General features: G+C 45.2%; 2 protein-coding genes across 6 annotated transcripts; one reads left to right on the top strand and one right to left on the bottom strand.

Annotated features, from left to right (window-relative positions):
* Positions 1-37,827: 37,827 nt before the first annotated feature.
* Positions 37,828-62,877, top strand: RGMA (repulsive guidance molecule BMP co-receptor a). The gene is made up of 4 exons (XM_069866517.1): positions 37,828-37,933; positions 44,889-45,004; positions 57,265-57,776; positions 60,313-62,877. The coding sequence occupies exons 1-4, from the start codon at positions 37,920-37,922 to the stop codon at positions 61,012-61,014; spliced, it is 1,344 nt and encodes a 447-aa protein (XP_069722618.1). The 5' UTR covers positions 37,828-37,919; the 3' UTR covers positions 61,015-62,877.
* A 3,211-nt stretch (positions 62,878-66,088) lies between these two features.
* CHD2 (chromodomain helicase DNA binding protein 2) lies at positions 66,089-123,089 on the bottom strand. Of its 5 annotated transcripts, none has more exons than XM_069866537.1 (39): positions 121,695-123,089; positions 121,226-121,359; positions 107,547-107,766; positions 104,679-104,765; positions 98,372-98,433; positions 96,915-97,037; positions 96,427-96,576; positions 95,358-95,491; positions 94,498-94,723; positions 93,667-93,767; positions 92,997-93,041; positions 92,664-92,839; positions 91,885-92,009; positions 91,047-91,263; positions 90,324-90,413; positions 89,276-89,466; positions 88,104-88,292; positions 87,549-87,711; positions 87,012-87,164; positions 86,424-86,495; positions 85,110-85,259; positions 84,341-84,489; positions 83,735-83,831; positions 82,884-82,976; positions 82,240-82,413; positions 81,293-81,468; positions 79,789-79,830; positions 78,629-78,768; positions 77,490-77,631; positions 77,201-77,351; positions 75,768-75,890; positions 74,905-75,033; positions 74,058-74,198; positions 72,709-72,843; positions 71,207-71,385; positions 70,705-70,804; positions 69,958-70,174; positions 69,334-69,583; positions 66,089-69,222 (listed from the first exon to the last, which is right to left on the bottom strand). In XM_069866537.1, exons 2-39 carry the CDS (start codon positions 121,285-121,287, stop codon positions 68,889-68,891), a joined length of 5,508 nt encoding a protein of 1,835 aa, XP_069722638.1. In that variant the 5' UTR covers positions 121,288-121,359; positions 121,695-123,089; the 3' UTR covers positions 66,089-68,888. The 5 variants fall into 5 exon arrangements, with proteins under 5 accessions (XP_069722638.1, XP_069722640.1, XP_069722641.1 ...); XM_069866539.1 differs by having other exon boundaries at positions 77,490-77,628; positions 121,695-123,088; XM_069866540.1 differs by lacking the exon at positions 104,679-104,765.
* Positions 123,090-144,179: the final 21,090 nt, after the last annotated feature.

Here is a 144,179-nt window from a genome sequence, read left to right as displayed (position 1 = left end):
TTTGTCACTGCTTCATTATTACTGGGGTTTTTTTAACCATTGTGGGGTTTTCCTTCCTTTTATTTTTCATATTTAATAACTGAAATATAAACAATTTTTCCTGCAGCAAAGTTTAGACAGGCGGCAGGACCTGGGTTTGTCTGGAAAGCATAGTTCTTCTCTGTTCCCCTCTCAGGGCACATTCCCGGTTCTCACCTGCACTAATTTTCATTTTTTTTTAAAGTTCCTCTTTCCCAAGGTTTAAGGCTTTGCACACAGGTGTGATTGCCCAGTGTTATCTGAGAGATCAAGTCTTGTTTCTTCATTCTGATAAAAATGTGTATGAGGCACAACTTTGGCCAAGTTCTTTTCTTTTTTCCATGCCATTCATACCTTTCCCTACCAAAAGTTCAAGCCAAAAATCAAAGCTATTAGCAATGGCAGTGAACAGGGAGGCAAAGGTGAAAGTAGAGAGCTCCCAGACTGCAGGACAGGATGAAAGCCAACCTGGAACCTGCTCTCAGGCAGCTGATGCGCCAGAATGATTGGCCCCAAGCAGGGCTGCTGTGCCATCCCCAGAGCTAATTTTCAAGTCAGGCCCTGCTGTCTCACACTGTGGCAAAGATCCCAGCAGGCCTGCCTGTGAGGCAAACCCTCTTCTGCAAACCACGCGATGGCTCTGCTTCCTCCAGCTACTTACAATTCAAGACATCTGTGTTTACTCCGTGACCCATAACAGAGGGTTGTTTTCTCTGGAAGGGCTCCATCACTGCCTCTCTCCTGGTGCCTACCATGTGTCCATTTAATTTTTTTTTTTTCCAAGGAAGGTCTGCATGCTGCTATTTCCAGTGCCCTCCCCATGTGCTAGAGGCAATTCATGCTTTGGGACACATGGCAAGGACTGCAGAAATATTTCCTGTTGTTCTAAGGAGAGACTTCTCTAGGAAAAAACACAATAGTGCTTCAAAGACCCCATTCCCCATGTATAGCACACAAGGCAAACAGCACTCAAAGAAATCTGCTTTTGACAACACGTGTACTGAAAACCCTACAGACAGCCAGAAAGCTTAACAAGTCAATCATCTAGTCTACTGCAACACAATTTCCAAGACAAAGTACAATCCCTATTATTGCACTTCACGTTGTTACACAAGGGGAATATGCCTTTCTTGCCTGAATCCTGCATGAAGCAGACTAGCCAAAATCCACTGGCCATGGACTTAAACCTCAAACCAGTCTCTAAACAGACAGCTCAGCCTTCATAGTTGGTTCCATTTTCTGTTGTCATGCAACATAAGGCACGCATGGTCTCTCTCAGGACTGCCAGCTCTCACTCCTGCTGCTGAATACCTTGCATTTTTCTCTTGCATGACAGCTGAGGACTGCGTTGTCATCTTATCACCTCCCTGTGGCAAGACACTAAGGGACAATAATTCACTAAGACCAACCTCCTGAACTAGTGTCCTTCGCGTCCATGTAAATCCTCTCCCATGCTCTCCCATTTCACTTTGTGACTTCCAGGGGAAAAAAAAGATTAAAGTGCTCATTGTTATTATTACGTAGCAGGGAAGATTAGAAGGCATAGGTAGCAATAAGGGCTAAGTGGAGCAGCCAGGTTGGGTGGATGGGAGGAGGCAGGAAGGAGGAGTTTGAAGGGAGTCTACAGAGCAGCTTGGGGAGGAAGGTGGTGCTGGATCTTAACGACTTCTTCCAGCATGGAAGTAGAAGTTTGTTCTCTTCCTACATGACCAGATTCCCTGTTGCCCTGCACTGAGATTTCCTCACCACCCAGACAGCTGGGAGGTGCTTGGCTGGGACTGGAGCCAAATCCCAAACCAGCATGTGCGTGCACCCTCCCTCCTCTCGGGGAAAGAGTCAGCCCCACAGAGCAGGAGGTGTGAGGCAGAAGGGGCTTTGAAGGCTGACAGCTTCAGGTGCAAGCCTGTGACTGCACACATTCCTGTAAAGCAGGAGCAAGAGATTTGTTACCTGGAGAGGTCTGATGCCTGATGAGTGATGTCTTCATCCAGCTGTCCAAGAGGGAGTTATTCTGCCTGCAGGCAGCTTCTGCTTCATCAGGGCCAAGATCCCACATGCAAGAATTTAAGGTCCTTAAGACATCTGTCGAGGATGGAGAGGACCAAGGGAAAAGATTAGATGGGGAAAGGGTGCCTCTCCTGTTCCTGTGTCAGCTGGCGGGGAGATATGGAGGCCTTGCAGAGCTCCTGCCTGCCTGCACGGGACCTGCAGAAACGTGTTCCCCCTCCTAATGAACTCGTGTCACTAATCTGGCGTCCAGCCCTTGAAGGGGGACTTGCTGAGCAGCCACAGCTCTGGTGAACAGATAGAGAGGGACATATGGAGTCTTCAGTATTATTCTTAATTCCAGAATTCTTTTTTTTTTTTTCTCCAATGGAGAGACATTCTGCTGGATAGACAATGCCTGACTAAAAACAATAAGCCTGTTTTTCAAAGAAACCTGTCAAAGACAACTAACAAGTATCCCATGCACTGCTAGATAAAAAAAAATCATAGGAAGCTTTTTGGAAGAGAATAGTTGAGTATGTTGTGGAGAGGAGCAAGGGCCTGAAAAGGCCACTGTGCCAGAAAAATGAGCTCCTAGATACCATCCCACCAGTACTTCTGGATGGTTCTGCAACCTCAGAGAAATGAGTACATTATTTGTGTTCTACTCTCCTTATCTGTAAATTCAGGCTGGTTCATTGCCACTGCATTTTTAGAGTCAACACATTAGGTTTAATTTATTAGTGCCTATAAAATCTTATGCATTTCAGGGTTTGAGTTTTCTGCAGTGCAAATCTCATTGATGCCTTCTGCTGCCAAAGCACGCCTGTCACTTCTTGGCGTTCATCAGACCACAGGAAGACACTTCATGGGTAGCACCAAAATGTGATGTTTTTCTCGAGTATAGTTCATTTTCCCATCCTCTCACATGGTTTCACGAAGCACAGTTCAGAAAACTCCACCTCCCCACCGTGCAGCCACAGCTACAATACTTGACCCTTAACTTATTCAGCTCTCACTGGTGACGATGCACCCTAAAACTTGGGACGTTTGCTGCAAGTGGAAGCAAGACCACTCAGCAGTGCTGAGGGGTTACTTCTCATGACAGAGGAGGCCTGGATATTGCTGGGAACAAGATGACAGCCATTGATACTCCACAAAGGTAATTTCACAGCTATCAGATAAGCACAGTCTTGATTCACTCCTTACCCAGCCTGGCTTTCAGTTAAGGCATCACACTCCCATGTTTCCAGTGCAAAGTCAGGGTCAGACAAGGAGCCCTGGGATACCAAGAGGCAGCAAGGAGACAGGCCAAAGACAAATCAAGGTAAGAGACACATAAACAGGCACTCCCTGCCTACACTATTCACTTGGATCTGCTCAGGAATACATTCAGGTTGGCTAATCCCCTTTTAGAAATTATTTCAAGCACTTTTTCTGAAGGTCCTTGAGGCAAAATAGCTTCAACTATAAACCTCTTGGCTAAGGAAAGAGTGAAACCCAGCCACACTCAATTTACCTCCCCACCTGAGGACATGTCAGTATTACACCAGCTTCTGAAGTTACAAGTTTATGGCTCAGCAACGCAGAGGACAGGAAAATGGATGATCTTCTTTCTTGTCTGAAAGATGCAAGGCCAGAGGGGTTTTCCTAGTCTACATTAGGAAGATTGAAGATAGCGTTGCGGGAAAGGGTAATTCCTTGGTTTTGCACTGAGATTTGCAACATTACAGACGCTAGGAAATTGCTTTCCAGTTCACCCCACCAGGCATCGCCACCACACAGGGAGATGCAGGGAACAAGAGCAGGGTAAAGACTGCGTGAGCATTAGATGAAGAATGAAAGAAAACAGGCAGAGCACGTACTCTTCAACTGGATGCCAGTTACAGGTCTTCTGCTCCTGAATACTCCCGGTTTTTTACCAGCAAATACATTTCTGCCTGATGCAACCCCCTCAAAGCCACATCCAAAGGCTCTAACAACCCAGAGGACCCCAGGGCAGCACACCCCCCAGCCAGACTCCTCCCAGGCCACTGCAAAGGGGTTAAAAGGTTTTGCATATGGCTCTCATTGCTCTTCCTTTTATCCTGGTGGTGACCAGCAGGCAAAGGAGAGCTTAGAGGAGGTGAGGAGAAGGAAAGGAGGTGGAAGAGGGTTAAACTTGAGGGAGGCAGGGAAATAGCCTGGCCATGGTCTTATAGCACAACCAGCAAGAAGCCTGCCTGCCTCAGGGGACTATTAAGGGACCAGGGTGACTTTCATCTGCAGGTCAACAGTTCAAATCTTGTCCAAGTCAGGGACAATAAAGGTATTATGGGAAATTAATTGCCGGTCTCAAGTCCAATTCCTAGTACATGTGTGTCCATTTCAGTAAAACTTGCACCAGCAAAAGGCCACTAAGGCACAGGGACAGAGAAGTGAAGAGTGATGAAGGTCCTGCTTCATCTTCAGATGGAACCCTGCTTTCGGCAAAGGTCAATGTGATCAAATAGTGCTGCTTGTCCTACTCTCTGTATTTCCAGAGGTACTTTTCTGACACCGCATATGTTTTTGTATAGAAATAATTACAAGATATCTCAGATTCACATACCCCAAGTCAATAATTCAGTGTCATGAGTAACCCCTAACGTGGTGTTGGAATCTTTCTTTCCCAAGGAAAAATGCCTGAGATAACACGATGGAGTTAGATGGGGAGATTTTTGGGGCAGGGACAGTCTTTTTGTTCCAGTTTTGCACAACCATTAACACAGCAGTTCTTCACCCACAAGTGCATGAATTAACATGCACTGGAGAGCCCCTCACTGCTTTGAGCCATAACCAGGTAGCACCACTTCTAGGCTCCCAGGGAGAAACAATGCCCTCATTTCTCTTTGAAAGAAAGCTAATGAAAGCGTATGAGGAAAAGCCACTCACCAAGGTGTTTAAAAAATAAAACTAAATATCAAAATACTTTAAAACTCACATTCATGGAAAACTGACTCAGATGCTTTAACAGAGCAGGAGACTACTGAACACTAACAAGAGCGTCCACAGCAAATTATTCATGCTAGCAAACCAACAGTTTGCACCAACTGGACTCCAGATGGTACCTCCCGACCATTGTGGGGGACTAGGTGAAACCACACCATGAACTTGCCTTAGTTGTTCCAGGGGTGCTATTAGGGCAGTGATACTGCAAATAAAGTAGCATCTTGTAGTCTTCCTGGACCATGTGCTCCCAGGCATGGGCTGATCAATGACTTCAAGAGCTCCAACCGTTTATTTTCCACTTTTAAACTGGGCAACACACAGCTCTGCCCAACTCCCACACTGGAGTAGGCAGTAGAGAAAGGAGAGCTCTCCCGTCACTAGGACAGACTCAGCCCCCACGCTCACTCATGATGCACGCCCACTCCTTCATGCTAACCAGAAGCATTACCTTGTTTAATTTCTCTTTCAAAAATGACAGCAGATGGCCTCAGCTGGGAAATGTTGCTTGCCCCTGGAGTTACAGCTGCACCTCTCCTGACTGCTCGCCTCTCCCAATTAGAAGCAAATCTGCCTCCTATCAGGCAGTGGTTCATTCTGCCCCTACAGCCCACCCCACACTGGCTCCTATTTAAAAATAAAAGATTGCCTTTTCTGAGCTGCTTATTGCTGCCTGCACTGACAATAATTCTGTGGAAATTGGTCATTGCCACTGCTGATGACCATTAGCATGCTGACCTGCTTTGACTTCGCCATCAGCTTTGAATATCAAATCAGTGATTAACGACTTCCAGTAATGACCCTGCCAGGAGGATCTCTGTGTTTCTCCAAGAAGGTACCCTCTGAACTGGATCATTACAGGAGCTTGTCATTTGTCAGCAATTTAAAAGCTGATAAGTCAGCAGTGCACTCTCAGGAATGAGACTACGCTGGTTTCCTCGATGTCTCTGTTGTATTTTTTCACCCCGCAGAGGCAGAGAAAATTTATATGGCCAGTCTTGCTTGGTTAACAGTAACTGAGAGAATAATATGAGGAGAATCACTCCTTTCTTGCCCCATTCTGATCTTCTTTCCTAAAGCATCTAATATTGATCATCTAAGTCTGTCATAGAAAAAAAAAACAAACAAACATGTCAAGTCCAGCATTTGTTGCCCCAGTTGTAGCTCAAAGACAGGAAAAAAATAGTGAAGAGGATCATTCCAATAAAGCCTCATTCTTCCAACTCCAAAAATGTGGACGAGTTAATTTTGACATATTAGGTAGTTGCATTTTGCATTGCATTAAATATCACCTGACTTCTACATACCTACTTCCTCAGCATATAAGTGTAAAACTGGTGCAAGTTCTGTGCACACCAACACATTATCTGGATCAGATGTATCACTGACTGGTCCAATGCACAAAGCCAGTACTAATTAGCATGAAAATACAAGTTCAGAGGCAGGGTTCTGGGCAAACTAGACTTTTGGTCTGCCCAGGTACCTTAGCTACTAGCGGAAGAAAAAAGCTTTAGTAACGCAAAGCCTGGGACAGAAAACCAAATCAGAGGTAATACATCCATCCTAACAAAAAAAAAAAAAATCCAATCATCCCTTTCATACTTTTACAAGGGCTTTTGAAAGAGCTCCCTGGAGCTGCATCAAGACCAAGCAGTGCAAAGAGCAGGTGAACCATGCTTGGAAACAGCCTTCACATCTGAAAGTGCTTTATGGTCCTAGAGAGAAAAAGACAGAGGAAGAAGGGATTCTCTAATGAGGTTATTACCAGTGCCTGGCACTGCAACAAGGCTGTACAATGCCTGCTGCACTCCTTCCTCCCACAAGAAAGGAAAACCTTTTGTGTGAAGGATTTAAAGAACTGTGATCAAGACACTAAAGGTACCATCTCTCAAGAGAAAGTCAAGGCCATGGAACAATGGGGCAAACAAAGGAAAAAATTCTAATATTTTCATCAAAACAAAAGCAAAATAAACATCAGAGTCTCTACCACCAGATGTGCTCATGTGGTTACCGTCTTAGTTTATCTAACAGAATGGAGATAATTTGGATTTGCCAGATTGCATCTGGTACACAAACTCTCCGTGCCTCAGTTTCCTCCTTATTGATGAAGGGTTAACACAGACTCAAAGACAATCAGAAGTTCCCATTTCCTTTGGACCCATCTGTTCCAACTGTGAGCAGCAGCTGTAATAACCAGGTCCCAGGAGGAAGGAAAACATCTTATTTTAAGGCAAAGCCTGCCATTCACATCAGTATTCCCTGCCCATGGCAGGGGGTTGGAACTAGATGATCTTCCATGTCCCTTCCAACCCTAACTAGTCTATGATTCTATTGTTAGCATGCTCAAAGACATATAGAAAAAAAGCTGTTCTCCCCTGATTCCACTTCTTCAAGCAACACTGACACAGAGCCCAATATTTTACACAGCAGCAAGTACAGAGCTATCCCAAGCTCAACTATGTGTCCTTATCCTAACATACAGATGAGCCATACCTCAGGTCACTGGGGACCCAGCCTTCTGGCATGCACCAGCCTCTACAAGCCATACAGACAGCTCAGCATCTTGCAGCTGTAACAAAACAAGAAGGGAGCAGAACCACCCCACCACCTTCCCTACAGCCTCCATGCACTCTCCTCCCAGCACCACTCTCTTGCTGGGGAAGCACAACAGCAGAAGCAGAAAGACACAGCTCTGGTTGTTCTTTACAATTAGCTGAGCAAGTAGACACCAATCGGGAAGCCCTGTCAAGGTTCCCTTTTCCTACCTGCCCTTGAAAACTTTCTTCTAAGCATTTTTGTTTGCTCTGCAGCATTCTCGTTCCCCACCACACACAGGTCTCTTGGTTTTGTTTTTCAAACTTCCTACTTGATTCACTACAAATTTCCAAACCAAAATGGCAAAAAGTAAACAATCAAAAAAAAAAAACAAAACCCAAAACAATAATCAAAATTCTCCCTCCACTTAAGCACCAGCTTTCATTTTCCAGCCCCCCCTTTAGTAAGTTCAGTGAGGAACCAGCTTCCTCCAAGGACCCAATCAGAGCTTCTTGTCAATTAGGGTAATCGGCACCCAGCTGAGCCTCCCGGTGTCAGTCTCCCAGTTGGGACCCATTAATACTCAATTAAGACAGCCCCAGGCCCTGCCCTCCTCCCCATTACAGCTCTTCTCTCTGCCAGTGTGCAGGTCTATGCACAAAACCCTCTCGAGGCCATGTGGTTGTCCATCCATCACATGTCTGGAAAGGCACAGATAATGGTAATAAGCGTAATGAGCAGGCCGTGGTCTCAGGAAGCCTTGCATACAGCTGTTCTAGCATTCACACATTGCAATTAACCTTGCCAACAAGTAGCACTAGCTTTCTGAGAGAAAGACAGAGATTTGCAAAGTGTGGGGTGTCCCCACACAGAGCTAGCTTGCTTTTGGTGGCATCAGGTGGGGGATCAGTTCCTGGTGTCTTCTGCTATGTGCCAGGTCAAATATCTCATTGTTTGTGAGAACAACACCTCCACTTTTCATGGCCCTGAGTAGAACTAATCACCTTTTCAAGGTCTTTTTTATCTAATCATAAGGGTCAGAAAATAAATAATAGCAACCCGATATGCTGGAAACAAAGGAGCTTGATAATCTTCTTTAGCCTTGTATTTTCTTTGAAGTCTTGATTTACTTTGGTTGGTTGTTCAGATCTGATGTCCTGGGACACCTTCACACAGTTGGGTGAGGCAGGGAGCTTGCCCAATTGTCCCCTATGTCCTCTCCTCCACCATATCCATAGCTGTCTCCTCCACAGGGTCCTCCAAGTCTGCAGCCCCTGTTCAAAGAAACCAGCTGTCCTCTCACACTCTCCTTGTCATGAGCCCTCTCCCACCTAGAGGCTGCCAGCACTGTGCTGAACCTCCTACTCCCTGAACACACCTTAAATCCCCTGCTGAACACATGAAAATGGGGGATTGTCTTTTTGCCCCTACATTTTGATCTGCCCCCATCTACGTACCCGTTTGTTCAGGAGCTGTGTCTTGCTTGGCTCTGCAGCCCTGAGCAAACCAAAGCTGCCAGGGAGCAACACATGTTCTTTCCTTGCTTCTTCACTGATTTATTTCTATGCCACACATCTCCAAACTGCACACAAACATTTGGTCTAGCTTTAATATATACATTAAAATATTCATGTCTGCATTTCCATGTGTGTATAAAAGCAAAGGGACAGGGAAAAGGAAATTTGTCAGATGACCTAGCAACTCATGCCAGCCAGAAGGCATTACTTTTCCCATGTTTCTGAAAATAACTGGCGCACCTTTGATTTCAAAGTCATAAGCAGTACGGACATTTTTCACCCATATTTATATCACTGTAGGAGAACGCAGCAGGATAGTGGGTTAGTGAACTAGTTTTTCTCTCAGCTGCTCATGTTCTGGATGACACCGCAGCAACACTTTCAGAAAAAAATAATCCACTCCCAAGCACAGATACCTTTATTTTCTCATTCTCTTATCTGCTCTTTCAGAAGATTCAGGGAATTCATCAAATAGTCCCACCACCTCACTGCTACGGACCAGCTCACAGGAGAGGGAAGAACTGGAATTGCCCTGAGAAATGGGCTTTTGGGGTCTGCCTGGTGCATGGATACCATCAGTCTTAAATGTCTGAAGTAATTTACTTCCAGTTTTCGAGGTGTTTGAACTGATGATGTTAATTTATGTCCTGCATACTAGACTCCTAGGGATTTTTGTTTGGACTGACCTTCTGATCACTCTCCTATTTAAGCCTGAATGTATTCTGGTCATGTTTCAAGATCAACTATTTTATGCCTGAAACCTGTAATGACTGTTACTACTGCTTTTATGAGCAATCTCCTAATTGACTGTGCTGTATCCCAGATGCCAGACATCCCATGAACACGGGCGTTATCCTGCAACTGGTCAGTCATGGGCAACCCACCCATGTCTGCTATGCCTTGGTGTTCCTGGTGATGCTGTGAAGGTGATATGGATGTGCTTGAGGTGTCCCAGTCCTCCTGAGGGCAGACAATTATGAATCATTAAGTCATTCAGAGGGAATGGACTCCTATCTAATAAGATCCCTCTTAGGAACTTTGCACCAAAGCCTGGATGAGAAAGCACTAACTCAGGTGAGGAGAAATGCTGCAACTTGCACAACAGACCTGTGATTTTGACTGGGTCTCCACTTTATCCATCCTATACAAATAATTACAAGAAAAGATGACTGAAGATACAGCCACACTGGCCTGGAAATAAGAATCTCCTGAGATCTATGGCCATCCTCTACATTTACCCTTTCAGCAATCTCAGGAAACCCTTCTGTGGTTTCCTTCCTGTAGCACAGCTCATCTATCACAACAACTGTAGCAATTCAGGTTGTCTTGTAGGTATCTGTGAGCAATGCACTGCACTCTGCTCTCTCCTGAGGCTGCCTACATCAACTGCAGAGCTATCAGTTTGGGAGCCTGAATCCTCCCTCATGGTACACCTGGGTCTTAACCTCTGTTGTGCTGGATTTGGCTGGGGTAGAATTAATTTTCTCTATAGTAGCTAGTATGGGTCTATGTTTCATATTTGTGCTGAAAAACATAGAAAATATAGGAATGTTTTTGTTACTGCTGAGCACTGCTTACACAGAGTCAAGGCTTTTTCTGCTTATCACCATCCCATCAGCAACTAGGCTGAGGGTGCACAAGAAGCTGGGAGGAGACATAGTCAGAACAGCTGATGGATGTCACACTCAGCATAAAAACCTGAAGGAAGAAGAAGGAAGGGGGAATGTTCAGCATGATGGTGTTTGTCTTCCCAAGTAACCATTACACACGATGGAGCCCTCCTTTCCTGGAGATGTCTGAACACCTGCTTGTTGATGGGAAGTAGTAAATAAATCCCTTGTGTTCCTTTGCTTGCATGCATGGCTTTTGCTTTACTTATTAAAGTGTATTTATCTCAACCCACCAGTTTTCTCCCTTTACCCTTCCAATTCCCTCCTCAATCCCACCAGCAGGGGAGTGAGCAATCAGCCATGTGATGCTTACACGCCAGCTGGGATTAAACCACAACATCTATTTATGGCAAATCAGCAGCATCTTCTAAAAGTCATGTCCTAAAGAAATACAGGTTCTACATAACGTTTCCTTCAATATGTGCATTGGGCAGGAAGGAGTAAGTCCACCCTTCTTGGATGGGAAGTAGAAAATTATTTATATTCGTCACATTCAATACTTTTCACTATTTTTTTCAATAAGGAATAATTTCACCTATCGCTGAACTGCAGCTATTTCTAGGAAGAACTTGGCCAGACAGCCAGATGAAAATGCGCCGCGCAGTTCCTCCCAAAGGAAGAAACAGGTGAAGGGGCCATCCATCAATACATCAAAGCACGGCTCACCCCTTTGTAGTGCCCATGAATGAGATTCGTTTTGTCCTCCAAACAAGTGGGTCCTGCTCGAGGAAGATGGCCGCATTGATTCTCCAGCCTACTTTTAACAGCTTCAGCAAAACCAATCAACTTGATGTCATCGACAGCTTTTGAGACATTGACTAAGGATCTCTGGAAGGCAGATGGAACAATATAACCTGGAAAGCCCTCCTTCCTTTCAGCCTGCCCTGCACTTCCCCTCTCCTCTTTATTAAGCCGCTTTTGTGGAGCTTTCACCCATTCTCTCCAATAGTGAAAAAGTCCAAGCCAGTGAACTCCTCCTCCTTTCCCCCCCTCCCTCTTTTCTGTCATCCTTTTTCAAAGTGGTGCTTGCAAGGGATGGTAGGGCTTTCAGTGCATTGGGGTCCCTGCCATGCCCCTTTGTTGCCTGTCCCAGCATTGTGCTTCCCAAGGCAGTGCAGGTGCAGCAGGGTTTTGTCTGGGTGTTAAATGCCAGCTAATTAGCCGGAAGGAAGGGAACAGGGATTGCGGCAGCAGCATTCATTACACAGAGGCATTCAGGTTCCACAGGAACTGGGATATTCCCAGTTAGCACAGTCTTGGCTGGTTTCTGCCCCCACTGCTGGATGGGAGAGACTCTGGGAGGTGGGATCCCACCCTGCGTGGGTTCGCTCACCTCCTCTCCATTTGTATTTGCCACTATCACAGGATACATCTCTGCTGGGAAGAATAAATTGCCATCAGCTCTCCACAGCACTCCCACCACACCCCAAGAATGGTGAAACGACATACCGGCTCCAGAAGCTGCGGAAGGCACAAAGACCAGTAAAAGAAGCACAAATAATCTGGACGTAAAATACCACAGACAGGCCTGACATCAAGGGATGACAAGTGAGGGTCTGCCCTGACTTCCCCAGCTTTTCTTTGCAAGCTCTCATGAAAATAAATCTATAATAAATCTATAGTGCACACCATACACAGCTTATGTGGTACTCAGTCTGGATATTCATTTTGAAAGAAAAGTGTCTTTGCTCAATTTGTCACAAAAAAAAAAAAAAAGGAGAAAGAAGAGGAATAGAGTAAGCAAAAATAGAATTGCTTTGACCAAACCCCAGAACATCAACAGCAGCAGTTTCACCAAATAACAAATACAAGTGTCACCCTAGGTATCAGCATGTGCTAGCTCCAAGGTGTTTGATATCAGCAGCTTTCAGAGCAGCGCTTGGACACACAGCAAGTAAACCACACCAACAGCCCATGCCCATGAGCCAGGGCACAAAACTCCATAAACAGATAGAAAGAAAATGAGAAGTTGTTGAGAGCTGAGGATTATACAACCCCTTGGGCCCGCTGACCTCGCATTTCCAGAGTGAGAGTTGCTCCTTATTCACATCTCCCATCTGTGAGCTCAGCCAGGTCAGAGCAAATTCAGTGTTGATTTAGCAGCATTTTACATTTATTTTGGACTCACTTTGTGCGGGTGTGAATAACTGCGTAAGTATCAGGCAATCAGGGGAGCAAAGATGTGCAAGTAAAGCAAAATAAACCATACAAAAATCTGTAAAGGAACAGTTCCAAAGAATCAGTCAAGTATTTTTGATCTACAGAAATTACGCATCTCCATTAAGTCTCAATCTAGGTAAAAGTTGCTAGATAACTGCCGCACTTCAAATAAAAATTAAAAATCTCATATTGTGTTTCCCCTGTCAAATGAGGGACAATTTCACAAAGCCTGTGTTTATGGGAGTTTTCCACAAAGGGTTTCAGGCAACATAAAATGTTCCTGGCACCATTTTCAGCTGTGTGTCCCAGAGACACTTAACTCTCTACTTAATTCAGGTTTAATAGGCTGCGATTATATTAAATAAATACCAGCTGAACTGATTATTTAATACGCAGTTATAGCTCTTTAACAGCCATGCAATTGACTGTTACATCTCAATAAATGTATGTTTTTCATCGATCGCCTAGTATTTTATTTCACATCCCATAATTTTCCTATATAGCTCTTGGACCTCCGAAGCATTGCTGGGGGTCGTCCCAGCCTGCCGCACAGATCTCTGCAGTGGCAGCAGGAATGTGCCCCAGAGCCATTGCCTTTCTCAGGACCCACTGCAGACGAGTGCAAGGTTAGGTCACTGCAGCCAGCTTCCTTCCATCTCCTACTTGCATTTTCAGGTGATGTATAATGCTGCTTCTCATCCCTTCCAGCCTTACCCAGCTGCTCCGTGCTGGTAAAGCAGCTGCATCTCTCCACCCCAGTGCTGGCCTCCTTGCAGGAAGTCAGAGATCATTCTGCTCTCAACAGGCTGTAAAGAGTTTAAAGCTTCAGGAGACTTTGGAAATGTATAATCCGGATTTAATACTTTAAAATTCATAGTTCCCTGCTCATTGATGCTTTCCAACAGGTATTTGTGTTTTCCCCTTCGCTATTGGTTTGGCTGCCACTCCTTTGAAGACATTTACTCACCTAAGAGGCATTTTTATTGCAGAGCTGTCAGGCATTCAAAATGATCAGAAGATATATAAATAGGAAGTAGTTTCTAAAACTTGCATCTATTTGCAACCCAGCAAACTGAATAACAAACTGCTATTAAAAGCACATTTGTTGAGATCTGACAACTGCACAACAGCTACATACAGCTTCTGCTGCAGAGTTGTTTACCCTAACTAATCACTTAACTCTCAAAAGACAGCATGAAAATAAAAATGATACATACCTGTATTTATTATTTTTTCTGGCGTTACTACAAAAGAAATTATTTAAGGGATATATTTTACAAAGGCTTTTATCCGAGCATCCACAGAAACTGCAGGCAATGCCATTTCCATGTATTACAAGCACTGAATTTCCATGCTCCACCAGATATTTCAGAGTGTGCAGTAAATGGTGGGTTATTTGTCTTATGTCAGTGTAAGGTCAGCGGGCCTGAAAATATGCATATCATTTGAAAAGTGGCAGGAAAAGCAAAAAGAAAAAACAGGGTGTTTTTATCACTATTTAGTGCGCCTACCCTTTCAGAAAAAAAGGACAAACCCCTCCACATTCCTGGCTGTGAGCACTGCACTTTGCTATTCAGACCCCAGCCCACTGAGGCTGGTAATTACAAATGCTCAAGAGCTAATAAACACTTTACGGTTTAGCACTGGAGAAACACAGGGTAAAGAATAGACAATTCTTTGTTATCATTGTCTGTAGCCTCTTCCTCAAAATGCCCTGACACAATTTCTGAGGCAATAAATCAGCTTGTTTTTGCCAGTGTGCTAAAGCCCTTCTACATGCCACAAAACCTTCCCTGCTGTATCCCTGGGATGGCTGTATTCACAAGCAGGCACATGTGCATGCAAAAAGAAAGTACAGATCTCGCACTTCTGAGAAATAATTCTTTTTGTGAGCTAATATTCCTCAGAGCAAGTGGAGAAATCTCATCCTCATCCAGCCAGAACAGTCTTTATTTGCCTTGTGTTTTCCTGACGCTGTCACAGCTCTGCACCGTTCCATCAAACAGTAGAGGTATTAATTCACTATTTCCTGCATTATACAATCCCCACTTCCTTTCCAGTTTTCTCACTCTAATGATGCTATAATAAAAAACAGAGGTAATAACGAAATTGGAAAATAGCATAATTTCTAGCTGGCAAAAGGAGTTGCTGGAATAGAGTACAGCTCTGGAAGCTGCTTTGCTGCTAGCTTATTAGATGAGGGTTTTGAACAGTGTTTGAGTGACTGCTTGTGAACTGCTTCAAAAACCTGCCAAAGCAGCGTCACTGGATCTTGAGAACAGCAGGTCTGTGACTGACCTGCTGATGGTCAAAGCCAAGTAGGCCAAAGAATCAACAGCTAGGGGTTATATTCAGTATTGACAGAGAAATTCCCTCAAATAGGGCTTTTCTTAAAGCCAGGTTAAAACTGCTGTGAGCTCCAGAAAGTGTAAAGAGTTCAAAATTTGGGGCTTGACTCTGTTCTCACATTCCTTCTGCCGCAACCCCGCTGGCTGGTACCGCCGTATCGCCAGGTACAGGCTTTGCTTCAGGGAAGCTACTGATTGTGCTGCAGTAAACAGGATCTGAATCAGGACATTAAAATGAAGTTTTTAACAAGCAATTTGCAGATAACATTTCCTTTCAGCACACCCAGAGACACACCTTCCCCCCATATACTTTGCACTTCAGCTGATTTTTCAACACTTCATTCACACGCCTATGACAATTGGTTATACAGATGCCATTTCCCAAAGGAAGTCTTCATGATATGGTTAAAGATACTGATCTTCTTGCTGGCTTCAGCTTCCAGAACTCCTAGTACTAGGGTAAATGGCATTTCAAAACCTGGGCGCTATTGAGAAATGCAGTAATATCCTTCAAGCCTTATTTGTAGGCTGAGCTTGCCATTGGAGAAGTTACACAGGCAACGTGAAGGGTTTGTTTGAGCCATGGTCAGAAGGTGCCTCAAAATTGCACAGTTACTGTAGTGCTGTCTGGATGTCACTAAGAGCAAAGAATTGGGTGATTTAAAGAAAATCTAGGCATATCCCATCCACTGCATCCATCAGCACTGTTCGGCCACATGAATGAGACAGTAGCTTTAATGCTTCTCTCAATCAAGCAGAACAAATACCCTCCCTGCTCCTGCAGAGCCATAGGAGCAAACATGAGGAGAGGAATGCCATCCCCAGAAAGTGACACACTACAAACACAGCTTCTCTGAGCATAATCAGTTGAATTGGGAACAGAGAAGCTTAGCAGTTACTGATGGAGGGCAGAATGCAGGAGGCTGCACCTGGCCCCACGAAAACCTATTTCAAGGGCTCTGCTCCACAGGACCCCCAAGTTGAACCCCTGAGCTCACTCTCATCTTCTGTTAACTCTCTCAGTTGATTAGTTTTTATGCCTTGCCTTCCATCACAGAAGAACATTCACCTTCAGTAAGGTCCTACCCTCCTCCAGAGGAACAGTGAGTTTCCAAAGGAAAATTTAACTCTTCAGCTCTGTAGAGAACAGAACACAAGCACAAGATGGGAGATCTCTTTTAGGAACACCAGCTGGAGCATCCCTAGTGTCAGGGTGTGGTTAGTCCCATGGCACCCACAAGGAGAAGGCAGGTGCAGAAGGCGGTGGGATGTGGGCTCTTGTACAAGCTTTGAGAGCTCACACTGAGTGGCCAGACCTGTATCTCATCCTGAGACACAAAATCCTCCTCTGGAAGAAAGCGAGAGAGAATAACTGCTGTGCTCAGCTGCCTCTGATGTAACAGGAGCCTGCAGCCGAGTCCTTCGGTCAGCCCTGCCTTGCTAGCTGCTGCAATTAGACAGCCTTCTGGGGCAATAAAGAGCACCCAGCTGCTGCAGCACAGCCCCAAGCAGTGCCTGGAGTCTTATAAAGCTTTGCAAGCACAGACTTAATGGGGAACTGCATTTATACAGGTGATGGTGAACTGCAGCTGGGAGGAGGGGGCGGCTGGTTGGCCAGAGTGCAGAGTGTTGGATGGATCTAGAGACACCAGATCCCTCACTGGTCAAAAGGTGGTTGGAAATAAGATGCAGCCAACTCTGATTTCCAGCACACGTGGATCTGAGCACCTCAGGAGCAGGAGGGTTACGTACCTTGGTGTCGATGCAAATTAAAAAGGCATCATGCACCCCTTTCCCACAATAAGGAAGAATGGATGTCCTGCATCCCAATCATCCAGATCTCCTCTCCTGGCTGTCAGCACTCTCCGAAGGTCTATATCAGCAGCTACAGGAGAGAATATTCCCTGTAGTGGGAAGCAGATCCAGACTGCATCATGTACTTGGTACAGTGAGCAGAAACATACATCATCCGTCTTCCCTCTGAAGGGAATTTTGTGCCACCACTTCTGCTTTTTGATCCAATGCCCATCACCTGAAACTGCCAGTGTTTCCAAGCACAACTGCGAAGGGAAAGACAGTTGCTTGATGCAGCACTATTCAAAATCTGCCCAAATGCATGATGGATGCTGTGTCTAAGTGTTTTGACCTTCAAACCCCCACTTCAGCTTTTCCATAGTCTGTAGTCAGATATGATGGTGGTTTCATTTATTCGGGGTACATGCGAAGAGATAGATGCCTGTTGACTGATGGTATCAGGTTGCATAATTTGCTTTAAATTTATATCTGTCCTCTCAAAGAGTGTCTAGTGGGTGGAATAAAATAGACCTGAAGATAAAACAATGGCTTCAGGGCAGAAGTGATGTACAGTCCTCTCCTCATAGTGCAAGTCATCCTCTGCTAAATCCCTAAACAGGTATTAGCAGCTCATGTGGGATAAAACAGGTTATAGGTAGCCTAAGTGGATAGAGCCCAACTGGAACTGGTCTGGGAGCTGATATTAGGAAACAGATAACCAGCATTTTACTAAACTGCAAGCCTTGGCTAGAGGGATGCTCAGGAACACCAAGGGTTGAGAGACCAGAGAACAAGGCAAGTGTCCAAAAAACAAGAGCGAGGTCAGAGAAAGGCTCAGTCACACCAAACCATCCTGCAAATGCCTGGCTTTTTGGAGGACCCTGTACAACAAAGGTGAGGTACAACATGGTAGGGAAGGTTGTCTCAGGGCAGGGACAGGGGAAGCAGAAATCCTCCATTAAGACAAAGCGATTGGGAGCAAGAACCCAGAAAGAGTGTTAGAGCAAATGGCATAATGCGAAGGCAAGAGCAACTGGTAGAATTTGTCAAGCATCTCTGCCAGCAATGCAAACTGGTGAGTCCCAGGCCTGGCAAGACTGATGTGAAACTGGCTCACCATACAATCTTTTTCCAGACTTTGATTAATAAGACAACCTCTTTTATTCACTTGTCAGCTGCAGAGTTGTGTTTCATTTACAGCTCCTTCTACTCTGCAAACACAAGAGCAGCTTGTGTTTGCAGAGATTGGCAGCCTGTGTTAATTAATTCCGAGATGCTGTGAGTTTTCTCAGTCTTTGTAGACAGTCACTCCTGACCTCTGCATCTGCAGAACAACCTTTCTCTTTTAATGTACTAATAACTAGATTTCATAGCAGCCATATTCAGCCATCCTGCCTGCACAGGCTCAGCCCTCTGGAAGCAATTGGATGCCATTTCCTTCCTCTGAACCCACACACATAAGCAGCTCACCTTCCTCTGCATGAGAAGGATACAGGCACTGACCTGTACCTTCACACAAGTGGCCACCAATTCGCACAGATCAGCTGGTTGTTTATTTTCTCTAGAGCTGCTTTCCAACAGCAGTGACTAAAGCACCAAGTTTGTTACCTGGATTTAAGTTGTCTTTGTGGACAAAATGGCATTAGTGTATTTAACCCACCTGGATTCCCCACTTCGCCAGCTCAGGCTTCCCTAGACTAGACATGCAGTTTATAACTGGCAAGAACCCTATGCTGTTTTGGACCACAGCAACATACCAAGTCATCATTCACACTTTGGATTAGCTAGTCTGAACCTCAGTAAAGGTAGGGAGCGAGTATGGAAGAAACCTCGTGTAAACTGAGTGTCCATCCAGTCTGATTTCATTGTAAAGCTTCTGCTCACATCAAGGCTAAGATGGGACCCAAAGGCTTATTTCCAGTGCAATAATAATGAGGGTAAACCTAACTATCTTAAAGAGTCATGCAGAAATAGTCAAATTAATTAATAGGACCACTGCTCTCTCCCAGGTCCGTCCCTCACTGTGGAAGGAAGAAGGAATCCTTTTCCTTGCTTATCTCCTTACTGTACTCGCAGGACCAGGCTGTGCCTCCAAAAAAGCATAGCCAGCAAGGTAAAAAGTCCACCTCAACACATAAGCCTCTGTGCCTTTGATAACTAATTTGACTCACTACTTTATTACAAAGCACAGCTAGGCTATACGCAAAGCTGAAGGTGAACCTGAGACCAGCAAAGAATTTGTGGTCCAAAACATAACTGCTGCTCAGAAATGAAATTAAAATGTTTAGAAATAAAACAAAATAAAGAAACAGCACGATTCAGAGCGAGATCTGTACTTTAAGAATGCTCATCAGGCTCTGAATCCCCATCCATCAGGTGAACAGGCCATCCAAGGGAGGCAGCTCTGCAAGAAAATGGGCAGCCCCAGAATCCAGGATTACAATCAGACATAGAGAGCAAAACCAGGATTTAAGCAGAGATACCCAGGAGATCAGAATAAACTGTATGTAACCATCCCTTAGTCTTGCATTTGGTGAATGTTGGATCCCAACACTGGGTCTTCAGATGTGAAGGACCCCCAGGCTTTCAGGCTTGCTTCATACACAAGTGAGTCCCGGAGAGGTCGGATGGGGTATGCAGCAAACCATGTAAGATAAGGTTGATGTTCAGCACTTCCATTCAGTTATTCAAATCTAGCAACTGTGGGAAACCCTTAGAAACTTCTCCCTGGGGTTTCTCCACTAGTTACCTAGAAACCCAGAATGAGTTTTATGAGCAGAAAATATGTTGGGAGGCATGTTTGCCTCATCTGCTTGAAAAAGGAGCTGTTTTCCCCTTTTCCCCACCCAGCAATTTCATTAGTTGAGAACTATTTATGGGCTTTAACCACCCTTTTCTTCTTTGCAGCCTGGATTCCCCAGCTGCAGGAACATCCCAGCCCCTTTCACTTCCAGCATTATAGCCTCAGCCAGAAGTAATCTGTACAAGCTTCTGTGGTGTCTACAGGGCTTTCTGTGAATAAGAAACCCTTTATGAGTCTAACACCTCTGCAGGCTGCCCTGAGACCTCAGAGCAACCTGCCTGCGAGATGGATTTTGCCTCCGGTGCAAATGGTTAGGAGGGAAGCCCTACCAAACCTACTGGGATTAAATTCCAGACCATAATTGAACCCAGCAAGTTTTTCAGTTGATTGTCCTCTCCTTTTGTTCAGGATCTTGCTGAGCTTTCTTTGCAGCCCGTTTGCTAAATATCACAGAGCAAACAGCCCAGCAGCCAACACATTATCCCTGTGCACTGAGCAGCGCTTTCTAATTTCATTCATCATTTATGGGTTGCAGGACTGATTGCCCAAAGTTAGTGCATCGCCTTAACAAAGCAAAGGGGGCTCAGTGGCAGGGAGGGAGGCCAGTGTATTAGCCTTTCACCTTTGGAGGCCTCAGCTCAAATCCTGGCTCAGGTTACCAAAGAAAGTGAGTCTGATGGGCTCTAACCACAGGCTGCAGGGTGAAGATGCCTCCCTGAGCAGCCAGGCCAGCGAAGATGTGTTATACACCCCAACACCCCATGCTTGTGTGTAGAGTGCCCATACTGGGACTCCACTTGCAGAGGACCTTGACAGGACTGCTAGTTTTATCGCTACAAATGGTTTCATCTTCTGAGCGTTGCAAAGGCAAGCAGCATTTGAGGCAGCACACTGTGAAGGTGAGAGAAGGCTGGGTAACATTTCCCCATCTGTCTGCTTTCCCTCAGGTTAGCTGACCTTTCTTTTCCAGTCCAACTGGACCAGTTTAAAATTTACCAACCCTTTCTTTGCTGTGCTGCTTCTGTGATAGATGATGCAGCTAAAAGCACATTAAAAAAAAATAGTTTAACTATAAAATAACTAGGATCATCACTTTTCCGGGGGTGGGGGGGCTCTGCTCTATGTGGAGCTGAGCTGCTGAAGGATTTATTTCTTTAATTACACCAGAACAACACAAAAATAATTGATTCTGGAAAAAAAGAACAGGACCCCAAAATCATCTCAAGTTCTTCAGACTGTTCCTGGAGATAAGACTGAGCTTGACATTCAGAAATGTATTTTTTTTGAGAGGAAAAGTTTTGCTCCTCTTCCTTATATTCAACCATAACCACCAGCTGTGCATTTCTGCTTCAAGAAAATTTCTGTTACAAGGACAAAACTACAGCCTTAGAGATGAAGGTAGAGCAGTTTAATGAAAGTTTAAGATGTGGCTGCCAGTAGGAAAGCTGGGGTTTAAAATTTATCTAGAATGCTGCCTACTTACATACCTGAAATAAGCTTAAATTGTTTGCATCTATAAAATGCCCTGGTTTGGTTCATAAACAAGTGAAACCAAGAAGATCTTCTAAACCTGCCAATCCCCTGGCACTCTTCAAGAGGGCATCTTCCAGAGAGTGCAGTTTCTCCAGCACTTCCAAATTTCCTACTTCCTGACTTCAGGACAAGTGGGATCACTGAGATTTGATGCACAGCAAGGGTAGGCATTCAGATGCAAGAAGCTGCACCAGTGAAGAAGGATGTGGTGCGGGAGGAGAGCTAGAAGAGGTCTGCATAATTATGTTACCAGCCAGGTTTGTCTCTTCACCCATTCTCAAGGCCAGACTTTGCCACCAGACACAAGATCAGTCCCCACACTCATGTTTTAAGAGCAGCCAGTCCATTTTGAACAGATCAAGCACACCATAGGCTCAGCCCTCCTTCCAGCACATACCTCCAAGGGCTTAGCAACTGGTCCTACAAGAATCTCGCACCCTGTGCAAGCTCAGACCTTACTCACTCAACCCACTGTGGGTACTACTCAGCAGACCCGCATGGCAATCTAGAGCTGACCAGTGTGAAGAGAAGTCTGTGAGTTTAGGGGTCCAGGCTCTTGAACCCACCCATCTGGCCATGGAGACACACCACTGAGGCTGAGCATGGGTGAGTGAGATTTCCTCCCCATGGCTCACATCACTACAGTTTAGCAGGAGTTAGAGACCGCCAAAGCCGTGAAGCAGATACAATCCACTGGTGCTATTTTCACTTTAGGTATTTCTTTTCTCTTCATGGAGCAAAACACAAATACAAGGCCCTTTGCACCTGGTGAGGAGCCCCTGTTTGTTTAGACAGCCAAATGAAGTCATCGCTGAGAAATGATACCCTTACACACCCTTTAATACTCACTTGCCAGAAACCATAATGGAGTGAAATGACCCATCACTATCCGCAGCTGTCTGATATAACCAGGAATGTTTCTGCCTCTGCTTCCATCTCTTCTAACCATACAAAAGCCAAACTGTCCTTATCACTGTCATTTAACACAAAAAAAACCCAAAAAATATCCAAAACAAAGAGAGTAATAATCATCTACTTAGGATGAAAGGGAGGTGGAAATTACTGCCTAACTAATTTTCCCTGCAATTTGCCATGGGAACCTTCTAATGAAGGTTACAGCACCTGAGCCTGCTCTGCTGCGGGGCCTGGCCAAGGGCTACACCAACTCCCAGCCTGAGCAAAGTTACCTTCAAGAAGCTCCACAATTTAACACCACTCTGCTGCTCAAAACAAATGGAAAACTAACAATTTTTAATCTGCATTTTAAAATAAAGGCTTCTAATATTCAAACCATTAACTTGGCTATGAGGCTTCCACAGCAAAACTTGTTACCCACTATGTGTTTTGTTGTCATTAAGATATATTAAATACTATTAATTGTGATGCCTTGCTATTATGCTATTTGGAGGCTTGCCACAAGCCCACTTCCACCCAACCTGTATTATGCTGTGAACCTTGCAGGCATTTTAAACATCTCGTGCAAAATTCATGAACGTGAAAAGGAGCCTGTCTATATTTCCAACATCTTGAGGGGCTGGAGAGCCTGCCTGAAACCCAACTCAGTTCAGAGCTGAACCCTAGCAGCTACTACATCTCAATCCAACTGACCAAGCCCCCACTCAAGGCCAGATGATTACCACACTCTATATGCACCTTCCTTCTAATGAATATAGGCTTACGGACATCTCATGCATTATTTACCAAGGTGTGCTTATTATGATTGCAATGATTTAAGGCAGTTTGTTACAGGCACGATCAATAGAAGAAACAAGAACAATCCAGTCTGCATGGAACAACAGTCCCAGTCCTTAGGGGGTGTGCTGCCCTGATTAACCCTTTCCAACCAGGCAGCAAAAGAGGCTAGCCCTTGTTTGACAGACACAAATACTTGGTTACCCTCCTCCTTGCCCTCGTCCCTGCAGTCGAGAGGGAAGAGGCATTTGAAGGGGTTACGCAGCTCCTCCAGCCGTTTCTTGGGGCAGGATCTCACATGCTGGCACAACATTCCTCATGGTATTTAATGTGTATCTTGGATGTGACTATGATCTACTCATTAGCATATGTCATGCCTCCATCTCCAGGCCCTACATATAAAGCCTCTATCTCTTTTCCCAGATATAGATTTAGAAACAGGGTGGCTTTGCTGCTAGGTGGGACAATCCCAGACTCACCCTGTAAGGATGATGAAAGGTAGCAGGTATGAAGCTATTAATGCAAACAAGGAGCTGGACACTGATCCTTCCTGCATGACAGACAGCGAGAGCTTTCTCAAAGAGAACTGGAGGGAGGAAGGGAGAGAGATGTGGAGCACCTTTGCACTTCCCACATTTAAAGATGGAGAGCTCCCAATTCTTTGCCCACAATACCTCCTAATACAGAGGATTACGGCTTAGCATTTGCTCTGTGTACACTAGGAGCTGGGCCAGTTCTCTGAACCGGTCAGGACAACATAGTGATGTTGCCACAATGTCCCACCACAGTACTGCAAAGTGTCAAACATCAGAAATTTATCCCCTTTACCACAGGGAGCAGGTAGTTATGACCTCTGGACAGGATAGCTCAAGGAGTGTGATTTTAAGGGTAGACAATAAGTGGTGCTCTAGATTTATCTCAAAACTCCTCAGACAAGGTGAGTTTGGAGATGGCTTTCCCCACCGAGTACATGACTTATCTCAGCACAGTGTATTACTTTTACTTTTACATTGGACATGGCACACAGGAAATATATTCATTACTTCAGATGGGAAGCAAACAGGATGTCTGGACAAAGCATCAAATAAAAGGCTAATGACACAAATGGATATTTAATACAATGACTTCCTCTGATTATCCTATAAGGAAACACTTCAAATGCTGCCCATTTTGTACATCCTACATCACTGTAACGTGCTTCAGAGTCTGGAAGGGAATTTTGCACACCATGCACTGGCAAGGCAAGGCTGTGCTCTTACCTTCCCAGTGCAGATGAGACACATCTCACACACAACCCACATGAACTGCTCAGACTCCCAGGATGCTCTGCCAAGCAGCAGGATCACAGCTCAGGCAGAGCAGCACCCTTCCTCCTCTCCATCACCTGCTCAGCATCCCAGCACTGGGAAAAGGGTAATAAGGCATCACTGGGGTGGCTGTTCACATTACAAAGCTATTCCTGGGAATATAGACAAGACCAGAGATATGTCTTCTGCTCTGCTCTATCACCAGCAAAGCATCAGGAGATGGAGATAAGACTAGCACTGGGATACCACAGCTTGGGTTCATCTCCAGATTTAATCTCTCCAGGACAGTCCTACAGCCATCTTCAAGGCAATTCTGTGCTGGGGAGTCACTGAACAAACAAAGTTTAACAGAAATCCCTGTTTAAATTAAACCAAGACAGAATTTCATTAGCACAGCCCTTGTTTTGCATGCTGTTGCTGATCTCTCTGGAGACAAAGACAACTGAAGCCTTTGGCTTTATAGCAGCTGTGGGGGTGGGGGCAGGAGAGAAGATATGAACAAAAAGTTCAGTTAAAAAAAAAATTGTTTCCAGAGTTGCCATGACCTGATGATTACTTTGGGTTAAACTAAATCCGACTGAACATAATTGGCCAAGAGGCCTTAGACAGCAATATGTAAGAGAATTAAGATAAGGTTCCTTTTTGCTGGATAGAAAAGCCTGAAAAACTTCTCTCTATAAATGGCTTTTGATTTCTCTTTGATTTTTCATGTGAAAAATCCAAGTAAGAATTGATATCTATATGGTTACCAAACAGCAAAACAATGACACCATTAAAAACACAAAGCTGAATGACTGAGGAAAGTTCCTTTCTAGTTTAAATTTGTAGGTTTCATTAACAGATATTTCATTCCAGAGCCTAGCCAGCACTTTGTTTAAAAGAAGTCTTTGTTAATATTTTGATAAAGTCAATAAATATTATTAGGCAAACCTGCCTTTATAATGCCAAAGAATACCTCCTAGCAAAATCAGAAGAGAATGTTTGACAGTCCTAGAAGTTAAGATAAGGAAACGTGCAGAAGAAGAAAAAGGAAATTCCCTCAACCTGAGCAGTCTCTAACCATTCCAGCAAAATTAAATACATAAATAAATGAAGACTAATTAAACAGCTAATTTGATTAGAGGCTGTTTTCAAGGCACTGTCCTTCAAATAAATGAAATCTATAGTCTGGGGAGGAAGAGGAATATTTTCTAATGCCTTTTGAAGTCTGACCTTCTTCCAGCAGTTTATACACTGTTTGCTGGGATGATTTCATCAAAAAAAACAAAATAACAAAACAAACAAAATCCTCTTCTCCATTTCTTAGCAGCCTCTCAGGAATAAAACTTGTTTTCCTGATGCAATAAAGATAATTTTGACCAGTACAGCCATTGCTGCTAGTAACAAGACTCTTATCTTTGTACACGGTGTGAATTATAGTTATTTCTGTATCAGTGATGTGATAGCAGTTTTCTACCCATCTTGAGTTGTTCCTAAGCTCAAGGGAATAAGGTTCATTCAATCCCATCTTTGCTGTACAGCTGCTTTAGGAAAGAAGCCAGTTATACTCCATTCCAGGCCAAGAAAAATAATTTTTAGGGGTGAGATAAGACAGAATTTGATCCTATGTTTACAGCTCCCATTGCAACCAAGGCCAAGCTAACAGACCTGCAGGAAAAACCTCATTGTCTCACAGAGCATAGGTGTCACTGAGAAGACAGTTTGCCCCAAAGGGCTAACATTCCTCCCTAACGCCTTTCCTGGAGCAACATAAGGAATTAACTAGTCTCATTATTTGATAGCTCAAAGCTCCCTATTGATTCCCACCTACTGCTGATGGTAAGAAATCATAATTAGATGCAGTCAGTTTTAACACTGGGGCAAGAGTGCTGGCAGCAATCTTTAGCAGGCAGAGGGAAAACCTACAGTCCCATTACCTGCTCAAGTAGACCCACATCTACAGAGAAATCAAAATGCAAAATCAGGAAACCACCTTCATTCTGATTCAAGGCCACCTCTTTCTTCTCCCACAAGAGCCCTAGCCTCCATCAGCTCCTCCAGCCTGGGAAATAAGCTCCTCTTCCTTCACAAACAACCCATTTCAACAGGCAGCAGCTGATGCTCAGCCACTTATTAGCATCCACCTCCAGCTGCTGGCTGATCACACAGCAGAGGAGGTTAAGTGTCACTGGAGCTTAGCAGCAAGATTGGACCTGCCCTTCTCCAGCTGCATCCGTTGTGCTCTTGGGGCTGAGCCAGGCTCAAGACAGAGGATCTGATGGGGTGGAAAAGGAAATTCTGTGCATTCCTCATCCGTAGCCTACATGCCAAGTGAAATGCAGCAATGAGGAGTCAAACTGGAGTGCTTGTATGAGGCTTCACTCTAGCTGCAAAAACTGCATTGTGTTTAAAGCAACATTATTGAGTTGGGTCCAGGGAAATCAGGCTGCTAGGATTAAGAATTCATTCGCCCTCCAGTACTATTGTAGCAGGTGAAATGTTAGGAGGAGCATAAATCCTGGGGCACACCCTTCAAAGGCTGAATTCTGGCTTAAGAAAAACACCTGCCTTGAAATGTTCTGAGCATGTGATTTTAATTTTCTCTGACCTTCTTGTGTCTCTCCTTAGCCAGGCGCAAAAATATCTTCCTCAGAAAAATTTCTGCCTGGAAATGATGGTCCTTTTTCCCCAGGTCCTTTTAAAGGGAAGAAAATTGCTTGTCTTCCAGAAATATGCCACTATGATTAAGCAATGCTTAAACTGCCTTTTCAGAAAAAAAAGCATGTCCTGCAGGGGGAATTCTCTCAGTGCTCATCTGTGCTTATACCAGCTACACACTAACAAACACAACTGTAACGAAATTAAAACGCAACAGCAGGAAAACCCAACAAAAAAGCAATGTGATCTTGATAATTAACAGCTGAAAAAATCAACTTATGGTTCCCTGCTCCTTCCTGCCAGTGCATTATTAACTTTGTAAATGGAAATCTCCCACAAGCAGAGTCACACCTGCTAATCACAGTGTCCTGACAAATGCTCATGTGAGTAGTTTCCCTTCATCGCCCCACTTGCCTTCAGTTTTTTTTCCCAGGGACTGTATTCCATCCTCACAATAACACCAGCTCCTTTATTCCATCCCCTTAGCCCCTGTGCAGTTTGCTGGAGTGCACCAGGTCCAGGTAACACTCCCTCAAGAACTGTCCACTCCAGTCAATTTTAATCTCACAGTGTAGCTGGGGTTCTGTGGGCATGAAGAGCGTAAAAGACACGCAAAGTACATCACTGCTCTAAGAAATGCTGGAGAAAGATCTGCCCAATGTCTGTGTCCATGGGTGCCTGTCAGGTACCCAGCAATCAGATCATTAAAACTTTCAACATGAAGGAGCCAGAGCCAACAACGCTCACAGGGAGGGGACAGAAGATTTATTCCTCATGAAACATATCTGTGTCTTCCCAGCACAGCCCAGCAGCCAAGACAGCAGCCGGTACCACCGTGGTGCTTCATCCACTGCCATCCTTGCTCCATCTACAGTTGCTGGTTTGGGTGGGACATCACCTCTGACCCAGGACAGTTTGGAGAAAGATAACAGTCAGGTTTGAGGCCAGGCGTTTCTGGCAAATCTACCTCTGATTCAGCAACAACATTGGGTTTGGAGCCCAGGCTTTTGAAAACACACCAGCTCAGCTAAAATCATTAGCAAACAGAATATGTCTGGGAGATGGTGCCAACAGCCAATAAGAAATAAACTGCTCAGAGAAGTCTTGCAGGAAGCTGGTTCAGTTGTATTGGCATTGTCCACACAATGTTTTCTTCATCACAAAACCTATGTTTTTGCCATTGCTACCACTAGTTTCACTCCAACACTTGTAACGACTCCTGTCTTTGTCAATCTGTTTCCTGAAAGGGTTTATAACCCTCCCATTTGCACCATTCAGTGTGGGACACGTCAAGCCATACAGCAAGTGCATGACCCAGATCCACCTGAGGGTCGCTTCCAGTCACTGCTAAGTGTCACATCTGCTCAGAGGAAGTTGCAACCCTCTTTGGACTCTGATCCACCCCAACACTGCTGCAATCCACGGAGGAGGATGAACTTCAGGAGCAAAAAGCCAAGAAAAGCAATGTATGAGGCACCATTACAAAGGGTCGTTTCCTGAGATCTCCATACTATATGTACCAAACTAGTATTACCACAGCATAAGTTATCGCCAAGCAGTTGACCTAAAACCACTTCTTCCTCCACACAGGGAACACCTTCAAGCTGAGATGACTCTAAGCTTGAGTAAGTCAGCCTGGGGACATCAGCCCCATAAAAGAAACAGGTTAGAGATCTGCAGGGAATCCAATGCACAGGACATAGTTGGTAGGGATGTCACATGGGACCCTTTACCCATCAAAGGGCTTAGGCAACAACTGTTTCTGATGCCAGCAACAACGTGCTTCATACATTTGTGCTGCCTAAATAGTTTTTGGTGGTTAAACTTGACTGCACCAGGGCTTCTTTCAGCTGGGTATGAAACTTTCAACATTCCTCCTAAACTATCCCATAGTTGTCTTCTACAAACTGAAGTTGGTCTCCATTCAGTGCTGATTTCTGCTGAAACACTGCTCAAACTCAAGTTCACGTTCCTCCAGCCTAAATGGCCGATGTAAAATTCTGGGATAAATGTCAGCAACACCTGTGTTCCTTGCGTACAGTGAAAACCTCCCCAGGAAGGGTAAATCGTGTGGGTGCAGGAGGTAGATTTTTCACTGATTTGGTATAGGGCTTGGTCTTCCGTTGAAGGATGTGACACAAGATTCACAGGTTTTCTTCCACATTTCTTCACAAAAAACAGTTGTGATCCATGAACAGCCTTGCAGCTCACGTGCTGTGGGTAACCAACTGCACTACTTCTAAAGCAGTGCAAACAGGACTATGATAACATGGACTGAGGTCCACATCCTAAAAGCATTTTTCCAACTGTGTCCTATGGTCCTGTTCCTTTGACCTTGCCTTTCTAATGTTAACACATGCCATGCATTTTTCAAAAAGCAACCAGCAAAATGAGATATTTCACTCCATTTGATCCTCCCTGGGAGAGATGAGAACAAAACCTCCTAATGCACATTAATCCCATCGCCAGAGCACTGCTGAAAGATGGTTGATACTTGTGATAGGAGCACTTGCAAGGGATAGAAAAGCCCATAGTCCTATCACGGCTTCCACATCTCAGCCCAGAAGTGGCTGTCTATCAGTGGCTGGTGAACCTATTCTCAAATATAAGTTGACCATCACAAATAAGTCCATAGCAAAGCTCATTCGTGATCACAAAGCACACAGCACCATGGTTTGGACTCCATCATCTACCTGTGTAACAGACAGAGAAGTGGCCTGGTGGTTTGTGTGACAGACAGCAAACGCACATTGCTCTGTACATGTTGGCTCCAATCCCCTCCTCAGCAGCAACTTTTGCGTCTCTGTCTCAGAAAAGCACTAGAACGAGACATCCATGAGAGCTTCATGAGCCACCTGTCTAGCAGAGAAGAAGCCCTCTGACAAATACAACAAACAATTTTTAGCCCAAATAAGCACAGTCTACAGAAAGGGTGACACCTTCAACAGGAGGAAGGGAGAGTCAAGCAGCAATTTCCATTCTGAGGCTGGAGCAGGTGGCAGCAGCAGCCGCTGGGGCTGTGTATAGACTTGTCCTAATTTTTGTCCTTTGACCTTCTCCCCCTCAGCAGCTGAGCCTTGTTTACTGGCATTTTGGCAGCCCATCTCCTGTTTCCATTAACCCTCAGAGGAGGTGGGAGGGAGATCAGGAATGGGCTTGTCACGCTGGGTGGTTGGTGCTCTTCATGAAGGGCAGCGAGCTGCTCTCAGGCAACACCATGGGGAGAGGCTGAGCCAATATTTATCAATGAGGGAAGTATGGAGACCGCAAACGGAGAGAGAGTTTATTAATAACAGTCCTGAAGTCACCAGATTTGCCTCCAATGCCACACATATTGGGGGGCTTTTGCTGTCCCGATGATTAGACAGATGGTGTCAAAACTAGCCCCACCCTGCCTTTGGGTTGTGTTTGTTCACCACTGAGATAAGACATTTTCAGAATTCCTTCACCGAGTCTGGCCTTGGAAGAGAATAAAATCCAAAGGACTTGTCCCTCTTAATTGACACCACAGGGACTCCAGTGCTCCTTGACAATCATGCCCCATGGGTTAAATACAAGAGTCTGACATAAAAACAAAGTGAAAATATTGTCCTGCAGACAGTCAGAGCCACTGAATCCAATCGATCTGAGCCACTTCTGGCCAAACAAATCAGGGTACAGGCAAAAAGATCTTCTCCTTGCCCCCTGTGATAACCCTGCAGTTACTACAGCATGGCAGTATGGGGCTATATCTCAGGGTTATTTGTGAGAACAGTCCTGGGACAGTCCTGAGCCATCCAAGCTATGGACCAGGCCAGTTCTGCAGTGTGAATGCCCAAATAAATCCTGCTCTGGAGAGCATGCATCTAAGAAAAGCCCTCCCAAGTCTTCACATTTTTAATCCATAGTGAGAAATGAGCTCTGCTTACCTGAAAAATCATCAATTTTAGGTCTGAGATATATGAGATAAGGAGTTTCTCTTCTTTTTTTTTTATTTCTCTTTAAGGAATTTGTCACAAGCCACAAAGAAGAAATTCCATCTTTGCAACCCTGCCAACTGCAAGACATCAACCCTTGGTCTGGAGAAATCCCATTAACCATTTTACAAGATAAATGCTGAACCTAATGACAAGCTGCTGTACAGTTGTTCAAGATGGATAGACAGTCTGTACCTCCTTGTAGCCCATGCATGCTTCAGTCCAGCTGAGTCAGTCAGCCTGGCTTAGCCATAGGTATACTTATCATCCATAGATCTGAACGATAGCAAAGAGCATAGATTTATCATTATTCCTGCATGCACAGTTTCTGCCCCCCCACCCTGTGCCTAGGAATCACCAAATACCACAATGGACAAATTGAGGATTAAAAAAAAACTTGGATCCTGCAATGTCCTGCTTTGCTGCTGGCCCCAGGGGACCAAGTGCTCCCCTCCTCTTTGTCTCTGATCTGGACTTGGGCAGGTGGTGAGACACTTGCTGGACCAGCTTTCCCTGCTGCAAGTCCGGGTGCTAATGAATATCCATCTAATTGGAATTACGCATTCTCCAGGCCAGCCTTCCAACAGGAGAAATTAGGTAGTTTGTTTCAATAAAGATGCTAATATATGGGGGGCTTTGTGAAGGGAGGGATATTCGCATTGTCACTCAGAAGCAATTTGTAACAGATTGGAAGCCTTTGAAAAGGTGACGTGCTGGTGGCTGGGTTTGTGTAATACTCATGCCTGAATTCACAGCTGAGCATTCTTCACCTCCACATGCTTAGTGCTGCCCAATTTGTATTCCCTGGGTGAGGAGGCACTGGAGCGGAGCAGCAAGCTATAGATAGTGAGAGCCACTCGCAACAGTAAGGGGACGGTGACTGGTACCAGGGAGGGGGACGTGGCAGCCATGCTCACTGGAACTCCATGCTGGGTTGGTGGGGATGGGGATAACCTTTCTGCTGGGGCAGGCTGCACAGGGACTGATAAAAGCTGTTTTGGAGGAGAAGGGTCTTAGATGTCTTTACCCAGCAGCGTTAATTGTTTAATGCTTCTTCAGTGTCTTCATGCAATTTTGTTGGTATCAAATATCTTCATGCAACTACCTTGCCTTTTTGGAGCTCCAACCTCCATTACTCCTTATTTCTAGATTAAAGTGACTGAGGCTGAACTAACCACTATCTCTCCAGAATAACACCAAAATCATTAACTGAATTTTCCAATTGAATTTAATTTTTCTCCAGTGCTCTGTCTTCAGATGTAGCCTTCTGATCTGAAAACTATGCAGGCTGGTGCCTTGTATGAGGCATCTAATGGGACTGAATTATCTAGGGAGGCTTAGGTTCTCCAAACAGTTCAGCGGTTGCCATTTTATGGACCTTCTAGCCAGATTTGCCTGTAATACACCAGACTCTGCAGGCAACCTAATCAGCATTTTAGGAATGAAGCACTTTTGCAAACTACAACCTAAATTCACATAAAAACCAAATGCCTCCCCAAGCTACTCTTTGCAGATTGCTCCAGGAGATATAATGATATAAAAATGTTTCTCTAATCTAACAGCTGCCAGGAAATGGAGGTAGAGCTCTGTACCACAGCGAGGAGCTATTTTTGCTGAGGGGGCAGTCTCTCACCACTGACCTTATATGCTTTGCTCTTTCTATCATGTGATGTAAAGTCGAGGAATGACAGTAGAAGCCATCAGCAGCTAGGGTTGCTCCCCAAAGCCCGGATACACTTGACTCCTGTCCATCTCTCTGTCTCTATAGCTTTATCTGGGCAAAGCCTGGCACTGAATGTAATGTTTCCCGTGGATTGCATTGCTCGTTCAGTCCATATAATTGACAGGCGCTGCTCTGCTATAAATGTTACACTAAGGCCCCTGCTCAGCCAGATATTTCAACTTGTGTCTAAATTTAAACACGGGATGGCCATCCAGAACCCAAGGGATTACTCCCATGACTGCTTGAAATACCTTGAGGTCAGATGGTTCTGAAGCACAAGTGAGGAAGAAGGAGTATTTCCACCTGCTCAGGATGCTGCCCTTGCCCATGGGCCACAGCCCCACTCAGGAGAGAAAAGCTGTTAACCAGGTCAGAGCCCATAAATGCTCACTTTTAGTCATAGCAAGGAGCCGCTGATGGACTCTTATCCGGAGATGTGAAGCTCAACAGCCTTTTCCACAGTATCTTTGCTAGATTTTTGCCTTTTTCACTAGGGACTCCGCAGACGAGTGCTGTGCCAACTTGCAGCTTTTCAGCAGTGGTGAACTCCTGCCATGGCAGAACTATAAATTCTCTGTTGAACCAAGGCTCAAATATTTTCTTTAGCAATACCTGGCAACATAAAGGACTTCTGGTGTTTCTCAGTAGCCATGCTGTGCATTTACTGCTCAGGCCGTAGTTGAACCAGTATTGCTTTTTGATGCTTAAAGCAAACACTGGTTTAAAAGTAATAAATAGAAGAATATTAAGAAATGGCTGCATAGCAAAAAAAAAGGAGGCTTGGTCCCAAGCCAGGGCAGCTGATGCATCTGTGAGGTTTTGCTTGGCTGTGCAGCTTGGCTTGCCATGGGTCTCCTGTGTGACCAGAGCACAGATGAGGATCGTATGGAGTAGAGCAGCCTTGGCTGAGCTCAACTCTATGCTCTGAAATAAGGTAAATTCAGCTCTAACCCGCCCTAAGCAGGGATTACAGAATCTGTTTGCAATCACAAAGCACTACATAATTGTAACTGTACACTTATTTTCTTATCTTATTTGCAACATTTATATGAATTTTAATGAAAATGAGGAAAAAAATGTTTCTCAGACATTTTGGCCAGCTCTGAAGCAATGCTTTGAATTATCTACCTAGAAAGAATACCTCTATTAACACAATAGACTTTTTTTAACCTCTTGAAAAACAGAGCAAAGACAGTTTTTATTTCTGGTTTCCGTTTGGCTTCCTTTTATACATGGGGCTCTGAACTGGGGAGCTGTGCCTTTGCCCTGGTCCTGTATCAGGATAGGGCCGTGGTACCTTCCTCCCAAATACAACAGGGAAAGGAACAGAAAGGGACCAATTTCACCAAAACGTCCCAGATAAATAGGTCAGGACCAAGCCAAGGGAAAGTGTAAAGATCAGAACAGAGACTCAACAGTACACGTTGACAGTACCTCCGCATACCTGCATTCACGGGGGAGAGGGGTAAGGAAAGGCTTCTACACTCCAGGCAGCAACTGTTCAGCCTTGCAGTCCATCCCACACTTGTTCACTGCTGGGTTCCAGTCTGGAGACATCTGTGTCCTCCATATGGTAAAGAAACCCCATACAGAGCTAAATGTACCCCACAAAACAGAGGCTCCATTACCTGCCTGGGGGTCAGGTCTTACCACCTTACATGGGCAGCACAGCGTAGATGTCAGTAGCTTTGTGGCACTGGAAGGAGAAATGTATCTCTCTGCTCCCCAGCCATTCCTCTCCTCAATGGTGACATGTGCTTTAGCTCTGTAGTTTGGGCTCCTGAGGACCCTGTCTTCATTTAGACCATGATGCACTGAATACAGGAAAGGGTCTGGAAGAATGTCCTTCTCCAGGCACACAGTCCCCACAGAGGGTTTCTCAGTGCCACCATGAGTCCTACCAATGCAGCTGGGTTGTCACCTCATGAATGGTGCCATTGTTCCTGCCTCCAAAATAAAACAGATACGGGAGATGTTTTCACTTAAATAAAACCAGTTTCCACTGGTGACTTCTCCCCAACCCCCCCCCCCCCTTGCTCGAGAATCCTCCTTCCCTTTCAGGGCCCCTGTAGGTCTCCTTTGTGCCTCTTTCAGGATGAAAAGAGGTAGTCATTGATTGTATTAATAATTCAGAGCCTAATCTCACGGACGGGTGTTCATGGCCCATGAGGTGGCAATCTTTCATCTTGAGATTAGGACCAGCCAGATCATTCAGAGGTCAAGGAAGATAGCTGCAGTGTGGAAAATGCCTTCAAAATAATAGGCTTACGTGACTTGTGCATGGATGAAAATGGCAAATGAAAAAGCTCATGTCCCCCACGCTCTCTGTTGCCCCTGCATCTCAACCTGGTGATGTCCACAAACCCTTGAAGATGACTTCCATCAGCTTCAGTGAGCTCTGGGATGATGCCTGTCACATACCTCATCCCATCAATGTTCCCCAGGTCACCTGCACCCTCCTACTCCTCAGGAGAGCCACCTGCCTGCTGACGCTGGATCTTGCACTACCATCTCTACTCTCTCATGACCAAGCTCCTCCTTTAACTGCCTACACTGTTGTGTTAGTTTAATTGTTTCTGAAAGGACAAAGTGTACAGGCACTGCTTGCTTTGTTTGTGTTGTGGCCAAGCAGCTACCTGTGCAGGGACGGGGGCAAATTCATCTTTGGTATAAGTAGGTGGAAGAGGTCACAGACATTAAATCGGAGATTCCCAGGACAAGCAAAGAAAAGGGAAATCTGAATATTCTGGATTTAATTTTTACCTCGATGGACTTTACAGACCAGGAACACCGCTGCTCTTCGAGTTTATTGAAAAGGGTATAGTTCATTGTCCACTGAGTCCTTCTCTTCGCCCACAGTCCACAATTATCTATTTGCTGCATCTACAGTAATGTCCTGCCAGCTTCCTCCAGGGGCAAAGCTCATGCAGAAGGGAGCCCGCAGAGGGGTGCCGTTACACCTGCACCTCCTCTCTACATCTTCATGGGTGTTTATGGAGGAAATGGCAAGGTCACAGACATGCACTTTGCACTTGGAACTGAAGGTGCCAACTCCTGTTGTGATGCCAAAGATTAACGGCATATTGATAAGAGATGGGGGAAGTGGTCAGCGGAGACTTCTGAGAGTTCCCACAAGTGCAGCTGTGCTCACTTGGAGCCTCCCTCTTCCAGGGCACCCAGTTCCCAACAGGAACCAGGCTCAGCACTGATCTGCTGTCACCGAGATGCTCTAGCACTGTTACCAAGGCACTTGCAGCACCCTATGCATTAGCATTTCTTCTGTCTTGTGCTTTGTCTTCTGAGGGAAGTCCCTCCACAGTACAACCAAAGACAATGTGTTTGAGGCTGGCAACCCCCCCCCGGCAGTTGTGGCACAGTCTCCAAGTGCTCAGATTAGTAACGCTCCAGTGTACAGTATTTTATAGCCTGGGACTCGAGCGTGACCCACTGTGCACACCTGCAGGAAGGCCTGGGCTTGCGATCACTTCTCCCTCCCTTCTCTTTGTCTGCTGCATTCACTTGGGCTTCTCTGAACATGCAGTTTACCTCCTCTCAGGCAGGGTTTGTGCCTGGTTTCCTGTCTGTGCAGCATCCCTGGCCTGACAGAAGCAGCTCTGTCTGTACTATAGTATCCAGACATGACAGTATCCAGAACTGTGAACTGATTTGCAAATTATTATTACGGAAGGAAGCCGTTCCTTCTATAGCTGATAACTTATCTGGTATACATCAGGCTTTCCCCAGCCTCCTCTCTGTTCTTGTTTAACTATTCATCCCCAAACACGTTATTCCTTTGTCAGGACTATATACCGGTAGTATCCACTATTAAGAAAAAGATGTCTTTGATGGCAGGGTTTCCATAGCAGGGCTATTTAGATTTGTTGTGATTAAATCACATCCATTTTCTAATTTGTACCTAACACACACTCAAATCCCTCCTTAAGCCTGAGCTGTGCAGACACATTTCGTCTTCACTGCTGACTTAATCAAGCAGCAGAGAGCCGCTGTGTGCTTTCTGCAATTGTATCCTATGCTGGAAAGAAAAAAAAAAAAGAAAGAAAGAAAGAAAGAGGAGAAAGAAACAGTTTGCAAAGGGCTGCTATTATGCATGCACTACAGCGACAGCATACTTAGCACATTTGTGGCTCTGGGGCTGCAGTAATTAATTGTGTGTCTGACATTCTGGCTGGCATAGCCTTGCACCCAGAGCTTTCCCATCACAGCAGCAAAGCAGGCACCCTGGTACCCATGCATGACAAAAATCGGTGCCCCCAGGCCTCTGTAGGATGTGGGTGCTCACTGTAGGCTCACTCCAAGGGCTGAGGGAGGCTGGAGGGCGCTGCACTGCCCAGCTCCAGGCAATGCTGGGTGCTGGGGCAGCTGGGGGTTTGGGGCTACACCGAGGGGCTGTTAGGGCAACATGGGAGCTCCATGGCCTGGATCCCCTTCCCTCTCCGAACTACAGTCCCTCCGTCAACAGAAAGACACTCCAGTGCCTACACGGGCAGAGGCTGCGATTGAGTCACCTTCCCTGGAGGTGTTTAAGGCACGGGTGGACGAGGCGCTGAGGGGCATGGTTTAGTGTTTGATAGGAATGGTTGGACTCGATGATCCGGTGGGTCTCTTCCAACCTGGTGATTCTATGAGTCTATGTGCCGTGTCTTTGGAGAGGAGGTGCTCCCCCACACCCCCTTCCCGTCTATACACCTTCCTGCTGCAGGTGGAGCATCCCTACAGCTCCGGGAGGGCTGGACCCTGCAAACGCCCCTCCACCTCCCCCAGATCCCCCCGACTCCGGCAGGGCTGTGCCCTGCAAACACCCCTGCACCCCTGCCAGCGGAGGAAAAGGGGGTGTTGGGGCAGGGGGGGCAGCGGGGGCCGCCCCCTCTCCCTCTCCGCCCGGCCTCCCCCTCCGCCGCTGCACGCGTGTGCGGAGGGAAGGAGGGAGGGAAGGAGGGAGGGAAGGAGGGAGGGAAGGAGGGAGGGAAGGAGGAGGGAGAGGAGGGAGGGAGGGGACCTCCCTATCTGGCTCTATCTCCTCACATGCTCCGAAGGGCGATGCGGCTCCTCGCGTCCCGCTGAGCTGCTCCCCTGCGCAGGGCAGGGGGGGCTGCCTGCGGTTGGCTTCCCCCCCACACCCCTTCCCGCCGCCGCGTTTATTACTATTGAGTTTTATTTTATTTTATTTGGGTTTCTAGTTTTGTTTTATTCCCCCCCTCCCCTGGAAATAAATAAAGCCGCCGCTCCCCGCGCCGACCCCGCTGGCGAGGCTGATGCGGCCGCTCAGGTAAGCGGGGCCCCCCCGGCTGCCTCCTCCCTCCCTTCCGACCCGTTTGGATGAGACACCTCGATTCTTGCCGTTTTCCTCCCTCTGTCCGGCTCGATACGAGCCTGGCGTGCATGCGGTTATTCATTTATCGTCCCTTCTGACGGTTGCCACTGAGAATGCACCCTGCTGGGCTAAGTCAATCGAATAATTCCTCGCAGACCCCTGATGAAGACTAAAAATACCCTCCCCCGTATTTTCTCCTTTTCCCTTGGATGGGCTCATCCCGGAGCGCTTCTTTTGCGGGGGACACAAAGCTTAATCGTAGAACCACCAGGTTGGAAAAGACCTTTGAGATCATCAAGCCCGAGGGTACCTGCCCACTACTAAACCACATCCCTTAGCACCTCACCTGCCTGTGTTTCAAGCACCTCCAGGGATGGCGACTCAACCACCTCTCTGGGCAGCTTCTCCCCAATTCCCGTGGCTGCAAAGCCACGGGCTCGGAGGGAGAGGGGCTGGTGGGGATGGTGTGTGACAGATGTGGGACGTGGGCAGGGGTGGCCACATCTGTGCGCAGGGAGAGGCAAAAAAGCAGCTCGAGCATGTCTGGCTGGTGGGGGAGACTTTGTTCCTGACAAACCGAGTCCGTAAATAGCCCACAACCCCAGCCAGGACATTTCAGAGGCACCAGCCAGAGCAGCCCCTGTCGAGGTTTGCTCCCACATTGAGACCTGCACGATGCCCTTCCTAAACAATATATATATTTAAGGAAACGGGGCTGTGTTTGCAAGACAGGTGCTTTTTGTTGTGGTGGTGGTTGCGAGGCAGGAGATGAAAGTTTGGTGTTTTGATGTGATTCTTGATTGCTGTCTGTTGGAGTAATTGCATGGCAATTGCTCAGAGGTAGAATCAATTTCCCCAAATTGAGATTTTAATGGGAGCTCGCAAGCTGCTGTTATGTCATGTGGTTTAAGGCGGCGTTGGGTTGCATTTATTTTGCAAACTGGATACTTTAGCAGACGGCGCAGGGATAACAGCACCACCCAGTGGGGCCCCAGCCCAGGATCCAGCCCCAACTCCAAACCCCAGTCCCAGCCCCAAGCCCAGGATCCAGCCCTGACTCCAAACCCCAGCCCCGACTCCAAAGCCCGAGCCGGGCGCACCCGGTGCCACCTCCGAGCTGTTCTCCCTCCAGCGAAACTTCCAGTTTCATTTGCCAAAATACCTGTAGAGTTGCTGGATTAAAGGTTTGATTTGATTTGGTTTGTTTTTTTTCCCCGTAAGAAGAAATGTCTCTCTCCCAGATATTCAGGAAAAGGTTTTAAATGAGCTGGTGACACTGTCACTTAGTATTTCATGACTGATAAAACAGGAAAGGTGTCCTGCAGTGGGGTTGTATTTCTGGTCGTTACTGTCAGGAATTGACACATGGGGACCTGGGCAGGGTGCTTGGGTTTCACAGAGCTTTTTCCATAGGATCCTTCAAACATCCTTTTCTCAACAAGTTGAGGATGTAGATTTGCAAACACTCCATGTCATCTCCCACCTTTAAATGAGACCTAGGAGATGTCCTTAGCTTACCCGCTGGTTGGAGAGGGAAGCAATTAGGGAGTTATGTTTGAACTTTCTCAAGATACCAGTAGTTTTTAAAAGCAGCAGAGCACAACTGCCCCATTACACAGACTGGTTTCTGTCTCTGCTGATAAACACGAGACTCTCTGCAATTCTTCTGTGCCGCTTATTATTTTGAGCTTCAGATTTAACCATCTTTTCTGTTGAGCTGACATTTGGCCATTAGAACTTGCTCTTGGGAACCTCCCAGCCCACCTTCCTTCTTTTTAAAGTGTAGCCCAGATGTGAAGAAGATACACTAAAGAAATAGTTCTTGATATTTACCCCAAAGAGGAGATTGAGCCAGGAGGACCAGCTCCCTGCAGAGAACTAAATATACAGATGGTGAATTCCAGCCAGCCCTCCAAACACTGCCGAACAAGGGCTGGTTACATGGGTAGGAGTTGGGCTTCACTCCAGAAGGCTTTGCAGGCAGAGGAGAGGGGAGAGACATGAATTAATGCCACCAGTCAAAAAGAAGTTGATGTGATGAACCCTATTTGACTGAAAATATTCCTGCTTGTTTTGCTTTCTATCACGCGTGAGACTGAAATTTTTCCACCAGCCCATCTTCCCTTCTGCTTGTCCAGCCTGGCTGGTAGCGAGTATTTAGAGGTGACTTAACAGCTGTGAAGTCAGACCAGGAACTTTGAAGAGAGAGCCTAGAGCACGGATACCCACAGCAACTTCAGTTAGGGCTGCTGTTAATCAGTTAATCTAGGGGTGCAAAGATGTAGGTCTACAAAGCATTCTTGCTATTTTATTTCTCGGTGTTACAAAGCTGTATTTTATTCCACCTTCAACCCAGTGACCTCTTTACATCGCCCCATTGGTGAGTTTGATGTTCATAGAGGCAGCTGTGGAGCTTGACCAGCAAACTCTTCTCTGCACCTTTGCTATGCGGGAGTGGGTTGGTTTTCAAAGCCCCACTCGGTGCCATCACTTCCACCTGCTCTGGTCAGTCACTGTGCAAGCTCAGTGCAGAGCCCCAGAGAGAAGGGGGGGATGCGTTCCCTGTCAGCTGCTCTACCAGCCGCTGCAAGGCAAGAGGTTAGGACGGAAGGGGGTTTAGCTACATATTTGGCAGCTTAGAGGTGCACAGCCAGAGAAGAGCATCTGCTCATCGTGTCAGCCAGGGAAACTGTAAAATGACTGAAAAGAATTGGATGAAGAGTAAAAGAAGAGCCTTTAAAATTAACTGCAGTGTTTCCCAGTATCACAAACCTGAGAGGTGTGGCTGTTACTGCAGAAAGATGAAGGGTTTGGGTTTTTTTGTTGTTGTTGTTTCCTTCATCTTCAGAGTTTTTTTTCCTGCCCATTCAGAGCACAGGTGTTTGGTTTTACATCCATGAACATTTTGGCATCAGTTGTCAAACCTCCAGAAAACAACCTGTGGGTTTCTACTCCAAACTTTTTTTTCTTTCTCCTTTAGGGAGCAATTTGCTTTTTCAATGTTTATCCCAAACACATATCAGAGCGGAACTTTTCAGGATTAGCTTCCTGCACGGGTGATCATGGCTTATCCCAGCCAGGCCCCAGGCAGTGTTGGTTTAACGCGTGTCCTGAGGCAGAGATGGGAATGACACACAGGGAAGCTGTGCTGAGATAGTTGTGTGAAGAGTGGCCGCGCAGAAAGTTCATGGGAGAGTCAGGAGCAGACCAGGAGCCCTGACATCCATACCTCTAACTACTAGTTAGAGTCCTCAGAAATACCCATGTTTACTATTTTAGCCATATAATTACAGGTAGTGAATAATTCCATTAGGAAGGCTGTAAGGGGAGGTTATCATCTGTAAACCTCAGGGTTCAAATTAGACACGTTCATTCAGCCCTGTTGAAGCCCACAGCTACGCACGGTGTGATGGAGAGCAGAGAAAAGTAAAGTTCAGACAAGTGATTCCGGCTGAGTTTCCCTTGGGAATTTGGATCTTCCTGCTTATTCTGCAAATACCTCGGAGAACGCTGTCGGCTAACGCTGGCTGTGATTTGCATGTCACCACTCCGTAATGACACCAAACACGAGAATCACTGTGTATGTGACCACGGAGCTGCCTTTACCCCTGGAGCTGAGCCGCTGCACAGCCTAACTCTGCGGTGCCTCAGAGGTGTTTGTATTTTAGCGGTGGGTGGTTTCCCACATACTGTTTGTAAAGAGCACTGAGCTCCTGCTGCCTAAATGGGGAGCCCCGGCAGGGCTGAAAGAACTAAAGGAGCAGGGGAAAACGCAGTCGCTCCACGTTTTCAAGCCTAGATATCCCCATTAAGCAAGGCAGAGATCCGAATTTCACATAAACTACATTTCAGTAAGTGATGTCAAGTCCAGCTCTTTGATTCAGCTGATCTGAAAGGTGAAGGCTATTTAAAAAAATCTGGAAGGGGGAGCAGGATTTCAGAAACACACCTTATCTGGGGCCTTTTCCTGCTCTGCAGTTACAGTTTGGACACATCTGTTGTTTTCTCCAGCAAAATCCTCTGCTTCGATTTGTGCCAAAACCAGTAATCCCATTTGCAATGCATGATGCAACTAAGCAAAATAAAGGAGAAATTTTTACAAGCTGGAGTCATGGGCATTGGATCATTGCTTCATGGCAGCACAGTGGACCCTATACCAAAGGCACAAACTCCAACAATGGTCTTATTTTAAAAATAAGCTTCAAGCTGCATTCCAGTCTATTGTTGCAATGTGTCAGCTTGCCACAAAATGGCAATACTGAAGTGGCTGTTTAGGTCAAACAATCGAACTAGCCTCGCAGCAGCTATTCAACAGCTGGATTTTAAAAGTTCACAATTCAAATGGGGTTTTGAGTTAAAAATAGATACATCACACTATATGTCACCAGCTGGGGTAATAGCAGAAGCAATATTTTTTCATTGAAATAAAAGCAAAAGTTGCACTGCAAGAGGACAAGGTGAAAGCAAGAGGAAGGGATTTGGAATTTAAACCCCCATCCCCTAGTTCTCTCTGCTCTGCCTAGGCTCTCCCCAGCTCATGGACCCTCTCCCTCCTCTTTCCAGGCCCCTTCCAACTCCAGCTGCCTACACATCCCATCAGCAGGCATTTCTTCTTGGGTGGTAGCAGCAGCTGGCAGGGTTTGGATGTATTTGCTCCTGTTTGACATTCCCCCACAAAGAGGTGCTTCGAGTAGGCATTCCTCCCACACTGCCTTTGCTACAGGTCTGGATCCAGCCTGGCAGCTTTCATCTCCTGCCCGGCTCAGCCCAGTCTGGCAGCTCTTCTGCACACAGAGCTCCTTCTGAGTTTAGTGGACATCATCTGAGTGCAGCTGTAGAAGGATCAGGACTGAGACAGATCTCTAGTCAAGCAAGCAAAGCCCCAGGATTTTTGGATCCCATCTGGGTCCCAGATGGAAAAGCTTCAGCATTTTCATTCCAGTTGCAGCCTGGGTAAAGCCCCAGTGAAGCTCCTCCTTCATTTTGAGGCAAGGGGTCTCAAATTCTCCAAGGAGAACTAGATAGGTGTTGTTAGCTTCCTTTGTAGATATTCACTAACAGCTCCTCTTCCTCACCTCACCTTCCATGGGATGTTTGTTGTAGGTGAATCACAGATTCAGTGCACAATAGGAGGAAATCACAAACTCTTCTTGGAGACTTTAGGCGATCATCTCTCCAAGAAACATTCTCAAGGGTGACTGTGAGGCAGAAGAGAAGGGGATTTCCAGGACAACTAGAAGCAAAGTGAAGGAACATCCCAGATCCAGACCAAACTGCAGGAGGAACGAGCAGTTGTTAAAGGGCATTGTCAGAGTTGGGAAAAGGGTTGTGCAAACCCACCAGCATCTTTTCAGGATGGTACGGGGGATGCAGTCAAAGGAGGGCTAATGATTTAAAACAGGGAGGTTATAGTGTATTGTGCACCCGTGGGCACGCTTATTCAGAAGTGAAGTTGTCTTAGTTCACTGTGGCTACAACATCCTTCAAGGGAAATTTTAAAGAGATCCAAGTAAGCTATTAAGGGGATGTCTCCCTCCTGACCTAGCCCTTTCCTGGGTGGAGCAGCCACCCGAGATGGTGGAGCTGCAGGTCCAATCTGCTCACCTCCTCCAGCTGCCGTATCACAGGAGGTGGAAAAGAGCAGGAATTTGAAGTCTAGCAGAAAAATGCTCATATGTTTCAAGCTGCTGCTCCATCCTCATGGCCCACAAGCAGGAAGGGTGCTGGCCAAAGGGTCTTTAAGGAGTTCTTATCTTACAAGGTGAGACCTCCAGGACAACTGTACTAGCACAACTGGTGAGACTTCACTGCAGAAAGAGCTGAACATCCAAATCTGTACCTGAGCTGGTAATGCAGACTGGGCTGTGGTGGAGGTCCCAAGAGAGTGCAGGAACACATCTAGTCCTCTCCACCGGTCCTGAGTGGGCTGGCAACTAGATTCAGGGACCCCCAATAGTTATCCCCCTCTCCAAGGAGCATTGGTCTAAGGCTAAGGATCTGTGAGACTTGCTGTTTCCGAGTCGTCTGGGCTTATTTCACCACTGCTAGTGCTGGTGAATGACCTGGAAAGGCTGTGAAATGCTCCCACCCGTTGTTGTGTGGAGGAGCTCCTTGTGCAGGGGGGGCCATGCCCAGCAGGCTGGGGGCCACAGTGTCGCTCTCACAATCCGTGCCCCGCACAAGCCGCCGAGCAGCCCCTGCCTCAGTTTCCCCCCCCTACCGTACAATGGCCCCACGAACCCAAACTGCTTAATCTCGGGGAAATCAAAAGCGCTCTTGTTGGGCCTGTGGGGAAGAGGCACGGAGGGTGCTGTGGGCGCCGAGCTCCCGGTGCGGGGGGAGGACGCCCCTCTCCTCAATTACAACCGAGCTGCGATGCCCGAGAGCGGCGACACGGGGCGACATCTCCAGAGCCCTTTCTGCGTGGGGACCACCGCCAGCCCGCCCCCCTTCCCCACAGCGCACGGGAGGGTTGGGTGGCTCAAAAAAAGAACCAACATCCAAACCAAAACCCCTTGTGCGGGTCTCGAAGAGCCTTTCCGTGGCCGCTCCCTCCATGGCTGCTCGTGCCCCCGCCCCTTCCAGGGCCGCGGGAGCCGGGAGGCGGGCGGAGGAGGGGGAGGCGATGCCGGCATTGGACGCAGCCGCGATGATTGATGGTCGGGGCTGTTTTGTAATGGGAGGGGAAGGCGAGCAGGAGGAGGAGAAGGAGAAAAAGTCTGTGTAATCTTTCAGTGCGGAGCTGGGGCCGCCCGTCCCTGCATCGCTCCGTGGAGCCATGTGCGGCTTCTGATTTTCGGGTTTTTTTTTTTTCCAATTCTTTCTTTCGACTGATTTATTTTTTTTTCCTCTTCCTTTCTTCCTCCCCCCCCCCCCTTTTTTTTATTCCCTTTTTAAACTCTTCTTCCAGGGAGAGGATAGTGGTTAAAGCTCGAGCTGGATGGATGGGTATGGGGAGAGGGGCAGGATCCACAGCCCTGGGACTTTTCCAAATCCTCCCTGTCTTTCTCTGCATCTTCCCTTCAGGTAAGGAACAGCCTCTTTATTTGAAGAATTTTCCCTTGTGTTTCTCGAGCCGCCTCTGTTCCCCCCCGCCCCTGGGCCTCTTTCTCTCCCTCTCTCTGCAGCAGTTTGCCACATGTTTAAAACGAGCGACTAGGGGCTCAGGTTTGGTGTGTGCCCCCCCCCCCCCGCAAAAAAAAATTCCCTTTTTCTCAAGCAGTTGCGGTGGGTGTTTTACCTTGATCTCATCTTCTTTGTCTCCCCGCTGCCTCATCCCACAAGGAAGGAGATGGTCGAAAATCAAAGGCAGCCGGGGGGGTGTTGCTGACAGTGTCAGGCAGGTTGTGTTGTTCTCCCGTTCCCGGTTGTGCCTTGAAGGGAGGGATGGGTTGGGGGGGGTCACGTACACATTAACGCCCCAAATACCAATTTTTTGATTTTTGCGGCGAGGGGTTCCCTCTCTGAGCCCCCCCGGGGAGGGAAAAAGCCTTTACAGGGGTCGTTGCTTTGTGATTTCGGAAAAGAGGGTGTCCGGGGGGCTGCACGGGGAGGATGCGCCGAGCGGGCTCCCCCTTCCCCGGCCTCGGGCTGGGGGCTTTGGGGCTCAGCATCGTTATTTCGGAAAGAAAAAAAACCAAAAAACTTGCCTTGGCCGAGCTGCTGGGCTCTCCGAGGGCGGGATGGCAACCAAATGGTCCTTGGAGCCCCCGCCCGCCAGCCCTTCCCCGCTCGCACCTATCGCGGGTCTCTGCCTCCCCGTCCCCAGTTTGTTTGTATTGTGTCAGAAAAGGAGAGAATTTCAGAATTGCAGCTGAAAACGCCATCTGTTTCCAATGAATCCCCCATAGTTTTTCACAATGTTTTTGGCAGATCTCTGCCTGCAAATTCCTTCAAGCCCTGAGTGCTTGTTTTTGTTGGGGGAGGGGAAACCCAGTCCACAGAGGCGGATTTGTTCCTTCCAAAACTCTCCAGTTTCTTTACCTCCTTTTTTTTTTTTTCATATGCAGAGAGGGGGGGGAAAAGGAGAGAAAACAGGAGGGAGAAAGAAAAGCCCTAACGTTTAAATCTCCCCGTTTATCTTTTGAGTTTAGCAACGCTTCGCCCTCCTTTTAATTTATTAACTTTTAAATGGGCTGTGCCTTCCTTTTGCATAACCGTAGGTGAAGCACTCTTGCACACACATGCAGTAAATAAATAAATAACAGCTTTACGCCCTTCCCTGCCCCCTTTTTTCCCTCTTGAAGGAGAGCGAGCCTTTTCAGCCCTGCCCTTAGCACTGCAGTGTCCCCCCAGAGCCCGTTTCTCCCAGCAGGCTGGAAGCTTGAAACCTCCCTTTTTTGTGTGTGTGTGTGTTCTGGAAATTCTGGAGCTGCTCCCATCTGTGTTGCTTAACGCCGTTTTTCGGAGCGTTTTGAGTTGCAAAGCGTCGAGGCTGCGAGATTTACGGTGCAAGAAAGAACTTGATAGGCGATCTGGCCGCCTGCTTTGTTTGATTCTCCCTTCAGCAGTCAAATAAGGTGCAAAGAACTGGCAGAACGAGGCGATCCGGAGCCCGCGGGAGGAGGGCGCAGGCGGGGATGGGGCTCCCCGTGCCTGGGCTGGGAGCACGCCGGGGGCTTGCGTTGAAAGCTTTTTTTTTGGGGTGGGAAGGTAGGAAAAAAGGGGGGGTGGATTTATTCCCCTGGCGTAATATCCTTTGCCCCTTTTCTTCCCGGCTGCGCTTGGGAATTTGTGGGTTCCCAGCAGATTTCCAGCCCTGAGGAAGCTTTGCAGCCGTCGTGAAGAGAGCAGGGCACTCGGCATGGCAGGTTGGTGCCTGGCCGAGTCCTGCTTTATTTATTTTTTCGCTTAACTCTTCCCCCACCACGTGCCCAGCCTGGATTCCCTCTCGGGCTGCTCTGGCCCTGCCGCCTCCGAGGTGGCTCCCGCAGCCCCGGCTCCCTCGGGTTGGGGTCGCCCCGGGGGTCCCCCAGCTGGGTCGGGGTGACCTCCGAGCACGGGGCAGCTGGCAGAGCAGCCCACGGCTGATGGTTCCTGCTCAGAGCCTCTCCCAGGTCCCAGGGCTGGATGCTCACGACTGCTCTCGCTTCCCTGGATGATTTTCCAGGGCGGTTGGCTGACCCTTCCCTGTGCTCGTGTCCAAGCTCTCCTGAGTGGAGGTTGTAGAGAGGGGGGTGCTGGCCTCTTCTCCCAAGTGACAGGGGACAGGACGAGAGGGAATGGCCTCAAGCTCCACCAGGGAAGGTTCAGGCTGAATATCACGAAAAAATTTTTCACAGAAAGGGTCATTGGGCACTGGAACAGGCTGCCCAGGGAGGGGGTTGAGTCCCCTTCCCTGGAGGTGTTTAAGGGACGGGTGGATGAGGCGCTGAGGGACATGGGTTAGTGATTGATGGGAATGGTTGGACTCGATGATCCGGTGGGTCTCTTCCAACCTGGTGATTCTATGATTCCCTCCTTTAAAAATCTGGCCCCGAGTGCTCTGCTGCAGATGTAAGGCTTTGCTCTCCCCCCTGTACTCTGGTTTGTTTTGACTTTCCTGGTTTGTCTTCAGCTTTGCTGCTTCGGCTGGAAAGCCATTCCTGTCTTCAAAATAAACTGGAATATTTTGCCCTTGGTCCATCTGAGCAGTATGGTTGATTCCACATCCATCCCTGCTGGAGGTGCAGTGCATGGGCTGACAAACAGCTTTTGTCTCAGCTGCAGGGAGGGACGTGATGGCAGCATTAGGCTGCAACTGAGAAGGGGGGCTCAGGGGCTGTTAAAACAACAGCCTCCCCAGCCGCGAACGGGAAAGGTGGTGGCGAGGGAGGAGCATCCCTGTGCGGGATGTTGTCAGGGCAGAGAAGGGAGGGATTCAAACGTAAACCTGGAAATATTTTGGCTTCCCTGCTTTGTTGCCCATTCAGAGCCGGTCTCAAACTTGGAACAGGGAGTTCTCTGCAACTGCCAGCAAAGGCTTGTTGGAAGGAGGCACCTTGTTTTTAATGCAGATGGGGTGGATATGTTGCCTGTTTTCCACAGAAAAGCCTGAAATTCCCAGCCCTTGGTTACTGGGAATGGGAGGATATTAAGAGCGACTCTGGGTTTTTATGGCTGAGCTTTGGTTCTTTGTGACCCGAACAGCTGAGCTGAGTTGGATGTGCACATACATGAAAGCACTCACAGGGCTGGGCAGCCATAAAAACTTCCTAACGGGGCTGGGGGGGTGGTTCTGCACCACCCTGGTGTCCCCAGAGACCTGGGCTGTGGTGCTGGATCAGGTGCCAGTGACAATGAGTGTTGTGGTTTCTCTTCTGGCTCCCTGATGGGCACATCACATAAGGCAGCTGTAGGCTCTGGCAGGGCTGTGTACAGCCTGAGTGAGCCCCCCCTCAGCCCCTTAGGAGGCTCCTCAGCTGAGTCCTGCAGCTCCCAAGGGTTAAGCATTAGCAGGACAGTAAAGAAGGCCAAAGACAAGGAGGCCTGGTCTATTTGGATGGGTTTGATTTGCTTTGCATGTTGGAGCAGACACCAAACTGAAAAAAGGAGGCGCGTGGGAGCCAAGGACCAAAAGAGCATTAGGGTCTCAGGCGGTTTGGAGGTTGCTGGGGTGAACTTGGGGCTGCTGCCAGGCAGGAGTGGTGTGTGCCGGGGTGACAATGAATAGGTTTTGGGGAGAATAGGGGATGCTCAGAGATGCAGCTGTGATGGTGCAGGTAAGGGGGTGTCTGGCCTTTTTCTGGCTGTCCTGGCAAATACTGTCTTGATGCTGATCATCAGGAGTGATCTGTGCAGGCAGGGCCCTGCCTGGCCATGCATGGCATCTGGAACGCACTTGTAAGAGGAGAGCCCCTAAATGCCTTTAAAAAGCTTTGAACCCAGCACTTGGCAACTGCTGGGATGAAAAGAAGAGGATATTTATTCCCTTTTCAGTGAGCTCTCAAAATAACAGGGCGTTCGATTGTAGCCTCAAGATTGCTTTGCACTCAAGTGCAGCCCTCCTGAGTAAATCACTGCTTCACCAGCTGAAATTCCTGCAGCAAGGGGGAGAATTGAATTATGGCCAACTGCAAAACCAGATGCCATCCCCTTGATGAAGTCATCGGGCTCTTACTGCGGAGAACAAGCTGGCTCCTACACACACGCAGCCCTTGTAGACGCAGACTGAGCCACTGTCTTAATGGCCTGGCCGTGGTGTGTGGGGCAGCCAGAGGCTGGTGTCCCTGCAGATGTGAGAACAGTAAACCCTTCAGGGTGGGGCTCCAGAAGGGTGTTGAGTCCCGCTTTCCGCTGCAGAAGCATCCAAGAGAGTTCAGCCATTTAATTCCCAGCAAGCAGAGCTATCCCTGCATATACAGTGTTTTTATGTGTCAGGCAAAGAGCAAGCTTCACCTAGGCCCGAAGTATTTTCTTCTCCCTCGGTTTCTTCTCTTTCCTGGACAGCTATTGACTTTGGTTCCCAAAGCCTTAATCTTGATCTACAGCATTTTGGTTTTTGGACAGGCTACCTGTTTCCCTTGCCATATGACACACTTCAGCCACGCTTACGCCTTTCTGAGATGATGAGGACATGTGGTTTAGGGATGGATCCTGGCTCCAGACTTTGCTCTTCATGAGAGCATCGCTGCTCTGGTGATGGGAGCGTGCAGAGCAGCAGGACTGGCCTGGTGGGTTCCAGTTAGAAAGTTCCTTTTTCCTCTTAAAATTAAAACCTGAGTGCCAGAGCAGACAGCAATCAGATGCATTTAAAAATACACAAAACTCTGAAGGTCTGTGGCTGCGAAGGATGAACAGATATTGTGGTTTCCGTGGGGTGCGAGCGACAAGGAGCAAGTCTGGTGCTGGGTGGGAACCCAGTCCGCAGGAGGGGAGTGGATCCCTGTATCCCTGGCTGCATCTCTAGCATCAGTTGGGTGCTGGTTTTGGTGGGCTCGTGGTGCTGTTGCCCACCAGCCGTGCAGCTGCCACCCCACGCCCTGCACACAAACCAACGCCTCTGATTGAGATGCTGCAATTTTTTGGCAGGCATTTAGTTGTATAAATTTGCCTCATCCAGATTTATGTGCTCCAGGCTTTTCTCATCTCCTCATTTCGTGTCTCATTTACCTCTGCGTTTGAAGGGTTGAAATTTCACAAGAGCATGGCGGGATGATTATTCCTAGAGGGAATCCACACCTGTGAGGAGAAAGCATTTCCCTGCCAGCCCCGCCGTGGCCCGGGTGAGGGGAGAAGGGCGAGGGACCTGCTGCCACACCTGGGGGGCCCTCAGGCGCTAGTGGGTGGCAGCCGTGCCTTCAAAGGCACCCTGGGAAAACAGCTCAGCGTGGGGAGGGTTGTGTCTGCTGGAAACCCGAAGCGCTTGGTGATGGGGGTGGCTGGCAGAGGTGGCCTTGTCCGGTTAACGCTGCTTCAGAAGGATGAGGACACGGGTGGTGTTGGCAGCGGGAGGAAGATGAGGATGATGCTTCATGCAGGGGATGAGAGAGCAAATCCACCTCTTTGCACCTGGCTTGTCTTGGGTGAAACCCTTCAAATCCTCAGCGTCCTCATCTGTAAAATGGACCGTTACCCTCAAGGAGATTTCCTGGCTCTTGAGAACTGTTGGTGAAAGCATCTCTGTGCTCCCCAGCTGGGAGAGCCCAGGTGTGCTGCTCCAGCACCACTTTCCAGCCCGCAGCATGCCGTGGCGGGGAGCCAGCTTCATTAGCACCCTCCTGCAGATGGAGAATGGGAGATCGCATCCCTCTCTCCTCATCCTCCATCTGCCAGCTCGCGGTATGTGTCTGTGGAGCAAAAGCTGCGTCCTCCATCCACCTGTGCTGCTTCCTCCAAGCTGGTGAAAGCTCAACAGTTGCAGCAAAGGCACCACTGAAGCCAGAATCCCAGGATGAAGTTTTAAGAGCAAATGTGCAACTTTTGGCTGCTTTGGCTGTAAAGGCTGGTTCTTCCTTTCAGCCCGTCACGCCTCCAGAACTTCCCAAGATTTGCCAGTAATTCTCAGAGCATCAGCTGCAGCCACTCCTGTCTCCGACTGATGAGCTCCACCGTTTCCAGTGGTGTCTATTCATCCTACTCCCTGTATGGGGATGTTGAGATGAGCGTGGAAGAGCAATGCTGGCCCTGAGGGGCTGAGGAGACACACATTTGTCCCCGCTAAGCATGCCAGGTCAGCGGTAAGCTGACTCTCTGAGCCAGAAGAGCTGACTAAGTGACAGGAATGATCAAGGGCTCCTTCAGCAGCATCCAACCGTGCTGTAGCTGGTGAAGACACTGACTCTGCTTTTTTCCTTCCTATGCTTGCCCTGTGTCTCCACAATGCCAGGAGAGGTGGGGTCCGAGAACTTGGTGCTGAGGTCAAAAGGGAGTTGACTGTGACAGATCATCCAGGTGCTTTAGTGACTGACATGGGTTAAAATGAGAAGACTCCTTCAGTGCGCCTCTTGTGACTTAAAAGAATTGGAAAAAGCCTTTCCCCAGCATCCTCTTGAGCAAGACAAGGACTGGGTTAAAAGAAGCTGTATAGGTTGAGGTGTATTCTCGAGTCCCTCTATCAGCACTTCCTTTGCCTGGATTTAATGCATCTGCTGCTTTTGCTAGTGGAGGAGAGCACAAACCCCCAGGCCCCAGCGTGGAAGGTGGCCCCTCCAAACCAACCTCCCCATGCACGCCCTTGCAAAATATAGGTCCAGCGCTTTTAAGAGTCAGGTTTATTTTTTTCCTTCAGTTCCCTCCTCCTGGTCCTCCTCCCCCAACTTCAGCGCAACTGAAACCTGATCTAATCCCTTTGCACATGGGTAATTTATTGGTCTGTTGGGCTTTTCTTGATGGCAAATTGCATTGTCTTTCTTCCTGGGTTGAGGCTTTGGAGCAGTTTGCTGCATTCCTGCAGCTCTTTTCTCAGGGCTGATCTTTCACACCCCCTCTGAGCACAGTCAAATCAGTTTTATTGGGCCTCTTTGTTATGCAAACAAGACAATAATAACCAGGCTATTATTCTGCAAGATTGTGCTTGATTAACAGTTCAAAGGAGGTCGCTGGAAGAGTCCGGCGCTGCCATCCACACAAATCCTTTAGCGAAGCTTGGGTCAGGTGGCCCTTGGGTCTCCCTCGATGCCCTTTAGGGTTGTTGGAGAGCTGACCCAGCCCATGACACCCCATCCATCAGGGCTGTGGATGGCACCGATGGGCTCGTATCTGTCCCTTGGTGTGACAAGGCACTGGCTGATGCATCTCACCCTTGCACCAAGACGTGGGTTCAAGCATGGTCAACATGTAGGGTGGCTTGTGTAGACTTCCCTGCTGGGACAAGGACAACACAAAGGGCTGGATGCGAAGGGCTGATGTCTTTCATCCCCTCTGGTTTTGCTTTGGATACCTGAAGTCTTGCTGGAAGGATCCCATCAGGCAGGCTTTTGAGGAGCAATGTGATTTTCTTTTATTTTTTTTTTTTAACTCTTTTGGAGTCATTTTGTTACTGCTGTCTGGGAGCACATCTTGAAGCTGGCAGTTGTTGCTGGTATTTAGTACCTCCGAGAATCACGTCTTTCCTATTGAGGTGTCAGCATAAATATGTTTATTTAGATTACTTAAATAAATACGTGTTTAGGAGCCTAAGTCTGGGTGCTCAGATCTGAGGCCAAAGGTAATTAGGTTTTACTGTGTTCTCTGAAAAAGCCTTTTACTGCGTGTGTGAGGCTTGCACATCTACACTTCAGTCCGTATATTTGGAAAGATGCAGGATGATGTATTTGCATCACATGTGGGTGATGAAATACTTTCCAGCCTGTTAGTAACCGAGAGGATATTCAACAACATCTCTTAGTAGTGAATGCTTTAAAATTAACAGGTCTGGTTAATGTGCGCTGAAGAGTCTTAAAGAATTGGCTTTTGCCTACTGAAATTTCTCACCAGTAATTCTCTTTGCTAGAGAAATTACAGGAGAACAGATGAATTGTCAATTTTCAGCTAGTTTTCTGAAAAAGCATGATTCAGGTAAATGAAATCCAGGTAACCTGACACCAGCTGAAGGGAAGATGGGGGCACTTCTAATTAAGAGGCTGTTAAAGTTAGATGTGTGGAGGTGATACGTTTGAACGCTTAATTTAACAGCACATAACATAATGTACCAACTGTGAGGGCAGAGCAGTGGGACCCAGGTCATGCGATACCCCAGGTTCCTAAGCTGGGGGAGGTGGACCGTGGGATGCTTGCAGGATGGGAGGACTGATGCTGTGTAAACAGGGAGAAGGTCACAGCCAAACAGCACATCTTGGTGTAACACCTTGGCAAAAGGGGTGGCGAGCATGTGTTCTGCACCAGTATTGCTCTTCAGAGGAGTAGGTTTTGCAGGAAACGAGCCTGGCAGGGAAAGGTCTGGTGGTGGGGCTGGGCAAACACTTTTCAGTGAGAACTTAAAAGTGCAAACCGTTTAGCTTATCTAGAGGACTGACAAGTGATTTGATTGCAGTGTGTAAATATCTTTGTGGGAAACATACTGGTTACTAACGGACCTTTTACTGCTTTGGAGAAAATCACTAGTTCTTTTTATGTCCTTACAATGAAATCAGATAAAATCCACTTAGAACCAAAACCTGTGTTTTGTAAAGGTGATAAACCCTTGAAACAGCCTGCTGAGAAAAGAGGTGGTTTTTCAGACTGCACAGACTGCAGGAGTCCTCCTGGGAGCTATACCCGAACGAGTGCAGAGCACCATGCTGTGCCAGAGTCCAGGGGGGCTGTTTTAGTCCAGGTGAATTAACAAATTCCTCTGACTTTAACCTTTCCAAACCCATTGGTTTCAAGATACCAAAGGAAATTTTGTACCTGGTTTGAGTGGCACCAAGCTCTTGAAAGGAGAAAAGATAAGTGGGAGGTTGGGAAATGGTTGGACTAGCATGGGTTGAAGTCACCTGTTTCTAGGATGAAGGACCCTTTGAAGGGTGGTGGCATCACCTAGACCTGGGAGTGTCACAGGGATCCTGGGAGAGTCTTGCTGTGTTCCTACTCGAGAGGGGTTTGTTTCCGTGCTAAGTCATCTGTGGTTGAAAAACAGATCCATTGTGAGTCGATGGAAAATAGATTATGAGAAATTGAATAAACATTGTTTCTTGGCTTGGGTACAAATGAGCCTGCACCGCAGTGCCAAAGCTGCTGCCAGAGGGGACGGAGCAAGGTGTGCTTGTCAGGAGGGGGAGACTGCTCTCCTCCACAGCAAGGGGTTTGCCAAACCCAGTACCCCCCAGTGCGGTTGAAGAAACATCTATGGGAAAGGCGAGGCGTGAGCAGCTGGGGAGGGTGTGGAGCCCCTTTCCACTCTGCCTCTGCGGCACCTGGCTTTGGAAATCTGGCCTTATATGGGGCCCTGAGCGCAAGAGCAAAAAGGGGACCCGTGCCAAAACCAGAGTGATAACATCTTAAAGAAGAACGCTCCCCCTTCAGGCCCCGGGAGGAAGGAGATGGGTTTCCCTGCTCTCGGTTTTGTTGATTTTTTTTTTTTTTTTTAAACTTAATACCTTATAAAGTCATCTGTGTCCTCGAGGTGCTGTGGTGGCCAGGGATCCTCAGGATGGGGATGTGTTTAGCGCTGAGTGTCGGGTGGCTGCTTTGCAGCAGCCTGCTCTGTCCATAGGCTGCCACAACTCACGCCCGCATCTCCTGATCCACGCCAGTGAAGCATGTCCTTAAAGAGCAACAGGCAATGCCTTTACTTCTACTAAAAAAAAAAAAAATCCCCTCTACACTGCAGCCAAAGGGCTAGAGTAGCCGGAGCGTGCCGCAGCCTGGGTTCTGCAAGCTGCTCACAGGGTACAGCTTTGCACAGCGTGTCCCGTTGCCTCCCAGAGCCATCAGGTGAGGTGGACTGCGTGGGTCCTGCATGTCCAGGGATGTGTCCTCCAGCTCCTCCTGGGGCTGTGCTGGCAAGTCTTTCTGCAGTGACAGCAGCGCGTTCAGCTGCATGCAACCTCAAGGCATCCTCAAGCTGTGCATTAGCATAACTACTAGGAGAGCAATGATTTTAATTGCCTGATGCCACAACTGTTTGGGATAACTGGCAGTGGTGACACTGGTTACACTCTTATGTGCTTTTCTGACTCCTGCCTTCCACTAGGAGAGTCCTGGGGGATCTGCAAAGCTGTACCCACAGACTCTCATCAGAGGGTGTGAGATGCATTTTCCTCATTTTCCACACTGATAAACCTGCACCAAGAGTGCCTAGCCATAAAATATCCCTGCTTGTGCTCCCCGTGCCAGCAAACTCCTTTGGTCCCCTCACTCTGACTGTGCCTCTGTGTGCCATCGCCTGCATTATTTCTCCCTCTGAGCTCAGCACCAGCTATAGCATATTGCAACAGCCGTGTTTGAACGTGTAGCCTCCAGAATCGAGGTGGGCAATGCTGGCAAGCCAGGCTTTTCTGTGTGCTGCTAACAAGACATCATTCGCATCATCTCATCTAGGGGGAACACTGAGCAGTACACTCCATTGCAAGCCAGTGGCTGTGATGGGGGTAGTCCACTCAGAAGTGGAAAATAACACTTGGGGCTGAAAAGGGACAAAAATAATAAGTATTTTAATATAGAAGCGTGAGCCCCTATCCTAGGTCAAAAGCTTGTTATCAAGTCACCTCTGGTCAATTATTAGTTAAAGGCTTCTTGCAGGTTTAAATGAGATGCTGCCAAGACAAAACAGCTCTTGGGTTCTCTCTGCTGTTGCTAGCAGCTGAGTTTGTTAAACATAAATTTTAAAACTCTGAGGAACCTGTCACCATTTCCTATTTGCACTTCTCTTCTTGGAAAGGGAGAGGAGTCAGGCTTGCTTCTTAAAGCTGGACTGGTTAGTGTTTTATAGCCTTGGTCTCTCTTTCTGATTTTCCAGCACCAACTATGTTTAGGTTTCCAGCACTGCAATGTTTAAAACTCAAACATACTGTTTTCCCTAAAACAATACTGGGGTTTGTAACTTTCTTTTTAAACAAATCTGAAATGGTTTTGGCACAGATGCCCTACCAGCCTCCTTCTAAACAAAGCCCGAGACAGGAATATACGTGTTCACCTGCGAGAGGCACTACAAAAGCATCTGAAAACGGTGGTGCTTTTTTTCTCCTTCTGCTGCCTTTTATGTCTGAGCTCATCCTGTTTCCAGGTCTTCCGAGGGGGTCGATTAAGAGGAGAGGAAGGAAAACACCATGAATTTTAAATGATGTGAGCATAGGTTCACCCAGCAAGGCTGCAGATTGGCAAGGGCAGAGTGGTGTTGGTGCGTTGTTCAGCGATGGCCGTGTGTGTTTTTTGTACGGCTGCTTTCAAGTCTGCTTCAGGGGAACCGCACTGCCCCAGGGAGCAGATGTTGGGGAAGGAAAACAGGATCTGGCTTTGCTTTGCCTTCCTCTCCCTTACCGGCAAGCACTGGGGCTCTGGCTGAGCCTGGCGAAGGCTCTGCCGTCTTTGGCTTCGCTTCTGCATGGGCAACGCGAGGTGGGTGCGAAGGGGAGGGGGGGGTTCAGCTGGCGCCCCCACACCCTGCTGCGCCGGTTTTTCTCCTCCGCTTCTTGTTCTGTCTCAGCGAGCCGTGGCCGGGAACGGGCTCCCAGGGCTGGGCAGAGGTGCACAGCAGGCCATAAAGAGTTTTTTTGGCTCTTGCTTCTTTCCAGGGGGGGCACAGGGACACAGGCAAGCGCTGTTCCTGGCAGCGCTTCAACCCCGAGGATGGTGGGGTGGCTGCTGGCTTTGCTGCAGGGTTGGTCACAGTGCAGATCCTGCTCTAATTTCTGCTCCTCAGCATGTGTCTGGGGCACAACAGTCATGCCAGAGCTGGCTTTCCCCATGCCCACAGAGGAGGCAATGGAAGGCAGACAGATTTTTGCCCTGGCAGAGGTCAGTCTGGACACCGTGTATAGTAATTCATGCAGCACAGGGCTGTGAATGTCATGTCCTGAAAAGGCCTTAAAAACCTCATTACGTCTCCCCCCACATTAATGGTCCTGCCTTATCCCTGCTAATGAATTCATCCCATTCTTCCCCACTGTGGTTTTTCCCCGCTAGGAGCATTCTTCTAAAGGCTGGATACTCTTTCCCCTCTTGGCTTAAATTGGGGCAGATCCTGTTGGTTTCTTTGACTTTGATGCTTGAGAGCTGGGTCATGTGAGAGGGTCATGTCTGGTGAGCGAGACCTCGTCACGCGGTAGAACCAGTGTCATGAGTTTGGGCTGCAGGAGGAGGACACCAGCCTCTCGATGCGGGGTAGAGTTGGATGTCCCACACACAGGCATTTTTGACCTCCTTGTGTTTTTCCTCTGCTCCCGCAGTGACATCTCCATGCAAGATTCTCAAGTGCAACTCTGAGTTCTGGGCAGCCACGTCGGGCTCCCACCACCTGGGTACGGAGGAGGCACCTGAGTTTTGCACGGCGCTTCGTGCCTACGCGCACTGCACCCGCCGCACCGCCCGCACCTGCAGGGGGGACCTGGCCTACCACTCAGCCGTGCATGGCATAGACGATCTCATGGTGCAACACAACTGCTCCAAGGATGGCCCCACATCCCAGCCCCGCCTGCGGACGTTGCCTCCTGGGGATAGCCAGGAGCGCTCTGACAGCCCTGAAATCTGCCACTACGAGAAGAGTTTTCACAAGCACTCGGCTGCCCCCAACTACACCCACTGCGGGCTCTTCGGGGACCCTCACCTCAGGACTTTCACAGACACTTTCCAAACCTGCAAGGTGCAAGGGGCTTGGCCGCTTATAGACAATAACTACCTGAATGTCCAGGTCACCAATACGCCTGTGCTGCCTGGCTCCACAGCCACCGCCACCAGCAAGGTGAGCCTCGGGTCCATCCCTGTGAGCAGAGGTGGGCAAGGGCAGAGGTGCTTCTGAACAGCCTTTGCTTCTGCTGTCTCGTTCCTCACCCATTTGCACATCTCCTTGGGAGGGTATGACCGGGTGGGAGCTCCTCTGAATTAGTGTTTGGCCCTAAATATCATATGCCCGTCCTTCCCACCTTCCCCTAAGTGGCCCGTGGTTTCTACCTGAGCCCATCCAGTCCCATCATAGTTAGCAGGCTGAGATGCTGCAGCTCAGAGGACAATTGTGGCCAAAGTCAGAGATGGCAAGTTAAGAGGGCTCCCACCTGGGGGACTCCAGGATGCTGTGAACAGCCAGACCAGGAACAATGGTGGCAAGATTTGGGGGACACCTGAGGTCCAAGCAAACCCAAGACTGACCTCCAGGGAGACTCCAGCTTGCAGGGAAAGTCCTGGAGGGAGCCGAGCTCCTAGCACTGCATTCCCCTTTGCCCAGGCTTGTAATTGTCTCTCTGGTTTGCAGCTGAGTCAAGGCATTTTGTAGGGCACAGTCTGTTCTAGCGGTACTTTGACAGCCTAAATAAACATCCTGAAGGGACAGGGCAAACACTGAGAAAACAGAAACGACGAAATGAAAATGTGCTGCTGTGAGACAGCAGGACTTGTGTGACATGGCCTCAGCTTCAGGAGAAACCTGGAGCTGACATGTTGTTCTGTGGTGCACGACTTCTAAAGCTAACAGGCTGCTTTTTGTGCCAAAAAGTGGGAGGCTCAGTAGGAGGCATCTTCTTGCGTTTGGAATATGTCCTGTCCTGCCATGTCTGGGAGATCTGCTTCTCCCTGTGTGTGGGAAGAGGAGAGAAGCTTCTGTACGATAGGGACTGCTGCTCAGCTCTGGAGGTGACTTTTTTAGTTTGAGCTGGAGCTGACATTTTATGTGTCTCTAAAAAAACCTCCTTCAAGATACTTAATGATGCTCTCGATTCCTCACCTACCAAAAGACATCAGAACCTGCTGAAGCTTGCAAGAAAGTCTAGCTTGAGGGTAGTGGTCCCTAAGGACCCCGGGGACCTGCAATATCTAGACTGGATCCCAGGATCACCGTGTTAATTGAACTTTTTCACCCATTATCTGCCTCACGGGCTTGTGGTAAGGAGGGGTTAGTCATGAGATCTGTAGCATGAGCTGTGGAAAGCATTACTGGGTCATTGCTAGAGGACCATGTGGAGAGGATGGGAGCCTCTCAGTCCATGGGGCTCTCTGTTTTTGCATGATATTCTCTGAGCTGTGGTTCTTCCTCCAACCAGAAGCAGGGCTGGACACGGAAGTCCATGCAAGGGGTCATACAGGCTGAAACCCAGGGCACAGTGGTGCCTCCTGACGTGGCTTAGGAGAGGACAGCAGGGCTGCCATGGGACCGGGAGCATCTGGGCACTCCACAGAGGAATGGGTGGGAAAGAGGGACATTTCTAGGGTTGTGGACTCCTCGCCAGCACCATGGGGAGCAGAGGTGCTGGGAACCACCACCATGCTCAGCGTAGTCCTTGGGGAGCCTCAGCATTGCCCTTCATATTCAGCCTCCAGGCCTCCCTGTCCTGTAGCTGCTGGAGCCATCATCCTCCAGGCTTCCCCACTCTGGCCAGGTCTCAGTGTTCATGGGGGCCGCATCGGGGGGAGGCCCTTCTTACTGCTTTTCTCTCGTGGAAAGAGGTGGAAGAGGAAGAGCAAGTTTGCAGGAGAGTGAAAGAGGAAGCTTAGAGTTTGCATGCGAAGAAGAGCAAGTTGCACTTCCTTCAATGCAAACTCGATCCTCCTCTTTAAACCATCCTGTCACTGCCAGGTCAGCAAGGGAAGAACAAGTGTGGTGAGGTCCTTCCTCTAGCCAGGGACCTGTGTTTGAGCCCAGCCAAGGGTGGGGTGCCACGTTGGGCTCAAATCTATGCTGATATCACCCCTAGAATGGCCTTCCCACTCGAACATGCTGAACACGTGTGTGTCTGCTCTGTTGCAGTGGAGCATGACATGTTCTGGGGCACAGAGGAGACTGTTGGTGTGCCAGTGGCCAGAGAAAGGAAGAAGTCCAGCCCTTGGGATGTAGATACCATGGGAACCAGAGAAGAAGCTCCACCACCTCTAGGGCAGTCAGGGCTCCTCCACCTCTGCCATTTGCTAGGCCCTGGGGGCAAGGCAGTGCTGCATGTGCAGACACGCCACCACAAGCCTGTGAGTAGTGAGACTCAGACCAGCTCAAGCTACGAGGGAGCTCCTGTGTTGGGCCTGGAGATAACAGTGCAGATTCAGGTGGTACATTTAGGCCAGTGTCTGGGTCTTAACTCCATACACGGTGTCCTCATCCTTGTGCTGAAGCAGGATGGCCATGTCTGGGTGCCTAAAAGTTAAGGCAGGTTCTTAGGATCAAGCACCTGCTCTGGAGCTCAGGGTTACACTCCTGGCCGGGCTGGGCAGATGGCTCCTCCACCTCCCAAGCCGCTCCCTGTGTGCTCTCGGGTGGTCATCACTGGTTGTGACCTTGTCCCTTTCCTCCCTGCCAGCTCACCATCATCTTCAAGAGCTTCCAGGAGTGTGTGGACCAGAAAGTATACCAGGCAGAGATGGATGAGCTCCCTGCTGCCTTTGCCGATGGCTCCAAGAACGGTGGGGACAAGCATGGAGCCAACAGCCTGAAGATCACCGAGAAGGTGTCAGGCCAACACATCGAGATCCAGGCAAAGTACATCGGCACCACCATCGTGGTGAGGCAGGTGGGCCGGTACCTCACCTTCGCTGTGCGCATGCCAGAGGAGGTGGTCAATGCTGTGGAGGACCGGGACAGTCAGGGCCTCTACCTGTGCCTCCGTGGTTGTCCACTCAACCAGCAGATTGACTTCCAGACCGTCCGCTCGGCTCAGGCCACAGAGAGCCGTGCTCGTAGGAAGGGGCCCAGCCTGCCGGCCCCCCCCGAGGCCTTCACGTACGAAACGGCCACGGCCAAGTGCAGGGAAAAGCTGCCCGTGGAGGACCTCTACTTCCAGTCCTGCGTCTTTGACCTACTCACCACGGGGGATGTCAACTTCATGCTGGCTGCTTACTATGCTTTTGAAGACGTGAAGATGCTTCACTCCAACAAAGACAAGCTGCACCTCTATGAAAGGACACGGGACCTGGCCCCAGGCAACACAGCTCCCTCGGGGGCTCCCCACGGCCTCTGGGTAGCACTGCTGTGTTTGAGTCAGTGTTGGTTGGGCTTGTTATAGAGGTTTGCTCCTTCGCACTGTGGAGAGCAGGGAAAGGGGAGCAGGAGGAGACTGTGAATGAGGTGGCGGCACATGACAATAGGAGGTTGGATATTGGAGCCGCGAGGGTTGTCCTCAGACCTCAACCCCTTTCTGGCACCAGGTCCTCCACCTTCCGACCTCTTGCCTGGGAGGAAAGTGCTGCCAATAGGACCAGTCAGGAATTTTTACTGGACTGTACCTTGTCTGGACCTTCCTCACCTCTCCCTCTCTTCTTCTTCCTCGCGGTAGTGTGAGTGCTGAGGAGCCTCTATCTCCTTGTAGCTCTCTCCCAGGTCCCAAAAATGCACGCGATGGCTGTGACATTGGTGTGCGTGAATGTGGCTTTGTCTTCAGAGAGCAGAGCCTGCAAGGTGGGTGTGGAGCAGCAAGACAGGGCCAGAATGATGGGGCTCAGCTTTCTGCTCGCCAGGGCCGGGCTCTACTTCTCGGACATGTCCTGCTCTCCCCTGAGTCCCATTGTTGTAGACAGTGGTGCAAGGGGATGAAATACTGGAGAGTGGTTCCAGTGCCAGGCATCTTCTGGGTGCAAAGGGGACACATTACTCAAGCTTTGCCTTGAGCTTGCTGTGGTTTGAAGGGCATCTCTTTTAGCCAGTTCATTCAACTGGCTCACTCAGTAGTTTTATTCCTGGCTCCCTTGTCTCTGCTGGGACCCACTGAGGACTCTTGATGGCAATGGGAGAAACCTGGCCAGTATTCAAGCGATTTCTGTAACTTCTGCCTGGCACTGGATGAGTTCCTTGTGCCGTTCCGTGCCCGGTCCCCTAAAACTAGCAGTAGGGAGGCTGCTCAGTGGGGAGACTCAATCCACACCTCCCTCCAGCTCTGCACCCCCTTGCCTGGCCAGGCCTTGGCCAGGCCCTGGGATGGAGCAGGAGTGTTGCACTCTGTTTATTTGCTGCTAGGTCTCTGCTCCACTCCTTGCCCTGCAGCCACAAATTGCAACCCCACTGCAGACCAGTTGCACCTTTAGCCCTTCTGGGCTTGAATCAGAAATAGGGCAATGTTAGAAATCCATCCAGGTGATGGGATGCAGCAGGGGACCTCCCAGAAGCCCCAGATGTCTGTTCCCTGCCTCAAAACTATCGATAATCTCCTTCCCCCACCACATAGTGCTGCCCATCTCCTCCTCTCCACGTTCCTCTGTTATTCACCTCGTTGCTCACTGAACAAACAAGACCACCTTTAGTCTTTATTTTTGAGACCTCCTGAGGGGTGTCCCCTCCATTCCTCAGGGGGAAGTTCCCAGAAACCCCAAAACACATGTCAGTCTTGGGGGCACCTCTTGCTCGCAGGGAAGGTCTCCAGGCAGGATGAGATAAGGTAGCACCAAAAGAGGTGGGAACAGGCTACGATTGGCAGCCTGGTGTAAATACTCAACGTGACTATTCATTGTGTCCTAACAGCTCTAGAGCTCCATTTGTAAAGCAGCAGAGAAATGCAAAATTGTGTCAATGGATGTAATTTATATTGTCTCTTTAATATATAGAGCCCTGGCATTGATCTCGTGTGACTGTACAGATGAAGAGATGTAATTGGTTTTTAAATGTTTAAGGAAAGAAAAGAAACAAAACAAAAAAAAAAAAAAGATGTGTTTACTACTTTACTCCTTGCTTTGTTTGCTGGTGCCCCAGGTATTCTGTTTAGGGAGATTTTAAAATAAGGATATCGCAGTTTGGAGGCGCTGAGAGCAACCACTGGAACACGGCACAGGACAGTTTAGCTTCCCAATGCACTAATTGCTCAGCCACACTGATTTGGAGGGTTTTTTTTCCTTCATTAAAGAAAGCACCAAGTTTTTGTCTTCCTTAGAATTTCAAACCCCAAGTTTTGAAAGCCAAAAAGAAACATTTTCTTGCTGTGTTACCCCATAGCCAACAGCAGCTGTGCAGAGCATCCCTCTGAAGATGCACAGCTTCTGGAAAGCAGTTTTAGCTGGCCACGCCCCAGGGTGCCACCAAGTCAGTACTTCCCTTGCCTATAAAGCGATCACCCTGTGGCACAATGTGCTGTGGTTTTGGGGTAATTTCCATCCAAGAAATGTCTGTTTATGATGTGGCTTGGTCCTGCTGCCCAGGTGAGTGCTCCAGCGGTGGCCGGCTGTCGTGCTGGGGTTGGGGTATCCCTATTTTAGAAGCAAACAGTGAAGCACTTTATTTTGGTTGTGTTTGACCCAGTTCTGGTTAAAGGTGAAGTGTGGCCAAGAAAGACCCAATACTTGGAAACAAAAGAAATACGTAGGAAAAGTGGGGGGGAGGCATTACGAGAAGCCCCCCACCCCACCCCTCCTCCCTGCATTGAGACCCACGGGAGTGTCACTGCGTGTATATACTGTAAATTATTTATTGAGAGAAACGCAAGTAAAGTTTGAGGTTTTTTGACAATAAATGAGTGTTGGTTTTTTTCCCAGTGTGTTGGATGGTGCTGTTTGCCACTCCAGGTGGGAGTGGTGCCCTGTTATTGCATTCACTCTAAAGCAGGTTTCCTCTACCTGTAACCCAAGGACTCTTTGAGAGTTTGTTTCTGTCCTGAATTCTGAGAATTTTAGTTTGGGGGTTTATTTGTCTACAGCCAAATGAGAAATAAAAAAAGGGGGGGGGGGGAGAGAAAATACAGATAATAAACATATTGGAGCCTCACCTCATGTTGCTCTTCCCAACCTCATCCCAGAAGCTGGGATGCCCTTTCCCAGGCATCACTCTCGCCCCTAGTTGGGTCTGTAGAGGCGTGGGTGCTGGTCTCTTCTCCCAAGTGGTAGGTGAGAAGGATGAGGGGGAATAGCCTCAAGTTGTGCCAGGGGAGGTTAAGATTGGACATTAGGAAAAATTTCTTAACGGAAAGGGTTATCGGGATCTGAAACAGCTGCCCAGGGAGGTCACCGTCCCTGGAGGTATTTAAAAGTGAGGCAGCTGAAGTGCTTAGGGGTATGGTTTAGCAGTGGATGGGTACGGTTGGGCTTGATCTCAAAGGTCTTTTTCAATCTAGTGAATCTATAATTCTATGTTACTGCCCTCTAATGAGGGAAACTAAAACTGCAGGGCTTTTTATTCATTTTCTCTTACTGAAAGGCTGAAGGGCTCCTTACCCCTGCAGCTGGGCCCAGGAAAATGCTGAGGTTAGGTGGCACAAACTTAAAACACGTTGTTTTGGAAAATCCGGCACCCGAGATTTCAGACCTGACCTCCCTCTCCTTCAGAGCCCTGAAGAACCAGCAGCTTTTGGAATGAGCCACTCCCCCTGCCATCTCTTGCAGCAGCTCACAAGATCTTGGCTTTAACCAAATCTGAAAAGTCCTATTAAAAACTGCCCAGAGCATGGAGGGCTGGGGGCTTCCCCTCACATGCTGCCTTGTCAAGACATCCCCTGCATCTCCTGGTGGGACAAAGAGCTGGGTGTACGGGGATGGCGACCCCTGGGTGACCAGGACACTCCAATCAATCACATATGGCACCGAAGCTTCCCCAGGAGGTGAGTGGGGAAGGCACAAGCCGTGCAGGGGCACCAGGGAACAAGGGCAGTGGTGGCAGCAATGGCCCTATGGCATATCTGAGAGGTTCAGATTGCTCTCCTGGTCGTGCTCCCCAGCTGGTGGGGCAGCCCCAGGGGACTCCAAGGTCCCATCCCATCCCACCTCTGTCTAAGCACATTGTCCTGTGGCGAACGCCTGCTTGGGTGCCGCAGCCTCGTGTCTCTGGTGTGGTTTTCAGCCCAGTTTTGGCTGTGCCTGCCCATCCCTTGGCCTTGGGACACTGATCCCCACACCCGGCTCCCTGGGAAGAGCTGCAAATACTCTTGTCCAAAAAATGGCTTTTTGCTGGGAACGAGCTGCCCTCTAGAGGGTCTGTTCCGATGCGGCAAAGAGCAAAAAACTGGGGCTTCCTAGGCTCCCCAGGCCCTCACCGTGGTGGGGGTGAGGCAGGGCTGGGGTCTTGCTCCCCGCACAGTGGCTTTGCTGACCCCCTTTGGCCCCCTTCCTATGAGCCGAGTTATGTTCCCTGACATCAGGGTACCCGTATCCTTACCTGCCCGCTTCTCCAGCTCCTCAGGCCTCTGCTCCTACAGCTTTCCTGGGGTTACCTGTGGGTAAGAGATAAGTAAGGGATGGATTAAAAAAATTCCCTCTTCTCAGGGAGATTGATCCCCTGTGCTCCCAGCAGGGGCACCTGGACCAGCTCCCCACGCTCCCTGCGCCTCTCTCCAGCCAAGGCCCCTCTCCCCGCTGTGGCCCCACGGCTAACAGCCAGTCACTCTTTCCATTAGGAAATCCATTTTTCAGGGGCATATAACTCAGCTGTGGAATTTCACTCTTGGCTGAATCTTGGCTCAGCAGCAAAGAGGCCGGGAAGGGCTGGACGCAGCGGCTACAGGTGTGAAAAGCCCTTTTTACAAAGAGCCCTTACAACTTGGGAGAAACGGGTAGAAACCCCCGCACCGTGTCTCGCTGTGCGGGCCTCGGGGGGAGCGGGCGGAGGGGAAAAGACCAAATTAAAACAGCCCGCAGGAGGCCATCTGCATCCCACCTGAGGAGAGGCAGGTCCTGTCCAGGAGGGACTGGGGACAGTGCAGATAACGGCTCAGATGCAGTGGGAGCCACGCTCTTAAAGACTGAGGAATTCTCCCCAGAAAGGGTCCAAAAGAGGTTTATGCACGTCCAGAGATCCAGAAAAGATGGAGGTTGGGTAAACCCACAAGCACTGGTATCATCCCAGTAAAATCCTCGTGGAAATGAGTGAGGAAATGCACAGCTTCTCCTGATAGTGTGGAAATTCCCATCAAAAGGGGTTTCCAACTCTGTATCACTACAGTGTGTGAAACTGTATAAAACAGCCAAGAAGAACATGCTTACTCCTGCACGGTGAAGAAGCCATCCTGGCACGCCTGTGGCTTGCAGGAAAGGGCCCCGTGATCCCAGAACAGCCCTGGTTTCAGGCACTCCAGGTTTCACCCTGTGCTTCCACCGCACCTGCAACTAAACCGAGGGGCTGCAGGACCCCCTAGACACACCACGCTGGCGCGGTTCTGAAAATCTCAGTAACACTTTTTAATATACAAGAATCAAAAGTACAGCAGTTTTACAATGTAGGAAAATTTAATACATACTATATAAACAACATATTTACATCAGAAATCACTAAGACAGTGGCATTTTTTCACAAATATAAATTAATATTAATTACTGTTTTTAGTCAACAGGTTTAAAAGTCCATTTTTACAGTAAGAGTCCTTCTCTCCCCAGAGGGGAGGCGGAGGTCAGGAGGAAATGGGTGAAAGCAGAGTAGTATTTTTGCGTGGATCACTTAAACTGTTCACTTCAGACTTCAGAGACCTGTTAAGTATCCACTTTGGCTGGGCACCACATTGCCTGTCCACAGCAGGTTTTGGTCTGCAGGACTATGGGGACAGCTCTTGGGTGGATATGGGTAAAGCTTTTGCTGTTGCACAAGAAGGAAGCCCCAACCAACCTCATACCTGGAATGTGGGACCAGCAGAACCCCCCAAGTATGGACACGGAAAATGCCTCTTGCTAGGGTTCAACATTTTCCTGCACCAACCCTAACACCGGTCTGGCCAGTATTGCCTTTTGCTACAAGTGTATGGCACAAACTTCCCATCACGATAGCACCGCTTGGTGAACAAAAAGAGCAATTCTCTGCCCCTCTGAGGATTCTTCCATTTTCACATTAAAAGCTAATACCTCTGAAAAGAAAGGACCTCTTTGCTGAATACCACAGTAAGCACGTCTGCAATCACAGCTTAGTGAGAAACACTGCGGAAACATGCTGTCCTAACACCTCCCATCACCTGGCAGCTTCAAGGGGGCTGTGGAAGACTTGCCTTCACCTCCTCCCACACAGGTAACACAAGCATAACACTTTCTTGGGGCAGTACAGTGCCCCTAAGGAAGCAAAACTGCCCTGCATTTGGTGGAAATCATGCAAAATAAAAAGGAAATGGGAGTAAAATACTTCCATGTCCCATTAAAGCAGCAGGCTCAGAAAGGAGCGAGTGATGGCAGCAGTTTTCAAGGGATGCATAGAGGGAGACATAGGGACAATAGTGTCAGTTTATGGTTTATGTGTGCCTTCCAAGGCACTGGCTGGAGTCAGGAAGCCAGCCCTGAACAACCATCTCCTCCCCATCTTCTGGGGAAAGGATATCACAGCTTGTTAGAGTCAGATGCTGGCATCTTAATATGAAGCCTAGCTTCTGTCTCCCACCAAAAAGAAAAGTCTGAAACAGCCTAGTCTTTAATACTGCGCTCCAGGAGGTGACATCCCCAGACACCATGCTCTGGGCAGCCCGGCTGTTGGGAGAGCTTTGTGGTCTCCAGGATGTGACTCTATAAACAAAGACCTAAGACCTGAAGAAACATCACCCAAGCTACTTCTGGCCAGCAGTCTGTGTGCAACGCCTCTCACCACACCAGTCTCCAGGCTAGATACTGTTCTGCATCATATGCTCAAATGTGGTGGAGTGCTTGCTCTGAAGTCCTCTGCGGGGGACCGCAGACTTCTCTTTTCCCTCTGCCATGCTGGGCTCTTAAGACATTTGCTCCAAGGATTTTTAAGGACCCTTGAATGAATTTCTCATTCTCTCTCTGCTCACTTAGGTGCTAAGTCCCCAGGCACATTTCCAGTTTCGGCAGACAGAAGGTCATTCCATGCAGATACTTTTAGCAATTTGGAGCTACTGCTGACTGCTGGAAGCGTGGCAGGAAGGTGACCGTCTGCCGAACAGTCATCAGTCCTTTGGATTCCTATTTAACTCTGCTCCACCACCCCTTTTCCCTTGACTGCAGTAAAGGTTTGTGATCCCTGTTTGGCAAAGCACAGTGGGAATAACTTGTCCAAAGATTGGAGCACTTCACCAGCAGGGGGATTAGGAGCTTCAAGATCCCCAGATGCCCAGGCCACCTTTTAACCTTGCAGATCCCAGACAGCATCTGTCAGTTCTTGACCATAAAAGCTGCCCAGCTCAGAAGAGTTTTGTTACGAATTCCTCAGCTCTGTCTATTGGGAGATACTGTTTACACCCCAATTTCTTTCCTACTGGCCTTTGCTAAGGAAGTTTGCCTCTCCCTCAAAGTCCCTGCATATCCCAAAGCCTCCCAGAGTCAAGATTTGCCAGTTCCAGCCCTGAGGTGGGACGAGGATGCCCTGCACCTCTTCTGCTGCAGGGGACACAACGGCACTCAAAGCAGAGCCTGTTTCTTGAAATGGATAAAGACATGAGAAATGATAATACAGACAGAAAAGCAATGGATTGTCACCAGTATGGCTCCAACTCCTTTGGAGTCACTCTGCTGGGATGTCGAGTCCCTTTTTCAACCATGCTTGGCTACTGAAGGACCTCCCCGTCCCTCCTTCAATACTTAATCCCATTGCCTCGTGCCGGTTACACACAAAGCCCAGCCCAACCAGTTTATCCCCAATCCCAAAGCAGCATCTGTCATGTCACATCAAGTCAGAGGAGGCACACAGCCTTCTGCACAATTCTAAGCAGCATTGATCTGCCTTCTCAGTTTGGGGCAACACTGGCTGGGGAAAATTCCTTTGAGTCCGCTGGACTGGGGAAAACAAAAAGAACACAAAGAGTGAGGCAGCAAGGTTGGTTCCAATGTTCAATAGCAGAACAGAGGAAAGGAAAAGGCAATCCAACCTAGAACCAAAAGTTAGGGAAAAATCTTCCTCCACCTGCTCCTCCAAAATCCTCCTTGACCCAGCACAATGGTAGCAGCATGTTCAGAGTTTCTGGTTGCTGGTTTGGAGAAACCAGCCGCTGTTGCATCAAGCCAAGTATTTCAGACGTGCACTTTCCCCCTCGCAGTCACTTTATGCTTTCCGAATGTTCCAGTTATAGTCTGGATTGTTTTTCTGTTCTAATGACCTATCCAGAGGTGATCTGTGATCAAGAGGTGACTTGGAATCGTGGGGGGATTTCTGAGAGGGGGGTGAGCGAGGGTCTGACACTCCAGGGTGAGGTGGAGGGAGAGGCTGTTTGTAATCTCCCGATTTGTCTGTGTGGAAGGACCGGTAGTGGTCCGAAGGTCCTTGGCCATGGTATCCCATGGGTGGTCGGTGATCAGACATGCGTCGGAAATCCTGCTGGTGGTAGTTCTGAGGTCTGAACTCATCAGAACGTCGACGCTTGGAATCATGGTGGTGTCTGCAAAGAGAAAACAAAGGGAAATCAGTTCCCAAGGAAAGCCTGGCCACCATAGCCGGCTGCATCATTGCAGACTACTCCCAGACTTTCTGAGACGAAAGGTAATTTTACCTGTCATAATAATCTCGGTGGCCTCTGTGGTCTCGGTCACTGTTGTACTGTTCATAGGGCCTCTTGCGGGAAAGGTTATTTGGTCTGTAGTTCCCAGAGCTCCGGTGAGGGTCTCCACGAGATCGCCGATCCCCATAGTGGTGGTCCTTGTACCAGTGCTGCTCATATTGGTGATGTCGCTCCCCACCCCACATCTGGTTGCTGTTGCCACCGTAGTTGAACTTTCGATCTCTCTGCCATTCTCCTCGGTCTGCAGTGAGGAAAGCACCAGTAAGTGTCTTTCATACTTTAGTTCAAGGCCTTTACACTTTGCCAAGTTCTCAAAGGAATGATAACTATCGCTGTGTCCCTTTTATTTTCTACTCCCTAAACTATGCAGGCCAGATTTTATTCTTTGAATTTCTTTACCATTGTTCTAACAAATATTATTGTGTCCTGTTTTTAATACTCTTTTCATCACTATATCATCATGTTTTCCAGTTCAGCAATAAGCACAGCGATAATATATGTTCCATCCCACTACCTTTAAACCTGACCAGCCACAAGCCCCAGAAGGATTTGTGTCCAAAAGCAAACAGCCGTTACGTTAGAAGGGATGGTTTCTCCTGGCTTGCCAACACTCACCTGTGTTGCTGAAATGTCTTTTGTTTGGATGGCCATAATTGTCACGTGGGTGCCCATGCATCTGCTGCTGGGCATGGGAAGGAGGCAGGTGGATCTTCTGGGAATGAGGATTGTGAGGCATGTGAGACTGGGACATCACTGAATCGCGGCTGGAGCCTGAAGGCTCTGGGCGGAATGGCTTCTTCATGCTAGACATGTCCTCTTTCTTCTTTTGTTCCTACGATGTTGAAGAGAAGGTTACAGCTCAACTGCTTTTCTACCAAAAGATTCAGACCATGTGAACAACTGCTTTGTCTGTCAGGCTCTAGATTTGTCTGGAGAATATCCATGCTGTGGGCCACTGACCTCTCCGTGAGGGCTTTGTGAATCAGCTGTGCCCAAGCACGGTATGAATGGCAACGGTACAAGTGTGGTGAAGGACAGGTGCGGTTCTGCCCCACATGGCTCTGCTCCTACATCCTACTGGACAGCACTCACAAGCTTTCACTCTAAAGGTCAACTCAACATGATGTGCCACACCAAGCAATGCCTTTTCTTGGTCAGAACAGCCAGGACAAAGTGACCAGTGTTGTTCAATGAGAGGAAAGTGGAGGCAAACACAATCAGGACTGTTTAGATGCTAACAATGTCTCAGACCGTCAACAACAATAAAGGAAGCCCATGATAAGAGGCAGAAAGTATTGAAAGTATTTCAAGTGCGAAAAGCTTTAAAGACAGCAACTGGAGGGAAGGTACTTCAGATCTTACCTCTTCTTCCTGCGATCTTTTCTTATGAGCCATCTTGTAGAGTTTGTGTAGTTTTCTGGCATCAAATTCTGTGAATTTTGACACAAATATCCATAGGTTCCTAGAAGGCCATGAATATTTTCTGTTAATTGCTATATCAGCAGTTTAACTACCATCTGCTTTCAAATCAACATAAAATCAGTTCTGCTCTCTCTAGAAAACCATCCCAATCCAGCTCAGGACAGGACATACAGGAGAGCTGGAATAAAAAGCTTCAAAGCAAAATAAAGAGGTTTGCACTGGTTTATCTAAAGTAGCTCTGAAATCAATTTAAATGAAACCAGCACAATTTGTAGACAAAATCCTCCGAGACTGGTCATGACCAAGTAGGCTGAGGAATGCAAGATTCCTCTTCCAAAAGTATGATAAGAGGCAAACAGCACACTCATCCACATAAAATCCAGCAGCCCCTACCATTTTTAAATATCACAGATCATACAAAGGAAACAAAACGGTCCCTCACCTTCTCCACAGCTTGATAAGATCCTGGTCACTGTAAGCTTTAAGGCACTCGGAGATGCGGTCCCCAATTTTTAGGAGGCAGTTTCGCGTATGCTCCAGCTGTTCTTGAACCGTTAGTCCCTTATCAGGTTTATCAAGTTGCTTTAGTGCTTTTTTCACTGGTCTCATCCTTTCCTTGCACTTGAAAGAGCAACAGAGAGCAGAGAAAGTAGTTCATTTGGCACAGAGCTCTACACTGTTCCCTTGTCAATCAGACAGAGACAGAAGAAGTTCATTAGCATGACTTATTAGCTTTATCTGACCATTAGGCAAGGAGAAGTCATCTATGAATATAGTAATTTGTTAGACATGGTGGAGAAAATAATCAGGAAGAGACAAAACTCTCCTCATCTTCACTGCTCCCCATTATAGAGGGGAACAATTTGCTTTGCACAACCATAATTGCACACAGTCAGCTCCTGCACCAATCCCAGGGCCAGCAGGAAAGCGTAACCAAGCACTGACTTGCCGGACCAACAGCCCCAGCTGAATGAGTGCTCCCTCAATAGCCTCCCTGTCCATCCCCATCCATGGTCACTTTAATCTATCACTTTCACCAAAACTGGAAGTCATGAGATGAAAGCGTTATCTTTTTCAGCTGAGCACATCAACATTGTGCACAGAGTAAATCAGACAGGTTTCTACTGCCTGACTGGACCTTTCATGCACCACAGAGGGGAAGTTAAAATAAAAAACACACAAAATCAACACAGGGCCTGCAGTGAATACACAGATTTGAATGTAGAGAACTGTTTTTAAAAAGTGATGTTTCAGCATTTCCCTGGGCAACCTAGGCCAAGGAGAGACTGCCATAATGACTTTTTACTAAAGGTTACTTTTAAAACAAGCCTTGCAGCCATGTTTGCTGCAAGAGCATTTTTACAACTAGGGAAGTGCCTACAGCTCAGACAACTCTGTGCCTCCTACAGCCATACAAGGTCACCCTCAAACCTCTCCTGTATTTCTCCACTTGGAAGAGCCCCAATGGCTTCCTGGCTTCTACAGAAGAGACTGCTACATAAGGCTGCACAGTTTTCTGTAACCCAGGGCTGTCAGATGAGCAGTGGGAATTTATCAGCTGAAGAAGAGAGCCCTTCTTCATGCTCTGTTGACATGCTGCCCTCCTCTGTCCTGGCAGAAGATGAACATGGACACTTGTGCAAGGCTGAATTTTGAAGAGAGCCATCTGAACCCTTTAACTGTGCAATTGCTTGGGGAGAATCAGGAGCTGAAAGAGCTCTGAAGTTTCTTTCAGTTGAAGTGCTATTTCCAGCAGACAGCTGGTAGGCACAGAGGCAGCTGGTGGACAGCGTCATGCAGAGCTGTTCTGCCATGTTCTCAGGTCAGCCAGAGGAAATCACTGTGGGGCACTAAAACAAATCCTTGGATAACATGCAAGCAAACCCTGCCTGCCTTGCTGGGTTCTCTGCCACTGCCCTCCCACCTACCAAGGAAAATACTCACTACGCTGAATGTTTCTTGGTCCAGATCATCGTCCTCATCTTCTCCAATGGGGATTGGTTCACTTCCTGCTGTAATGTGGACGGGACCTTGCGATCTTCTCCCTTTACTTCCAGATTTGGCTTCACCACCTTTAGGCTTTACAAGGACAAATGACACACATCACATGATGAGCTAGACTGCAGGATCCTAAGTGATCCAACTAACAACCTTTGTTAGCAGCACTATTACTACTTTGTTTGCAACACTATTGTTACTGGCAGATGTTAAACCCTGGGCACTGCTCCTATAACTTTCTTCCCAAAATCTCAAACTGTTCAGCTGCAATGACACTATTTGGCTTCACATCATCTCTGAGGGAGTAGACAGAAATCAAAGCCAACATTTGGGACTCGAATACCATTGTCATACTCATGGAGGGAAAATCAATGCTGAAGACCTGGAAGAGAGCTTAAGCTAAAGAATATATTGCAAAGGTCAGAGCTCAGAGCAGTCTCATATCTGTGATGATCTGAGACTTCATGTGATGTCACTAGTCCTCAGACCATCTGGAAAGTAACCTCAAATCATGGCCTGTTAGTGTAATTTTGACTTATCTGCAGTCAAAGCCCTTTAGTGTCAGCCATATCAAAAATCACTGGAAAGCAAACTTTCCCCTACATACACAGCAAAACTTCTTGGTTTGCACTTATGACCTCAGTGTCAAAACACACTGGGCATACAGTACATACCTGTTCTTTGGACAGGTATGTCAGCTTATTATTATGAAGCTTTTACCCTCCTTCCAACTTGAACCCAGCCTCAAGGCAGTTGTACCCAAAATTCAAGGGACATTTTAGTCCACAGTGTACCGCTGGTGTTGAAACACTCGTACTGCCGAGTCCTGAACAGCCACAAGGACAAATCACAGTCTTGATAGGGTGGAGACTTGGATTACTTGGGGTGAATTCAAATTAGAGGGGAGTACAGACAAGGAACCACCAACCCTATGATAAGTCACAGCTAAACGGAACTTTAATCTGAGTGCTCCAGGCTCTTCCCCCTTTCTTCCTTAACATCAGCTATTTGGCCATATCACTGTCACAAGAACAGTTGTACTTTAAAAGCAGTCTGACAAAGTCTCTTCCTTTTTGCTCACATTTCATCAAGCTTTAGGATAGATTGCCTTTTCCACTTTTTGTTCCGATTCTTCACAAGAAGTATTTAGGAGGGTTAAAAAAGGAGTACCACCTCAATTCACAGTGATTGATGTCTGTTCACACAGGGCCTTTAATGAAGCATAAGTCTCATAACTCGCTTTTCTGCCAAGAGACTTTGCTATCTCTTAAACTGCTCCTGAGAGTACCACATACCTTCTCTTTCTTGTCTTTTGTCTTCTTTCTCTCTTTATCGCTTTCCTTTTCTTTTTTAGTGGAAGTCTGTTTTTCTTTATTCTCTTTGTTCTCTTTCTTCTTCTGTTTCTTTTTCACTGGGCTCTTTTCCAAGCCATCCTCCTAGAAAATCAGTCACAGCACAATGTTGAAGTCCCTTTTTTGAGGTCTGTCCAAATTTGCCCTCACATTTCTTTAACCAGAGAGCAAGCCCTGCTTGACCAGCTGCAATCCACCCAACACTTGACAAAAGGGTATAAAAAATAGATAAGTCCCAATGTGTAACTAACTGTCAAACTGTAGATAAGCACCGCTTTCCTATGCCAGCCGCACTCAAGAACATGAAGCCCCTAAGGCAGACACTGATCAGCACATGAACAAAAGTCCTTAGACTACAGTCCAAACCACTCAAAGGAAGAAGGTTCTATAAGCAATGGCATGACCTTGGTAAATGCCAGCTTCTCCACTGGCTGACATACTGAAAAGGAGAAGGGAAACAATTCTTCTTTCTCTCCTTTATAAGGGCAACGCACTTTTTCCCAAGACAAGGTTTTTCCTTCAAGTCAATATGTGGATGTGTGTGGCCATTCCACCATCCCCCAAAACATTTAAAGCACTAATCTAAAAGAACGGGTGGAAAAGGCCCTTGTTTCACCCCAACAGCTCTATGTATGTTTTTGCTAGTTTGCCATTCCCTTATGGGAATGCACTCTGTAACTCTCCCTGACTCCACAGGGCATTTGCTAGGGGTGCTCTCAAGGTGAGTTTCTGCAGTAACAACATCACTCAAGGAAACCTGGAAAAGCTGCTCTCCACCAAGCTGACTCACCTTGACTTCACCTTCTTCTGACTGGTTGTCTGAGTGCCGAGGAGAGGAGAGTTCATTCCCATGTTCATCTTTGATTTTGGGAGCCTTATTCTCTTTCTTTACTCGTGGTTTCCTCTTCTTTAGCTTGCCCTAGTGAATACACAGAACAAGTCAAGGCAAGAAAATAGTTACAGCTACTTCCTGAGGACAGACTCCATCTCCTGAATATCTTGCAAATAGCTTCAGGTCCTGCAGGGTGGCAAGGAAGCCTGACGAGCCTGATTCCTTCAGTTAGTGTAATAATTACTTGCCTCTTACTAATTATCATTTTAGTACCACAATGCAATCAGACAACAGACCGGTCCATATTCTTTCAAGAAGCTGAGTGACCTGGGAACACAAGTTGTCTCCTGCCATCAGCCAACCACTCATAGAATCATAGAATCATAGAATCACCAGGTTGGAAGAGACCCACCGGATCATCGAGTCCAACCATTCCTATCAAACACTAAACCATGCCCCTTAGCACCTCGTCCACCCGCGCCTTAAACATCTCCAGGGAAGGTGACTCAACCACCTCCCTGGGCAGCCTGTTCCAGTGCCCAATAACCCTATGTACTGTCTCCCATGAGACTTTGCCAATCAGCCTTCTGAAGAGTTCAAAGTCTGCCCTCTGGAAATTTAATGCTACTGTCCTACTAACCACCCTCTTCACTTCACCTAGAACAGAAAACCCTATCATCTCATGATCACTTTGTCCCAGGCGTCCACCTACTGCCACATCCCCCACAAGGCCTTCTCTGTTCACAAACAGCAGGTCCAGGAGGGCACTATCAGCCAACCACTCATCCTGAAACCCTCAGAATCAAGCAGCTACATCTCACCTCTTCCCCATCTTTCATGTTTTCTTTCTTGTCCAGATCTTTCTTCAGCAGTTTCAGTAGATAATCAACACGGGTCTGGAGCTGTTTTCCCTGAGGTTTCTTATCTGTCTCAACAGGTAGGATCTTTGATAAAGAAGACAAAAAAATTACACCCACATGAACCTATCAAACCTTTACAAAAGAGACACACAGTAGCAGCAGTCCTTCTGGGCCCAGAAAGAGGTTGGAGATGCTACATCTTCTAGGGAAACAAGAAGGTTTCTTCCAGCTCTCATAGACTCGCCCTGTCTAGCCAACAGTGAAGCTCCTAGCAAACACCCCTGCCTTTGACCTGCTGCAGAAGGGAAAGGACCTCAAGGCAGCCCTCTGGATTACCCATGATCTTCCTTGTAAATGTGCAAAAAGAAGAAAAAAAAACCTTTGCAAACAACTTCTGGGACCTTGAGTTGCAAAACTGCAAAGGGAGTCCACTCCCTTTGACATATCAGATTTGCTTGTGACAGCCTTGTCACAGCAGGCTGATCCCCTCTGGTAACCTGAGAAGTTGCTACAGCAATGAAACAAATGAATTTTTAGTGAAAAACAAGGCTGCAAGGTGTCAGTTTGTGGAGTAAGTATCTTAGCTTGCAAATGAGGTACCTTCATGCTTCATTGGAAATTAGATGGCGTGTCTCAGGCAATTGTTTCCACAGTAAAACATCATTCTGAACTTCTTGAAGGAGGGCTCAGCAACAGTCTGATCTTTGCTAAAAACACTAGTGGGGATGTCATGGGGATGTAGCATGTTGGCAGCAAAGCTGGTGTAGAGATTCTCGATGTTCCTCACCCCTTGTTGCAGTTCACCCTCCTTCCATTGTGCTTATTTTTAACCTGGACCATTTCAACATTAATCCCATAAACAGTTCTTATGGGATTGACTGAGGAACAGAGGAAGGAGATCGAGGCTCTCCAGCTGGCTTTGTAGCCATAGCCAGTCATGGAACTACACCCTCAAAGCTAACACAGACCAGTCTTGACATAAACAGTGTCAAATCTGTGACAAATTATTTCCACACAGAAATTCAGACTCAGCTTCTTGTGAGATGCTCAAAGAAATATCAAGTCACAATTATGCAACGCACCCGCTATAATGTGCATATAACCACATATGTCAGCATTACCATTTTCTTCCTGCATCATTTCAGTCTGGTTCATATGGTACTGTTCAGAGAAAATTTACTGCCAAACAAATAACACAACTCTGCTTTCCATCAAGCTTGCAACATTCCAGAGAGGTCACTGTTTTCTTTATTACTATTATTATTATTGTTGTTGTTATTATTATTATTATTGGAGCAGTTACAAACATAAACTGCTGTTTCTGGAGTAAATCAAATGTGTTCTCTATGAACACGGCAAAGGACCCAATGCAAGTAACAAGCAAAGCAACTTACCTTATCAGATAACTTCAATTCCGGATCTGTTTTAATTAGCTCCCAGTTTCCATAACCATGCTCGTAAATTCCCACTAGCAAGCGAGAATCCTCCTCCACTCCCCAGTCTACATCAAAATGGGCAGCTTTGACACGGCATGTCAGGCGGTACCTGAAGGCATTTCAAAAAAGAGCTACTTTCAGTGCTGCAGAGGATAAAGCAAATCCACATATCTAGGCTATTCTTTTTCCACTACAAAATCCAAATTCACTGAGCCTCTTTCTGCATTGCCTACTTAGCCAAACTCACTTCTTCCTTTCCTCTGGGTCCGCAGGAATGGATTTGTGCAGCATTTCAAACTCCTCTTCATGCTGGATGATGGATTTCACATTCACCTGAACACCAGAGATCTTGATAGTAGGACCTCTTCTTTTTCCAGGTCCTTTCCCTGCTCAACAATAAAACACAACACCTAAGAGAACTCTTACAGAAATAAGTGCCTCTGCAAAAAAAGGTCTGCACACAGAGAGATCTTGTCCTGCAACCTCTTATTTAAACATAGAATCATAGAATGGTTTGGGTTGGAAGGGACATTAAAGATCACCGAATTCCACCCCTCCGCCATGGTCAGGGACACATTCCACTAGATCAGGCTGCTCAAGGCTCCATCCAACCTGGCCTTGAACACTTTCAGGGATGGGGCATCCACAACTTCCCTGGGCAACCTGTTCCAGTGCCTGACCACCTTCATCATGAAGAATTTCTTCCTAATGTCTAATCTAAATCTCCCTTCCAATTTAAAGCCATTAAGGCTGTCTGCTAAGGCAGGCTGCTAAATATTTGTTTTCTTTTACTAATACACTTAGATCTGCGATCCATACACCTCTCAGTAGCATTTTCTTAAACACGCTTCTAAGTACCCTGCAGCTGTCATTCCAGTAGTTTTGCTCATCTGCAACAGGTAGATATATCCAGCTGGAAATCCAGCCCAGACCCCTGCATCTCCAAATCAACAGCACAGAACAGATGTACAGAGAGTGGGTAATGATGCTAGCTATGGGAAGTGCTAATTGTAGATCCAGCTTTACCATGGAATACACAGCACCAGTTCGATTCCCTATCTGAGAAGCAGTTAAAATATGATCTTTTTTGGCCTTGTGCCCCAGCATTAAATAAGCTGATGACTTCAGCCTCTCCCCAGGAAAAATCATGTTTAGCAGAAGCCAGCAGGCCCAAATGGCACTTCCAGTCCTAACAGAAGACTCAGGGGTTTCTCTCTGTTGGAGAGAGTTGCCTGGCAGAGATGGGACTAGTTTAAGCGCGTGCTTGTTCTTTGCTTTTAAGTTGCAGTGTGACATGTGTCTCTGTCCAGCAAGGGAATGGTTTTCTCACCTGCTCAATTAAACACTCAGAAAAACACAGTAGCAGCACACAACCCTCTTGCTTACCTTCCCCTGGATTTTCTTTCAGCTGCTCCTCATATTCTTGCATTGCTGACACACAGCTATTGTGGATGAGTTCTCCTAACCGTTTCAGATCAGCCACAGACTTATCCACCAGCTCAGCATCCCGAGCAATACACTCCAGTCTAGGAAAGGGGAAAAAAGAATCGCAAGTTTTGTATTTGATACAGCATATCAGCCATTTCCTGAGCAATTGTTTCATACCTTTTAGCAGTCAATGTTTTCTATGTATGAATGTATGAAACCTGCACCAGCCCAGTTTGTGCAAGAAAAACACAGTTTTAGTATTTCATTAGGTCTAGTATATGTAGTATATCTGACTTAGTCCTTCAGATTTTTTAGTATTAAACTAAAGCTGAGAACTGTCTATCTTGGGCACAACAAGCACCCTCTGTGATTGGCTAGTATTCCTTCATGCCTTCCTAGTTCCATATTAACTCCATCTGATGGTCAAAAGCTGCCATCTGCTGTTTCTTTTGCCTGTCTGATGTTAGTAACATCAAGGCCTACATGCAAGACTTATGTATCACAACAGAAGAATACAACCAACTGAAAAAACCCAGTCATTTCTTATACAATCCATGCAAGGACCCCTGCCTCAGCTTTGAGACCTCAGCAAGGGCTACAGCATACCAGAAACCTCCCTTACTTATACTGGGGTACAAAACTTGTGCAAGGCTCTGCAAACACACGCTCGAGGACGGTGTGTGCCTCCCCCGGCTCCCCTTCAAGAGAGATATGGCAGCAAGAGCAAGATGCTCCAAACTCAGTCTTGAAACTAATATGCATAGAGAAGCTTGGCAAGCATTTTGGGTAGCATTTGCTGTCCAGGCAGCTGTTCCCCCTCCTTTCTAGGCAGAGTGGAAATGCCCCAAGGGCCAGAGTCTGCCAGCAGGATGATGCTGTGTACAGCCCGGCGCCGCTACTGCTCAGGCTGCTTTTTGGCCAGCAGTCAGCAGTGCCCATCACTGGAGACATGAAGGAATGTATGGCAGTGCTTGGGCTACTGATCACACCACAGCAAGGCTCTGTGCTGTCCGTGGAGGTTGTATCAAACACCCACAGCAATGTGTGTACGGCCGTGCTTAGAAACGCAATGTTCCCCCCATGATAACCCTCTGGAGCAGGTCCAGGTTTGGACTTACCGTTCAAGAGGCAGCCCAAACTTTTTGTAAGCCTTGATAAATCTAAGGGAAAACAAAGAAACCAGAAACTAAACCAAGTGCCAGCAAAAGTGGGTCCAATATCACAAATACGCTTAAATATATTAATTACAGCCTGCCATATTTATCAACTTTACATTCCACACTGATTAGCTAAGTATCACTCAGGACTGAGAAACCTAATCCATTAACCCTCACAAAGAGTTTTGTGACCTCAGCAGGAGAACACAACATTATTATGAATGTTGGATGAGGAAAAAAAAGAGGAGAATCATAGCTGTAGCATAAAAAAAACTGAAAGAAAGCATTGGCTCACACCATGTTGGTAATTATTAACTTCATTTTTCCAAGGAGAAAAGAGGCATTAAATCAGTGCCATTAGTAATTTTTTTAATGTTCAGGCACTAAGTGTAACAACCACCATAGAAGAGCCAGATGAGGTGCAATCCATCACAGAGGTCTGCAGACAAGGATTGCTATTTATTTTTATGTCATATTTTTATTGTGAAAATCACTGCCATGGCTAACACACAACTTCAGAGCAAGAGTCAGACACAGTTGCTGCAACTGAGCAGCGCCACATGCTGAAAGTAGAGCCAATGGCTTCAATTACAGATTACTTTCTAAATGAGTTAATTTTAACCCTTCTTTTTTTTCATTTTGTGCTCTTTCAGCCTCTTTCTGCTATAATCACAATAACTTAGATGGCTGCTATTTTGCACATCACAACACCTTATCTATGGTATCAGGCTGGATATGGGGCAGCTACCACAATCCAAAGTCTGACCATCTCCTGTTTAAAATTACATCAACTCAGAGACAGAGAGAGAGAGAGTCAAGGAAAACTCACAATTGCCTCTTTTCCATCTTTGGCTGAACGACTGGCAGAGCCATAAGACAAAGATCTTTGGGAAAGGCTCATGAGCTAGAAGACGTGAGAAAATAATGCTCTGGAATTCAGCCCCCAGTTGACTTCAGAGACCGAGTGCAGAAGAGGGTAATAACCACTGGGATCAACTGAACCAGCGCTTTTCATGGGATTATTTTACTAGAGCCTGCCTTTCACTTGAGCTTAAATCAGCAGGACTAATGCCAGAAACATGTCAGGAAGGCCAGAGTCCTTAGCTTTTCCAGCTGCGTATTTCATGGTACTTAAGATCTCACGTGTAGTATGGAACTAGCTCAATTCACTTGTCCCAAGAAGGGCAGTTAACAACAAGAATTAATTTTAGGAAGATACCAGCTTCACTGCAGCCTGACTAAAGACAATCCAGTCGATTTTGCATAGATCTGAAGGTTAAGGTCATCAGCTGGGAGCAAATTCAATTATAAAAAGGTGCAGAAGCTGGTCCAGTGAACCAGCTCTATTATCTGTATCACCGACATGCTTACAGCTGAACACTTCCTAGATTAATCTGGGATTTTCCCCACCTGCGTGAGAATTCTATATTTGTTTTCCGAACCACCTCTTGTACTCAGCACTGACCTCCTGATTTCTGCATCAGTAAATCCTTCCACAGTATCTTTTCTAACACTCCGAGGACGTCCCCTGCGCTTTGGCCTCTTCTCGTCATCGGTATCATCGGTCTCACTTTCCGATCCAGATGATCTCTGAAGCCTTCTCTTAGTTTCTGCATCTGATTCACTGTCATTTGTCTGAGCCTGGATGTATCAGAAAAAAAGCAGTACAGTTAACAACTGCTCATCTGCCAACCTCTTCTGTCCCTCCCATGCACCGGCACTATTTCACATGCAGACTGTAAAATGCCTTCACAGCCTTCTAGCCAACAGTTTCACAACTACATTTTACCTTTTTACTAAAGTCTACAATACATTAAACTACATTGATTACTGTGGTTTTGTGTCACAGACCCTTAGGCTGTTCTGAAAACCAGGACACCTGAGAAATTAATCTGGAATCATCCATAATGAATTATCCTTCTCCCTAGTTTTCACTCTAATGTTTCCCACCCCAGAGAACAGGTCATAACCCCTTAAAAGTCCCATATCCCAGCAGAGTTTCCTTGCACTGACTGCTTTCTGTTGTATTAGGAAGATATCATCTCTTTTGCCTGCAAAAGCCACATTTAGGCAAGAGCAGCCCAGAAAACAAACAGCCAGAAAATAGCATAAACTGCAGTAAAATCTGCATTATACAGTTGGATACCTTTCCCTTTGCTTACTATAGGTTCTATTTGTTTTGTCTAAGACAAGATGAGTTGCACCAAATTTAGCATGGGCTTTCACACTACATTACAAACCACAGGCTCAATGCAAGATGCCAAGAAGATGTCAACATGCTACCTCTGTGCTTTACTTGTAACCAGCTTCAGAGGAGGGAAAGAAACACTCTGATGGCAAGAAGGCTTCCCTTGAGTGTTTCCTTTGCCAGCTCTCGCCTCCTGCCTGTCGGGTCCTTGAGATGGGCTGTACCTTTTTAGTTGAGCTCCGGATTCGAGGCAGCATGTAGATTTCCTCCAATTCTTTCTGCCTTTCTTCTTCCTCCACCTTTTTCCTCTGCTCCTCTGGAATGATATCATCCCAGTCCTTCTGGGACCGCTCATCCAGCTCTGTCTCTTCCTCCTCCATGGTTGCAAAGTTGGCCACCTTTTATATGCAAAGAAACACTTTTAGAAATTCTCTTCCCTGGCTGGAATATCCCAGAGCTGTCTGCTAAGCCTCAACTCCTTCCCCATAGGAATTTTGCCAACTTTTCCATAACTACTTTATAATTGATCCCTATGTTTCTACATTCCTGGTCCCTTTAGGGCTAACAGCTTTTGAGGAAGTACATGCAGTTTAATAAGTACTGCTGAGCCTCTGTAAGTTATCGGCTTTGTTTCCAAATTTGGTAAATTCTGCATTTCATTCGCAGCCTTCAAAATCTCTTATTTGAAATGAATTCATACCTACACATCTCCCCTGCTTCCACACCCTGACAGCCTCTCAGGAAACTGCTTTGTATGGGTCTCCTCTCATCAGGACTGATTTGTTCTGTCTATTACTGACCCTACCACCATGGCAAGATGCGGGGAGCCACATTCCCATACCCCTCCACAGAGCTGAGGGGTCCGTACCTTGAACTGGGAGAGAAGCTCATCGGTGGCACTGGTGGACACTTCATTCTCTCGTGTTTCAGCCAGACGCAAAATCTCATCAATGTCCATCTCCTACCAGATAGAAAGGAAGACTAATAAAGTGGAGGGTGCCAAGCACCGCAGGGAATAAGAGAATCTCAGAACAGACTAGTGGAGTGCAATAGCTAAACGCACACTGTGCTGATAAAAGATAAATAAAGTGCAAATGTCTGCAAGGTGTCATCACCAACGGCAGGGACGAACTATCTCAAGTAGTACAACAGAGTATAAATAAGGGTGACAGGACAGAAGAAAAGGAACAACAAGGAAAGGGAAAAATTCCAGACAGTAAGATGTATTAACTGTGGACTGTTTCCCTCAGTGGAAGCTCCGCTACTCTGACTGTTCGGAGAACTAGTCAAAGCACTTGATATTAAACTGTCAAGCGATGCTATGCTGAGAGTCAGGAGAGAGTGACCTATTCAACCTACTGCTCTGGCTCCAGCCTTTCTATAGGAACAAACAACAAAGGATGCTGAAGAGGCGCTCAGAGAAGGCAGTGAGAGAAGCTTTCAGCAGGTTGTGCTATATAACTAGCTAATGAAACCTCAGGAGCCAAGGGACTATCTTGGTGACCATTACCATTTAGCCCCCAACAATAAGGTTCTTCTCAGTCCCTGATCCTCCAAATCCCAGGGCTCTCTTCCTTCAGATTTCTGGACTCACACACACCCTTTTCACCAGCCTGCTCTGATGCACATGGCAAGTACAAAGAGGGAGCAAACACACATGAACCCCCATGCATACCTGTAAAGGACTACAAACAGATAAGTACTTCATTTTCACACTACCTGAGGCTCTGACTCTTCCCCTTCAAGCTCCTTGAAGAGATCTTCAGCTCCAAACTTCAGAATAGCTGTCAGTTCCTCTTTGTTGAAAGGATTTGAGCTGCAAGAAGGAAAATGTGTTTTGAGCTGTTAAGTCAGCACTGCTATAGCATAAAACCATACTGAACTTTTTCCTAATTAAAGCAGAAAGTAAATTTTCTACACTGCACTATAAAAAGCTTTTTTTATTCATCTCTTTCCTACTCTAGCAAGACAACCACCATAAAGGGAACAAGCTCTATCCACTCAGGGAAAATGGGGAGAATCTGAGGTTGCTGCCAAAAGTGCAGCTGTTCCACCACCACCAGGTTCCCTCAGACCAGGATGATCTCTGGGAGGAAGACAGAAGGAAAAACAGGTACTGCATTAAAACTAGTTTTTTATTTCTGATCACCTTTATCCTATGTGTCTAAATCAATGACTGCATAAGCCAAATCAGTAGAAGCTTCCATTTTTTATTAGCCTATTGCCCTGCATCCTACCAAACACATACTGGGAAACAACAACAGGTGAAGCTGGTTATGCCATATACGGTACTAGACATCTCTACCTCCTGACACAGTCACTTACTTGGATCGCCCAGAGTTGTTGTCCAGCACAGTTCGGCCAGTGGTGTCCATACGCTGGATTACCAAGTGATCCAGCACCATTTTCTTCTTGGCCCTCTCGATGATCTCCTCCTCTACCGTACCCTTTGTGACCAGGCGGTAAATATTCACCTGAAGGGCAAAAAAAAGAACAGAGCTATTTCCTAGACCTGAACATGATCTGCTGACACAGTGATACATCACTGAATTGTTTTGCAGGAGACAAGAGTGCTGACACCGTCTTTTCATACACAGATGCAGTTTTTTTAGAAGAAAAACAAGCCTGTTCTTTTTATATCTAAGGGGAATCAGTTAAAATCAGGCCGATTAACACAGATCTTGTAGTGTGCCTAAGCACTGAGTAAAAATCTTCTGAAATAATCACTGTAAATCTAAACTAGCATCAAACTTTTCACGTATCTAATGAAAACCTAGTAGAGGTGGATGTCTACTGTCTAAGTTTTTCAGGGCAAGAAAGAACAGAGTTCATGTGGCTGTCAACTGCAGTGCCACTGTTTGAGTTCTTAGTTCTGAACCAGCCCAAAGCCCAAAGCAAACAGAAAGATCTGGCAAATTTGGGCTGGTTTTTTGTTTCCTGGCTTTTAAATGAGCTTCCCTTGGATTGGCAGTGCTTCCTGGAGTCAGGACTAGGGGCAAAAAGACCATGTTTTCAGAAGCTCTGGTGAGGTGGGAGCCCATTTAGATGCACACACTGAAGCCACAGAGAAAACAATCCAGGTTACTCTTCTGACCTGCTTCTTTTGTCCAATCCGGTGAGCCCGAGCCTGAGCCTGAAGATCATTTTGGGGGTTCCAGTCCGAGTCAAAGATAACAACAGTATCAGCAGAGGCCAAATTAATTCCCAGCCCTCCAGCTCGTGTTGACAACAAGAAACAGAAGTCCTTGGGGACAAAAAAAAAAGCACCCATGAGCTAACCTGTAACTATGGACATAAAATAGCAATAATATCACAGATATGCAAGGAAATAGCAGGTGGGCTCTATTGCAATCGTGCCTCTTTAAGCAGAAAAAGGATTTCCGTCTCCCACACCCTACTCACACAGGCTAAGTACCACTGGTCTGTAAGCTGAGGCACAAGGTGAGGCAGTGCTGGCAGGGGTGAAAGGTGTGCTGTTCCAGGAAGGGTTCGGCTTGCATCATTATGGGAGAGCAACGCAAACAGCTCAGGGCAAGGGCACCTTGGAGTTGTTTTTGAAGGCCCATGCTGCCCACCAGACTCCTACCAAGCCAGCAGGCAAACACTGCTTTTTGTTGCCTGAAGCCTGCTGGGGGAGAGATCAGCATAACACAGATTGTTTGAGTTGCTGCCCAAGGGCACAGGATGCCAGGTTACAGCCAGGATGCCTGAGCTGCCATGGCTTCCCCCAAGAGAAGGGAAAGAGCAATTTTTTATGGGCATTCCTGCTCCTTTTCCACCTGCACTGCTGTCACTTTTCCCACAACAATAAAGTACCATCTAGCTCTATCTCCTGTGTCAGTCAAAATCGCCCTCCGGTCCAAGCTTCCGGAGTGAGGAAAGTTATTTCTCACAGCTGGACTGATTGGCACAAAACAAGTGGCTTGCACCAGTCACCGTGAGTCAGCAAGCCCAGACAGGAGGCTTGAGATGCCCTCTCCTGTTACACTGGAGACTTTCACTGCCAAGATCAGACTCTATACCTACCAACACGAATAATCCCCCTTATGCCTCTGCCATTTCATATCCAAAACAAGTTTCAGACTAGAAGAACCATTTAGCAACCATCTCATTCTCCAGATCATAGGGAAAGGATTGCTAGATTCTGTCTCTTCCCAGCCTCTTTGGGACTTTCTGAAGCTGTGACATTCTGTTGTGTCCTTTGGATGCTTGAGATCTAAAGTAAGTAACAAGGCTAGATGCAAAACTTGTTGTATCTATGTCTTTAAAAGTATCTGGGGTTCTGTAAAAATAAATTAACTAAACTAACCCCTCCTGGCAGCCACAACCTGCATCTCAGCCAAGAACGCCTGCTGCTCGGGCAGCCCACCCAGACCCTCCTAAGGCAGGACAGCCCCACTTGCGGTACCTCAGAGCCGTCAGCATTGAAGTGGTCCAGTGCCTGCTTTCGGATCTCCCCTTTGATTGAGCCGTCCAAGCGCTGGAAAAATCAACAATAATGATAAAAGAAAGAAAGTAAAGGAGCCTAGAAGATTTGCTGCACCCTAGCCTTAGAGCCCTACAGCCGCCTTCTCTGCCTGCAGTATCTAATCATTAAAAATAACCACCAATTAAAAATAACTGTACTGCCTTAGCCCACTGCGTTGCGAGGGCCAGGAGAGGGTACACACAGGCACTAGTCACACAGCGGGTGACACTGCAGCTCCTATTACAGGCTCCCAGCCAGGGTCTCTGTGTGTTTGCCATCCTCTCCTCAAGGTTTATCACAGGACGAAGGCCAAAGCAGGGGCCTGTCAGTGGAGGTATTTTGCAGAGATGGGGCTGCACTGAAATGAAGGGACTTCCCAGTTCCCTCTACTGTGTTTCAGTAAGCATGACCTGAAATTCCAGGCACCAACCTCAGGAAAACTCAACTGACTCCCAATGCCCAGACTCCCTCAGCATTTTCTTGAATTTTCAAGTGAACCCCATTGTTTCCCATGCCGACGTTTCTCACCTGAAAAGGGTAGTGTTTGATAGTCAGATACTCTGCCAAGATGTCCAGCATCCTCACCATCTGGGAGAAGATCAGCACTCTGTTGCCTCTCTCTCGCAGCCTGGTTAGCAGCTTGTCCAAGAGAATTAGCTTTCCACTGCTCCTGACAAGAGACTGAAGAAGTAACCGTCATTCCACCTGATACTTCCCAACCTTACCCTTATGTATACTACACAGAGACAGGCAGAGATCTGGTTCTTTTGGGGTCATGCTTTCCCCATAAGCCCTCAATCAAAGCATATGGACTTACACAGCGGAGACCACAAAAAAAAGAGTCATCCAAGACAAATCTTACATTGCATGCACCTTCCACACTAGATGGCCACAAAACATTGCCTACAGTGGAAGGGGAGAGCAGAAGATTCAGTGGCTCAGCTGTGACGACTGTTTCTAATGAAGAAACAGCAGAAGCTAACTTTACCAGATCTTATCTTGGTGGGGGAATAAAAGAAAGGAGAATGTTAAGGAAAAACAATAGTAACCAAAGACACTGCCCACCTGCAGTGTCTCAATGCCATTCTCTCTCTCATTTTCCTCAGGTGGTTTGATAAGGTAGCAGTGGTTGCAGCACTTTTTCAACTCCATCACAATGTTCAGGAAACCAGATGTGCTCCCCCTAGTTCCTTTTGAAAGAGCTTTGTAGTTTCTTGTCAAAATCCACCTGCAGGTAGGAAAACAAAAAGTCCAGGTCATTTCACAGTGCAGACTGGGCATGCTGGAGCATGGGAGGAATAAAATCTTCAGGGACATCCTGTTCAGGCATCAGTCTACTCCCCTCCCTCCATCTCTCTTCACTTCTACAGGATACTGCTGTTTCCTCACTAGAAATCCTGATACTTCCCTTTTAATATTATTATTGTTTAACATCAAGCAGTACCACAATTTTGTGGGGTGCTCTATTTCTCCCCTTCACAAAAAAAGCCCCTGATGCTACAGGTGATGGCCGCCACATTGCATTCTGAAGAACAAAGGATACTGAAAGATATTCCCAAGGCACATAGAAAGATGTGCCCATTTCTACTGGCATTCCCACTAACATAATTAATTACTCACTTGTAATACTGCTTCTGCAAAGCAGACATTTCCACGCGGAGGATCTGCTCCACTTTGGCTGGCAAAGATTTCTCCACATCCTTCTTCACTCTGCGGAGAAGAAACGGCTCCAGCACTTTGTGAAGGCTCTGGTAGCCATTCTCTCTACCTTTTCCATGATCCTCTTCAAAATCTTCCCAGAATTCAAATCTAGCAATAGAAACAAGGAGGAGAGAGGAGTCAGGATACCTCGTCTTATCACACCAAACATCATCTACCACATATGCTCCCCTTGCACAACAAGACAGAGAAACATCAGTTCACTCTGCTCTGGCAAACTAAAGAGACTGGTGGTAAACCTAGAAGCTCTCGGGTGCCTTCCTAAAATCTTATCTTTGAGCTTCACACTGACAACTCCCAGGACTCAAAATCCCAAAGATTTCCAATATTCTGCTCTGCTGTCTCCTGCTGGCATTTGCCTGGCAGCAGTTTCTGAGCTTTCGACAGTGCCCTCCCCTAGGCAGGGCTGTGACAACTGGACTATGTTTTACACTGCTCTGAAGGCTTTTTTAGATTGCTGCTTCCTTCAACAGCTCCTTTAAAATTAGGAGGTCTGCTCTTCTCCACTTGGGAGACTTCAAATCTTTCCTTCACTCTTTCTATGATCTAGCAAAAGATCTGAGGGAGAGTTCTTTGTGAAATCAAACATAATTTTGGCGAGTTTGAGGGCTTGCTTGTCTTAGCCTTTTTTGTCATTAAGAGAACAAAACATTAGTTATAATGTGGATACACAAACAATTGGCTAGACAGCACTGTCCTTGAGCAATACTCCTAGAGATTGCCATAAAATGGTTGGCGAGGGTGGCTGAACCACAGTGTGGAAACCTCAGAAATAGTTGAGATGGTTGCTTAAAATAAGTTCAGCTTTTTAGAGATGGCTCAAAGACAGCAGACATTGAAAAATATGGATTAGGTTTCCCCATTCAATTTGTTGCCAGAAATATTCTTTGTGTTAGTCATTTAACCTCTGATTTTCCCCACCAATGTTTGTTCCTCTTTCACTGCTCTAACTCCACAGAGTTCAATTCAGGGATTTAATTCAAGTATTTCAGCCGTTCTGCACTCCCTCAAGTCTATTTAACAGACAAGAATGGATACAGAGGCATTTTCTGAAGAACCAAAAGAAGACTTACTTCTCCGGCATGATGAAATGCAGCAGAGACCAGAGTTCTTTAAGAGAATTTTGAAGTGGGGTGCCAGTGATCAGCAGCCTGTGGTTGGACTTGAAATCAATCAATGTTTTGTACAGCAAAGAGTCATCATTTTTCAACCGATGGGCTTCATCCACGCCTAGAAAGGCCCAGTTAATACTCCCCAAAACAGCCTGGAGAAAGAAGAAAAAAAACAGGCCCCAAGGAGATGCTAGCTCAGACAAGCCCCACCACCTCACGCATGTCTCTCTCCATGGCCAGAACACACTGCAGTGTGTGCTTTTCAGGATGAACTGCCCAAGCTCTGGTACTGGACCCATCAACAGAGGAGTTGGGCTCAAGAGTTTCTTGTTAACAAAACCTGCACTAGTTCTGCCTTCCCGGAAAGGAGAGGTGAAAATTAACCATGCTGTATAGCATTCCTGCTATACATCAATAGTCCTCTGGCAAGTACACCTATTTTAATCCACCTTCACTTTACCTAGAAAGCATAGTCTTCCTCCAGCTCCCTACTCCCTTTCTCCACGCCCCTCGGGCCCTCCTACTAGCAGCAGGAGTGCAGATGAACAAGCCTATAAAGCTAAGGTAGCCTAAGGATGTTGACTTTTTTGGTGGGGGGATCTTAGTATCAAGCTTTTTCTGCTAGGACTCAGTGATGCATTGACAGGGCTGATGAGCATTTTCTCAACAGACAGATTTCTCTTAAGGGTAAAAATCCAGATATTGTTAGAACTGTGGCCAGCAGTTCAGTATAATGTTTTGTCTTCTTAACTAGCCTAAATTAAACCAGGTATTATCCAGCTAATATCCTGCCTGGTGTCTTGAAAATAAAAAGAATGAAACAACTGTGCAGTACAAGAGTGAAGACACTATAACAGATGTCCTACACTCCTTCTACAAGCAAAAGCAAACAGTATCTACATGTTCACCACCACCACAAAGGAAAAAGGTGAAACCCACTGGATGGGAACTGATTTCCCTCTCTACAAGTGAGAGAAAGTCTAAAGAACATCCTTGGACCATTACTCACCTTATCCTTGAGAAGGATCTCATATGTTGTGATGAGTGCATTGAATTTCAACCTTTTAGATTGAGAGTGAATCCACTCATACTCGCGTATCTGTGAGGAGACAAATGTTAACTTCAACAAATGTTATCACAAGGAAAGAGTTAAAAATCATTATTTTACCGTAGCTACAAGCCAGAGACTTCAACCAAGTCCAAAAACCCTGTTGTTCAAGGTGCCATTTAATGAGCTCAGGGTGCCCATGGAGTGCACACATGGTTCAACTGCCCTGGCACAGGTAACAAAATAAGGCCAAACAACTTGCTGTTGTGACATTACCCTCATCTGCCAAATAAATGCATCGTCTCCTTATTGACACCACTAGACTCAAAATATTTGTGTTCTTTGTCATCTTAATAATTCAGAACACAGTAGGCAAGCACTTTTGCACTTCTACATTCCTTACTGAAGCACGTTTCAGCCCGGTGGAGTAGTGGTTTCCAGACCCTCTCTTAGAAGCCAGCACTTCTGTGCTCACTCTAAGAGGGGAAATAAGGTAGAGAATTTCCTGCATCAGTGAATCATACCCACGTGCTCAGCTATATCAGCTCTAGCTGCCTTCACTACCGCCAGTACTATCCATCTGCCTCTCCAGCAGAACATGTGCCACACGCATCACACAAAAGCTGCTGCTTTGCACCCAGCATTTCTGCCCAACCCCACACACTTTGCTTGCTGATTACACACCATATTCCTGCTCATGAGGTCTCCGATGTAAACCACCACATTTATCTCAGGTGCCCACACTTCAAACTCTCTCTGCCATGAGGTGAGTGTGGACAAGGGCACCACCACCAGGAAAGGGCCATAAAGCTGGTGCTGATGGAAGAGGTATGATAGGAATGATATTGTCTGAATTGTTTTGCCCAGGCCCATTTCATCAGCCAGGATCACACTGTTGTTCCTGAAAAGGAAGAGAATAAATATAAAACCTGTCTGAGTGCACATTTCCACTTCTACTAATTTACTGTGCACTAGCATGAATAGCAATCCATGACAGGGACAGAAAGGGGGCAGCGCAAAAACATTTATCTGAACACTTTCAAGTGGATCCCAGACACATACAGACTGTACGTGGCACAATAACTTGCAAAAAAGGAACAGACTATGACCACTCCAAACTGGCAAGCAAGGACAAAGGCAAAGGGAGAGGGGAGCCAATGACCTAATTTTAGAAGGACATTTCTCAAAGACTTCAACAAGTGTGTACGCATGCCGAGACAGAAATCTTTTTTTCAGTTAGGGTAATGGAAAAAAAGGGCTGATATGCACTAGGCTCATACAGCAGCCAAGTCCAGCATGTGAACAGGCCCAGACAGGGAAATTGCTTTTTGTTTTCACGTAAGGTTTCTTAAGTTCATGCTCTAGATAGTTCTTGCTTGTGGTGTCTGCAATGCAGCTGGGCATGGTAAATTTGAAACCCTTCAAGCTGCAGACACAGGATGGGTAAAACCTCACTTGAAAACAAGAGGGCCAGATCATACTGGAACAAAAATCAGGAGACAAAATGAACATCTGTACATACTTGCACCACGAATGAGCAAGCCAGTTAAGGCCCTCCAGCTGATAATCTCGCAGCTCCAGGTTCTCACTGCCAATGTAAGAAGGCTGTTTCTTCAAGGCAACAAACCTCGGTCTCTGCTTCAATACCTGGAAAAGAAGACACCGTAAACCCACTGAAGAAAAAGACAAAGGTTGAAAACTCAGGAGTGATGGTGTATCTCTTCATTGGCTGAAGTCCATTCACGTTTATTTAGCCAGTGCTCACATCTGCAGTTCAGAAAAACACTCCACAGTGTTATGCTTTGCCTGTTTTCCTCTGGTTCTGACAACAAAGGCTGTGAGTCCCCCCCAAGAGTGCAGTAAGCTGCGCATAATGCACACTTTCTTTTTTGTCCTCTTGTCTTTTCCCCCATTATCTCTATCCCTCTCCTCCACTATATCAGCATCTTGCATTTTTCTCTTTTCCCAGGTGTGCTGTTTTTTCGTTCAACTGATATTAAAGCTTTGCACTTCTGCAGCAGCTCCTTCTGAGGAGGGAGCACTCTGCAAGGATTAATTAACCCTACCACTCCCCAGTGTGACAGAATGTTCTCACTGTGCATGGAGTAAATTAAACCAAAAGGGGTTCACATCACTGCCTAAAATATAAGACAATAACTGCAAACAAACATTCAAACTGTAGTGGATGGATGGGAAAATGTTCTCTGACGTTTATCCTGACAAAACTTCACATCTCCACTGCTTGCATCATCACCCAGCCTGGAGAAACCAAGCAACAGGAGAAAAGGGAAGCAAACAAACCTTGCAGTCCCGGGTAGGAATTGTTTTTGAGTTGTTACGATTGTTGAAGCTGTCAATGCAGTGCTGAAATTTCTTGCTTATCAGAGTCTCATCTTCCCAGCTGCACTCAGCATAGGGTAGCCCCATCCACTTACACAGGTATTCAGGGTCATTCGAGGATGTTTTGCGACTGCTTGCTGTAAAATATCCAAAGAGGCCCAACCCTCAGCAGCTGTGGTTCTGTGGCTGAACCACAAGTGTGGTTCACAAGGGCAGTCTGAACCGCCCATACAACCACAAGACAGGCCTCAGCAAATAAAAAAGGTTTTAGAGGGACCAAAAATGTGCCTTTACCTGGGAAATCTGACTGCCCTGTCGCAGTCTTGCTGGTCTTCACAGCTGAGTTTGGAGACAGAAGGGAAGGAAGGGTTTAGAGTGCTGGCAGCCAGTAGAGGGAGCAGAACAGGCAGACTGTCACAGGCGTTTTTACAGGAATTGTATGGAAATAGGTTCAACAGCTCCCCTAGCCAATTCCCTAGGCAACTGGATGCTGGCACCTTTGACTGACATAGCTGTGATATTAAGCACTCACTAAGCTCTGTTTTTATTTTTAGTAAGTAATCATGAAAATCTAACCCCTGAGCTGCCTTGCAGCCTGACCACATCCTCAACCACGTCATGGAAAGCAGTCCTCACAAAAGCAAGGCCTCTACTGCTGCTTTGGATATAAACACCTTGCATCCAAAGGGCTGAAGTCAAAGAACCTCAGCAACAGCAACTTCAGCATTCCCTTGGAAACTAGTGCATCATCCCATACTCCAGGCAAGGAGGGTGATTGATTTGTTTTGCTTGTAAATACGAATCTGTAAATCTCGATTTCTAGTGTTCAAATCTGAATTTCACACACTGAAATACACTTAACACCATTCCAGAGATATTGGAGATCATACACTCATTCTGCTGTCGCTAGAGATTACAGTTCCCATGTCTGTCTTCACCTCTTTAGAAAAATGGGTTCACTTACCAATTACTCTCTCCACTATTTGATATTGTTTGTTCAGCTCTGAAGCTAGCTCTTGCTGGCAGTTGAAATATTCTACATCTTCAGGTGATACCTTGCCCAGCCTAGAAAAAAACAAACCCAAAACCACTATAATGCTTCTGTTACAATGCCCATGGAGGACATATATAGAAATTCTACTTTCCTATACAGTTCTGTCATTCAAACAAGTCACTGAAGCACACTACTGCTTAGATGACATGTTTCTTAAAGCTTCCTATAATTATAAATCATTACGGGGACGCAAATGTCAGATGTTCTCACTGTCTCACTGTTGATGCCTTATTCTGCTGCAAGAATCAGTCTCAAAATCAGAATCAAACAGAGATGGAAGCTGCTGCTCCAGCTTTATCACTTTGGAAACACATCATAGCTCCCTTTATAATTCCTGGGGAGGCTGGACACAAACTGATGCAAAACCTTGCATACAGACAAGCCCATCATTAACAAGGGTTAATAAGGCTGCAAGCCCTCATGTCACCTCCTGGGCCAGGTGAATCTCTGCGCCATTTATTAGTTGTCATATACCCCAGCACTTGAGCATGGGAAGAGACAATATTTGGGATTTCATGCCTCTTCCTCTCTCTTTAAAAGCCACAGGCATAAACATTATTCCTATGAGGGAGGATGTTCATCAGCAGGCAAAGACAGACGTGTGTTGTTCACCAAAACCAGTTGCTTTGGATGAAACGTGCTTTGCAAGAAGAAATCAAATGTTTTTAGTCATGACTCTGCAAACCTCTGGCTAAAAAAAGACTAGCCCAAGGCCAAGTCACTGGTTGAAGGAAACCATACCATTGCTTGATCTCCTCCTCTTTTTTCTTGAAGTTTTCTAGCTTTTTCAGGCCTTTCACTTTCTGCTGCTGCAGGGACTCCTCACTCTCCCATGTGCTATGGATGTATGACCAGCCTTTCCATTTGATGAGGTACTGAATTTCTCCTTCATCCTTTTCAGGATCAAAGTCAGCACTGGGATTGCCGTTGGCTTCAGTTGCATACACTGTGGTGGAAGCACCAGTGGCTGCAAAAAAAATCAGGCTGCGGTTGGTACCTTTGTTATGAAGCACTGGACGTGAACTGCATTAGAGCAGAAAGTTATTCTTCTAATGCATCTCTTGTGACAGCACAAAGAATATCCTACAGATTCTGCAACCCAATAAGACAGGCACACAAAAGTTTTCCAAACAACAGAATCTTTTTAAATCTCTCTATCATAAATGCTTTTTCTTTAAGCGTAATTCAAAGGTCTCTTGAAAATGTTCACAACAATTCAGTTCTACAAAAACACTTTTGAAAGGCTTTGAGAACAAAACATCAGCTTTATTTTCATTATGACTTTGTCAATGGAGCTATGAAAACTGACTCTACTGGAAGACCTATTTTATATTTCAAAGAACAGAAAAACAAGAACTGCAGAGCAGTGACTGCATCTTTAAAATGTGTGCACACTAAATGAAAGCTGCCAAGCACATAGACCTGACATTTCAGGGTTTTTAATACTACATTTTACAAAAGCTGCTAGAAGACATAAATAAGAAGCACAGAGAAGAGCGCTGAAACAACCCTTGGCTCCACTTTGAAGCTGCAAAAGCGCAAGAGAAACCATGAGTGGACAACTCACATCAGAAATGAAAGCTTTTACCAGAACTACACACCTCCTTTTTTTCCAATCCTGATGTCCAAGACTTTCTCAATAGTTTCACTGTTGTCTTGTTGTTCATCAACTCCTTCCCCGGTCATCTCTATCAGATCATCAGAATCCGTCTCAAAATCATCGTCTTCTTTGTAACTGAACAAGATCAAAACTAAATTGATAAAAAGCCCTTGACTCTTCACAGTCCACTAACACACAGAATAGCAGGGACTGGAGCAAGGCTTCTCCAGAATTTATCCTAGGGTTCAGTGCATGTCCAGCGCATGCATTTCCTAAGTTAGCCATTCAGTATTTTTCCCTGAGACACTCAGATAGCTACACTTTATCAGACTAATACTCTGTCTCGTCCGTATAGATTTTCTGACCATGGTGAACACCAGATGCTTCATAAGGAGGTGGAACAATCCCTGCACCAGAAGCAAAACCATCAGCAGAGGAAGTCTCCTCTGTCTGGTGAAAGCTTATTTTATCTTTAACAACGGAAGCTGCAGAGCAGTGAAAGGCTGCATGGGTGCCTACACTGCCTTAGGGACTACACTTCTCATCTTTGATGGCCATTTAACCACTAAAAAAATACTATTCAGGTGTCTCTTTGCAAGTCCCTTATTAGGCGTGCCAGAAGGTGAGAAGGTATACTGGGGAATGGAGAACGCTTTACCTCCACCATATCTCAGCACTCTGTCCCAGGGCATTACCTATCAGCCACTCTCAGATAAGTGGTCTAATCCAGCACAGCTCCTCCCTCTTCCTCATTTTGATCTATTTGCAATTCTTAATCTCATCTGAGAGTGCTCTAGAAACATAATGCAAACCTCCTCACATTTCTCTAAGAGGGACTGGTAAAAATTCCCTCCCTTAGAGATGGCAAAATAAGGCAAAGAGAAGTCAGATATTCACAGCATGAACCTGCAAAAAGAACCACATCTCAGCCAAAGGATATCTGCAGGGCAGAGGAGACATTCTCTGCAGGATCACACAGTGAATCGATGCTAAGGGCAAGGAATGTAGGGTGTCCCCCCTTCCCCAGCCTGACAGTTTTCATCATCAAGCAACCCCACACTTCTTGATACCTGACATTTTTGGCTGCTCTTCGTCGAGTTTGTCTCTTGGGGGTCTCATCATCTTCATCATCATCATCATCTTCAGATGAGTCCGGTTTCTTTTTCTTCTTCCCACGCTGGGGTTTGTGAGGCTTTTTAACACCGGTTTTGGCCACTGTTCTAAAATAAGAATTAATAGAAAGTTATAATACAGTGTGGTTTACATAAACACTCATTTTAATAAGTCTTCAAGAAAGCATGAATCTCAAGTATCTCTTAGGGATTTGGCCTGCTTTCACTATCCTGGAAACCACTGCATCACTCACAGGAGCATGAAATGGGTAGACGACAGAGTAACTTGGTCCTAGGTTTAGTAGGTTACAACCTACAATAAGGGTAATATTCCGGAAAAACTCCTCACAATGTTCTTTAGCAACAAATAGAGATTATTTCCTCATCCCAGCACAGGTGTAAAAGACATACAGAAGAAGAGACAGACTGAACCAACCACACCTTACCTCCTTTGGACAGGTCTTCTTGCTTTAATTTTCTTCGTTTCAGGCTCACTCTCCCCACTGGTGCCTTGCTCCCCTCCATCTTCATCCTCTTCTTCACCAGAAATCTCTCTCTTCCATTTATTTCTATGGTCAGAAACGTAGGTCATGAAGGGCACTCATATTTCAATGCAAATACTCATTCAAGCAGGCATCTAAACCACCTAAGTTAATACTAGCAGGCCATAAGTACAAGAAAAGTTTCAAAACCACACTTTTGGTTGTTCAGTGAAATGCAGAGGGGCTTTCATGGTGTGATTCTCTGCTTTTAAGAAGAGGCCTCAGTTACCTAGGTTTTAGATCAAGTACTGAGAATATATCTTGAGTGAGAGTGACTATTAACACATACAACAACATTGCTAGTGGCAGAGCTGAACTTCTTACAACTGGGTGGGCAAGTGCCTCCTTTTATTTATTTTTCTTTTCCATCTCTACACTTCTGAAATGAGCTTAAAAAATCTTAAGAGAAGTTCTCACTTTCACCTATGGAGTATGAGAAACAACATACACAGTTACATGATATCCTTGTAGCCTGGAAAATGAAGCAAGAAGTCTCCTGCCATCTAAGTTCAGGAAATTAGTATCTCCAAGCATGAAGCCAAACCACTCCATATCACTAGTGGAAGGCAGCAATTTATCTGTGGGCAATTCAGAATAAAGCTGCAGCTCCAAAATGCCCTTTGAAGGAGACCCTCTTCTCTCCAAGAGGTACATGAGGAGTCCACAGGAATTATTCCCCTATGCTTTATCATCTTCCCCCCTTTCCTGCGCTGGTGTGTACAACAACAAGAAATTAAAACACATGAAACAGGAGAAAGGGAACTGGATCATGTGGCTGTGTTTAAGTTTTCTCCATCAGGCAATTTGTATTTCCCTTCAGTTCACTTTAGTGTTTGGAAAAAACAAGAGGTACTTATTAGGAAAAAGGCAATAAAACACAACTGTAAGTGAACCTGTTTATGGTGATCAGATATCCAAAATATCCTCTATGGGAGGACTTTTGTTGAAGGAGGGGGTTATGAAGATAAAAGATGATGATAATTGGGCATTTCATTCTCTATTAATCAAAAAGGGGAAAGGAGCAGGGATTAAACTGTTCCATGTATTTCTGAAGCAGAATAAGTAACTTGATGGAGAAGTGAAAGACTAATAACAGAATGCAAACCTGACTTGTTCAGATTCTACCATAGACAAAGAGTGAAAACATCAACAAAAGAAAAGCTAGGAAACTGCATCCATTTGTAGATCCATATTCATACTTCAATTTTAGTCATCCAAAAAGTTATTGCTGGAAATACTAGATATTTTATTTTACAAGACCTCCATGTCAACAACACCTATAAAACAATCCAATACCACTGTTCTGAAAAATAAAACAAGACAAAGTACCACCATTCAAAACCCTCTCCCTAGAAACTTACGGTCTTTTCACTTGCTTCTGGCCTCTTCTTTTTGGGCTTTCATTTTCAGATTCACTACTTGCCTTTAATTGAAAAGAAAGAAAATCACGTTGTAGGCTTCGCTTTGGACTGTCTCCTCAAGGACACAATTGTAACACACGTGTGCGGTCTGAGCTCAAACACAGCCCATCTGCTCTTTCATTGCAGCGCTGGAAGGATGCTTTGGTGCGACAGGACTGCAAAAGAGCAGTCAGCTCCCCAGTGCCGTTCCCTCAGCTGCAAGGTTAATGTTGTGCTCTCAGCATGAAGAAGGCAACTGTGCAGAAAGGCTGGAGAGCTCTACTACAACATCTGTTCCTTGAGCTCAGGGTGCGCAAGGCTATGATCCACCTACCCCTCAGCATTAACCTCCAGTACCTGGCAGATGCCCTTTCAGCAGTGGCAGTGGCCAGGCAGACCTGCAGTGTGTGCAGTACCCAGAGTATTACAAAACCACAGAATTTAACCCACAAAACCTTGCACTGCCCAGCAGCCCAGAGAGAGAGAGAAAGATTGAGAGAGAGGGAGAGAGAGAAAGAGGGCAGCTCAGCTGCTGCTACCACTGCCGATGGTGCAAGGTGAGCACTGCTCCTGCCTGATGCTTGAGGATCAGGCAGCAGCATGATTTTGTGCTTTCTGGACAGCACTTTCAGGGTCTGCCCCAGTGCTAAGGCTTTTAACTGCAAGTGTAGTGGTTGAATACTGCAATATTTGGGGGCATTCAAGCTTAGTTTCTGTGATTGTAGAAACTTTCACAGTCACACAAATGCATTATGATTTCTGCCTCCATTAGGGAAACTTCCTATAAGGAAGGAAATTCTTATAAAATAATAATATTCTTATCACAAGAGTGTCCTTGCTTTCCTGAATCACTGAGTACCTGAGTGGGTCAGAGCCATGCCCTGCTGCGTTCCTTCCTCCTAATCCTCCAGTCTCCACCAGTGAAGTCTTGCTGGCTAAATATATCTGGAGATATTCTAACTACTTGATGTACTATTTTAAATGTGGGATTCATTCACTCCTACAGACGGAAATAGCTAAAAATAAAAAAAATAAATCTTTAGGCAGTTCGCACACAATCCCATCTTCGTAGAAACTAGTCAGCCCTAAAACAACACCCCTCAGCCAACAGATGACTTCACCTTATACACTTGCTCCAGAAAACAGAAATCGTCAGGGAGAAAAGCAAAGAAACTATTTAGAAATTTCTAAATCAATATTAAAATGATAGAAATAACCTCCAAGGCTGCTTGCTCTATAGACTTATTGGAAGTTGCCTTCTTTTTGCTGCAGTATTCAGCATCAGCTCCAGATAATATCTGTCCATCACTTCAGTTTGTACCTCAGTTTGCATCTCCGGGTACATCCACCACCCTCCTGGCTACAGCTAGCAAAGCTTAAAATCAAGAGCTGTTCACATATGAATTTCATGAAATGGTGAACTTATAACATGAAAATCCTGAGTCTCTAGAGACCCATGGCCCACACCTCTTGCTTTCCTTCTGCTTCATTTATTTCTGTTTTCCAGCTTCTCTTTCACCAACAGAAATTACCTTCTCACTTGCATCAGTGTTTCCATTAAAATATACTGAAATACTGGATGGCACGTTAGACAAAGAGCTTTGCTGATTTCCACTATGGTTTGCTCTCAGATTTACATGTGACACAGTAACACCTTTTGCACCATATCTTACCACAAACATATTTGTCCACCTGTTTTACAGCCCTGCATGAATGTCGCATAGACCAAGCATCCAGGAAGCAATGACTGGCAAACACCACAGAGAGCCCCACCTACCCTTGCAACATAAGCCAAGCATTCCACAGATTTCAGTTTCGACTTAGCATAGTTTAAAGTCCTCAGTTTTCTTTTTCTCTTTTAATGTCTCCTCTGCTTTCTGAAGCACACTGCTTTGCCATTCCAATTTTGGCATGTTTTTCAAGAGCTGTCCTCTGAATGCATGCTTGCTTTTTGATGTCTTTTGGCAAACCACAAGTAAAGAGAGGTGAATTATTCCACTCTGTGTCAGAGGAGATCAGATTTGGAGGAAACCAAATACAACTTTTGGCTCTTTGAACTCCACTTCTTTGCCAAAATCCCATTTTTTCAAGTTTCTAGCATCCACTTTCCTAATTCTTAATGCCTCTACTGTTCCCCTGCTCTGTTGCTGTCTCTACAAAGCTGATGCTCATCTCTCAATGACATTTCCTCACCTCTTTCTGCCTTGAAAAACTTAACTTGTGACTGCATTTCAGCCGCCTTCAGTTACATTTTTCAATTTCAAAGACACCATTGTCTTTTTTGAACGCGTGTCAAGCCCAGCTATATTTCCTCTGACACAGCCCATCCCCAGCCTGAGTCATCTGCCTTTCTCGTGCTCCCACATCCTCCCTGCATGAGTGCAGGAAGCACTGTGCCCCTCACAGCTACCAGTGACTCAGCCTCTCCTTCCAGCTCCCTCACCTACCACCAACCCGTTGCCTCCTTTTCACCAGCTCCTCCTGGGATCCTAATCCAGACCTTCCAGGTTCCAATCCCTGCCTAAAAGCCACCTTCTACCATTTTATACATAAATAATATTTTTTAAAAAAAAGCATAAGCACATTAGCAACCTCTTAATGGCACTTAGATGCATATTTCAGGACCCAGCTGCAAAATTCTAAGCTGAATTGCTCATAGCAGCTCAAGAGCGAGATCTGTACCTTTGCCCTGGACTCTGCAGCACCAACAGACCTTGTGCTTATAACTCCTTGTTACCAAAATCAACCCACAGACTCTGGTTGGTGTAAACTTCTCAGTTAAGGGAATGCAGATGATAACCAAAGAGTTGGGGGCACATCAGGTCCTGAGTGGACACCTGATGTCGCATCTGCACTCCAGCCTGCCACCCACCCTCAGCAGGAAGCAGACCAGCTGGGAAATCACACACAACTCTGATTTTAATAACGTCACCTCTCTAAATGACACAAGTGACGCTGACAAAATCTGTCTCCAGTTCCCACCAGGGCATTTTTTAGACCAGCAAGAGAAGCCGGCAGCACATTGTCACTCAGAGCCTTGAGTACCAGCACTGGCAAAACTCTGCTGGGCTCAGGCTTCCCCCTCAGAGTGCTGCTGCTCTGGCCAAGGAAAAAGACGACTCACAGTCCCTAGTTGCCCTTTGCCCTACCGAATGCTATAAACATGCCCAAATTACTCTGGCACCACTACCTCCAACTGGACTAAGAACTGACATTTTCCAATTTGCTTTTCCCACCTCCAGCTGGAGGGATCAGCCTTCCCTCTCCATGCCTCACTGATGCCTCCCATCTAATTTATTCTCTCCCAGCACTTAAAGGACGCACACTTTTACTAAATTAATTATGCTGTATTTTGCTGTGGAACAGTGCTGTACAAAACGTAATGATGCTGTGTATGTAGCATGAAGCAGAGCAATACAGTAGCATCCTTAAAGTCCTGGTCCTTCAGATTGTCCATGAGTGTCCTTGGCACTAGCCCAGAGCAGGAGAAACGAAGACTCAAGATCATTGCCATGGTCCAGGTGGGCCCCTGGAGCTCATGCTGCCTACTAGGAGAGATGAAGACTGGCTTAAACAGGGGAAAGAAATACTTCAGACTAAAGTAAAAGTGTGGATTTGCTCATTTCGGGCTTAACAGAGGCCAAGCTCTAGAAAAGCTGGAGAATCTCAGCCTGCTAGTTTAGTTTTCTTAAGTCTGCCAAACACCTCTCTCCCAGTGATACTGGCAGCATTTGAACTTTCAGCAAAGAGGTGAGGCAAAGCATTAATGAAAACATAAATAAGTAGATTTTTTTTTTTCAATAATGAAACTACATGTATTTTGGGAACACCTCTGGCGCATGACTTGTGTCCTTCCTCTCACAGAGGAGATGGACCATGCCATTTTTTACTAACTCCAATCTCAAACCATCCTTCTTATAGTGAAAAGATTGTGTCTGTTTGGGGCACATTTAGTCCTCGACTGCCCCAGAATACTCTGAAAGGCATCTGGCTCTGCACGTCTCAGTTCCCCTGAAGCTGATTTATTAACTGCAAAGAAAATGTGTGGACAAGTACTGTTTTTACTAAAATACTCATGTGTTCTTTTACTCCTGGAGACAGCTCTAGTTCTCTGAGCAGCTCTGTATCCCTATGCAAAACTGCACTTTGGCTTCCTGATATTTCAGCTCACACCTTGGTGTCGATCGCACGTTATCACCCTCTCTGACTGCAGCTCAGAGACCTACACAATGTGCCCAGTGGCCTCTGGGCAGCTCCCAGAAGGCAAACATTTCTAACACAGAAATAACCCTGCCCAAACTTCTGGTCTCATAGGACAGACTAGTGATTGAACAGTGCCCCAGAAACTGAACCACCTCCACCCACACGCCAGCTCCCTCGAGTAGAGCAAGTCAGGGGCAGCACACAGGGAGTTCTGACAGCTGATTCTTGTTTTGTGCTCTGAGCCTGCCACGCTGCCTGGGTGATGCTGTTTGCTAATACTGCAGAGAAGAGCTAAGGAAGAAGGCAATTAAAAGTCCCTAGACACTGTACTGGAAGTCCCAAGCAGCAAGCAACAACAGCAGGTCACTGGCAACAGGCTTATCCCTGTAAAGGTAAAATGCAGTCTTAAGAGGTTTCAAGAGCCTTGGGTTTCTGCCAGCTCCAGCAGCAGCAAAGAGTGCTCAGCAACATGCAGGCTCCAGCTATGCTATTTCCTCTCTTTTGGCGTTTAGGTCTTCCAAAAGCAAGATCTTCCATCTCCTCCTGCTCTTCGTAGGTGCCAGCACTGTGTTCCTGACATGTCACACCCTCCATCAGACTCTGCTGCAGATAGGAGTTGCCCTATGGGGACCAGTCAGTGTTGCTTTAGGGAGAGAAAGGGAAAGGGGGTAGTCCAATTTTATTTATTTTTGCTTTCCATTTCATGAAGGTGGCAGTGGGGTCATTCAAAGGACTTTTTTTTTTTTTTTTACAATATTTTGTGGTATAGCAAAGTTTTTAACATCTTGGATTTTTTAAAAAAAACTTGACCATACATTATGTAGTCAGAAATAAAGATATTGAAAAAGAAAACAACATTTGCAAAACCACGTAATATTGTAAAACAAAAAAAACATGACTTACCTCAGCCCCTAACAGGGCACTGGGGGCTGCAGCGGAGGTCTGTGGTGGGTGTGACATCGCCAGCACAGTGCATGCCAGGGCATCGCACAGAGAGGTGCCCAGCGAGCTTGGGCTTTGCAGAACTTGAAAAGGAAAACAAAAGCTAAGTCAATGATGTGCCCCAAGCCCCTCTCTAATCTGCTGTTATGTGGAATATCCAGCAGAGGAGTCTGCGGGGCTGGGGGTGGCACTGCAGATGCTGCAAGGCTCTACAATAACACGCCAGAGCAAGGAGCCAGAGACCTGCATTTGCCATGTGGCTTGGACCTCCTGAGCATCCTAACGTGCATTTTAACAGCAAAGCACAAATAGTTTGACCATGAGAGAGCATGACTAGGCTTCTCTCTGCTGAAAATCTGGTTATTTACCTATAAATTTCCAATTGCATAGTTTTGTACCTAACTCTAAGCCCCAAGCTTTACTTTTGATTTAAGCCTCTCTATGTTTTTCCTTCCCCTCTGGTTATAGCTACTCAACCTTCCTGAAGATCTGCAATGTAGAAAACTTGTAGATGCAAATGAAGGCAGCAGCTAATTCCTGCAGAAAAAAAATTAGAGTTCTGAAAAAGGAACAATCGGAAGGTTTGTCTGCCAGGCTCTGACCACTGTCACCTCCAACTGAAACATAAAAGACTCCTCAGTATTCAACCAAATAAAAGTGATGGTTCATAAAGCTGAACAACACACACAAACGCATTTATCAGTGTGATCCTTTCCGGGATGGGCAACAATGCCTGTTTTGTTTTGAGGTGCTTCTGGGAAGCTTTCTTTATTCCTGGTTGAATTTGTGTTCTGCTTTGGCTTTGTTATTTTAACACAGATTCATTTGCTCCAAGACACTTCTACAACAGAGCACAACTTGCATTACACCCTATTACAGCAATCAGATCCATGCAGGCAGATCTCAGCCCATGTAGTGTCCCACTGACTCCAGAGGTCTCAGGCCAAGTGGATCCAACTGCAGGACTGGGACCTTAACTGTGAGCTCCAGCATCCATGCACCAGGCTAGGATTCCATGTTTACAAGGCAATGCAGATGAGACCTGCCTTTGCTCTTTGGGTTTGGTTGGGTTTATATGTTCAGGAATCCCTCATTCTTTTTTTTTTTTTTATTGTTTTCTTACCTCATCTTTTATATTAAATCGTGACGGTTCTTGTCTGCTTCGGTTTGACCTCCTAACCCCATAAACATCAGGATATTCTTCCCACATCTGCAAAATAAACAGACCATGAGAAGGCCTGCTTCACCCCAATTATTTCTGACACTTTAGAGAAGGTTGATGGTGAATGTTTTTTAAAAACAATCAACATAAAACCATTAGGGAATCAGCAACCAGTAGATGGACACTTTAAAAAAACTGGCTGAAAAGGATTATTACTCTTTGGGGTATTTGGTAACACTCTAAAGCGGCATGTTTTATCTCAGCATTCTCTTCATAGTGAGCCATATTTTCATCGGAGTACAAATTACTCTCCAGCTCACTCAGGCTGAACGACAGAGTTTTCAGCCAGCCAGCTTCTGCAAGCAATGATGCTAAATGTAAGGAGGCAACACCTTGCACATGGAATGAATGGATCTACCAACTCAAAGGGAAAATTCACTGTCCCTAACAGCTTCCATCACAATTTCCTTCCCTAGGGAAAACCCCACCAGCTAGCTGACAAGCCCACTGATGAGACATCACCAGAAGCAACTTCAAAAATGAATTCTGTGTCCCAGCCTGGATGGCAAATTGACCAGGGCACCCTATCCTTTGGCAAGGCAAGATGGCAGGACTGCTGGCTCCTCTCCCAAATGCACTGATGCAAATGAGTTTGGCTGCGCAGGACACACAGATGTGTAGAGTCAACTGCTGGGAATGGGTGTGCTCTATTTGCTTTAACCAAGCCCTAAACAGCTTAATATAGTGTGTACAACAGCATGCATTTGTTCTTGTCAGACAGACAGAAGTGGGGAGACAAGAACTGATGCCCCAAGGGGTATGAAAGCAGAGCTGTGCTGGTGACACAGGACACCAGAGGATTTACAGGGCAGATACAAACCACCAACACAGCTTTCAAACACCTACATCAACAATCCCTCTCTCCCTCAGCACTGCTTATCCTCTTACAGTTTTCTAAACCTATTCATTCTCTTGCTTTTCTATTCCCTCCACTCCTCAAATGTCTCTGCAAGCCACAGGCAGGAAAAGGAAATCAAATCACACTGCCAGATGCAGCAGCGATGTGGGATTGACAGAATGATGAATACGAGGCTGCAGCCCAACAATTTTTCTGCTGCTGTTAAAGGAGTAATGGGATAACACCGCAACAGACAGATTGCGAAGGTGTGTGTCTGCTGGGCATGCAAGTACAGAGAGATAAATTCACAAGAAAGAAGAACTCAAGCACTCCCCGAACTGTTTGAAGAACTCGTCTTTTCATCTTTTAAACGGCACACATTTTTGGATAAGGGATCGACTCCCATGACAAATCTAAACAGCACCTAATATAAATTAACCTCACCTTCATGGGTGTATCTAGACAGAAATACAAAATAAACAATAATATGATAATTAACTGCATTGGTTATTCAAGTGGAACAGATGTCAGTATGCCTAGATTGGACCTAGCTAAGGAAAACACCCATCAACAGAGAAATTAAGGAGAGATTTTCTTATTAGAGGATGCCCTGACTTTTCATCTATGCTAATTATCACATGGATGCATTACCTCATAGGATAACTTTAATGTTTATTGTTAGGGATATGCTCTTAGAAACCCACAGAGGAAGAGAAAACTTCCCTCAGTCCCCACTTATCAACAATAAACAAGAAATTTGAATATAGCATCACCACAACTGCCTTACAAATGCATCCTTCCTTGCCCATTTGAACATGGGAGATTTAGCCACAGTCTGAGCCAACAGCCCAGAGATTTATGAGAAGGAGAAAGTGGTAACAAAATCCTTCACCTTTCCCTTGCAGGTGCGTGGGAAGCACAGGCTGAAAGCACTGCCCGTCCTTCTCAGTCTTTACATACAGAGCAACTTTCTCCATAAAACACAGTCTCATGAGCAAGCTGCACAAAGTACAAACCACAACAGGCGAGTTACACACCACAAATCAACAAAACACACAAAAACCTGATCTAACCTGATTTTCCTCCCTCCAAGTAAACTCAGTTCACCAAGTTCCTGTCTCCAATGTGTATTTGGGCTCCTCTTTCCCACCTCACACTACGCTCTGCTACTCAGGTGTCTCCATCCCTCTGGTAAAGCAGGTATCCAAGGCACAGCTTCTGCACTGGGGAGATGCTTCCCAACTAGAGGGATACCACATGCATGAGACACCTACAATCCCTTTTCCTCCTGTGCAGCAGCAGGTGGAGGGCAAACCTGGCTGTTTGAGGGAGGGGATTGCTAAGGGGTAGTTGAGAACCTGCAGAAAAAAACATAATAAAGAACCACTGCTCTGGACATAAATAATAAAAAAAAAAAAAAAAGAAAAAAAAGGAGGAGGAGGAAAAAAGGTACTTTTCTTTACATTTTTCAAAGAGGAAGACAGTGATGGAAATAAACCAAAGTGGCCAAAATGCTAGACAAGCATTCTCACGATTATTTACCACATGGGGAAGCTTTAGTGTTTCTGAAGGAGAGAAGAGACAGGAGGACAGGAGAGAAGAGGAAAGACAGAAGGGAGAGGATGAAATGACAGGGTCGCATGTTGATGACAGGTGCCTGCCCCTCATTCACACCAGTCAGCTCTGTCACTGCCTATTTCGTATCCAAAGGGCTGTCCCGGCAAACACACAAGCTCTTGCTCAAAAGGATGACATCAGCAGGGCACAAACACACAGACCAAACATCCAGTGAGTGATGTGGGGACACCAGAGGTTGGAGGCTATTTGGTCAATGTGCAAAGTGGCAGAGAAGTTGAAGACAGCTTTGTGAAGGTCCTGCTGTCTGCCCTTTCGTGGTGGTTACAAAGCTATGCAAAGCAATAGGGCAATACCTTTTTAACATCTGCTATCCTTTCCTTCTTAGAGGCTGGTTTTTCTTTGGTTTCAGGAGGAGTCTGCTGGGATTTTGAACCCGTTGATTCACTTTCAGATTCAGACTGACTTTCAGAGGACTCCGAGCTGCTGTTTGACTCGCTGCCCTGCTCGCTGCCCTGCTCACTTTCAGACTGGCTTGCAGAGTCAGAGCCAGAGGCTTCTTCGGATGCCGAGTGACTGATGATAGAGAAAGAAGAGATTACATTTTAACTGTACCATCACAGCTTTGAAATACGCTGTGAGCAAACCCAAGCCATGTCCAAGCTACGATAGGCTCGGAATAGCCTAAATACAACACAGTCCCAAATGGGCATATTGAAGCAGATGCAATTCTTTCCCAGGACCGGCACGGAACACAGGGCAAGACTGCAGGCTCCATGTCATTGTACAGTATTTCCTGCTCATCAGCCAAAACAAGAATGGTGGTTAAGACAAAGAGAAGCCTTAATACCACCAGCACAGGTCCTCCAGGGAGCATTTGGGCTGCTTGAAGGGAGGGAGAATAAGGTATGTTGGGAGATGAAGTGTCCAGAGACCATCCTGCTATATTAAGCATAAGCAGCTGCTCTGGCATGGCTCTCTACTACACCCGCGTATGGCCAGTGGTTTGAAAATCAGACATCCAATTTCTGAAAGAGGACAGTACCAAATATGCATATATATATATGATACTACATGTTTCTTGCAGGCACGTGGCCGGGGGAGTTCCTGTATAAAGGATTATATCAATGCTGTACAGGCCACATTTCTCAAGCATCCAATAACAGGGGAGTTGAACATCAAACACATATATTTATCTTTTTTTCCTTTACTTTCAAATGGGTTAATGTATAGAATTCATATAATAATAATATTCACTTAATAATAATCTTCACTTAAATGCAGGCTTCTCAACAAAACAGAGAGGTCAAACTATTTTAGGTGGCTGAAATACTCACATACTTTTGCCCAATCACTCCAACATCTATTTTTAATTTAAAATCCAATTAAATAAAATACAAAATACATTACTAGATGCAATATACATGCCAGTAAGGCAGCATTACAAATCCCACTGTTACAAATCAAAATGCACTGCAGCAATAACAAGACTGCAAATGGTTTGAACCAGGAGCATCCCTGTCCAAGTCAGCTCCTGATCTGCAGCTACACACCTTTGTAGTATTTAAGGGCATGCTGCAGATATAACTTCATGGAAAGAAGAGACAGGAAAATTTTGCAAAAAGAAATTATATTTTTTTATTTTTCTCCTTTTGTACAAAACCAGAAAAGTAACAAGATACATTGAAGGCTCTGCTTGTAATTCACAATTTGAGAGGTAACACCAAGACAAAAAAGCAAAAGCGCGGGTACAGTTACAGCCAATTCTACAGAAACCAACACACGCTAAAGAGACAAGATCACTAGAGTCAGCTACTGTTCATCACTATATCCAATGCAAACGGGACTTACACCACAGAAATAACTTTCCCACTCTCATTGTTCAAACACCTATGGAATCTGACCCCAGCAGCTCAGGCATCAGCAGAGTGGCTCTGGCCTTCCCACACAGCAGCTCAGCTCCCAGCCGTCTCCCAGGAGCAGGCAGAGGGCGGCAGCCAAGCACTGCGGGAACTTGCTCCAGAAATCCCTCCGGCACAGGGCGTGCAGCCAGACTCCAGCCGACATTTTATAGCCATCCCTCTCCCACCATCTTGCGATTTCGTTGCAGTGCTGGCTGCCTCTTTGTTTGCAAGTCCTAAAATGGAAGAGAGTAGCACGTGCGGGGGAAAAAGGAACAGTGGTGGTGAGGATTTCTAAGCCTGAAGTAACAGAAACACAGCTTTTTCAGCATGGAGCAGAGGGTAAACAGTCACCGATGGGTTACTGGTTTCATCGTCCCAGCTTGGTTTTGAAGGAGATGGGGATATCCCAGACTTTCTAGGGCTGGAAAATCAAGCCAAACTATGACCCTTCCAGGCCACCTGGTTGCTCCTGCCTGTCCCACTCCTGTCCATGACAATCAAAGGCACAGCCTGCTTGCTACATCCTGCCGCAGCCTGTCCCTTCCTCTACGTTTTCTGCAATTTCCAGTCCCCTCTTCTCAACCACAGCCTTCCATTCCTGCGCTCTCCTGATATGCCCCATGACCAGCACCACCCACCCCATCTCTCGCTGCTCGCCTGCAGCTCTCCGCATCGTTTCTCTTTGAGCACATCCACAGACCTGCTGACATCTGCCCCCAATGTCCCACTCAACCACATCCCTTTGCAACCCAGTCTGCTTAGAGCAAGTGATGAAACTTCTCTGTTGAAGAATTTTCAGGGTTTTTTTTCAAGAAAACCAAGTGAATTTATTAGGAAACATTGCCACATCACTCAAGGAAACAACGCTCCAGCAGCTCTAGAGACAAATGGTTTCCACAGACAAGGGCTTGGCAGGACACTGTCCCACAGAGCCTCCCACGGATATGGGGACTTGACCTCCAAGAAAGAATGGGATCCAGAGACATCCAAACCTCTACTGGCATGTGGCAACATCAGGCTATGGTTGAGTCATGTTGGCATCCCATGTTCCACAGGGACGTACAAAAGAGGAAGACACTTTTCTTACATTAATTTATTAGCAATAGCTGGAAGATATTACAATAACCCAGGCTAGACTGAAGCCACACAGCTTTGGCAGCATTTGTTTAAAGGCAGAACATTAATAACTGGCCTCCTCTTACTCTGGAGGTCTTTGTTTCTCAAAGCCCTACATTTTAATTCAAGGACACAGGGACACAGCTTCTCTGCACGTCAATAATTCATGTGATTTATCCACAACATCATCTGGACACTCTAATTCTTTATTTTCAAGATGGGAACTGTGTAATATGAGAAGAGGGAGATTTCTCTAGTGTCAGAGACATTACCACACTTCTACAAGAACAGGTATGCATGTGCTTGGCCTGCTAAGGAAAGAATTGTAGATGAGATGTGGTATGTCCTTTCAAAGGCTGTTGCAAGTATTTATTAATACACAACCTGTTATCAAGGCAAAAGGATATGTGCTTGTCTTTATTTCCACACTGACAGAATAAAAAAAGAGAATAGAAAAGGTTAATTCCATAAAATAATCTCTTCTTACTACCACAGAGACATTCAGGAAGCATTTCTACCTGCCAACAGAGTATAAAGGTTTAGCGACACTGTATGTCAAGTCAAGCCTTGCACTGTGCATAACTGGAGGTTTAAGTCCTCTTTTCAGCAGCTATTTTTTGAATATGCACTGCTTTAGTTTCCCTAAGCAAACATCCAAACAAGATCTACTTTCAGTTAAAATAAAAGTGAGGGATAAGCTGTAATTAATTGCTGCAAAAATCACAATTCAACCAGCCCATCCCCCTCCAAATTCAGCAGAAAATCATCTGTGAACATCACGAAAGCCACAGTTGGACTGCAGGTAAACTTCCTTTAAGTGAGAAACTTCTATAAAAAATGAGATCTGCTAAGACTCAGCCAAATATGTTCCCTGGTTTCCAAGAAATACTTCAGGCTATAATTCTGTTTTAATTAAGAACCTGCTCCTGACTTGAGAGGGAAGAAAACCATATCATCCCTTACCAAAAAGGACATGTTCCTTCCAAGAAATAAGTAGCTGAACAGCAGTGATAAGACCCTTTACAATCAGGCATCTAAGTTTACAAGGCAATTACAGCCTGCCTGAAGCCTCCAGCCTTAGTGTTTAATGCTTCACGTATTACTTCATTCTATAGAGGATCATCTTTGCTAACAGCAAGAAAACATTTTATAAGCTCTCATCAAGTACAAACAGTATGTGGTTTTCCAGAAGATGCAATAAATGACCTAAGACGCATTCCTGGAAGCAAGAGCTGACAAAGGAATAGCTCTACCAGCAACCATTCTGTTCCTGACTTTAAAATTTGGCTTTTAATGGACAGAACTTTAATTCAGCCAGTAGGGTAAAGAAGGATCAATGACTCAAGACCCTCCCACAAGCCAAGCTCCTCCTGCCTTTAAGAATCATTGTGAACGTTTTGAATCTAAACAAGTTTGAATCTGAACAATGTTCCACTGGGCTTCACAAACTCAGCAGGGACTCAGCACCAGTGAAACCACTCTGTGCAAGCTCGAGATGGTTCTTGCTAAGTATTCCATGGCTGGATAATATCAGGGACTGGATAATATCAGAAGCCAAGTTTATTGTTCCCCTTCAGTAAACATATGCTTAACCCTTATGTGCTGTTGCACGCAGCTGCACTTGCCCTGTGGATAATTGACACCCAGGCGCCCACCCACATCTCAGCCACTGCCACGGAGAGACCAAAGCTGGGAGACAGACCCTCAGCTATCCCACCCTCACACTACAGCTCATGTTCCCAGCACTCACCCTGTCCTTATGACCAGCACCAACTGGGCTGCTGGACCCCTCCATGAGCCACTTAAACTTGCTAACATACCAGAAGACTAGCCCAGAAACAGCAAAATTGATCTCTGCCAGCTTGGCTGAGTAAAATCAGGGCCAAGTCTTAACAGCAACAGTGGAGATAGGCTGTTCTTGGCAGCATAGGAGCTGCAGAAAAGGGGCAAGCCAGACCCCAGTTCTGGGGCAGCAGCAAGCCAGCTGCTCCATGTGGCCACCACTTGGTCCACAACACTCCCCTCTAGAAGAGCCTAGCCAACTGTCTGAGCACAGCTTAAACAGTCCATTGCCACAGCAAACTCCACACCTACAGGAGTGGGGTCTGTCCTACAGCTTGGGGTGAAGTTTTACAGCTCTTCAGCACCAGCTGTTAGCCTCACCCACCCACCAGGGGCATTGGCTCCAGATTTACTCCAAAGTAAATCTCAGCAAAGCCAGTGAAGGCCACAAATTCAACACTATTTAAACAGACGTGTCTTCCTGAAGTGGCCTACACACAAACTGTTGTACGTGCGAAACACAGTGCCAAACCACAGCAGCTGCTAACAGACCCACCCTGCTGGATACTGTGTCACTGTTTAACATTTTCTTTGAATATCTGTTCTAGAAAAGTGACGCTTCCCGATATTATAAGCATATATGAAATGCCTACATATACTGTAAATAAAACCATGCACTGAAGTCACACAGTAGCCATAAAAATGCACCAAACCATAATAAATTTCATCTCTAAGCTAAACAAGTCACAGATAACACCACAAAACTGATTCTGGCCATAGATGATTCTATGATGAAGAAAGGCTAATGCATGTACCATAGAGGACTAAGGAAAGCTTCATGGCTTCTATCATTTGCCTTGGAAAAAACACGAGCAAATGCTCTAAGCAAGCATAGCCAAGGCCATACAAACAGTAAACAGCCTACAGGAGAGCTGCAGGAAAGACACTCATTGTGATGTCTATGAAGACAAACTCATTCCTGGCTTTTTGTGCTTCTTTTTGTTCTGAAAGTCTGTGGAAGAGTGAGTGGTGCTTACCTATCTCCCAAGGGGAGGGGAAGAATGAAGAAAAGTATTCCCGCTACTCTACTATCCGTACCCACGCACAGTATGTAATTCTAGCAGTAATTTGTCTCAAAGCAGGAATTTAAACTGGAGTACACTAAATGCAGCCAGGCTCTCCCTACTGTTTGGAAGTGAGACTTTGAATACTCACAATGTAATCTGACCAGCACTGAGCAGGCTTTCAATGGACAACAAACACTGCCAAGGTTACCAGAGCTGCCCCTAACAGATAACAAACATGCACTTCAAAACCCAGAACAATATTTCCCCAACCTCATTTTGTGACCATTAGCTGTTTTCTGTCTTAAATAGGCAAGTGAGAAGAGTTACCACAAAGAATATACATGTTTTCTTCATGTGACTGCAAACCTTGCTGGCAGATGATGAGCACTAATTACATTTACGTAGCACCGGGCACAATAGAGCCATGGTGCTACTGTAATAACAGAAGGATTATGCACTCAGCAGGTATCCTATCTAAACAACTATCTGAATTGGGTTGTGCTGGATTTCCAGCCTGGCTCAAAAGAGGGGAAGTGGAGGAGGCAGAGGAAAATCTTTACACACATCCTGGCCATGGCTACTTGCCCCAGCACAGGACTCCCAAATGCCAAAGGCAAGGCAATCCTGAGCATACAGTGAGCTAAATTTATCCTTTGCTGCTCTGCTGCAGCTCTCTGGAAGCACACTGGGCTATCTTGGCTGAGGAGTGTTTTTCAAAAGTAGGGGCTTTTTTCTCCACTACAAAGACACCACATTATGCTTGCATAAGCAAGCAAAGCAAGCAGTTCATTCATGACTGGGAGAGCTGGCTCGCTCTCTCATCTTTGAGCCAGAGGCTGAAAATGCCTGGGATGTTTAGCGGGAAAAGAAAAAGAAAAGAACTAAAAAAAAACCTGCACAGGGACAAAAGGAGTCAAAACCTGTCTGCTTGATTAAAGAGAGCTATTGAGAATCTCCAGAGGCAGCATCCTTCCCCGCACAGAGAGGGAAGGACAATTGCAGTTCTCAGGGTTTGAAAAGGGCCAGTCCTCCACTCAGAAGGCAGAATGTTTCAAGTGCTCCACATCCGCCATCCACGGAAGGTCCTGGGCTGGCTCTGGGCAGCACCCACCACCGGGATCCCTCCTCAAAGCTGGGCACCTAAAGGAGCCCTGGGGCACAGACCTGCTCATGAGGCTCAGAGAGCAGGCGGGGGTTAACTGCCCAGACCAGTCACAGCTTCTGCTTTGTCCCAGCATGGGACAGCCAGGCTAAAGCCAGGCAGCACAAAGGGAACGCTGCACACAGGCAGCATCCCATTTATTGCGAAGGCCTTGGAGATGCAGGGGAGGGCTGGAGTGCACACATGCAGTTTTGATTTAAATCAGTACAGAAAGGGTGGGGTTTTTTTCTCCCTTAACATCAAACTCACTTCAAGATTTAACAGATTAAAGAAATGCAGTAATATGAAAATTTAGAACCTCAAATCATTACCAATAACATGAAGGTGCACAAATTCCTTTCTGGTTCCAGATGACTTGTAGTTCAGAAAAAGGGACCCTGGCCTGAGGGTTTTATCCCAGGTGACTGTTAAAAGCTGTTTTTAACCAAGAGATTTAAGGCTCATCATTAAGCCTCCATTTTACAGATGGCACATGGCATTCAGAGCTCTTAGCTGCAACAGCTCCATAGTTAAAAGCAGAGGTGCCTGCCCATGAAAGATACGCGAATGACTCCTGTAATTAATATATTAGCAATTCTATTTAGTCATCTCTATCAATAAAACTTGCAAGAAATAAATAGTTACAAGACAAGTTTTTCTTAGGGAGGCCAGGTGTCCTGAAGTCAGTGGATTTTTGACAAGCATGCTTGTTCATAGCTGGGATAAAGGTTTGTGAGCAATGAAGTGTTCAGCATCCCATTCCTGAAGCACTTGATGCGCTGCTCGGCAAGCATCCTCCACAGAAGCCCTGGCAAGCCAGTTACCAGCATAACAGTGGAAGGGAACCTGAGATAACTGTTTCAAACTTTTTACTTTTTTTAACCTTAGAAGTCAGGACCAGAAACACACTTATCCTACAGCATGGATCTCAACCCACAGGTAAACATAAAGCAAGCTCCCTATGGAAAAATTATAATTCAGCAGCAGTGCTGCACAAGTAGTGATGTGATAAAAGCAACTGCACATTAGGAAAGATGCATCACCATTTTGCTTTTTATTATATCCAAAAGGCACTCCCTGCTCTGAGAAAGGGAGGCATTAACAGAATGACAGGCTTACAAAGGCTTCATTGCAAGTCAACCGATATGAATTTTTCATTTAGTCTCTTTTGCTTTTATTTCCAGGATCCTTTAGACGATGTAAAGGCAGACTTCATAAGCACATAACACCTGTTGAAAGAGCATCTTCAAATGGCACTTCAGCACATGCCTTTTAATAAAAACACACCAGAAAAATTTATCTAAGACATCACGTCAGAAGAACAGAACAGTACATCCTTCCCTAGAATGCTGCTTATATCCAGTCATGATAATCCAGGCCACCCCCTCCCTAAGTGCTGTTCTGTTTGTGTTTACTTTCCTTGAAGGAGAGGAGAAAGATTCTGTTCTGCGTTCTTTCTCCATCCATTATCACCATCTTCCTGAGCTGGATTTCAGCTAGGGACAACGGGAGATTCAGAAGCATTTCTCCATCTTCAGAATTTAACAGCCTAATTTAACATTGCAATTTCTGCTGGAACTGTTATCTGCAACATGAAACAAAGTACAGTGCATATACACACCTACAGGTTATGTATCAGGAGATGCAATTTCAGTGTAAGCTGCCAAACCCACCCAAAGCATGTTTACTTTAACTGTCTCAAGTTCAAAAGCAGCAAGGCCACAGTAGCAGAAGCTTCAGTTCAGTCCCTACACACCCGTTCGCACTTCCTGAACCACGTGGATAGTCCCACAGCATCTGCAACCGGTACCCTCATCTGCTCCTCAAAACTGGCAGGAATAAGGCTGAACAAAGAGACTTGCCAGTACAAAAATTCCTCCAAGACAGGCTTAACAACTCAGTAACCTGCTAATCGTATGAACAGCTTTCTGAGAAGGGTGAAACGTGAAAAAGATGGGAACTGGCTTCTCCTTATACCGAGTTGGAGAGATTAAACAGCACTGCTTGCCTGGCCCTCCCATGGAGCCCTCCGAAAGGTCATGAAGCTAAGTGGAAAGGTCTGTTCTAATGCAAAACACTTACTGTAGCTCGTATGTGGACAGCCACACTGTCCACACACACGAGATCCATGTTCTCACAAATACCAGCCCCTATGGCTGGTTGGGGTATGACCCTGCAGCACACGACATTTATTCCTCCACGTGCTGTGGGAGATTCCAGCTTCAGCTCAGACAGGAAATGGGAGGGTGCAGATAAGGGCAACTGTTGCCCTCTAAGTACAACAGGTGAAACACCAACCCAACAGAAAGAGGAACAGCCTCTAATTTACAATCTCAGCCACGTCAGCTCCTCTCGGCTGAAGGCACTAACATGCTTAGGAAGGAGTGCTGGGGGAGCATGCGTGCATGCACGTGCACACAAGTACAGCAACGCCCTGGCAGCAGCACAAGCTGTACAAGCTGTGTGGAGGAGCATTTTTGCAAGGTTAGAGAATTACTCAGGTGAGCTCTTGATTCTTGCTTTTTTCTTCCATTTTTATTCAGTAGATGGCCATGCACTTAAAGAATGTATAAAAATTCACTAATTAGCTTAATACACTTAACAAAAGAGAACAATACAGAAGAGATTAAATTTCAATAAACAGCTTCTTGCAACTGGTGAGTCTTTTTTTATAGCTCTGTGTATATTCTATTGACTCCTGGAAACAATCTCAGAACAGGAAACAGATAAGTCGAAAGTCTTAGAATTATGCATTCCTAATTAGATAAGACATTTCTTTCTTGAAAATAATGTGAAACAGAAATAACAAAGCAAAATAAGAACAATCTCCTTTGTGCAGCACAGAGATTACATCATTATTCATATGAATTCCTCACACATTCTGCACTGGCCCGGCATTTTCCCTTTTCAGAAAAGCTTCCAGACAATCTCATAAATGGTTAAAGCTTAAAAAAAAAAAAAAAAGAGAAAAATCCTCCTTGTTAAAGAATAAAGCAGTGCAAATGAAACTGAAAGACTCTACATACACAAGGGCTTCAACAGCTAAATAATAATCCTTCAGCCCGGATGAAAAACTGAAACAGACAGTTGGAGGCATTTTAATAAATGTGTTTAATGTTCCCACTCAGCTCAAAGAAAATCAGTTGCAAAATGTGCACTAAAAGCAAGAGTGAGTTTTAGTGATTTAAGGATGCTGAAAGCCATAATGCTGTAAAAAATGGCCAGATGTTCCAGGAATACTACGATATTCTGCAATTCCTTTCAAAGTTAAAAAAAGAAAGAAAAGAAAAAAAAAGCCGCACTAAAAATAACCCTGCTCCTTTTCAAGTCACTTCTCAAAATAGCCTGCACTATTAAAAAAAAAAAAAAAAAAAAAAAAGCCTGCGTCCACCAGTTGAGATGAAGTGAGGAAAGACGGCAGCGGCCACGCGCTCCACAGCCACACTCCCAGTACAGCCCAGCATAGGCCAGTACAGCCCAGGCTGGAGGTGCCGGGGCAGGGACAGGAGAGGCGGTACGGTGTGCGCAGCCATGATGCGCAGGCACAGCTCTGCCTCCGCACCAGCCGCCACTGCCGTCTGCTGTTACCAGGCGAGCGCAGCCAATCGCCGTCTGCAGAGAGCACAAGATGGCCTTTGAACTCCCCACCAGCAACTTCCTGCTGTTTTTAGAGTACACACAGTGCAATGCAGTATGTCTGTCAGCTATGCGGCACAAAGGAACAGCCATTTTGTGACTGAACTGGACCCGCACCAAAATGCCAGGCAGTGCAGCCTTCTCCTCTCCTTTCAGAGCAAACTGGGGATTCCTGAGCCCTACCGAAACAAAAAAGCGATGCCCTCTGCCTTCAGCAACAGCAAGGGAAGGCAATTTTTGTTTAATGTCTTCATTTCCCTCCTCCCTCCCCTCCCCAGTCCTCTTTCACATGTAACTACATCTTCATAAAATGGCTGCCAGGCAAAAGGAGGGTGTTCTGCTCTGTGGAGGCTGCAGCACACGCTGCAGAGCGCTCTGCCTCTGTAAGGTGACTGCTGAGCAAAACCACGCCATTTCAGACCTCAGACTGCCAGCTCTCTGAACAGAAAACAGGTTGAGATCTAACCCACCGCAACCTCTTTTTAATGCCCCAAACCCCAATGTTTTAGTGCAAGCAAAAGCAAGAGCTGGATACAGACACAAAGGTTTTGTTCAGGCCTGCAGCTTCCCTAGCGAAACAACATTCCCACCCTGGGGTATTTAGAAGTTGCAAGAGCAACTGCAACATATTGCAGGTAGAGGAACAATGTATCCACCATGTATTACTTCCCTAGAAAACTCACTCCTGAACTTCAGGGGGTGTCCAGCCTGCCTCTCACCTCTGCGGTTCCCACGAGGGTAGCACCATGGATGCACCCTCTGGTACCACCTGCCAGCATAGAAGATTCTAGAAAATATCTCAAGGTTTGTTTCAAGTATTTAATGCAAGTCCCAGATACAGAGATGGTGGTTATCAGTAGCTGCAGTATCCCAATTTTTATCCTAGGTGGAAAAAGTTGCATGAAATCAATCAACTTGAAGTTTGGAAAGCTCTACCGTCAATACCCAAAGGACAGGTGTTGCTGTTCCTTTAGAAAGGCTAGAGTACACCCCTCAGCTTACACACTGTGAAGAGTTAACACCATTTCCCTCCCCCAAGGACAATTGTCTGTTTGGAGACAATTCTCAAGTACTTCTGTTTATTCAGCATGTGCCCTTGCACTTTCTTCAGACTGGAATGATAGGAGTGAATTCCATAGTCCCCAGTTAGCAACACTATGGTGGCTCATGAATTGCATTTTCTCCTGCTTTAACGCTTCCCTCTATTCCAGTGTTTTTGCTTCTTGTGATGGGAACATGCTACAACTACCTTTTCCACCCATCCCCATCACCCAGGCCTCCCACCAGGGTTTCTGAAACAGACTTCATGTATCTCCATGGATGCTGAGTTGGTCTCATAACTGGAGAAAGCTGGCCAGTAGCACGTGAAGTGCAGACAGCAGAACATTTCTGGGCTACAGTAAAGAAAAGTAGTGGCTTCACTTCCTAGAAATCATTTCCCCTACAACTTCAAGTCAACCTCAGGAAGTGAAGCCCATTTTACGACATTCAGCTGACTCACAGCTCAGAAATAAGCTCAACAGAGCTCACTTACAAATATCCTGTGCTCAATTGTTTCCACACTTCAGGTGAGTGGATGTTACCCACAAAGTTTATCTTGAGAACAAATTGGGAAGGGGGAGAAGGGTAACCTCACACAATAGCCGTTGCATGTGAATCAATTGATCAACTGCGTGAAATAACCTTTCAATGAAAACACCAGAAGCACATATGAGACACTATGCAAATAAAACACCCCTAAGGACAAAAACCCCAAAGGTCGTCTTCCTGTCGAACTACTGCTGCGTGTCTCCAATTTCACCTCCTCCTTAGCACAGCATTTCTAACACCAACAAAATACCTCAATTTAGATTTCCTGAACAAAGTATACCTGTTATTGCTCTTGGTGACAATCTGTGCTTTAAAAAAGCATAAGAAATTAAATAACCTGAATCATAAGTAATTGTCCTAAAATTGACTTTAAGCAATATTTTCTGTGCATTATTTACACTAATACAAAGAGAACACGGTTCGAAAGTCTGATGTGTTTTTAAACTGCATTATTATAAAAGCTCTGTATAGGTGCTATGTGGTAATGCTTCAACAGTCCCTGAGGCTAATTCAGTTCATAATAATTTCAAATTAAACAAATTTACCCATATCCCTTTTAGGATTTAAAATTTGACTGCATTTTTAGTATATTCAGAATACCATCTGAGTTTATGCTAGGTTATAGTCATTTGATAATATATATATATTCCCACAGTATTTCAAGTTTGTGTGTTTAAGGAAGGTTAAATACTGGACATCAAGAATACTATTCAAACACCTGCAAACATCACAGAGCACGTGTAATACAACAGACAGTTCAGAATTCTTTTTTATTAATGTTGGTTAAAAAATATTGTAGACAAAACCAGAGAAAAAGAAACAGGCCATGATTCCATTAAAATTAACAAAATGCAAAACTCAAGTGTATTTACAAACTAGAAAACAAAAATGCATATTGTTTAATTTCCAGTTTTTGAAAAAGCAGACCCTTCAAATACAAAATGAGCAATTCCAGTAATACTACTTCTGCATTTCTCGCAAACAAACATTTCCAGTATTTCATACTTTTTCCACATCAAGTTAATAAAAATCTGTAAAGAATCTCATTATTCAAGAAAAATATGTAAAAACACTCCCAGCAAAAATACATTAAACACACAAGTAAAGCATTTGAAGCCTCTTGGTAACAGACCCAGTGTAGTTTTTATGATACGAAATGCTATTACCAGCAGGAGAAAGTCTGGATAAATTGTATAAAAATACTCTAAAATACCTAAACAGAACCAAAGTTCAACAAACCCAAATAAAATTTGAAGTAAGGGGTATCAGACAAACAGGCACTTTCCAGTTTATATTTTAAAATGAGCTTTTTTTCATTCATGTAACTTTTCCTTGTGTCTATTTACTATAATTTACTACTACACCAGGCTTCTGTATGGCCCTCAGTTAAAGTTTAGACTTCTGAGAATCTTCAAAGAAAAATCTGCCTTGTATGTAAAATGGTGCAATGCAGCAATGGCTAAACCGACAAGGTCATTTTTCACAGCACAAAAAACCTAAAAACTTAAATTCAAAAGCTGGAAAAACGTAATACAGAGGAAAGGGCTCCCCTGAATAGAGGTACAGTACCTTTTGACTATGACATGGGCCCTTAAGTCACAACACAACTTTCAGAAATTGCTACCAAAAAAAAATCAGGGTGTGGCATGCTAACAATCTCAAGGTCATTCCTTAAAAAGGAAGCAAAATCAGTAAAATGTTTTGTATTGAGCACTGACAGTAATCCAAGGCTGTCAAAGTAAGCAGGGTATTCACAGGTTTTACAAAAAAAAAAAAAAAAGAAAGTTGATAGATCATACCTCGATGCATTGCTGTGGACTGAACCCTCCTCTCCTTGGCTTTTGTCCTTATTTCTCATCATCTTTTTATTCTTAAATATTAAGAGGGGGTCAGGGGTGTCTGTTTGCTTTGAAGTCCTGTGCCCAGGTATTTACTGTCAAAAGTTGAAAGAAAGGTAAGGTCCCAGTTCGTTTCACTGGCTTTCATTATCAGGAACAAAGTCCTGACGCTGCAATGAGATTGTTATAACAATACACAACACTGATCAACACGGCAAAACGGAGATTTAAAACAAATAATCGTTTTTATAAGAAAAATCAGTGAATAAATGCAGCAGGGGAGCATCCTGCAAACTTTCCCAAAGTAACACTGGATGCAAATAATCTCTGTATCTTATTGCGTCATCCCAATACAGCTCAAATCGGTCGAAAATCAAAGTACTCAAAACGGCAGAAATCTAAAAATTATTACTATTAATTGCTCACCTACCTGATCCATGCACCGCCGCCAGCACCAAGTCGATGTTAGTTTCAGGTAGTGGAAAAACATTAGATCCAAAATATTTAGAGTTTTAATGATAAAATACAAATTTCAAAGAATGAAAAAAAAATATATATTCTAATCCCAAAAATATGCTGCCGATAAAGCAAAAGAAGCAATAATTAGTACAAAAATGTCCGGGGGAAAAAGCTCATTAGGAGAGCGCACAAAAATGGAGGTACGCCATGGCTTCTAAGCTGGAAAAACAACGACCTGGGCTCTCTCCACGGCTTCTTCTCTCCAGCAAAGCACGAAAAGGGAGCCCTCAAAAGCTGCTTTTCTGCCCGAAAAAGGTCCACTCGGCCCCCGATCAGTGCCTAGAAGAGGCAAGGGGCTGTGGGGGCCCCCTGAGGCTGCCCGAAAGTTAGGGAAAGTTGCGTAAAGTGTTGGGGAAGGCACGGAGCTGAGCGCGCTCTCTCTAAGGCACAGCCGCCATCTAGAGCTCCTTCCCAGCTCTGAGCTCTGCCTTTGATTGACACTCTCTACATTTACCCCACAACTCAGGTGATGTACCATAGACCCACCCCTTCATTTCTACCAAAAAAAGAGATAGCCTCCACCTAAAGGGTGCCTGCTACCCCCACAGCCCTGGCTCCTTCCAACTACCCCAGCTGAAGGGGCTCCTTAACCCCATGTGGCTCAGGCACCCTTTTGAAACCAGAAAGAAATGGAATTTGTGCCTTTTGTTTTAAAGATTTGCTAAATATTTCAGTGCCTGGGCTAAAATTACTTCCTCCCTGGACAGGAAGTGGTGCTGTTACAAGCCATTTTGAAAGAATGGAAGTGGAGCTAACAGCCATGCAGCCAGCAATAACCCACCTTGGGGCTCAGCCCACCCAAGGGGGTAGCTTTTTTTCAACTAAGGGGCAGTATCCCCAGACAACAGCTCCACCATTTGTCACCCAACACGTGCACATTAGGCTTGGGACACAGGCGTTGGGCACTCTGAAGAACGCTGCACATGGATGAGAGCCCCCTCCAGCTCCACAGCGCCTCCCTAGTGGTTCTCCCCAACAACAAAAAACCAACAGCTTACACTCTTTTCATCAGTGAGGCAAAGGCACGACTGCAAAATAAGTCTGGCACCATTAAAATGGTCATTTTGAAAGCCCATTCTTAACCCATGGACACTCAAAAGGAGATTTTAGCACAACCATTGAATTTTGAAGTCATATGATAGCCAATCTGTAGAACTGGAAACCAAGCAACATCTCAAGTACAACATCCTAACATTGAGAGGATGTATCACAGAGGAAATGGAGGCAATCTAAGCATCACCCAATCTCTGATATTCTGGCTAACAGTTGTCTCCCCACAAGAAACAGACTCAACGCACAAGGACATCTTGCATTATCTATCTGTAAGCATCACAACAAGACAGCAAAATCAAACACTGGGGGACTGGCTTGGGGCAATGGGCTAGTTTGGGCTTCCATGGAAACATCCATGTCACAGCATCCCAGCAGTCTGAAAACACTGGCTTCTATCAGTAGGAACATGGTAGTTCCCATCAACTCCTCCACACGCTGGCCATTCACATCCTCCAACAACCTGCCACCTTCCCACATCAAGAGGTTTGAGTGGATATACTCTGTTGCCACAGTCCATTTTAAAGAATTTCCGTTTAGCTATTATCTAGAGAAGATCCCTCATATCTAAACTACAAGAACTCAAAAACACAATGCAAAACCATTCCAAGCAATTTTGGACAACACTAAGGAAATTCATTATTCTGAACAGGGATCCCCCTTGAGGTTCATATCGGTACCCAACTCCACCATACAACACATGGCAAAACCAAACTTGAGCAACCATGTATCATCAAAACAGCTGGATTAAACAAGCATGAACAATTCACCATGGTAAAAATGGATATTTACAAAGAAGCCTGGGCAAGTCAAACAGTTAAACATACAATGGGGTTTAGTTTTGTTTGTATTTTGCTTGATTCCAAAAGAAAACACCTAGGTTATCCCAGCATCAGGCTTGTCATCTTGGCCCCTCCAGCATAAAACATACAACTATGGATTTCAGTTGAAACACACATGGGGAGGTGGCTACAGTTTAACAGTTTGATCCACACACAAAACTTGAAAGGCACTTGGTTTTTGAACATTAGATCCATTTTAAAATTCATTTGTAAAGGTTAAAGTGGCAATATCAAAAATAATCCCATTTTTTCACATCAAATACATGGTACAGTATCACACAGCAAAATCCACATTAAATAGCAGTGAAATAGACTGGACACTTGTGCAGAACAATTTTAAGACACAACAAACTCTTTAGAAAGCACATAGCCAAGGAAATGTATTGAAAAGCTTCTGTACCCATAGGCAACCAAAGCAGCATACCTCAAAAAGTTACACAAAACAATTCAGGTACTCATTCATTGTCATTTTTGCCCAGCCTTCAACTGGTATCAATTCCTCTTAAAATAACTTCAGAAAGTTCAGCAGAAACACCCCGACAATAAGCCAAGTACTGAAAAAACCCTAACATTAAGCACCTGAATTGAAAAAAACAGTGAATCAAAATTCACTGGCAGTCCATGGTAAAGTGAAGATAATTTGCAAATGAAAACCACATTTTAAGTAAAGTACAGCACAAAATATTACCTTGCCTTTAGTGCTTAACAGCTTAAGTATTTCTCACTTTAATAGCAACCAAAAATGTAACCCACTTCAATATCAACACAATAAAGAAATATTCAGCCAGAAAGGACAAACACAAAGTGTGAAAGAAACCAAAACCTTTTATTAAGTCACTTCAAAAAAATTACATTTTCTCCAAAGGCATAGCAACAGATCTCTTACCAAATGAATTTGCCTGTTAGGAATATAAGACCCAAAAGTAAAATTTCGCAGCCCAGTTCTCAACAGATCCATCTGTCAGATAGACATTGACACAGTCCCCTGATTAATTCAAGTGTAAAGTCCATTTTGATAGGATGATCACAACCCAGATCTTCTCTGGTTTAGTAATATGAGAGTCCACGTTTTAACATCCTTTTCTTGGACAGACACATCACAGCACTCATGCATTAGTCCATTTGCTCAACCTCTCAATCAACAGTGGAACTGCCATCTTGGTGTCTCATTCGTAGACTCCTTTTGACACTCTTCATCTGACTGGATTCTTTATGGAAAATTAAAAGAAAAATGCTGTTGGAATACAGATCACATCTTTATACTAAGACATTCAACTACTGTACCTTGAAAATAGTTCAAATATATAACTGATGCTTCATTCCTTATTACACACTCCAGAACATCTACTTTTATCACAAACAATGTCAAATCATTAGTTTAAGAGTTAAAAATATAAACTTTAACCAAAACTAGGAAGAAGTAGGGAAGGAACAATTAGAAGTTCAAGAACCCTTTCAGGCTCCATAAATTCCATTTGAAATTTCTCCATAGTGTTAAAACACTAGACAAATTAATTGCGGGGAATCGGAGATATTTGTCCTGGCAACCATCTTTATAAGACGGACTGATCTACTAAAGCTGATACTGATTAGTGGAAAACCAAGCTTAGAATAATAAGCCAAAATTTTTAACTATTGTCCATGCTCCTTTCTTCAAAGGTATAGATCCATCAAAGCCAATATAACAGGCATGAAAACTGGTTTCCTGTATACAGATGGTGACTGGAGACAACAAATTCCACCATCCTAACCCAGTTTTCCGGTTCACGAAAGGCATAGAGTGCAACAAGCAAACACACACGTACAAGCAAACGGAATGACTAGTTTAGTTACTGGTGGGAAAGGACATGTCACAAGTCAGATGAAAATGGTAACAAGTTATACTAGTTGCCTTTAGCAAGGCCACCATACTACTTCTGACCTAATTCCAACTTTTCATGTAACAGCAACCAACCCCACAGTTCAGTAACAAACCAAACTCATCATTCCACATGGATAAATACAAACCAAATACCCCCATAATTACATTTTTCTTCCAAAAAATATAAGCTCATGTACCCAAAAAAACTCACTATTCCTCCTCCTAACATGCAAAAATCAAGTATAGGAAGTTACTAAGTATTAAAAAACATCATTTTAAACCAATGCTAATCGCAGAAGAGACTGACATTCAAAAAAGTTTTAAAAGTCTTCATAATTTTGCATATATGCACTCCAATGTCAACTTATTCTTTTGAATGTGTATAGCTTTAACCTCATTTTAGTCTGACAACCAACTCCACCACTAAATTGTATCCCTGATAATCCTAGGCAGATTCTCACATGTAATGCAGGAATTGCCCTCAGCACAGCAAAAAAACAGTGGAGCCATCTAGTGGTCTCTGCCTCATCACTCCATTTTCCCCATTCTCACTGCAAAATAACCAGTTACAGCAAAGGAAACAGCAATGGAACCAGTGCAACAAGCCTCAGTCTGACTTGTCATAAAAGCCTATATGTCCTGTTTTATATTCCTCTACAGACTTCCTTGTTTCAAATACAATGGAAAACAAATACAGCACATAGAAGTGGAATGCATAATCTCGTAATTCACTTCACTTTGCAATGTGAACGTGAGCAGTTGTAATAGTATGCAATCATGGGATCATCTTATTTTCAGAACCAGAAATTGAACACTCAAGTTCGCAAAAACTATGTTTTAAGCACTCAACTCATGCTCAGTTAAGACTGGAATTAAGTATTTTGCAGCACTTTTCCCCAGCACTAAACTGAAAAAAATGGTTTTGGCTTTGTTTTGGTTTAGTGTTTTTAGTTCTTATTGGTATACTAGACTAATTGCAAATCCATTGAGGCATTTGAAGATAAATTAAAACTTTGAATTTTTTAATGCTAATGCCTTGACTGAGGTGCCAATATATTAAAAACCACCACAAGGTTGTCCACTATTGTCACTATCAAACAGACAGAAGTACCAATGTGAGTGCAGTGGAAACCCCATAAATATGACCTTAAAAGTAATTTTTATTGTTAGAAATAGTTATTGTAAGAAACCTAATGTAAGTAAATTTAATTACTGGCATCGGCTTTCCCCACCTCTTAAAAATGTAATTCAGCCATTTATTAGTCAACCTTGAAAGGTCCTTTTCAGTTGGGTTTGCCTCTTGCCTCAGACAATAATGAGATCTGCCCAAAGCAATTTACGGGCAAGTTTCCTTACTAGGTTCATCTACGTTTGGTTGAACCAAAAGCTTCACAAGTAACCCTGCCACATTCATCTTAAACTCTTCACTTGACCTTGTAGAATAATTAGCAGTAAACAGAACTGATGATGTATTATAATTAAGAAGGTGCTACCACAGCCCTTGTTCTAAAAGTTACTCATACATCTAAAAGATCCCACAGTAATGGCCAAAATGTTAACAGCACTCTGTACACCTTTTTGATGTGAAATCTACATTTGCTTTAGAAGATTTCACAGCACTTGTTTACTTATGAATTAAGGCACACTTTTCTAAGAAGATTCAATAATGTTGCAAAAATATACTTCTCTACTAAGAAATGTGCAGCAATCCTACGCTTAAGGTAGCCATCAAATAACCGCATTTTTTGCTAGATGACATGAACACTAAATTCCTTCCCTAACATCAGCTAGGCAGCATCCAATTTTTCTAGCTTTCTTATCCACTCTTTACTGCATTTGTTTCCAAACGTGTTATTTTGGTCCTGATAAATAAAGTACCTGGGTAATCATGTAATACTTCCAAAGTTTCCTTCAAATCACTGGTAACATCAACACTCCACATCAACAGACAACAACCATTCATAACCATCTCTAAAGGTTTAAGGCAACAGTTTCAAAAAACATGAGTTTAAATATTTCTCTTAATTTTTTTTTTTTTGCAATTCCTGATTTTTTTTGCTACATCTATTAAGAGGCCACAGCAAAAGGACATTTCTTATGGTCAAAACCATGGCTTCGGCAATTTTATGTCTATCAAAACCTTGCACTGTTTTAAGCATGAGACTGAAGGCCAATGACAACACAAGAAACACCCACACAAGTACAAGCCAAAAGACACCAATACAGTTGCAAAGTTTTCCAGTGAAATCTCTCACACTGAGGTTTAAACTTAAATCCCAAAGTGACATGCTGCTGAGTGAAGGGAATTCACTCCAACAGATGGAGCTGAATGGACAGAATGAGGTTCTGAGAAAAACAAACCTGAAGTTCTACACTTTCAAGTTCATTAAAGCCATATTTAATTCTCAAAGACATCTCTGGTAATTTCCACACTAGAGGAAAAAGCAGATGTGCTCCTTATTGACATCTACAGTCCATAATGATGTTCTTTCTGATGTTTAAAAGTAACTAAGTACTCTGGGCAGTCCTAAATCCACTTTCACCACTATAAATGGCTCAGTAAGAACAGTAGTAAAAGCAGAACTCATGTAGGATCAGCTTGTTTTAGCTAAGAAAGGCTGTTTGCCACGGTTCTCAGATTTAGATATTAATCTCAGGTAAGCCATGACTTCGTTAACAGATGCACTCTTCTGTGGGTATTATTTTTAAATAATAAATTTTATTGCATTAAAAGAAGTATGCCAACTTCAATACAGTTCCTGATGTTCTGAAGTATTTTACTCCTTCTATTAACAAAAAAATATGAAAAATCAGTGCTTCAACTGAACATTATCTACGTTAACCAGAGAGGGCAATACTAGATTACGATCCATACATGTGGATGTTTTTACAAATGCATTTTGAAGCAACTTCTTTTGAAGAAGTTTCCAAGACAGTTAAAATTTGTACATTCACTCCCTCCTTTAGATAAGGATAACAGAGAAGGATGGAAGAATTGCTCAGTGTTTAACGGAAAAGCCAAATTCCTGTTCTAGAAACAAGATCTGACAACAAACCAGCAAGGAGAAAAAACAGAAAAAATGCACAAAGACACAGGAAAGAAAGATTAATATAGAAATGGAACTCGAGTCACACGTTTAGAGAGCATAGCAAGTGATCGGGGGAAAAAAGGCAACAGTGGACAGCATAGGAAGAGTTTTGAGGAACAACTGGAAGGGACAACATTAACTTCTAACACTGCAAGAAACAGAGTCCTACAGATACCTGCAGTGGGATAAACAGCTTAAGACTTCTGAAAGAACAAATACAACTTAGAGAACACAGTAGTAGAAGACATGAAACGCTAAGCAAAAAACTGAGCAAATGTACACACCATTAAGAGCTGAATTCCTCAAAGTTCATAAATTCTACTGTTTTGCTTCACAACGGGAAAGAGTGATAAAAATGGTTCAAAATGAAACATAGCGAAGAGCAGCACATGGCCACAATAACACAGCTTACTGAGGTTTGCACCTTTACCCTCACAACCCCTTCCTTTCAAAAGCACTCTCACATCATGTGATTAGACCACAAGAAAGCACAGGACTGTGGAGCACAGAGAGTAACTGCTTTTCTCGCACCTGAGCCAGCATAGATGGAAGTTTATAGCAGTTAAGTATGGTTGGTGATGGTCTCTGCTAACTGGTCAGTTAAAATCACTACTGTATATCCACTGAAAGAGTATTTTTGCCTCTTGGAACAACAGTTCCTCAATCTGCCCGCAACCTAATGAAGGCATTGCTCAATCAGGTATCATGTCATACTAAAAGAACTGTTTCCAAGAAACAGTCTCTTTTAAAGAAAAGCATATATTCTGAAGCATAGTTCTACAGGAACATAGCTTCCCACTAGAAGAAGTTCATTCATGTACACAAAATCCAACGGATCCCTAATCAAAAATGTAGACTCAGTAAGTCTGAATTTTAAGCAGACAGGAAGACAGAAGGACTTGGGTCCTTCTAGAGACAACTCCCAAGAGAGTCACAGAACATACCTGAGATAACAAGAGGTCATCAAGACCAAGTTCCTACTAGTAAAGGAAACTGGAGAAAATCCTATCCCCATATTCATCCAGCATAGAACACAACATATTTTTCTACTCAAGCTTGCCAATTTTGCATTTTGACTGTATCAGGAATGGTTCCTAAACAAAGTCTACCAGCTAGAAGTGTAACACAGGAAACTACATCAACATTACATATCATTTTCCACAAAGCTAAAGCTTTATGAATGAAGAATAGAAACAGAACCATCATGGAAGAGAAGACAGTTAGTATCTGCTCAAAGATCCTCATGAATCCTGATAGGAGCATAAAAGGACAATATAAAATGCTTGTAAGACAAGTTCTTCCTTCTATACTTTCCACACCACTTGTTATCCAAATTGTATGTGGTAATTCTCTGCAGAGGCAGACATTTGCATACCACACCCTTCTAAACAAGCAAACCTATGATTTAATAATCCTCAATGAAATATGGAATCAAATCACAGAAGCAGAAGACCAAAGAACTACAGTCAGATACAGAAGCTGTTCTCCAGCGAGACATGTTGAGAGTACTATCCAAGCATAGCTTCATTTCCTATGAGCCCAGTAAGAATGCTTCTATGATCCTTCTAACAGAGCCTTCTAGAAACACATATGTGCACACAGACACACTTTAAGGAACTTCAGAACGTATTCACTCAAAACCATCATCAAGTTAAACATTACAACCATGTGTGTTCATTGGTTTTTTTTAAAGCTAAAAAGTAAATGTTATTAGGAATAACAACTTACCAGTGCTTCAATCAAGAGCAGTTATTTTGCTTAGAGTGAGTAAATCAATTTCCTCAACACATCTGTAGGGAAATTATATATTAAACACTTGTATTAAAAACAAATGAAAAAATAAAGATCAGAGCACTAGCCTAAGACTATTACAAAAGCCCTATCCTCAAAAAAAAAAAAAAAAACCAACATTGCCAGCAGATCATAGCACAAAGTACAAAAGACATTTTATAAGTCTGAAGTACAACTAGGCAACCTGTTATCGAAGAACCTGTGCAAACCACCCAAGAGATTCAGACTCATTCCTGTACAGAAATCCCTTGAGAAACAAAGTAGCAAAAAGTTATTTTTCAAAAATTTTTAAAAATATCAGTTGAGCATCGAGTAAAAGCATGCTGACACTAACTGATCTGCCCTTCCCATAATAGTAATTAAGTTACTAATTTTACTAAGAAGTGGTATCAACTAGACGCAGTGAAATTTAACACACCAGTATGGAACAAGTTATCTATGGTGTATGTCAAAGTTATCCATATACAGCAAGGCCAAATTTGAAAACTCAACTCAAAATGCTTATTGGCAACCCACATCAATAAACATTTAATCAAAATCACTTTAAGCAGAGGTAGTAAAATTAAAACGAGACCTAAAACCCTAAATCAGCTCATTAACTCCCCCCTTTTTTACTGTAAAATTCAACTGCTTCTCTCTCATCTCTCAGAATCTACTTATATCGGAATACAGCCTCAAACATGTAAAAATTAATGAATCTATTGAGTGATATCACACAGTGCATACTTTTCTATAATCTTCTAGATTCTCCTCTTCAAACTCACAGCTACTCAGATGTGAATAAAGAACAAAAGCTGTGATGAACAGAACTAATTTCTTTGTTGATACAATTTACATGAAATTATTAATGTAAAAAAAAGATCCCTTTAGAAAGGGGGAACAATAACAAATCATAGTAGTAAATTCACACAAACATGTACAGCATCCAAAAGAACATGAAATTTAGAGGCAGAAAACATGCATTTCAAGTGTGATACAACAGCTGCTAGTAAATGGAAGCACAAAACTGAAGCACTTCTAAAATGGTGGATGGACACGTTGTAGAGGAAACACAACATGGTTGCTGGACTTCGATCATCCAAGAGGCATCTATCAGTCATGCAAAGTGTAAGGCCCTTTAAATCTCCTGTCCTGTATGTACCATTTCACTCAAAGTCACTTATAAACTACAATTTAATATACGAGGACTACGTACAGTTCATGGTTTAAAGATTTTCAGCTTATTGTTCTCAGCCATTTTTAATATTTAAAGCACAGGTAAACATACATTATCTGTATTCAAGTTGGTTCCTGTTCTCTAACTTTGGAGTTAGCATCCAGTTATAATTTCAAAGATGCTTTACTGAGGATACTTAACATGGCTTTGTATCATCACAGCAGAATAGCTTCCTCTACTGAAAAAGTTAAGACTCAGAGTGCATTCTTCTGACATTAACAAAATTTTGCAGAAGGAATTTTATTTGCCAGGGTGGTATCACTTGGTGGTAATAAGAATTCTCTACTCTGAAATGAATGGATGAACCAAACAATGAGTTTTATAAAAACACATCAAGATCTTAACGTATTACATTTCATTCATATGATCAAGTGACCGTTCTTCTGCCTTTATAAAATACACCACTGTATTTTGAGTTTTCAAATTTTAATATCCAAAACACATCCACTTCTGAAATACAGAATGCATCGTTAAAGCTGAAGGCTTATGCTAAGAGTCATAAACTATAAAGCTCATAAATAAAACTTTCAGCGCAAAAAATTAGCCTTTCATATTAACACCTGCATTTATTGTACTTGTTCTAGTCCCTGTGCGATTAAAAACAAAAAGCATGGATTTACTTTTTTTCAGCTAGACATAGCTGTGGCTTATATTTATTTTTAAATTATAGAACGAGATATCGTAAGTATGGTATGGTCTATGCCACACAAAACATGCCTTGCATCACAGGTCCTTGACTTCTTCACCAAAAGCCTCACCCTATTAAGAATCAGGAAAGCTTATCTTATTTTACAGCATGAGGTGAGGCCAGATGCTTTAAAGCTATTTATCTGACATCAGGTACTTTCTCTTAATAAAAGTATTTTGGCGAAGATGACATATTATCACAGGACAGTTTTTCCACATAAGCTGTCAATGCTACAAATAAAGCCTACGAGAATATTTAACGTGGCTTTATATCATGACAGAGGAAAAGCATCCTAGGCCAAAAAAGTTAAGACTTGACCAGAGAACATTCTTCTGACCCTCACAATCCTCATTAGCGTGCCACAGGGTGGTCACAAACTTAAAACTTTCCTCAGGTCCCCAGTAGTGTGCCTCTAGCCTACTAAGGTCTACCCAACCAAAAGATCAAATGGCCATTTACTAGACGAAAACATGTTGTTCTTGCAATGAAAGAGCGCTCCAAAGAGCTCAGAAAAGTAATGAGGGACATTTAATATTTTTTTTATTATAATATCTATTCACCACGAAGAGTATCATGGCAATATAGGGAATATGCAAGAAAATCGAAATCAAAGCCATCAATTTCATATTCAACATTAAATGCTCAAGTCAGTCAAGATGACACCTGCTCTTAAGCACTGGGGTTATTTTTTTAAGAGCGGGACAATTAAAAGTTACAGCTTTAGACATTAGGAACACAAGTCTTAAGTTTGACAAGTTCAGCCCCATCATTACTATTGGACTTAAGTGACTGAGGCTAGTCTTGCCTGCACCATAATAAATTGTTCAAAATCTCATAGTTCTGATCCTCGAAGTTGAAAATGGACATAGGATTTCAAGTATGTTCCTGTCATTCTTCTCAAGGTCCCAGATCATTTCTAACACAAACCTGTAATTCTCAAGCTTCACACCAGACAGTTACAAGTTCTACAAAATACCTAATAACCTTGTTAGTTAGCTGAGTTTTGTTGCAAGACTTCCATGATGTACAGCCCATCTATTATCTATAAACATTATATGAATTCTGCTTAGCAGTGACTTATTGCAGATAAAGGTTTATTACAATCTAAACAGACATTTATAAAAAGTTTATGCAAAACTGGTTTACGAGTTCTGTTATATGAACGGGCTGAAGCCTTCATCCAAGCCAAAGAAAAGAGCTGCAGTCAGGTAGAGGTTCACAAGATCTCTATTCTTAAGTTGTCACAACAGACCACGTAATTTTTAGAAGTGAATTATCAAGAGTATTTTTGAGAGTCCTGATACACGTCTTCATCAAGACGCCTTACGCTTTGAGGTCCTGAATATGTATTGAAGTATATTAGCATGGTAAGCTGTGAAAAGGAACCAGTTAAGACAGGCAAACAAGATCCCCAACTTTTAATTACACAATGCTGAAAGCATGACTAGAATCCAACATGTTACTCTGTCTCCAACTGAAGAAGTTTAAATGTGAAAGAAAAATAATAATCTAATATTAGAAAGCTTAATTGTTCATGCTGCAAGATGGACAGCAAGATACTTCAACAAGGCTTCAACATTTCAACACTGGAGAAGAGTGACTGACATAGAACATGCGTGATCTATATTTTTGCATGAATAACTGCAATCGGCTTGTCTCCTATTACTTTAACTTCGAATGACTTGAAGATCAAATGTCTAGCCAATTAAAACTTTTTTCTTAAGAGTAAGTTATCACTTTAGAGTAAAGATTACACTGAAAAGAGAATTGCTAAGTTTATTGTATAAGAACAAATAATTGGAAAGGAAAAGCTTGTGGCAGTTGCTAATGAACCAATACCTTGAATTGAAGGAAAGTAATTGCTGAAGAGCAATTAGACTGAAAGTCCTCAGCAGAGATGGCAATCTTCATAAACACAGCTTTATTTTACAACATGTTGACATTGTCATTTTAAACCCTTATTTAAGGGTGACCATAAAAATCTCAGAAGATGTGTAAGGAGGCATTAACATTACTGTATTTAGTACACAGGAACAATTTGCAAATACACCAAAACTTGAAATAAAATTCAACGAAGTAAAACATAGTATCTTAAACTGTCAATGTTTATTTTGCTTTTCTTAAAAAAAATTACTTGCAGGATAACTAAAAAGAAAAAAAAAAGAAAACTGACACAGCATAACGTACCTGGTAAGCACACAGGAATTTTGCTCAAGGTCTTTTACCCAATCAGCCATCAATCTTTCAAAGTAAGGACAGTATCCAGCAATGGCCTTTAAAGGAAAAAAAAACACAAACAGGTTTGTGTGAAAACAAGGGTTTGTACAGAATTTTACCCACCATTCTGAAGTTCAAAACATTTCTGGCGTCTGACAATTAACAAAAATTCTACCCTTGCTAAGCCTTAGAACTCAGGTTGCCAAAAACCAAGAAATAGCCCCCAAAAATCTCTTTCTATATGAATACCTGAAGTCTCAGGTCATCATTGCTATACACAAATTCCCCAAGGGCTAACACTATGAACTCATTTAATACAAAAGCCAAACAATTTTGAAAGTTCAATGCACATTTTCACTGGTGAAATGGGACATACAGAACTTCTGGATTTGTATGAAAACACTGCCATTCCCCACCAAATACAACACGTATGTACATGTATAGACACTAAAAACCAACAACCCACTTACTAAACAGCTTTAGTGAACTAAAATTTATTCACAAGTAGTAGCACAAACATATTATTGTAAAACAACCTACTCATTTTTCCAAAAAAATAGCTTTCAGAAAGTCCAGATAATTTATAAAATGCAACCCTTCCAATGTAAAAATGATATTTTTTTCCCCATCTGCATAGTAGAGAAAAAGCAAATCCCGAGATCAAAAAAATCAACAAGGAAATGAACGTATTACCACAAGTTATAACCACTCTTACCTAAGAAAAACCAGGTATCAATGATTCTTCTGGAAGTCAGTCAGGAAATAAAGTATTGTTCATGGAATTCTACCTAAAAAAAAGAAAGTACAGAAATTTTCAGCATTATGCGTTAGAACAGAAGAACAAGTCAGATTTTTGAAATTTACTGATCTTTACATAATTATTAAGTTAGGAAAAACTTATGATTGCAGTAACAGTATCTTTAGAACTCAACTCTAAAAATAAAAGTATGGGTAGCAGTACATACTTGGCTCAAGGAAAACACTGGAGAAGAGTGACTGACATAGAACATGCGTGATCTATATTTTTGCATGAATAACTGCAATCGGCTTGTCTCCTATTACTTTAACTTCGAATGACTTGAAGATCAAATGTCTAGCCAATTAAAACTTTTTTCTTAAGAGTAAGTTATCACACAATACCTCTCAGTTCTTGCACTTTTTTCCACATTAAAGTCTTTAGAAGAAGGCTATGCAAAATTAAATAAAACCTCTAGTGATAGCAAACTGATTTTAAAATGGCTTCTGTCATCAGCTTCTCTGAGTTTTAAGTCATAAGTTACTTGATCTCTCCCAAAAAGGTATCATTTTTGCCCTTCAGAATATGGTTTTAAATCCTTCAGCTTCTTTAACCTTTAATCAGATCCCAAACTACGCTCTTTAACACAAGGAACGCCATATTTGCACTACCTCTAGCCAACTTTTCTCCGCTTTTGTGAAAAGGCTTAACATTTTATTTTGCAGCAGTTCTATTTATTACCACTATTTACATACTCTAGAATAAGTAAAATCTTTCTGTAAATACGTCGGCAATTTAAAAAAAATGCACATTTTAGTGTTACATTAAAAGGTGTCTATATATAAATTAAAATTCCTACACCTTTTACATATATCTCAACAATGTATAACTATTAACTAAAACACATTACAAATTGAGAGCAATTTCTTTTCAGAGACATTTAGTTGTTATTTTATTTTCAGTAGCTGAAAGAAACAAGTCAAACCTATTTAAAAAGCTATCCCTTAAAATATTGAAAAAAAAGAAAAATACGGCAGACACCTACCTAAAGCTAGAACTTTCTTTTCATCAAAGTGTGTATGTCAGAACCTGTTCTACAGTGCAGAACCATTGCTGGGGTTATAAAACCACAATCTAAATCTAATATAAAAAATACCAAACACTTTACATAAAGATGATACAAGTCCAATGGTTGCCGAAACTTGTATTTGCATTTAAAAAAGAAAATAGCCAGCTCTCACTGTGGAAATGACAGATTTGTATTCACAGACAAAGTACCAGAAAACGTAGCTTTACCTCCAACTGCAATATTTAAAATCTGCACGGAGTTTTATAATTCTGTACAAGTGCACAGAAAATAAATCCAACTAATATGACTACATACAATCTTCTATTAAGGCTAAAGTTCTTAATATTTACCTCTAGCTCTAGTACAGCGACTTTTTAAACATTAAGAATTACAATTTTCCTCTTAAATTGGTAACTGCTGAATGCGAGCCAAGGCAAAACAAACATCGGGCGTTTAATTTAAACTTGCATTTTAGAAAGTCATGCAATAGGTGTTGTACAACTTCTAAATTATTAACCACCGAAACGATAAAAATGCTATGTGAACAGAAATAACTGCAAGCTCCCTAAAAAACGCATTAACTGAATACTAAAACCAAAACTGACACCAAATAAACGCTTTTTAGAAGCTTTTAATGTCACACACAAACCCGTACATTTCATTATCACGTAATTCAAATTTAAGTAACTACCTTTTCTTGTCGTAGTGTCGTCTAAATCACAACCGTAGTATTTTGTGAACTTTAAACTGTAGACTTGGCATGACCGAGCTTTATTTTTTTTTTTAGCTTGTAAGTTTTAGTACTGCCGTGTTAATTGCAAAATCATATCGTACGTAATTCTCAACGAGTTCTCGTTAAAGTTCTGCACCTCAGCTGTTGTTTAAGCGAAGTAAATTCCTATTGTTTCAGGAAAATACTGAGCTGCATCATCCGCAGCCTGTGGTTTTTTTTAACTGGTTTAGAAAGAGTTAAAAGCCAACACCCTACAAAAAAACCACCAAGTTTTATTTTTAAGAGAAAAGGACATGGCGTCTTTGTCCTTACGAACTAGGAAAACATATCCCCCTCCGAGCAGCAAGGGCAACAAACGCTCTTTAAACAGATACGGGCTCGGGGCTAAACATTTAACAGATGATGTCGTACAGCCTACATCTCCCCCCCTCCCCTCACTGCTGCATTGGAGTTGCGAGCTGGTTTGCAGATGCCCCCCTCGCCCGCTGCACTGGAGGGGAACAGCTCTGCAGCCCCCCCCACTCTGCTGCATTGGGGGAGCCAGCCCGCCGCTGCCCCATCGCGGCCGCACGGGATGCGGAGCCCCGGAGCTGCTGCAAAAGCCGGGGGGACAACGGCACCGCCGCCCCCCGCACCCGAGCAGGGTCCCGGAGGCGAGGGGGGGTCCCTACGGGCGCCCTCAGGGAGCGGCGGGGGAAAGGCGGGGGGGGGGCAGGGAGAGGAGGGCGCCCCCTCCCCCTCCCAGCTCCAAGGACATTTTGTTTTTCCTCCCAAGGACAAAGGACAATGAGAAGCATGGGGACCCCGGCACTTACCCGGCGACGAGCAGCCCCTCGGCGGGCAGCGGGAGCGCCGAGACGGGGGCGCCGCTCCCCTCCGCGCCCTGCCCGCGGCGGAGCGCAGCCCCCGCTGCCCCGCGCAGCCCGGCGCCATCGCCCGCCGCCATCGCCCGCCCCGCGCCGAGCCCGGCTCGCCGCCCTCCGCGCCGCGGAGCCCCCGGAGCGCCGGGCCGTCCCGCTCGGACCCCGACAGCGGCACCGGGGCGGGGGGCTCGCCGGGCCTCCCCGCTCCGAGCGGCGGGGACGGCGCCCGGGAGCCCGGCGGCGGCTGCGGCTGCTTCCCCGGCCATCTTGTGCCGTGTGTGTGAGGGAGTCTCTGCCGTCTCCTCTCAACTCCTTCCTCCCCTCCCCCCCCGCACAACATGGCCGCCCGCTCGCTACTCACTGCGGCGAGGAAGGGGCGGGCCCGCGCCCCTGCCCCCCCCTGCACACAGCGCGCGGAGCGCGCGCGCGCCCCCCACCCCCCAAAAGCCCCGCCCCCGGCTGCGCGCGCGCCCGGCCCCGCTCCCCATTGGCCGCGCCCGCCCCGCCAGCCCCGAGGGCGCGCGCCGCTCCCATTGGCCGCGCCGCGCCCTCCCCGCCTCCCGTTGGCCGCCGCTCCCCGCTGGCCCCGCCCACAGCGGCCTCCCCGCGGGTGTGACGGGGGGAGCGGCTGGAGCCCCCGCGCAGTGCCCGCTGCCGCCTCTTCCCCAGCCCCGCTGGCTCGGGCGTCCTTAGCGCCGCTCCGCCCCATGTCAGCCCTGACCCCGCTTGGTCTGAGCGCCGCCTTCTCGTGGAGCCCGTCAGGAGCCTCTCTGTGCCTCGCCCTGCCCGAGGTGCCCTCACCAGCCTGCACCGAACCCCCAACTCGGGCTGTAAACCCCTCACTTAACGGTCTGGTTTGCTATTGACGCCCCAAGTGCCAGCAAATAAACTCTCTAAGACTCATTTTAGAGTTTTAGAAAGCAAGCACCCTTTTATCAGAGCTGGGCAACGTGAGGGAGCAATCTCCATCAACCGTGTGCAGCCAGACAAGAGCTGGGGCAGAATAGATTTCCCACTTACATGCATACATATAAATTTTCCCAAAAATCTTATGCATATTCTATTACTTTCCAGGGACTAATTTTAACGTTATTATGAACTTCACAACAATCCAATCTGTTGCTAATTTGGAGCTTTGGAGCCAGCTCTCTGACCTTGTATTTGAGACAGGGCGAGACTGCAGAGGGGATTACAGGAGACCACTCATCTGTTCAGCACAGACCATTCTGAACACAGGACTATCATCTCCAAAGAATGAACCGTGTCTGGAAAAACACTGAAAAAACAAGAACACACACATGCTATTAGAGCGACATTCTGTCAGACTTTCAAAAAATACAGTTACTTAGATGAAACTTAACTCTAGCTTAAATCAAAATATTCTCTTTCTAATAGTAACTACTTCTACGACTATCGCAGCCTACACTGCCATATGTGCAGCAAGTGCCTCTGTTCTCCATAGTCCAGCCTGGCTACTCAATGCAGCGAGTGGTGCTCTCTTGACCCAACTAGAACCCAACTCTTCATCGCACACTCTCAACCTGCTCCTAAACCCCACTCGTGCTAAGAGCCAAAGCGACTGCATCACCTGCAGCAGTAATCCCAGTCCTCAATAGTATCTCAAAAACACCACAGGCACCCAAATAAAACTAGGTATCAGGTATTTTTTTAGTCAACGCCATAGAAACAGTCTCGTATGCCAGCCTCACCAGGCCTCTGTCTCCTATTTTGACTACTGCCATGGAAACCACTTCAGCTATGAGCAAAGGGGCATCCTCCACATCCTTGGTGTCTCTCAAACACCTGCCCCCAAGCCAGTCAGGTACAATATTCTCTGCAAGAGGCACACCCAGCAAACAGGACAAAACAGCATTCATTAATATTCACTGAATTCAGCAGTCACTTTGAATGATGTGCGTGCCTTTCTCCTTTTATTTGCACAGCTTACTCAAAAGCTGAGAAAGGGGTGGCCCATTCTTCTTTTTTCAGACTAATAACGTGGGGAGTTATGGCAGCAATTAAACTAACAACACTTAAAATTATTACGAAAGTCTCAGGAGCAAACCCAGCACTTGAAATCATGCAGTTAGATTTTAGAAGCCGTCTCCTGATCTGGGCCCATTGGAAAAGCCAGAAGCAGCTGGCCAGCTGAAGGCAATCACTCACTGATGCCCCTGCGGAGAAATGAATTTTCTTTAAAAATGCACAGAAAGCTAACCTCCCTGTATAAGAGAGCAAGGGAAGAATGCATATATCTACTGGCTTGAGAAGGTGGTTACCGTCTTCAAAAAGGGATGGTGAAGGCCTCCCTAAAGGTATCACATCACAGGAGCCTCCAGCCTAGGAATCTGTGGTGGGGCAAAACAGTAGATACTGCCTCTCACTGGAAAAGGCATAAGGCATTTCCCTCCCCACATAAAAGAAGAATATGGAGTTCTGGTCTATGGAGAGCAAAAAGCCTATTCTGCAACTTAATTCCCATTCAGATGCTTGCAACGGCTAATCCTCTCACTCTTAGTAGAAGTTGTGTAACCATATGTAAAAATGTTTGCATGGATGAAACGCAGATGCTGTCCTCCTCGGAAAACTACCAGTAGTGAAGGAAGGGGAAAGGCAGCCAAGGACAGTGCAGAAACTAGATAAAAGTAAGGTGCAGCAAAAGCTCTTCTACTTATTTCAGTATTTTCAGCCAATTCTGCCAGGTATGACTTCACAGAAAGGACCAAGATGTGCAGTTCAGTTACAATTTCCAGCCTTTCTATTGTTTCTTCTCAGAATACAAGGGCATTTCAAGAAAAAAAATACACAAAGCATGATCACTTCCAATAGCCACATGAAAGGGAGAAGAGATCAGTACATAGAAGACATAACTGCATTTTGTAAGAGTACTATGATTCCACCCAGAAGAGTTTGAATATTGTAACTGAACAAGACCTAGCCTGTACGCTCAAACTGGTATTTGATTCTCTCTAATAATACTGGATTGTCTAGTATAATAGAATACTATTCCTCTTTGAGAAAAATATTCATGTATATTCACACACAGAAATGATTTTGAAAGTTTCTTAGTGTGTTGCTTCTACATGTAACAGAAAAGAAATGCAAACTACTAGAAGTCTAATATCCTCACTAGATCTACGCAGTGCTGTTCTTTTGCTTGCTGGACACCAAGGCCTAAAGCAGCTCCAAAAAAGCTCACACAAGTATCTATTACCTCTTGTTTCTTGGCTTCAAGGGAGTTGTATGCATGTGAACATAAGCACATTCACTCTTTACAGAGCCATAGCACTTATCAGAAAACTTTGCTGTTCACACAGCAGAACAGTCTTATCTGTTTGCATTCTTCTTTCCTAACCAAACAGTAGAACTGTGCTAGTCTCCTTATTCACATTTTATCTCCCGTGGGCAGCTCTGCATTAAAGAAAACCTATAAAATTCTCATTTCTATTGTCTCTGCAGTTACCCTGGTTTTGCCCCCTTCTAAATTCAGGAGTTCTACACAACTGCAAATTCCTTCAAACAGTTTCTTTCTCCCTTTTAGAAGGTGCACTTTCTTGCTTTGTGTATCATTAGACCAAATACTTCATGTTCATGTTTTATGAACCACATGTCTGATAATAATGAGACAACTTAATGCTTCCATTACTAATTTGGGAACTATTTTCTGAGACTACCTCTGCAGCTAGAATTCCAGGCAAAGACACACAACTTCACTTTCTGGTACTCACCCAAACTATTTTCTTTTACAACCTTCTTTCTCCTTCCCCCCAGCTCCCATGAAGATTGTTATTATCCCTTAGGGACAACATGCAAAAGCACACTGTAATTTCATAGGGCAGCATCCCTTCCCTGCCTGCCCCAACATGCCCTCTGCACCAGAGGAAACCAGATTGTCCTTTGCAATACAATAGGTGCAAATGTAGCACACAGCTCTTCGGAGACACAAAAATTAAGTAAAAGACAGCAATCCAACACCGATATTTAACAAAAAGACTAAGCATTGTATCTACCTATTGAACAGGAAAACAGGAGTCTAAATAAGACTGAGACACTCCATATCACCAAACTTTTCTTCAACCAAAACTCTATCACTTTTCAGGAGAATCAATAACAATTTTCTAGGCCCTAAGCCAAACATAACAGTTTCTATTATTTTGCAAACAGGATATCAAATGCCCTTTGAACACAGCAAGCTGTTTTGTGGTAGACATTTAACTTCCTCCAGACTGGGTGTTCACAGAAATTTTTGCTTTGTCCTGAATATAGTCCTATTTTCTATTTTAGTATGTAACCTGTAATATCATAGAATGGTTTGAGTTGGAAGGGACCTTAAAGATCATCCAGTTCCAACCCCCCTGCTGTGGGCAGGGACACCTCCCACTGGATCAAGTTGCTGAAAACCTCATTCAACCTGATCTTGAAGATTTCCAGGATTGGGGCATCCACGACTACTCTGGGCAACCTGTGCTGGTATCTCACCACCCTCACCGTGAAGGATTTCTTCTTTTTGTCTAATCTAAATCTTCCCTCCTCTTTTCTTTTACTAAAACAAATTATCTGTTTGATTTTTTTTCCTCCCCTTCTGTTTCCTTCCACAGGAATGCACTATTAAAATCAGTAACTGTACAGGCAGATACAAATTACCTCCTATCACACTTATTAGAATTTGGGATTTGGGAGCAGCATGCACAAAGATGCTGTAAGAGTACTGCTCTGCCTGCTCTGCTGTCATCTGTGGACTCTTTATAGCAGTGACACAGAGTACTTACATTTCTGTCTGCTGACATTAAAAACAAAGTTGTTCTAAGCATGGAACCAACTTCCCTGCATGACTGGTAGAGATGATTATGGGATGTTGATCCTAGCTAAAGCCTTTCGCTGCTGTCACAAGCTAAGCAATATCAACAGTAGCAGCAAGGATAAAAAACAGTTATTGCAATCGCCTCATGCTATTCATTCTGCTCTGGGTCTGGAACTGGAATTCAAATCCAGACTTTTGTTCCAGCCGGTAATGAATAATTGCAAACACATCTACACAGAGTGAACTTTTATATATGCCCTTTTTGTTTCTAGGGTTTAACACTGAAAACTAAGATTATGTTAATATGGTGGCTTTGCTAGCACTTTTACAGCGCTCACATTTAGAACAACGGACCTTGTGAGCAGCAAGAAAAAGATTTATTACCAAGAATAATTAGAAACAAATTCTTATCAGTGTCATAAACATATGGCAAAAAAAATCTTTCAGCCTGTTAAGCCAAACTCCAGTGCTTTTTCAGTTTATTCAAAATCAAGCCCTTTTAGCTAAGATCCAGCTCTTTTTATTCCCATTTTTTTAAAAAAACTGTTATCAATAAAAAGCATAAGAACGTAATGGAAACGAGACATGGAACCAGTACCTTTTGTGAGATTTAACTGTCTTTCCTAAGGAAATTTTTAACTTGCTGGTCACAATGCATCAAAAAGTCAGTATTGTTTCTGCATGCATTATCTCGTGGTTTGAAATTTAGATCCAAGAGCTCCTGAACAACGTACCCGCTTCACTATTTCAGTTTTGCATGAGTTCCTGTATACAACAAGGCAAATAAGAAACCACTGTTGTCTAGCTAGAGGATTAATTACTGTACTTAATATTAGCTTGACTAAGGAACATAAATATATTTTTCTTGAGAAATCAAGTCCACATTCCTTAAGGAGGTTTTAACTTGGACCTCTTTTTTATTATTACATATCATCTTCAAATTATCCTTTGTTGCCATCTTAACTGTAAGAAACAGTAACCATCTCAGTCAAAGTACTTACGTTGTGTTTGGTCAGCATCTAACATACAGCAATTGCCTCAAACAGCAGTCTTAGAAGTATAAGGAAAGAGGGAAAGGTACAGTAGCCCTTATTTTGCTGAAATCTTATGACACTTTAAAATTTTAGACTATTTTGAACTTAAAAGATGTGGGAATAGTGATTAGTGTGTTTAGCGTGTGATTAGTGATTAGTATGTTTAATTGCTTCTTAAAGTAAGCCACTGGAGCTTGAAAGAATAAGTTTGTTTCTTTACTTGTTTTTTTTTTAACCCCTGCTACATGTACAAAGTTATCTGCATTTTTAAGGTCAGCTTTTAGATAAATTATTCTGCTTGGCTTGACAAACTTTTATAAGAGGTCTGGGACATGGTAGAAAAAGATTGACCATTTTGACTGTGCCTACTTAGACACTAGAATTTCCCCAAGTACATGTCTCCTTA

This window comes from Phaenicophaeus curvirostris, chromosome 12 (assembly GCF_032191515.1).
Source record: "Phaenicophaeus curvirostris isolate KB17595 chromosome 12, BPBGC_Pcur_1.0, whole genome shotgun sequence".
NCBI classification, from domain to species: domain Eukaryota; kingdom Metazoa; phylum Chordata; class Aves; order Cuculiformes; family Cuculidae; genus Phaenicophaeus; species Phaenicophaeus curvirostris.
Note: the sequence above shows the minus strand (reverse complement) of the source record. Positions and strands in the feature narration are given on the sequence as shown.

Bases quoted from the DNA above. Each gene is read 5' to 3' on its own strand.
- RGMA (XM_069866517.1), top strand. The intron at 45,005-57,264 runs GTAAGGAACAGC...CTGCTCCCGCAG, and splicing joins TCTCTGCATCTTCCCTTCAG to TGACATCTCCATGCAAGATT. The intron at 57,777-60,312 runs GTGAGCCTCGGG...CCTCCCTGCCAG, and splicing joins CAGCCACCGCCACCAGCAAG to CTCACCATCATCTTCAAGAG.
- CHD2 (XM_069866537.1), bottom strand. From the start codon at position 121,287: ATGATGAGAAATAAGGACAAAAGCCAAGGAGAGGAGGGTTCAGTCCAC. The intron at 107,767-121,225 runs GTATGATCTATC...CTCTATCATCAG, and splicing joins GTCCACAGCAATGCATCGAG to TCACTCGGCATCCGAAGAAG. The intron at 93,768-94,497 runs GTATGGTTTCCT...GTTTTTTTCTAG, and splicing joins GAGGAGGAGATCAAGCAATG to GCTGGGCAAGGTATCACCTG.